The sequence below is a fragment of the Balearica regulorum genome, chromosome 12 (assembly GCF_011004875.1).
Source record: "Balearica regulorum gibbericeps isolate bBalReg1 chromosome 12, bBalReg1.pri, whole genome shotgun sequence".
In the NCBI taxonomy this organism is placed as follows: domain Eukaryota; kingdom Metazoa; phylum Chordata; class Aves; order Gruiformes; family Gruidae; genus Balearica; species Balearica regulorum.
In genome coordinates, this window is record NC_046195.1 from 13448343 (window position 1) to 13555200 (window position 106858).

A 106858-nucleotide genomic window follows, 5' to 3' on the forward strand; every position below is an offset into this window, starting at 1 on the left:
TCATGCAATGCTTTTAGGCACAGCTAATATCTTCAGTTCAGCTTTGTTCCTTGCATATGATCCAGTTCTTGCTTTCAACATGTTTCCATCATTGATCTTAGTCCTTTTATTGATGATTTATGAAGTATTAGCACATAATTCTTCAGAACCCAAATGACTGCCCCATACCAATGCATACAAAATATGCCATAGTGGAAAAAATCATACTGCAGTACTGTGATAGAACATGATAATACTGTTAATCATGAAACTGTTTATTGGGACTTGTTTAAATCATGAACATAATAGGACTGAAATCAGTTCATCTAGATTTCCCAAAATCAGGTAAAGATATATAGAGGAAATAGTAAATATCTCATACAGAAGCATAATCAGTGCATGTACAATTTCTATAAAAATTTTGTTTTCTGTGTATTTGTAACAAGTAATTCTTTGAAGAGCAGACTGAAGCCAGGCTGTCTAGCGATTTCTGCATCTTGGCTGGTATTTCTTTTTTTAACTGAGTTTACACTATTTTCTGTTATCTCTACATACACCTTTTCAGCTTTCTGCCATTTTCCCCCTCAGACTACCTCTGCAGTGAACTTTGGCAGTGATAACAGACTGTTTAGCTTTAAAAATCAGATAGGATCAAAATCTGTGGTGGATGGATGTTAACTTATTGAGCCCGGTGCTCTCTGCAACCTCACCATCTACCTTAGAAACTCGAAAAACAATCATCTGTGAAATTGCTTCGTGAAATTTGATTGAACTTGCACACTGGGTTTAAAAATTATTGAGGTGGGGAGGACACACACTTAGTGTGTCAATGGGTCCAAATCTTTGCATCAGCATTGTTTCCCTTGGAAGTAAGGCTGAAAAAGCACTATCAGGAAAACTAGGAAACAGAGTCTAATGACCTGCTTTTTATGTCTGAGTGATTTGAAGTATGTGTACAGAAAAAAAGCATGGTTTCTTCTTGTTAATTGCTATCAGAAATTACAGTGTGACCTTTATACTCTCCTCAGAACTGAATGAAGGAAAAGTAATGATGACTAAAGCTAAAACAAGTTTTTTAGAAATGTCTAGATGTCATGGGATGCTATTTGGGCAGCAAAATGTAAAGAAAAAAATCTTATCAGATTACTGAAAGTACTGATGAGATGAAAAACTAGACTGATGAGCTAATTATTTAGATCACTATAACATTATTTGCTTACTATGAAAAATGTTATTATCAAAAGATACTTGCTATTTCACAAATACAATCATTTGATTTGCAGAAAATCTGAAAGAATTAAACATACAATACATATGCTTGAGATGGAGAATGCATGATAAAAAAAGAATAGATTCCATGTAAGATGCATTATTTCTACAAAAATTGGCAAATCATTATTATTAGTTTTGTAATAAACGTCTGGTTTTGCTTTGATTTTCTTCCAGCTATTAGTTTAAATGCTTTTAAAATCAGAATTTGCATTATTTAATTTGCTTTCCGTATTATTTAAAGAAAAAATGAGCAAGTAGGATTCCAATTATTTCACCAGGATGCTTGAAATACTGCATTTAAGTATTATGACACAACAGCCACTTCCTTTGGAATAGCATTACTATTTGACTCAGAAAATTCTGGAGTAAACTGACGGAAGAATTTGTGACCATGAGAATCTGTGTTTACATAGACATAACCTGGAGGAGATGGATAATTTGCTGGGCAAATCTCTTGTTTCTTTGGAGTATATTCTGTGCGATACATAGTTTCATCTTGAAAAGGAGCTGAATTAGGAACTACAGCATGTACAGGTTTGAAACTTTGAGCTGGAATGATCTGATGTGGTATGTAATGAGATTTGAAAGTAGTTAAATCATAAAATTTTCCTGTAGGTTTTGGAATTTCCTGTTGTTTCTTAGTAATCTCTTGCCGACAGCTGCCCCAAGCTTTAAAGTCTTCCTTTGTAGTAGTATTCCCTTGAAAAGGGGCATTGGTTCTTCTTCCATTAGAAACCGGTCTTATGGGGACAGCAGGAGAAATCTCATGCTTAACATAATCAAGGTGGCTTATGGAGTTAAAATCCATGTTGCCTGTGCGTGGAATGTACTCTCTTGTTCTGCGGACCTCAGGCAAGGAGACCAACCATGGCTGAAAACGATCCTGGAATTCAGTGACTCCATTAAAATGAGCATTGGATCCAACTTTTGCATTTTCAGGCTTGCAGCTTTTTGCAAGTTGTCCAGGTAGCCCTTTAAAATCACTCCGGTGGGTTGTGAGATCTTCAAAGGGTTGGTTGCTTGGCTTGTACTCTTCTGTTGATCTTATGAATTTTGGTTCCAGTTGATGAGCAACATAAGAAGTGCGATGGCTAGTAGTACTATCGAAAGGCACGTCTGAAAACTTGGCTACACAAGGAGGTTTAAAACTTTGTCTGGGATTCAGTTCCCTAGGAACAAAGTCATCTTGAAACGTAGTAGAATTTCCAAACTTCACTGTAAGTGGATGGTATATATGCTCCACCTTACTAGTTTCCCTTCTTTGAACTTCCCATGACCTATAGTCATCTTTAAGGCAAAAACAAAACTTCACCATACAAGTGTTATTACTTAAGACCATTCCTTTAAAATTAAACCAAATTCTCCTGGTATTAAATCTTGCAAAACAAAGAAAATGGAAGCAAGGAAGAATGATAATGTTATCTGCGTGTTTGTGTACATATTCAGTGTGCATTCTATACAGAAAATAGCCATATACAGGTTTTATATACAATATCTTTATGCAAATATACAAGACAAAGGAAATGTATAGGTCAATGGGTCATGTTCACTACTGTTGGGAGAATTCTCTCTCTCAATTTCCATATCAACATTAGATCATCTTAAAGCTTGTTGGGATTTTTTTTCTTTGCTTCTGGGATTTTTTTACTAACAGACTGCTCTGTTATAGTTACAAAACTTACTGTCTGGTCTAAACTTCTTCACGGGAGTTGAAATCAATTTGTTGTCTTGCAATCACAGTACTTCAGCTTCAGTGTTTTTTCACTCTTTGAACCTTACTCCCTGTTGAACTGCTAGCATACATTTTAAATGAAGCAGTTGCATGCTTAGTTGTATGCTGAGACTAGGCTAAATTATTCATTATTTGCCAGCTTACGACTTACATGTAGGCTAAATAGAAATATTTAAATTTCCTTATAAATTATTTACAATTAATAAATATAAAGTATTTATATAAATGTATTTCTATCTAACATAGGCCTAAGCTTAAAGAAGCTAGTGAAATAACTGGATTTTTAAGAGCCTTTTTTCCCAAAATTTTATCCTTCCAACTCCTGCTGTCACTGCACACTCTCCTCTGCTCATTTTGCACCAAGCATTCTAACTTCCTGTTTTAGTAGCCATATCTGATTCTCGTTATTTCAACTCTCTTTTGGATACCATTGGCCTTCATAATCAGAAACATCTTGATTTTCATCACTCTAGTAGATCATATAATTTATTTCTATTTACTTTTAACTGGGGCTACAACGCAATACATGTAATAAATTCAGTAACACATTTTATGTATACAAATTTCTATTTGTATAAAGTATACCAAGGTCGCTTGCCAAAATGAATTAAAAGGGGATTTAATGCCTTTGTGCTGAACCATTGTAATAGAATAATTTGTGTCAAAACAGATCATTACTAGGTTGATATGCAAGTTATACAGTATACAAGAAAGAAATCTAAAATCAACTTTTGACCTACTCTGTGGAAAAACATGTGTTACATGAGCTAAAACTATCTGAAAGATATATTGGCACTTCAATTACAACCAACTTTTGCCTGAGATAGCCTAACCAAGTGTATGTTAGAATTTCTCTCCTTCTAGCCAAGAAAACCTTAGAGAAGGCTTTTTGTTTAGAACCAATAAATGTTACCTCTAAACAACCAGAGTGCTGAACATCTTAAGGGATTATCACCTGCTTTCTATTATGTCTTACTCTCTGGTCCAAACTAAGAAATCCAGTTTCTAATATAGATAATTCAGAATACTACCTTCATCTTGGTTATTTCTCTTTCTAAAGGCGGCATATATTATTACCTTGATAGGTTGGTATGGTATCCAATTTTCCTCCTGTAGTGTGTTTTCTCTCTAGAGGTCTTACTAATGTCACTGGTTGTACTTTATGAGCATTATAATCTTTCTGGTATGTGGTTCCCAGTTCTATCTTTCCCATCTTTGGTTTATATTCTTCTTGTACCTGAAAAGGTCGCTTCACAATATCATACGGTAAATAATCAGATCTGAATTGGAGAAAAAGGAAACAGTTGTTAAAAAACTTTTTTTTTTTCTGATGGATTCACTTTTGTCATCTTTCCATTATATGGAAAAGCAATGACTTATAATATTTACTCTGAAAAATCAATCTGATGCTGTATGTTAGAAGGATAGCAAGGAGGAAAGAAAATCATAGTACATAAATCTAGGGTCTCTGATGCATGACACAGCCTTTATTCAAAGGTAGGTGGTGAAGCAAATTTTTCAACGCTCCGAGTCTCATTGCCAGTTTAAAAATATTCTTTAAAATGTCTGAGAGTAGAAAAAGTTGATGTAATTTTACAAAGAAATGATCCAGAAAGCAACAGCAGAGATTGAACTACTACAAGTGGAAGCATTTACTAATTGCATGAGGAGAATGGAATATAACCAGAAACAGCATTTCACCTTTTTTATATGGGCACATTATATTAAAAGGGTGTATATTACATATGTAGGTGTTTAAACAGTATATGCAGTACACAATCTATCTCGCAGAAGAGCATTTGGCCTTTCTATGTATGTCCCTTCTGTTTTTTCATAAAAAAATAAAGAAATCTCACCTGTTGCCCCTATAGCTTCAAAGAAAAACAATAATGGAAAAAGTAAATGTTTATGCTCCAGTCGCATTATTAATGAGTGATGTCTTTTTCTAACTCTTTGAAAGATGCTCTTTAATTTTGTAAGCTTAGTGTCAGAGTCTTTGCAGTGACAGGACAAACCTACTGAACCCTTTTACAGTTGGTTTGCTTCAAACTCCTAAGAATTTAGAACTGTCTAAATAAAAAAAAATTCCTTTTTCTTTTTCTTAAGGTTTCATTTCCCCACTATCTTAGATTCCACACATGTACTACAGAAAGTTCCCCAGCTTGCCAGTTTTTTCAGGCTTGATAAGACCTAGATTTCCAAAACAGGCTGAAAACAGGACAAAAATTTAGATTATTTTGACAGGTTAAAGGATGTTGTAAAGAATGCAAATTTTTTTGTATGCATGCTTCACTACTTTTTATGACCTTTTTGTGGTAACTGTATTTCTACATTCAAAGTTTATACTTTTAAATATACTAAAAGTGTAAAGGATACAATGATTGCATTTTGAAAATGATTGCAATACAATGTTCAGTCCCCCCTTAAATGAGAAAGCATGAGAAACTTTATAGAGTAATTGTAAAACACATTGCTTCAAAATGTTTACTTAAATGTTGTAATTCCTTCCATTTTCCCACGATGCACTTGGTACTCTTGTTTCGGCTTAAGGCTCCGGGGAGGAGAGATGTTGCTATACTTGGGATATTTTTCCACATACTCTGTTGTGAGGCACGGCTGTTGTCCATTATCATAAATCCTTGTGGGTTTATGAGGGCAGCGATGGCGCCTGGGTGAAACACATCAGATGAGATCATTTTGAATAGTTTCATTTAAGGGGAAAACCCATACCCTATCTACTGGGAGTGAATAACAAATGGGGAAGATGGAACAATGTCAGGAGCTTTTGCTTAAAACCTTTTCTGAGTGATAAAACCACAAAATATTGTGCTGATGGCACAGATCCCAGAGCACAGTATACCAATACAGTAATAAACAGTATCAGTATGCAAGTTAGTCCTCAGTACAGAATACAAAGGATGGATAGAGTTGATCTCAATCCTCTAAATGATGCTACTGCCAAGACGCACTTTCCTCTCTTTTTTTAATTTTTAAAGATATTACTAGTCGTCTTTGTAAAAATAACTAACTATGCTTCATTTCTCCTCTCATGTTGTCTCTTTTTCACTGTTTTCCCTCATTGCTTGTCTTTTTATTTCTGTGCATCTGCTCACCTATTTTCACCACAACTCTTGGTTAACCCTTTTTGATTAAAATTTTAGTAGTGTGAAATCTCATCTTCACTTCTAATGCTCTGCAGGCCATTTCTGACTTTTCAATTCTTTTTTTCCCAAGGACTGACGAAATCCTCTATCAAAACCCTATGTTTGTTTAGAAGTAATGACATCTGTTTTTCTTAATAGGTTTTATTTCAACTACACCTGCTTGTCATTGATGCCTATTTTAATGACACCATTGTGTTAAAAGGTGTAAAGACAAACATCATGACTTAATTTATTATTTATACCTTGTTGTTTTGTGTAAATTATGCATGAAATAAAAATGTACGCATTTTCTATATTGCTTTGAAAATCTTTTCACAATCATTCTAATTTACATAACGCACTTACATCTCTCCAGTAGCTTGTTTCAAGCACAGTTTCAAAATATTATACTGACTGACTCATGGTTATTATTTAATCTCTCCTTTAAGGAGATATATAATGAAATATGTTTCGCCTACTTGTGGCTGGCAACTTGCAATACTGGTTCAGATATAAGCAAAGGGAAATAACAAGAAATAGTTTTTTAAATAAATGAGTCTTGTAAAATTCTGTACATGAAAAGCAAAAATAACAAAAGAACAAGAAGGGTAGAATTGTACAGGTCTTACTGGGTACAAATAAATTCAAGTTTCAGGAAACTAGATACCCAAGCAATAGTTCAAAGGTCTGTAGAGAAATTTAGCTAGCACTGAATACCAAAAAGGAAAAAAAAATAAGTTAAAGCAAGGTAAAATAGAATACAGGAACAGACACAAAGGACTCCTGCTGGGAAAAGTAAAGTGAAAAAAACACTAAAAGAAGCTATCTGGAACTGGAGATCCCTGAAGCTGGTATTAGTTTGAGCTGCCAGACTTTGCCAGCTCAGTAGCTCAATAAATGAGAAATGAAGTAGCCCTGTCTAAGACGACAGATCCTTTCAAAGCCTCAGGTGCTTTCTCCTTTTCAATCAAGTCAACCGATAGTCAAGTAACAATTGAAAGACCTATCCAGAACAGAGCAGGGAAAGGAAAAAGGAAGAAGAGGGAAAGAACAGGAAAGGTAGGAAAACAAGGAGGTGAGTGTATGCTATTTCTCAGCACGGTGTTTGCCTGCCACTACATTTTTCATGAAATTCAGTTACCACCTTCGTAATATTTTTGTCAGTTAACATAAACAGCATATGCTGTCTCATGTAGCATCTCAAAGTAACAGCTATGCAGAAACTAAAACCATTGAATGTATGTTTTGAAAACTAGTTGAAATATAGGGTATCAAATTATAATGTTCTTCAGATATTTTAGGCATAAAATTCAAAGGAGTTTGAAACAAACAATATTCATCTACAAAAACTTCATTTTGACAATCTTCAGTTTGCAATAAGCTGGTCCAAAAGACCAATCACCAAAAAACCCACCTTCTTTCTTTTGGTATCAGCAGTCTTTAAAGACTTAACTGTCACTAGTTTCTAGGCAATATTGTCAGTATATCCCCCGTGTTGCTGAATGGTCATGCTACAAACAGAACTAGATACTAGAAAAATAATCACTTGCGAAGTAGGCCTGTAGCTCTTGGCAGATTCAACACAAAGGTGAAAGTAATCTAATATATCTCTCCAAGGAAACACATTGTTTTAATGGCATTAGAATTCATTGCTGAATCAAAAATGTCCTTGATCCCAGTCATTTCTAGCATGGGAAATAATTCTGAACAGCCACTAACTATGCATAAAATTACTTGGATTCAGATGAGACTGTTCAGGAAGATCCTACATTCTACTCTGTGCTGTGGAAGAAGTTTCAGTGGGCCTAAAATTAAATGTAAAATTACCTTAATATCAATGTGAATTTGACTTGGAGAAGAGATTAGCAGTTTTTCAGTTAACCGATAAATCTACTTTTGTTTGTTGTCCAACTGCTAAACCAAAAGTTTTCATTTAGATAATAATTTTATAAAACTGATTACATAGGGCATCACAGCTCTTTAGAGAGACGCTGCTAAGAACCATCAGAGAAGACAGATTACAGCTCTGATAAGTGAAATATATTGCTTACGATTTGGCCAAAACTCCTTGAGTCACTGATTATTTTAAACTTGTAGCTATCTTAAGTTCAACCCCAGAGATACTGATGACTCAAATGAATTTGGTGAGAATATGCCTTCCTCCATGACTGACTGATGCCTACTTTGATGGATTATTATTCTTCCCCTTCTTTGAGGGACACTAGCTATCTTGTGGCTTGCATAAGGTCTGAACAGAATCTCAGCTAAATAAAACTGACAGTATATGGGCTCTCTAGTGCCAAATGCTGTTGCTCTGATTATTTTAACAGAATGATGTTAAATTTCACTTATTTAGGATCTGGCATACTTACAGTTGTTTTTTTATACAATGCTAGCAAGACTCTTGAAATTTTCCCACAAAGGATTTTTCTCCCAGACAACTAGACTAATAATGAGAAAAGTTTAATGTTTATCATCATAAAAAACCCTATTTAAAAACAAACAAACAAACAAAACCCATAACTCAAAAGTTTTTATTTTTTAACTGCCAGTGCACATGCTATGGTCTGAAAGACAGAAATTATGTACAGATGCTACTTTCCTAGTGTTGACAGGAGACCTGGTAGTTTTAATTGGGTTTAGCATGTATTTACATGTGGTTGGTATGAAGGCTTAAATATCCCACATGTTACAGAAATCTCCCTCTTTCCTTTTAACTTACATTTATTCAGGAATCTAGATTTTTTTATGATAATGATAACAAAATTGCAATAAATGGGGAAAGGCTGACAGGTTGAGAAGAAGATAAAGCAGTAATTTATTTTTATCTCTCAAAACTAAACTTCTATGTTTTTCTATGGTGTGATTATCTTTTATAGTAGACAAATACTATTCTTGAGTGCAGAGAGTTCATCTAACTCAGAGGCTTCATTCTTCCTTTGGAAGCCAGATCTAACATCCTGTATTTACCGCTAGACATTTCTATTGAGCCGGTGATCTGAAGCCTGACTGTACTTGCTAGGCAAGGGGTAGCTTTCTCTTGTATTAAGTTTACACATTTGGAACCTGTGGGAAATAAGAAAATAAAAATATTTCCTTCTCTTTATGGCTAAATCCTAAGTAAGACTATCTTATACGTTCTCCACATTAAAAACATACCATTTCTAAAATAAGAAATGGATCTGGAGTATCTTAGGAAACAATACAGGATCCAGCCATTACTCCAGACAGCGCAGCTTGGAGAACATTTTTGTGGCTTCTTAAAAAAACACTCCAACCAACCTTACATCTCTACCACAGGAGCTTGAAAATGATCACCATACTGCCTTGGCAGCATCTTATGTTACTGCAAAAGTCTTAAAGTCGTAAGCTCAAGAGACTAGAAATTATGTCAGTTAAAAATGGAAAAGTCCCCAGCATTGGACCTATTTTGCAAATTGATCTTTGAGCACACCGCACTGGGTATGCTTCCAGTGGTTTTTGGCATTACAATTATTTGTTGATTTTGACAAAGAACACCTAATAGGCACAAAAAGTGATTCGGTCTAATAAGACGGGATCTATTAAAAATATTCTTTAAAATCTTGTAACAATTATTTGATTAAGAGTGCAAGGTTGCAACCCCTAAGTACGAACACTAGCACTCAGATATGAGCCTTTAATGAGTGGATTGTGTACGTCACAATGCAAAAAAAAGTAATTCAGGAATTTTGGAGGCTCTTCTCACTTTTCTGTAGCAAGAATAAAGTTCTGTCTTACTGAATTTCCTCCCCTGTATTTGTAATATTTTTCCAAGTGTTTTTTTCTTCTGTGAACAGTTAAGAAAGATTGTTTCCTTCTATTTTATTATTTAAAAGTAAACTGTAACTATATCTCCACAAAATTTTCTGCAAATAGCTAAATGATAACGTCTACAAAATATTAGATTTTTTTTTTTTTGCTTTGAAATCTCTATTTTGAAATGTGTATGCATTGCAATATCCAGGTTACACTGCCAAGCAACCAGTCTTCCCCTAAAAACAGAAACTACAGCTACACTGAAGCAAACACAATGTGCTGCCTAAACCAATAATGGCTTAAGATTTTACTGACTGTAAAAACTTCAGTGCTGTTTATTTTAAACCATGAGTTTTGTGCATGCTTTATTCAGTTATTCATATTATTAAACTGGGTTTTTGAATTGAGATAATTTTCAGTTGAGTTGGACCTCATTTTGTGCTGTCAGATTGTTTTTTCTCATTATCTTTATACTTGAGCCTGAGCCAGATTTGTTATATCATCATGAAAACAATGTGTTCCAACTCTTCGTTAATCTAGGACTTTTGAAACAAATTTATGGGGTAAACTACACCCAGTCTTAGCCAAAGAATATAAGAAGCTTTACACACTGCCTGTCCCTCATCTCCATCTACAGATGAAAACCAAAAAAAAGTGGCTGATGAACAGACAGATCCCATACAGATACACATAAGCTATACATACCTTGAAATGAAACCTGTAGATCATGGTGCACTTTGCAGCCGTAGGGGTGGCCCTGTACTTACAATAGGTAACGATCACACTCTTGTAATCTTATGATGACTCTCCTGGTATGTAGTTGTTAATTTATTTATTTTTTTTATATTAAAGACATAATCTTTGAATCCTAGGATGAAAATCCTGGGATGATTATTTTTCTTTGGGTTTTTTTTGGGGGGGGGTTGGTTTGATTTTTTTTGTTTAAGTAAACAGAGAAGAAATTAAAAATGTTAACAACACTGACTCCTATAAACATATATCTGAATTTTGCAAAGTTTAAATCCCTTATGATGTTGGGAAACCTGGGTTGTGTATGTTTTTACCTATGGCATTGATAATATTGCTTATAGACCTGTAATAGTAATTCTAAACAAAAGCGTTGCCTGCTGTACCCTTTTATGCCAGCCACCCTGGGCCAAAGAGGCTATAGTACAATGATGAACTGTATGTCTCCATATGGGATCACTGAATGTAAAGAAATAGTCAGGCTTCCCTTCGCAGTGCAGAGTATTACTGGAAGTGATGTTAGAAAGGCAGATATGTTAAATCTGTTTTAAAGGCTGTAGTGCTTACACAGGTTTCTGTCACAGCTGATTTAGCCGGAACTCTTCTGAGGGTTCCTGGGGGCGGTCCTTCAGTGAGAGTTGGCTTTGCTTTATGGAAAAGCCTGATACTGAGGTTTTGTCTAGCTGGCTTTGAAAGACTCCCCTTTCTTTTCTGTTTTAATGCATTTAAGATCTGCCTTTCCCCCCACCTGATGTAAACATGAACATATTCGTATTTACTGAGAAGATCCCTTTTAGAAAAAAGGGAATCCAGAAACTGTTGAAAGGAGAACGTCGAAAGGCAGTTGCTGCCTTCCCACTGCTAAAAATACCAGCCGCGACAGGCGCGGGGGTCCCCGCGCAGCCCGGGGTGGCTGAGGAGGGGGCACACGACGAGGGGTGTTTCTGTGGGGTGGCGCCGGGAGGGCGCGAAGCGCTGAGGGGGAGCGCCCGCTATCCCCCTGCAGGGACACCCTCCCAGGGACCCGAAGCCTCCCCCCGCTCCCCGAAGACGGCGGCGACCGGCGGGGCTGCTTACCCGCAGGTACAAATCTCACACAGACACCGAGGCGGCTTCATGCTCCCTGCGGCCGCCTCCGCCTCTCCGCCGGGGGTAACTAAGGAAGCGCTCCGTCGCGTGGCAACGGCGGCGTTCTCGCGGTGAAGGGCCTCCGCCGGCTTCCGTCCGGCGTCACGCACCGGGGGAGGAACGGGCGCGAGCTTCCGGGTACGGGCGGCGCGACGCCGGGAGTGAGCGAAGGTGGGGTGTTCCCCTCCCCCATCTCGTGAGGGGCCGTTTGGCGGCGGGGGGGGGGGGGTCGGGACGCGCGGGACCGGCCTCGCGCGCGCACAGGGCCGGGCGGCGTACCCCCTCCTTTCCCGCCTCATCCCCTCAGCCCCGGCCCTGAGGGCACCCCTCACCCCTCGCCGCGGTCCCCTTCCGGGGCACCGGTCCCTGGGGCGGCTGTGCGCAACGGAAGCGTCGGAGGGCCGGGAGCAGCCTCGGGGGAGCGCTGGGACGGACGGGACGGGAAGGCGGGACGGGGAGGGCAGGGCAGCCTCCGCGTTGGCGCGGCCTGAGCATAAAGCGTGCGGTTGTGCCTCTCCGGGGCGCCTTCGGGTGTGTGCTTAACGAAAAACTGACTAAACCCCCCAAATTCCTGATTCTTGTTAAACAGAGAAACGTGCCCCGTGATTTGTAAGTTTCTGGGCTCCGAGGTGTAGTAGTACAGATGGTGGCTGTGGAACGTGACGCACTCCATGTGTCAGACGAGGTTTCCCTGATGAGTAACTCGTCACAACTTACATAACTAAAAAAGAAAATAAATTAAAAAAGCTGTTTCTTAAGTTGCCTCTTAAAATGCTTTCCTCCGTTCCCAGACTTAGTGAACCATGGTCCTCACAAGTGTGGAAAAGATGGTTGGCCTCCAGAAGAAGACTTCTGGAATCAGGAACATCTGTATATTAGCCCATGTGGATCATGGTAAGGCAGGTGGTTGTCACTGGCAAACACCCTGTGAGGAAAACTTGTGTGTGTGTTAGTTTGAATGATGGTGAGATATTTTGGTTGCTGTTTTAAAGCAGTAGGTTTGCACGGATTTAGGTTTAAGCTGTCTTAATTCTGATTCTGAGAAGTAATTTTGCTTTATGTGCATTTCTTTTGCCTGATGCAGCTTATCTTTTAGAACTTAAGAGAGCATTACACTAGAATAATCTGGAATACTTGGAACCGAATGTTTTCTACTTTTGTGATGCTGAATGTTAGCATGAATTAAATATATGCATGTGTGAGGTAGGCTGTTATATTTCTATGTTTACTTAATAGAAGAGGTTTGTTATATAGGTGGAAATAATAAATACTCGTGTTAGGATACAAATCTTTTGCCTAGTTGTGTGATATATTGAGGTTCTGATGTATGGTTTGTTATTTCAGCTGCTTTTCTGGTCGTGACAGGTAAGGTTGCATCTGCTCTTCAAGAATAAATTAGTTTGTACCTAACAGGTGAAGCTATCTGATCTATTTTTTTTAAAGTTAGCTTGTACTTTTATGGCATTTTAAAGACTTTCTTAATGTTGGTATCTCAGAACACTGTTGTCAGCATTCATAATATTGTCGCATCTTTTTCTATTGTCTGTATGAATTTAAACTAAGTAATTTATTTTTCTTTTCAGGCAAAACTACTCTAGCTGATTGTCTAATATCTAGCAATGGAATAATCTCAAGCCGCTTGGCAGGAAAGGTAGAGTTATACTGTCATTTTTAACAGAATTCTGGTCGGTATGTGCTGGGATTATAAATCAGTGATGATTAAGGAAATTCCACTCCCAGTCTTGCTAAACCTCATTTTCTCGCAGTCATAGTCTTTGGCAGTTGATAAGTAACTTGTGAAGATAATTCAACAGATTTATCACCTCCTTTTTTGTTTTTGTACTCAGCTGAGATATCTAGACAGTAGAGAAGATGAACAGGTCCGAGGAATAACAATGAAATCTAGTGCAATTTCATTGCACTTTGTGAAAGGTAAGCCATTGATGCTGGCAAGTATAAACTTTAATATATTCTTTGTTAATTTTCCCTGTCTCTTCATTGTTGCTGTTGAGATTTTTTGTGTTTCTCAGTGTTAGGTCATGTTTCTGCGAAGACTTCAATGTGTATTCAACTGTTAACCAAAATAATCAAGTTCTACCTCGGGGTTAGGAAAACCAACTTCAATTGTATCTGTGACTGGGGGCAATTGTAGTTGCTTTTATCTTTTTATTTTACATCTCAATCTTTATATTTTGATCTTAAGTCTTGAAATAACGTCACTGAAAGGCAAGATCTTTCAAAAAAGAACGAATTTTTGAATTATTTTATAGAATTTTATCTTTACAAGACTTCTGTGTCAAGGTGCCTGTTACACTCTGCTATGAATTGTTCAGAGGGTTTTTTATAGTGTAGTTACAGTCTCATCTTTGTTGATACTTGATGTTCCTCACCAGTCTTATCCGCAGCTAGGTGAATGAAAAACATGAAATACATTACTAACAGTCTTGTGCAGAAAAAAGAGTAACAGAAAGATTGCATCAACAGAAAAGCCACCATTAGTTTTTTCTTTTTGGTTACAACCGATTATAAAAAAGAGTTGAAATCAACGAGCTTCTAGCTAAGTATTGTAAACTGTGGCTGGTTTATTTGGACTCTGAAATGACCTTGCTTTTAATGGTTAGAACCTTTTATGTCTGTTGTTTTTCTGTTGTATTGAAATTTAGACTCCAGTACAGCTTCTTAAACAGGAAAGTTGTTTGATCTTATTTTGATTATGGCTGATGATAAATGCAGTGAGTTCATCAAAAGTTGACTAGAGTCTCTGCTAAGCAGAATTTGTTTGGGGAGTAGTGTAGAAAATATTGAAAACTTCTCCTGTATTGATATATTGAAGATATTTTAGTAATATGGAGTTAAAAGTGTGTTCTAAAAAAATCACAATGTTGAAATGAGACATTTTATCAATAATGTAGGGTTTATTTTTATGATAGTCTATCATGATTCATCTTTAAAATGCACACTGTAATGCAGTTGATTTGTGGTTTAACTAATGATCTATTTCTAATGTTACTACAAGCTTTTTCAGGGTTAGAGTTTTTCTTTTTGTGTGGTTGGCTGATGTGTTTTTGTTTTTAGTTTTCCAAAGGTAGTTGGGCGTTGAAAGATGAAGATTGGCATTAAGAGTGAAATTAAAACCAATTAGGTACAAGCCACTAGATGTTATGCGGCTGGCACTCTTCCTGTCCTCTTGGAGTTTTTCTTAAGTGTAATGGTTACTGCAGATTTGATACTTAGAAATTAATAGTAGCTTAAGCAGTATAACCAGGTGTCTGAAAGAAATATTTTTGGAAGCTGTTCTGAAATACTGGTTTATTGTTTGATCCTAGGTGATCAGGAGTATCTGATTAATTTAATAGACTCCCCAGGGCACGTGGATTTTTCTTCAGAAGTATCTACTGCTGTTCGACTCTGTGATGGTTGCATCATAGTGGTGGATGCTGTTGAAGGAGTCTGTCCACAGGTGAAATAAAGTATATTAGAGAAGACAGAGAAAGCAAAGTCTTAACTGTATTCTGTAGAAATAAAAGATCAACTGGTTTAAGAAGTTTTGCAAACCTTCTAATAAATTACAATGTACTTGTGGTGTGAAAGAGGGTACTTGGTTTCATAGCTGTGCTCTAAGAACTGAGCAATGCTGAGGAGTGGGTGTAGTGATATAGGATTGAAACATTGAGTATCCAATTTTTCAGGTAATCAAATATTTGCATAGAAAAGAAATAAGTGTCTTAAGGGAGATAATTTAACATCTTTATATGTGTTTTTTTGGTATTGAAAGTGAAAAAATACACAAAATAACATTGAGATTGCTTTTTTTTGTGGCTTGCTTTTATAAAGAGGGGTTATTTTGTGTGGGCATTTTTGCTATGAAATTCTGCTATCGTGCAGAATTCTGTAGTAACTAACACTGTACTCTGGGAGTCAAATTTCTGGTTTGAACGTCAGCCTGTCCTTTGTTATAGGTTTAATTAAATTTTAGAATTATATTGTCATTTTCTTTATCATTCCACCTCTTTTGTGATATCAAGCTTTCTGTAATGGATTTTTTAAAAACTATTTCCTTCTTAATAGACTCAAGCAGTTCTACGGCAAGCATGGCTAGAAAATATACGTCCAGTATTGGTGATTAATAAAATCGATCGCTTGATTGTGGAACTCAAGCTCACCCCTCAGGAAGCATACTTGCACCTTAAGAATATCTTAGAACAGGTATTCATGTTATAGTGTCATGTTCACACAGTAGACTTTGAGGTTCTTTTTCTTCCCCCTTTTCTCCATTTTTTTAATTGAGAGAGACTGTAATTTTCACTGCCTTATAGATGGAATAAGTTTAGTACAGCAGAACTGCAGGTTTTTTTACTTTGTGGGATCAAGCACTATTTTTAACATTGGGATACATTTTATTTCTAGTTGGTTTTGAGGTTCATTCAGAATGCCTGTGATAGAGAAAAGAGTATTAAATGTCTCTTGACAGGTCATCAGGAAGAGTCTTCATTTTTAGAAGTAATATGCTGAATGTTTTGTACTTCCTGTTAAATTGCTTAAACTTCTTTGAGGGTAGACAAATAATGCTTCTGATATGGGTGAATTTATGCAGGGATAAAGTTAATTCATCTTTTAAGTTGTAAGTTAAGCTACCTTCAAACTTTTTTTTTTTCCGCTCAGAGCTCACTTTCAAACACTTATCTACCTGGTTTCCCTTTGCCCTCCTCTGTTGTTTGTTGGCAGTAACAAGTTCATATTTCACCATTTCTCGTTCTGAGAAACAAAATGTATTACACATGGTATTCTATATCTGATTCAATTCTGATGTCGCTGACTTTGACTTGGAAAGTACAAGGTGTTTAAGTCAAAATGTTAGTTTCATCAAACTCCTGCTGTCTTCAAATGGGCAGGATTAGATACACAAGGTCTGTGGTTTAAATTGCAAAATGAATCACAGGCATGCTATCTTGTTAAAAAAAAAAATAAATCTTTTGTATTTTGGAGGGTGGAAGGAATTGCATTTTAATTGCAAGGGTTGTGAAAGAGTGAACAAATCTTAGGGTGTTTTTACATATCCTTCTGTAGATCAATGCTGTCACTGGAGTACTCTTTACCTCTAAAGTCTTAGAAGAAAGAGCTGAGAAAGAAACAGAAAATGAAAGTATTTCAGACGCTGCACCAGGAGATCAAATTTATGACTGGAGTGCTGGATTGGAAGATACTGATGATTCACATCTTTATTTTTCACCAGACCATGGAAATGTGGTGTTTGCCAGTGCAATTGATGGCTGGGGTTTTGGGTAAGTCTGGGATTTAGTTACTGACTTTTTTTAATTGATTACTGCAGTTAATTTTAAAGTATTTTCATTTGTTTCCTATTTCTAAAGATAGTTTTTATATTTTTCTGTGATATGCAACTGTATATAGTCAGTTCTAACATATTATTTACACTGGACAGCTGAAAATACTACCAGCTTTGTCATCGATGTGACAGGGACCCCTGTTTTACTTATACAGCAGCTGCTGAGCTCACTGTGTGTCCAGCCTCGCCTGGTAAACTTAGTATTTTATTAATTGCTGACATTTGATAGGCTGTAATAGACTAGGCCAAAAACTGTGGCAGTACAGTTACCTAATATCTTTATATTTCTGTTTCAGCAGTTGCTAAAAAGCATTGCAGAGATGTTCAAGTAAACGTCAGAATTTCGGGAGAGAACAAATTTAGGAAATACTCTGGGTTACTGTATTTGAGTTTGTGATCAGTTCTGCTTTTCAACCCTGTTCCTGGTAGTTAGTTTCAAAGAGCAGCAGGCTATTGTAAAGTTTACAGGTGTTCTGATTGCTTACCACAAGGTGGAGTTGTTGTCTTCATCATGAAAATATAATTAAAAAGATGCACTCAGTAATACGGTGCATGTCTTTAATATGGCAAAACCTTTAAAAAAACCTCAGCTCCAGGATTTTTAAGTCAAAGTCAAGCTCTTAAATAAGGTTCCTTTCATAGGTTGTAGTCTAACACAAACATTTCTTAACACAGCAGAGGAAAGGGAAAATAAAATGGATTATTTCAGCTTAATTATCTGCCATGAATAATAATAGTTTCTGAAAAATCAAAGTGTAAGTGGTAATTGAAAAAAAATCTTTGAATTCTGACATGTTGGAATATTCTTTAGTCTGAAAGAGATATTTTTACAGAGGATGTGTGTGAGGGGAAACCTTTTCATTTCTGAAGGCTAGCGAGGGTTATCTGATACCTTTGGTGATCCACACGTTAACATGCATCTTATCTGAAGTCCTCCATTCCCATATGGTGCCCACAGTCACTCTTCTGTTTTATGGTATGCAGGGAAACAGTATTTTGATTTCTGTAGGCTTTAGCTTTCCTGACTTGTAACTTTTCATTGAAATTCCATGGAAAAAAATGGGTTGTGGTAGTACACCGTTGTTATACAGAGTATTTGGGATGCAAGTGTTCCAAACTTGTTCAAATTTGGAGTCACAATATGAATGCTTGCTTCAGCAAATGTTGAAATTATTTAGAGCTATCTGCTATTTTTGTCCTGTATGGAAAAAGATTGGGCAATTTGCAGCTTACATTTGTTTTGGATACTGACAAAGCCTGTGGAAAGGAATAAATGAAAACAAAAAGCTAAGTTTTTGGTTTGGTAAGTTCAGAGGTGGCCTGGGTTTAGTATTAGTATTCTAAGTATGCTGTCAGGGAATGTTAAGCATTAAGAAAAATGTTTCTTAAAGAAAATGATACAGTGGAGTACTTTTTTATGATAAGTAGAACTATAAGCTCAAAAGCAATTTAGAAGCTGTTTCTTTAGCTCAAGCTACTTGATAGCTCAAGCTACTAGTAAATCATCAGCTATTAAGATTTTATGGGTTACAGAACTACATTGTGATATAAGCCTGTGGTCATAAACACCCTATGATCACCTTTGTAAATGAGAAGCCAGCATGTTGTTCTTAAATGGTAGGTGAACAGAACAGTTATTTTTGTAAAAGTGACCTCTTTAGGTCATAACCAGCCTGCTTTTATTAACTCATGGGGACCACTGGACAACACAGTTGGCTTTATAACACAATTTTGGCATTACAGTTTTGATACTATTTTTTGGGGTTTCTTCATTATTAAAGCAGTGATTCAAAAATTAAGAAATGCCCTAAGTGGTTTATTTAAAAAATAATTACCACCACATGCTGGCTCAAGTGTGGCTCAAAAGAATACTTGATTTTTAACTTGTACCATTCTGGTCACAGACCATGATTAACTGTGTTGTGGGATGTCTTTCATAGTTTAAGAGTCATCACATAAATATTTAGAACTCTTGTATTATGCATTTTAGTTTTTCCTGGAGGTTAGTATGCAAATATTTGTTTCAAATAAACAAATTCAACCCTGAAACTGACTTGAAACAAAACAAAAACATACAAATAGTAACATTTTTGAGCTGTTATGACTAAATATTTTTGTAGGTGTGAGTGTTAAACAATGTGAGCTAAAGTGAAGGCAATTGGAAAAATGAGAGTAAAACAAGGATTTGAGATTTGTGTGTGATTTTCATGTAAGCTGTCTGTTGCTGATAAGCACATGGAAACGGCATTACACATTTATCAAGATGCACTTTGTTTCTTTTCAGTATTGAGCATTTTGCCAAACTGTACAGCCAAAAGATTGGAATCAAGCCTGCAGTACTTCTGAAGACTTTATGGGGAGATTATTATCTAAATACAAAAGCAAAGAAGATAATGAAAGGTGATCAGGTAGGGAGATTGTCAGAAATATGACCTGGTTTTTATTTTGTTTGAGGTTTTTTTATTCTGTTCCTCATAGTGTATTCTGAAAATTGACCTCAGTACATTTTTACTCAACATCAGTGGAAGTATAAAGTCACTTGGATACCCTTGCATCAGTCCTTGGAGAAGATAACATTCCAAAATTGACCATTCAGAAGCTTTATGGAGGAGATCTCATCTAACAGTGCTCACAGTTGCTGTTAAATGTCTCTTTTCACAAAATAAGGGACATTGCAGCTTCAAGGATTCAGCATAGAGTGAAACACACAAGATGAATGGAAGGCTAATGGTGTAGAAACCAGAGCAGCAAGTGGGTCTCTGTCTTATTTGAAGAGTCCCTCAACAGCTAAGGGTTTAGGATATTCATGTTTAGCTTGGAATTTAGAAAATCTTTTATGCCTTAGTGAGATCCCATTTAATGCTATACCAAACCCTGGCCTAAAAACTACACTTCTGTTGCATTAAGCGTTTCCACCACTAAGAGTTAAGAGGGGAGAAGGGCTTTTCCCTATTTTCATTTAATGATGATTTTTTTGTGTTTTCATAGGTGAGGATTAATAGTTATAAAAAGGGTGATAACCAGGCTCAAGGTAGACACATTCCGTATTTATCAGGCTCTTTTTCTGAAATCGAAACCCCTATCCTTCAGCTTTAAAGTTCATGTTTATTTTGTGCCTTGTACCATTCTTATAAGACAGACTGTTGAAGTAGTGATCTTGTGTAGAAATAGGTAACTGTCTTGATTTTGAATATAGGTTTTACATGCTCTTTATGAAAATGGTCACTTAAAAGTACAGTCTTAACCCTATTGTAAAAGTGAGGAATTGCTGGTAATTAGCTGTATGTTTATGTTTTACCAGTCAAAAGGAAAGAAACCTTTGTTTGTGCAGTTGGTGCTGGACAACATTTGGAGTCTGTATGAAGCTGTTATGAAAAGGTGAGAAGATCTATGACGTTTTCCTGGAATCTCTTTCCATGTGCTATGGTGATTTTTGAAATACTCAAACAAGGAATATTGTAGATGCTTGTTATATATTGCTGCTGTGGTTTTTTATCTGTTTATTATTTTCCTTACAGAGACAAAGAAAAAATTGAAAAGATAGTCACCTCTTTGGGATTGAAAATTGGTGCACGGGAGTCACGGCATGCAGACCCTAAAGTTCATCTTAATGCCATTTGTAGCCAGTGGCTTCCAATATCTGATGCAGTCCTCTGTATCCTTAAGGGAGATACTTCTTTGTGTTCTATTGGCAGTTCTCAGACTTCAAAGAGTGCTCATATATTTCAGTGTGTGATTTGGTATGATTTGTTCTTTTTTTGTTGTTTTTTTTTCACATGTGCCTATGCTAGCTGGACCTATTGTCTCACTGGTAATATTAATTTCCATATCTACAAGTAGCCTTACATTTCTATGAATGTCGTGCTTTTGCTCACACCCTTTTTTATGAAAATAAGTTATGAAACTTTAGGAATTTTAACAATACACTTTCATTATGTAGTTTTATATACAATTGTTTGTGTTTTTCCTGAAGGATTAGCCAATCTCCTTTTTATAGTGTATCTTAGCTCTTGTGTCCATGAGCTTCTGTAAGTATGTGGAGTTACGTTTTAGGCATATGCATTCTTAATCCAAGATCAGCCTTTGCTGTTTGTCTGCTGTATAGACCATCTTCTCATCATTTGTAATGTAATACACATTATATTATAGTAGGTATGCACAAATTATTGATGTATAAATATTAATTCTAAATTCTTGCCCCGTTGTGCTATTCTTAGTTTCCCAGTTGCACATAGGGTGAGTCACCCCTACTTAACTATCCATTCTGCCTTTGGATAAATGCCAGAAATAGTTGCTGACTTGAGAGGGAGCTGTATGCACTGGAACAAACAGAGCTGGATTTTAGCTATCTGTTGTGGCTGGCGGTTAGTGCATGAGGTTGATTTAAAGAAACAAATGTTGAAGCATTTGTCTTCCTTTTTATTTGCATTCAGTAAGGAAATATAAATATGTAAATACCTATCCTTAGCAATGTGTTTTAGCCATGGTATGTAATAAACTTCCCAGTCCTCTTGACATCACTGCGGAGAGAGTGGAAAAGCTGATGTGTGTTGGAGCTAGAACATTTGATTCTTTGCCACCTGAAACTCAGGAACTCAAAAGTGGTGAGTAGGTGTTCTCCCATTAACACGAAGATTGTTTCTATCTTGGTGGTTTTGTTTGTCTTTGGATCATACAATGGGTAGTAATCTCTACTTAGATTTATAATTATATTTTACTTGTAGTAGTTTTGATGATGTTTGTCAGTGACATGTCATAGTATTATGTCTTATTTCTATGGTCATACATTTTTCTTCAGTCTCGTATATTCATGGGTTTTAGGCAATTCAAGCTGCAGGTGTTGCAAAGTCTAAGACACGAAACTGGGCATTTGGAAGGATATGAGGTTAATATTTGGTTGCGGTTTTAAACAGGAGAATTGAGAATTGAATATTTTACCAACTTCTATATTAAACCCATGAATTTTTAGCCAGTAGGGTTTGAATTTGGATTTCATTTTTACAAGTATGTTGATTAACTGGGCCCAGTTTTTGGTAATTTAAACAAACAAACAGAAAAATTCTGCTGAATTTCTTGCTAAGTAGTTTGCTTACTGATAAGTTAGTAAGATGTAGCTCAGCTGTTAATACAAACATTAAGTATTTCTTCGACATTTCCATAGCTCAAGGTGTAACTTGATTTCTTCATTATTTCATAATATTCCAGAATGATAAAAGGCTAGCAAATAAGACCAAGAGCCAAAAGGCTTCCAAGGCAACAAATGTTTTTTTCTTACCCAGAGTGTTAAATGAAGATATGAAATCCTGATATTTTGAAGTTAAAGTTTTCCCATTGACTTCATTGAGATCATGATTTCATGACCAGTTCTGACAGAGTTTCCAGCTTTAACTAAGAGTTCCTCCTCAAAATGGGTTTAGAAGTATATTCAGTATATTGTGTTGAACATTGGGATATCTATGTGCAAAAGTAAGCAAGAGAAGTTTGATAATCACCAAGTCCTGTGCTCTAAAATTGTGATAGGGACTGGAAGGACTACGTTCAATGGTTTAACGTTCCCGTAGGCAGTAAAAGAGCTATGTATAGGCAAGTAATGAGGTATACAGGGTGTGGGAGGGCTCGTAAGATGCTCGTATTCCTTCACGATCTTTGACTTACATGAACACAGCTTATGTTTACAAATACGTTCTTCATAAAAATTTTGGTGCCTTGGAAAGGAGAACTTCTGCTGAGGTTTTTTTCCTGAAAGACAGATGAAAACTGCTGAACTAAGTATTTAGCAGAATGGAAAATCAAAGTTGAAATTGATAATATGGATGTAATGCTCAGTTGTGAGCAAAGCTCGTTATTTCTCCACGTATATGTGGTGATCTCCTCTAAGGGGTAGGAAGCTCTGTATAAATCAAGTGATGTTTTTCCTCCACATTTGGTAGTCTGAAAAAGAATGTTCCCAAATGATCTTTTCAGATAGGTTTGTAGGGGATAAATAGGCCTTATACATATGATTTTGTTGTTCTGCCAACATTCTTTCTAACTGAACAGAATATAACAGAATACCATTTTGTCGTAAGGTAGTAAATGTTCTCTGATATTTCAAGAGGTAGTTTAGTAAAAATTACAAGAAAATACTATGCTTAAGCTTGTAACAGTTAAAAACATTTCTTAAGTTTGTATGTGTAGTGAAAGGTGTTTATAGAACAATGTTTTGAAGAGAGCTTCAAGAAATCTAAAGGGATGAGATCTCAAATGTCAGTTTGAGATGTGAATGTCAAATTGACAGGCTCTTATGAATTGTTTCCTGGGGGTGAGGCAACTGGTATTTTCATCCTTTTACTGAACATTTACAAACATTGTATTCTCCAAACAGTATTCAATACTGTATCAGTATAAGTTAATTAGAAGAAATTTGCCCCTGTAAACTTGGATCTTACTGTTCCTGGTTATGAAAAAAATAGTGTACTTCACATTTAGTGAATATCTTGCTCATTTTCAGTAGTAGTCTTGCACTTTGTTTGCCTCAGCACTTTACAATATAGTCTTTTCATACATCAGATAAAAAGGAGGAGTGTAGGAGATGATGATTTATTTTCTATGTTGTTGTTAGAAGTTTTGAATGATATTGTGTCGGTTTTGGATTTGATAATGTGTTCCAAGTAGAATGAAAAAAAATAGTTTATGGGAATTTCGTAAGTATTGAGTAAGTTTTGTGCAGATCTTTCATCCTTTGAGGAATATCCATTCTTGCAGTTAAGTTGTTATGATTTCTTGAAGACATGAGCATCTGGACATTTGCAGGACTTCCTCCTTTAGTTTGAAAGGAAGGAGAATACTTTGAGAAACTGAATAAATAGTGCTGTCTTAATGCTAAGCTGCTTTCTCTTTTTTATTCTAATCTAAACCAGCCTATGAACTCAGCTTCAAATATCAAACCAATATATTTAGTTGGAGTATATGTAGTTTCTTATGAAGGCTTCTATTTTTACAATTTTGCTCATTTTATTTTATTGTGAAACAGACTTGAAGATATAGGCAGTGTTATCAAATAATTAGGCTAGAGTAATTTTCTGCTTTTCTTGTTAATTTGTCTTTAGCATATTATCCATTGAAATAGGAAATAAACAGTAATTCCTATAAAATTCATGGAAAGCCATAGTTTTATCCATACTGTTGGGAAAAAATTGTACAAATAACTTCCTTTTATGTTTGTTCAGCTTTTATGAAATGCAGTAGTGAAGGAACAGCCCCAGTTATTGTCTTTGTTTCCAAAATGTTTGCTGTTGATGCAAAGGCATTACCACAAAATAAGCCAAGGTAAGAAAATGTAACGTTTAACTTTTGATTAAATACTTTCAGGAAAAAAAAGTTATGTTGCAAGTGTGAGTGAATTGTTTTGACCCTGAGAACATAATTCACTAATTTTTGAAATGCAATAAAATCTTTTCAGCAAGTAGAGATTTTCTGAATGAGTTCAAGAGATGATTTCTTTAACCATATTAATTCTAGAAGATTTAGCAAATTTGTTAAGGATTAAAAAACACATTTGTTGGAGAATAGTACTTTGATCCAAATATATCATCCTAATGCATACGTTATATGCTGTTTCAGGATGTTTGGTTGAAAATATGATTGAGTTGTAATGCTTTCTTTGATTTTCAGTAAGGTTGTCTTGGCGTGATCATAACAGCTTGCGTTTGTAATGAGACACACTAGATAGTAATATAGAAATATTAATATAGAAAATAGTAATCCTTCTACTAGATTAGACTGATTGTGACTGTTAAATTTTTGTGCAAAAAATGGTACTATTGCTGTAGTAATATTTGAAAGCTATACTACTATCACACACTTCCTAGATTTACTTCAGTTCTTTCTTACCACGCTTATCTAGGTATCTACCATCAAAAATCTTTCTTACAATAACTTTGAATTCAGGGAAAAGATGCATTGCACTTGTGGATAGACCAGACACTAGATGGTGCAGTTTTACTTCGACTTCTGTCCTTAAATGTATCTGGAACAAGAGTTCTTGCTCAGGTACTGGTGTAGCACAGCAGTGCCATTCCTGCTTTGTCTGCTTTCTTGGATATATACTCTCGTTGTCAGAGAAGGCTATGCTGAGGCCATCACATTCTGGCTGTTCTATCACTGATAATGATCTGTTCTTTTGTTTGTTGGGAGGATCGAAATTTTTTGACGTGATGAGGATGTAACATAGAGGCAAAGGTGGCTTTTACATACATCAGACACAGAAAGTCTCAGAAATATTTTCAAGATTTTAGTCAAAATTTGAAAAAAAAAGGAAAAGCTAGATACTGCAAGTCCTGTTTTGTGACTACAACTTCACATTTCAAGCGAAAGACTGTTTATGAGAGATTCTGACTTTTCCAAGAGTAGTGGATAACTCTTACCTATTTTCATTCTGTGTCATATACTTATGAGCACTCTGCCTCACAGATAAACTCTCCTTCCCTGTCTCCTGGTTTTCATCTTACATTTTTCTTGGTGTGGTTTTTTTTTTGGTGGTGGTTTGGTTTTTGGTTTGTTTTTTTTTTTAATTCTCCTTAGTCATCCCCCTTCAGGAAGGGAGCTAGTTTATGTGTGTTTATATGCTGTGCTGGTTTTGGCTGGGATAGAGTTAATTTTCTTCATAGTAGCTAGTATGAGGCTATGTTTTGGATTTGTACTGGAAGCAGTGTTGATAATATAGAGATGTTTTCATTATTACTGAGCAGTGCTTACACAGAGCCAAGGCCTTTTCTGCTTCTCACCCCACCCCACCGGTGAGGAGGCTGGAGGTGCACAAGGAGTTGGGAGGGGACACAGCCGGGACAGCTGACCCCAGCTGACCAAAGGAATATTCCATACAATATGACATCATGCTCAGCATATAAAACTGGGGGAAGAGGAAGAAAAGGAGGGATGTTGGGAATAATGACGTTTGTCTTGCCAAGTTACCATTACACGTGATGGAGCCCTGCTTTCCTGGGGATGGCTGAACACCTACCTGCCGATGGGAAGTGGGGAATGAATTCCTTGGTTTGCTTTGCTTGGGTGTGCGGCCTTTGCTTTACCTATTAAACTGTCTTTATCTCAACCCACGAGTTTTCTCACTTTTACTCTTCCAATTCTCTTCCCCCATCCCACCGTGGCGAAGTAAGTGAGAAGCTGTGTGGTGCTTAGTTGCCGGCTGGGGTTAAACCACGACATATGTCATGTGTTATACTTTTAAAAGAGAGACAAAGTTCCCCAAATGGACAAAATAATATTTTTTAAGAAATTTGCCATGTATTGTAGTTCATAATATGTGTATGACCATGCATACATGTATAGAAGCTTATCCATTATGACTTGTTGGTTGTATTTTCTCCTTAGATAAAAAAATGTGCTGCTCTCAATTTTACTGGTTTTCAGAACGCAAATACAATTACGTTTTTGCACTCTGACACATACTGTGCAACGAATTCGTAATTCTGATCATCAAGCTGGTTTGAAAAATCTCAAAATGTTTACTGAGTGGAGGATTGCAGTTGACTGATAGTTCAAGTAATGCAGAGCTGGTCCAAAAATCCTAACAGAATTTAGATAAATTAGGCTTTCTGAAATAATGTTGCAGGAGAGTGAGGACAGCACTGGAATTCATTCTGGGAGACTTGAGGCCTGTTAGTGGTGACCGTAGGCAATATGTCCTTTATCCCCATTTATTCAGTAAATTGAAAATTGTACTGTCTTGCTCCATAGTTTGTGTGAAAAGTATTTCTTGCTGGCCATAGTCTTAAATTTTTCAATTAGTTACTAACTGGCTAGTATTAAAATTAAATCACATGACTTTTTCTGTGAGATAACCAGTCATTATCAGCACCATGTAATTTTGCTGATTAGGTAGTATTAACAATATGGCAAGGGAGGGAGTATTTTTAAGCATGTTAAAGCATGTAAAAAATTGAGATTTTTTTTTTTTCTGGTTTGGTTTTTGTTTGGGTTTTTTTTGTTTATTTGGTTTGGTGGGTTTTTTTACAAGACTTACACTCTTCTATTTCCAGAGGTGAAAAAAGTAGATCCATGCTGCTACTACCTTTTTCTTTCCGTTTGTAAGGTAGTATTGGGTAATGTTACCTTTTTGTAAGTTTCTTAGAAACAGCAAATTGACTGTGCAGTTTTTCTAGTTTGCCTCATTTCTGCCGTATGCTTATAATACTTTTTAAGCATAGGTTGGGAAAAGCAAAAAGCCTTCTAAGTCCAGAGTGTGCGGTAAATGATAACGAAGGTTGGATTTTTAATTAAAACAACCTCCTTTGAGACTGTTGTTGGCAACTAATATCTCCTAGAAGGTGACTTTAAAAATGAGTAGATTCTATACTAAAACTGCTATGCTTTTGCTTTTACTGTTTAAATAACAAAGTTTATCAGCTGCTACGACACTAGATGGAATAGATGGGAAAATAGTTTGTGGTCAGGTTACAACAGGTTGGCAGCTTATATTTATCTTTCTTTGGAAAGATTTGAAACTTGGCTTTTATATGGTACCAGTATGTCCCTCAGTTTTTATCAGGTTTTTCTAAAGAAACGGGAATTGTGCAAATATGTTTTGCCCTCCAGTTTCTTCTAGCCGAACTTCTGAAATTATTTGCTAATTCCAAATCAGACAAAGGTGTAAATTCTCTGAAAATTGCTGGTTGAGCAGAGTAGCCAAACAAATTACAACCCGTGATAAGACAGTGTAGTATCCTCTCCTTCACTTTAGATATTAAAATATCTAAAATCAAAATCAGCAGGAAATGGGGTCATAATGGCTTCTTCTGGAGCTACTTCCTTTTTATAATGAGGCCATAATTATTTGATTATGCCTGTGGTTTATTCTTAGGTGTTCATTCAGCACATGCCATTTCTTTATCTCCTTTCTACTAGTGTTTTGCTTTGAACTGCAGTCAAAAACAGAATGGTTTTGAGTGCGGGTGTATGAATAAAAGCAGAGCTTGGCATTTAGATACAGAGCATAAATATTCCAGTTTGCACTTCCTGAGGTTCAGAATTCTGTTTTTATCTAACCCAGTGTAAAAGAGAAATATTTAGTAATTAGTTATGATCGCTCTCAAGTAGTTTTAGCTGTTGCTGTGTGTGTTTACCTAAAATACTGAGAAAATGTAAATTGGATATCAGATGTTTGTTATGATGAAATCCTCTACTAACTTTGTAAAGCTTTATGTATAAATTTCACAGTGATGTGATGCAATGTCAGAAATAGGAGGCAAACTGTTTATGTTATTTCAAGTCCATCATTCTTACAGTCCTGCTGAATTATATACGTAGAGTACACTACAGAAATTCCATTTCTGTTTTTCAGTAGTAATAAAGAAAAGTCTGTTGACCAAATAACCTGATGGACTAAAATGATATTTCATGACTGCAGTGGGGGATATAAAATCTTTAATACCCTTACTATTTTCCTCCAGATAATATGAAAGGTACTTCTTTCTCCTCAGTCAGCTTGAAATAAGGATTTTTTTTTTTTTCTTATGTGTCACTATGAAATAGGCACTTTCCCATACAATTCTTCATGAAATTAGGATTATAATTCTTTCTTTGTTTTGTGGTACAGCTTGTTTGCATGTCTTTAAACCAACAGATTGTAGTGTACTTCCTCTATTTCCTTTTTAATGTTTCCTGAAAACTGTATTGTAAAAAATATAAATCCAGTGATTTTTGCCCAACCTTCAGCTAAAAAGACATGACATTATCTTGATCAAAAGAAGAGAACATTTTCAAAGTTCCAAGCTCTGTAAAAATTATTTACTTGCAAGAAAGTAATAATTTCTTATGTTTATAGGCAATAGGACTTTTAATGACTCCAACGTGATCTGAACCCATTATATTCGATTTGCATTTAAGGTTCTAAATTGTAGTTAGTGCATTAGAAATGAATATGGCATGAGTCATCTGAACAGCCTGTCAGATTTACAGGTTAGCATCTCAAGATGCCACCCGGTTATATAATTGAGTAATATATGCTTTTCAAAAAATTAAAAACCTTACTTATGGTTATTATGAAAGAAATTTCATTGTAACAATATATCTTTGAATCCAGCTAAGACCTTTGGAACTGAGCTAAGAGAGGAGTATGTAGTAATGGATGAAATTTGAATTTAGTTTGTGTAATTGTAAGGTTGAGAGAAAAGCATGCAACGTTCTGGAAGAGTTTGACTTCAAATTTCTTCTTTATTGCACATTTAGTATGTGAGATAAATCAAAGGTCATTATATCAGTCAAGTGTTTTTCAAGGCAGTGTATGACAACTTGGTATCTTAGTTTCATTCCATATCTCAGGATGAGTGATAAATGCTATATAATATAATATAATGTGAAAAAGTTACTGAGTATTCCCCTTTGTGGTAGCCCTGTAAGATTGTTGTATGAAATTTTATGTAAATTCTGATTTGGATAATTTTCAGTTGCTCATTTTGTGTATACACATTTATTTCTACTGTGAATTGCTTTCATTTCATTCAATTGCTCATGCTTTCAGTTGCAATAGAAAATAGAAGAAATAATCTTAGTAGGTGTATATTAGTTTGTGAATGGAAATAGTTCCACAGACATTAAGAAGTTTAATCCAGAAATTGATGAACTTCAGAAGGATTAGGAAGACCACTGGACATACTCTGTGCTGAATTGTACCAAGCAAGCTACGCTTCAGAGAGCTGTCGTTAGGGATGCTGTTGTCACAAATCTTTGAATGCCAGACAGTAAGCAGAACAGCAGCCAATAGTTTAACTAGAACTTTATTCTGAAGAGCAGTGTCACGAAGATTAATCCGTAAGATTTTCTATAAATTACTTGGATTTAAAGATGTTAACAGAGATTACCCCCTTAGTTTCATGAAGTCAAGCATGTGTCCATGAGCTCATGGAATTTAAACTGGTAAAAACTGTATGGAGAGAAAGCATTCTCAGCCACTTCAAAAACATTGTTCATGGCATGGGAGATGCATCACAGACAGTTGTTGATCACAGCATCAATCTTTTGGAAATTGGTTGATGTTCTGACTGTGATGTTTCCTTTTTAAAATGGTCTGAAGATTAAAAGGTTAAAAAAATAAACATAACACTTTAATCAGAGGCTAATTTATGTTTAAGTTTTTTTTTGTTTTGATTATTCACTATGAATTTTTGAAATGTTTTGGAATGAAATCTCTCTTTGATAACATGGAAGGGTAGAAAAGCTGTCATAATCAGAGGTTTGATTGCATGAAGAAGTTTAGTTGTCGTTCAGTTTGAACTAAATGAGTTATCCTGGGGCAATGTGGGAATAAAGAAGTCAGCAGCAGCTTGTTTATGTTACTTGAAATCTGATGCATTTAATCAACATTACTCAATGGTAATAGTATGTATATTATACTCTTTTCCACGTTATTATTTCCATAGCATTTGTTTACCACGTGGTTGAGGTTAAAATGAGGTAGCAATAACGTGGGTACCCATTATGTCAGCTGTATTACTCATGCCTAGTTCACATCTATGCTGTCTGGATGCTGTAGCATCTCTCTGGAGGTAGGGAATATCCCTTTTTCCTTCTGATTCAGAATTTTCATTTACTGTTTTTTGTGTGACTGCATGGTACCATTTTTTTCCTTCCAGTATTATGAGGCTGTAGATCCTTTCTTGTGGAGTGAAAAAAGGGGAGGGACAAAATAAGGTAGGGAAGAAGAGGAGAGAATTATTTCTTCTGGCTTGGGCAGCATTTGTTCACAATTGATTTCCCTTCTGATTGGTTTTGCCAACTGGAGAAATTGAATAAATCAGGGTATAATTTAAAACTGATTTTGTTGCAGATCCAGTGCCCTGTGTGCATTAATCTTGTTCTGTGTTCTGCTTGAGTATGTTACAATTCTATATAAGGATTTATTTGACAACATTATCTTTCTGTGGTTTCTAATGATACTACTGGGAGTGACTAATTTTATAGAATTTGATGTTGACAGAAACGAGGATAGAAGTCTAGGTTGTACCTACTAGCTAAAGTCCCACCCACACTCAATCTGGTTCTGATTGAATTGAGAATATAATTAACTGTGCTTATATGTATTACAACTTACATCACTGCATTCAGAACTTTAAGGTACATTTAACAGTTGTGATTAAGGGCTGCCTGACACCTAAATACACTGATTCTTTTAAAAATACCATGTAAAGGGGAAAAAGGCAAACAAACTTTTTTCTTTTACTCTCAGGATTGTTTACATAATTGAAAAGTATTTTTGGACAATAAAATGTGTTGGAATGTATACATATGTCCTCATGTGTGTACTGTGCCATCATATATAGACTGCATTTATGACACCCTTGGCTGTCTCATCTATACTTTCCCTATCAATCTCCTCTGGGAATTTTTCAGATGTTCCTAACCCTTAAATAGCTTTGAACAGCTGCCTTCTGGGGGTGGGGGGAAAATCATCATAAAAAAGTTTTCTTCTGCACCACCTGCTTTGCATTTTGTATTGTTAAGCCTCACTCTCTTTTGCAATAAAATAAACAAACCAAACAGAAATACCACACTATCTCAAATTTCAGAGATACATATTCTTAATTCTGTCACAAGGATTGTTTAAGAGGTGATTTTTAAACAGAAAAAAAGAAAAGTTGCAAAGTTTGTAGTGGCAGTTTTGTCTTACTTTTGCCTTTTCTATGACATGTAATGTGTCTGTCCCAGGTTCTGAGTTCTGAAAGTCTGTGATTCAAATTCTGACATTTTATCCTAGAGCCCTCTCTTAAGTAATTGTTAGATTTTTAATTTATGTGTAGTTTTCTTACTCTTTTGAGTTGAAAGTTTGGATTCAAGGAAAGCATGATAACTGTTCAAAGTGATTTCCTCAAGTTCTAACAAGAATTTTGATAAAATAAAGGGTGTCATTAGGCATTTTTTTAATTGTGTCTTGCAGAATGTCTTTTATGCAGAAAAGCATCTATGTTATGATATAAAACAATCTTGCTGGCAGTGAGTTGGTCTCAGCCACATAATCAGTTCAGGGTTTTCTGCCCCTAATTAATCCTGTTAAGGGCAGATTAAGTGTCCAGTAAGTGTTTCTACTGGATACGGATAAAAACTTTAACCCTTAAGTAATGGGTTCCGATTTGGGAGTGTGGAATAGTTTATATGGGGATGTGATTCAATTTATTTTTCTTTATTTTTTTTAAGTAGAGATCATATTTATATGCCTGTTCTGTAAAGAAAAATTACAGATTTTTATTTAGGGCCAGATTTAATAATCAAGTGGAAAATTTCAGGCAGTACTGTTAGTTTTCATATATGTGTAACTCAGTTTGCTGTTTAAAATACTTGAAAAGAGTTAAATTTAAAACCAAGTCTGTTTATATTGCCTTGTGTAAGAATGATAACATCATTCTTTAATTTTCATTTTTTATTACTTTAAATCTTATATTAAAGCACTTTTTTAAGGCAGGGTTTACCAGTGAGTAGACAGAAATTGCATCAGAATGTTAAAATTATTTTGTTGTTGTTGTAAGTCTTTTTTTTTGTCCTCTATGAAGTTACTCACTTGTTATGGAAAGGTAGGTATAGCAAGCAAAGACTTTTCCCTGCATTTGAACACTTGCGGTAAAGACTACCTTAAATTAATAAAAATACTACAAGTAATTTAAAATGACAGTATTTGATCCCTATATATTTGGAAGAAAAGTCTGGTAGCTTTTTCTAATTATCTTGGTATCGATAAGCTAGATCAGTACACTGTATGCTTAGTCTTAGATGTCATTCTTGCTCAGTATAACATAGTGGACGCAGTGTAAAAAGCAATTTTGAAAATTGACTTGGATCTTTTCTGAAAAAGTGAGAATTCACATGTCAGTGGGAGAAACTTGCCTTATTTTAACAAAATAAACAGAAGTTTGACATGGTGACCTCTTTCTAAACATGGTAGAGGAAGAGCTTGTTAATTTTAGCTGACTTAAAATATATAATATCATGGGGACAAAAGGCATTCTGCGTAAGTTTTTACTTATGCCAAATACAGTATTCTAATTATTGTGATTTAATTTATTTTAAAATAAATTACACTTCCAAATACTAATGTTTTACAATACAATTTAGACCTTTAACTCAAGAAGAAATAGCTCATCGGCGTGAACTTGCGAAACAAAGGCATGCAGAAAAATTAGCAGCAAGTCAAGGAAAGGAGCTGTCAGAAAAGCCCCCAAGTGAAAATTCATCTGAAGTAACTACGAACACTGGTGATACAAAAGGTATCTAATGCTTTGCTACCTATTTTTCTTACAGGACATTTAATAGTACTGTCTAGGTGTTGTCAGGGGGCTGTGAACCTTACAAAGACTCATCCATATGCCAGTTCAAGCAGCTCAATAGATGGAATTGAATGAAGAGTGACGAGGGATTTGTAAGAAAGCTGATAGTTCATAAATGCTGTAATAGTGCCATGGATACCTCTTCCTGGAGCCTGCGACTGTGCTTGGTCTCAGTACTTTGATTCGGTGAAGATAGGTGATGCTTGAAGGAGATGCTCTGCTGAAAAATTTAATTTTCACTCTAAGTAGAAAGGTGCAGTGATTGACTTTTGCCCTTGTGTATGGATTAGAAATGTTCAGTTTAACGTACTGCTAGAACCTTCTTATGGACTTGTTACTAGCATACTTTATGCCAATATAACTTTTGATTCCTTTAAACTTTTAGGAGAATAACTGTTTCATTAAAAAAGCCCAACCAAACAGCCTAATAATAAATTGGTACAAAAGCATTGTATGAGGGACAGGACTGGATTATGAGTTACAACAGGGCATTCTTGCTGTCTTTTAATGTGTCACCAGATGTGGTAGGATAATATGTAATTGATTTTTTTTTTCTTCAGATGATGAGGCAGAAACTGCTTTTATACTTCATGTGTTTTTCATGTGTTTTTCTAACTTTGATTAGATGAAGAGCAACATCTCACTGGTCAAGTAGAGACCTCGAAGGCAATGAAACAGGAAGCAGACAACAAGGAGTCTTTCATTGCATTTGCTAGAGTCTTCAGTGGTGTGGTGCAAAGAGGGCAAAAGATCTTTGTTTTAGGACCAAAATATGATCCTGCTGAGTCTTTGCATAAGGTAAGATGTTACAGTGAAATGTTATCATAACTTGGCATTCTTTTGAAACACTGATGACTTAACTTTTTAGATGTTGCTCTCTCAAAAAAATGAAATAAAAAAAGTTAAAAGTAAAAAATTCTGAAAAGTATCAAAGTAATTTATGTAATTGTGGTAATAGCTGATCGTGTCTGTAAATTCCTTTTAAACCTTAACATTTCCAAAATAGTTTAAGTACAGCATTGCATTCGCTAACAATAAACAAATTGAAGTATGTGCATACTTCAATTAAAAAGAAACTTGCGAAGGAAAAAACAATACTTTTGGGGAACAGGAAGGTGCATAATAGTATTGAGAAAAAAATGGTATTAAATGTTTTGAGATTGTGATCATCGAAGTTCATTACTTATGAATTTACTTGAAAACATTTGTTCTGTCCGTGACAATGAAAAGTGAGCTAGGAGTAGTACGCATTTAAAAATGACCAAAGAAAGCATTATTTTTGAATTTTCTTGGCAACATTTGACTTGTTTTCCACAAGACTGGGTTTTTTGGAAGGGAAAAAAATATTTTCAAATTTATGTTGTTTTTCAATATCTAACTTTTGAAATGAAAATGCTTTAGAAGGTATTTCTTAGCTTTGGAATGCAAGGAGGTTTTGAGGAAGAAGTACTAAGTACTATCAGTACTAAGTGATAAATATCTAATACTGGTTGTTTTACTCTGTGTAGCTGTCATCCCAGTGTTCTGCTACAGATGATCTGCCATTAGTACCTCATATGACTTGCTGCACGTTGGAGAATCTCTACTTGCTTATGGGAAGAGAACTTGAAGATCTCGAAGAAGTACCTGCAGGAAATGTTCTGGGTAAGATGTAACTAGTATTTAATTTTCTGGAGCTTGAATCCTTTTGTCATCCAAAATACACTGAAATTGTTTTGATGTGATTAATAATAAGAAAACTTAAATAAATCTATGAATACTTTTAGATATGTTGTGTGTGCAAAAAATGAAGGTGCTGTAATTAAACTGTGATTTCTGTAAACTTTGAATTGTGAGGAGGGAAAAGATGCAGGAACAGGAGAAAACTAGGGATTACACTAGTTACTAGTTACTAGATTTACTGTTATCCTCATGTTAGAGTGTTGTCAGGTAAGCATCGCTGCCAGGAGTTGCCAAAGGCAGCAGTAAGGTCTCATATTTTATAAATTGCAAATATTGTCTATAATATTTTCCCAACAGTAGAAAGTCTGTAATGTGACTTCTCTAGTGATGCAGATAATTGTAGTTTTATTTATGGGTCTGCTTGAACTATAATGCTAAAAATGTATTGCTTCTATGGCTGTGGCAAATTTGGAACTTTCTCTATGGACAAGGTTCTAGGTGATGTCATCCTGATCATTGAGGTATGCTCTTTTGTGCCACATTCTGAGTTGCTTTGCTGTAGAGTATGAGTAACACTCTTGATTCTGTCCTTCATTTGTCTTTTTTTAATATCAAAACTGCTGTTTAGAATTTAGAAAGTGTAAACTTTAAAAGTTACTTGGTTCTTAATTTTTTTCACTTTGTGAATGAAAATGTATGAACCACAGCAAAATACAAGATGATTTTTTTCATGTCTATCATCTGATTTTTAGAAATGTAAAGTAAATATATAGTAAATTAACAAAATCCAACCCTGATAGAGTATACCTGTTGTTAATGTAGGCAGCTAATCGTGCTGGTCACTTTTAACATGGGCCTGATATTCAGAACATAAGCAGCTGATGCGTTAGTTTTATTTGAAAGCTTAATATTTTAAAATTCTGAATTATACCTTAGTCTAGTCTGATGCCCAAGTTGACAGTTTTCAGTATTAAAACGTATTAAGTATGCTGTCTGTTTGCTTCAAAAAAATGATTAGGAGTTTGGAAAAAACCCCAAAACACTCTGCAGTTAAAAGTGAAAGGATATTACCTTTGTATTTGCCAGATAATAAATACTCCCGGAGCTGTCTCCTGCAGGGAAAAATATACTGGGAGAATTATATTATGTCTTTAACGTTGAAAGTCAGACCAAATTTCAAGAAATGTTCTTGTAACCAATTACTTCTACCAAAAAGTTGTGAGTAGTCTGTACTGATGAAGGCTACTCTTCAGTGAGGTCTAGATTTTCCGTAAAGAAAAGCATATTAGTTGAGTAATATGGAGGTTCTAAATGGTGACACAAGATTTGTCATATTTAGAAGAATTCATTAGAATTTTAAGATCAGAATTACCAGTAAGAGCAAACTATGTTTGGTATTTCATTTCTTTTTACCAGATCACTGTCTAGTCCCTTTACATATTGATGAAACAGGTTTTCATTTTTACCTAGAACATACAAGCTCAAGTGTGTGTGTATATATATTTTTGTTTTTTTAAAATCTGATGTAATTTAAAAGAATTTTTTAAACTAAAATCCCCAAATTCCTTCTTGTTCATTTGTTTGTCCTATTTCACTGTAAAGCTGCGTTGTTAATTTACATAAATTCAATAAACACCTTTACTGATTTGATGATGATTTACCACACTCAGGAGAAAATGCAGTACATTTTATATGAAAGGAATCTGTAACAATGGCGATGCAAGGCTTTTATTATTCCAGTTAGAAACAGTGATTTCTGTTTCAAAGGCCATCTTCTAGCTTTAAAGCATACTGCAGTGATTTCTCTCCAGCCGTATAAGGAAATTGCTTGTAGATTATCTGGTAAATTAAGGAAGTTTTTCTGAAAGCTCTGTATAATTAAACTATTGCAACACAGTTATTCATGACTGCCTATTTCCACTTTAAAATTTGTGGTATAGGTTTTTTTCAGATTTTTTTTTTTTTTTTTCTTCAGGGTTTGGGGTTTTTCTGCTAGTATTTATAGGTTGTTTCTTACAAGGAAGAATCTGCTTGGTCCTAGTGAGCAGTCTTTTCTTTATACTGGCTTATGCAAAGGTTTAATGATCAAAGACATGGCTTGATACATAGATTGCTTTACTGAAGATGAACAGATTTCATCACTTCATCCTTGTTCCTTAAAACATTTCATCCCTTTTCTTAACATTCTAATCTCCTTGTAATTGCTAAAAATCTGAGAAACTTGTAGCAAAATATTCTCAGAGGAAAAGGTAATGAAGCATGTTGTATTTGAACTACAGTGCTGTCACACAAACAGAACTCAAGAACATCCAGCTGAAAAGCAATACTATGTCCCTGTCTAATATGGATAGCCATTCTGGCAAGCTTTGGAAAGATATTTTGTGGTATTATTCTGAGTTCCTGGAAGTTAGGAGAGACAGGCTGCTTTGCATTAGTTAATTTGTATTGCACATTTGCAGCTCAAATGTTTTGTCAAAAGTACTTGTCAAAGAGCTTCAAGCAGTATGTCATTTTTAAGTAGTGGCAAACACAAAATACTGCCTGCTTTAACATGGCTGTTTATAATTCACAATTTTCTTCTTTATAATCTCTGTGACTACTATACATTTTTGTAGTGTTTGAGTAGGAGGTGAAATACAATTTTAAACAAATGAAAAAGTTCTTGGGGACCAAGGATAATAAAGCCTTTGTAATAAATCTTCTTTTAAAAATTGTCAGAATATTCTATGAAAATAGTAAAATCCTTGTCTCTGACAAAAACACTTGGTTTGTAGAATTTGTAATTTAGAAGCATCATTCGCCTCTCCACTCTGAGAACCACAAGGGAGTATGTGAACAAAATGCCTTCTGAGGAGAGAGTACTGCCTTATTTTTCATTTTTTTCCCCCCTGCACTTCTGTTAGAGGTCCTGCGCCAGCAGAAGGAAATTGTACTTGGTAACTGGTACTACTAGGTTCTACTCTGTACTACTTTGAACAGAGACCTTGCAGGAGAGTATAGTTAGTGGAGCAGCAGATAAAGTGATACTAGATTTGATATGTGGCCTTAGGTTCCAAATGGCACTTGTATTTAATTGAAGCTGCTGAGTGAAAAACATGATAGTCGTTGGAATAGGCCATGAGAACTGTCTTGAGGTTTAATTTGGAAAAAAGTTGAAGTACTGATCCAAAAATAAATCATGTGTCTTGATGCACTGTTTCAGGAATGGCTTATTTTTCTGTATCAGGTCACAAGGCTTTTGGGTGGTACGCAGCTGCTGAATTTGAACCTTCCTGTCATCATAGGGTCTGAAAGCCCTGAGAGTGAGAGCTTTGTCTTGCAAATGGTCCACAACTTGTTCTTACTGCAGTGCTAGCCTTCTCTGTATCACTCTGTCCTGTCTTAAGGACCGTATGAACTTCTCTACCGGCTTCGCTTGTCTTGCAGTTGGGCTGATGCCTTACTATCTTCACAGAAACAGTGTTACCTGTTTTTGTAAATTCTAACTAGATATATTAAAATCATGCTTAAATTCCAAATATAGAAGTACTCTGTGCTTGCAAACATAAAATGTGACAATTATGTATGTCGCTTAAATCTGAATCTCAAAATCAGTTCAGATCTTTGGATTCCAAGACATCTCTGGCACATTTTGTGCTCCCCTTTTGAAAACTGCCTGAATATCCATTGGAAGGAAAATGTTGTATCATAGACCTTGCTGTTCTGAAAATAGTGTTCTTCTGAGTCTTTAAGGAGAGAAACAGAACTTGAATATTAAATTCCGAAGACTGTTTGACTGATGTATCATTGCATATTCTTGGGGACACCATAATTAATGCTGACCTGTGTTCACATAATATAGTGCTGTGCAAATAGCAAGCTACTGTTAATTGCTCCACGCTCAAGGTTTGTCCTTCTTTGTTGTGCCAAAATATATCGGAGAAAGAAGTTGATATAGACAATCATCTGGCTATCTGAATGTGTTTAGCTTCTTTGGTTTATTGAATGTTATAGAAGCTTAGGTTCTTCCTGAGACACTCCCCCTTGTTGTTCAGGGAATCTGTGGTACTGGAGGTTCCTGCTACCATGCAAGCATCTTCTCCAGATGTGTTGTATTTGACAGGAAGTCAGCCTCTGGTCATAGCATGAAATCCATTGATCTCTAGTTTAGTTATCATAACTCTGCTTACTAATGCTTAGTTTCTCTTATAAAAGGGAAAACTATCAATTGTCCAGTCATGAAATGTAAATTGATTTAATTTGGGTGTTGTATGTAAGTTCTGTTTGTCAAGTAGTGTTAGGTATTGTATAACAAACTGTAGAGACTGATAATGCAGGTACACCAGTAGAAAAATTAACACTAACATAAAGAATTTTTCTTTTCAAATTATTTTTGTTAATAAAAGGTGTGGGGAAGCAGTATTTATTATGTCATTTCATGAATGAAAAAATGTTGATACTTTACCGGAAGGGAAACAAATAAATTGAAACAGTGTTAAAAGCTCCACAAAGGAGATTATTACAGGCAAGTTTTAAATTATTTCAGTTATGGTTTTATGTTAAGAATATTTCATCTAAATCAAGACTACCTCTATCACACCAGTAGGTGTTCTGAAGCCATTAGTAAGTGTATTCTGGGGAAAGCAAGAGGAAGTAGGGATGGTTGATTTGCTTATTCCCATTCAAGAATCTCTCTATACATATATTTTTTGTAGATAGGTAGTTAAACCAGGCAAAGGAAAAGTACAAATACAGGAAGACTGTCATTTTGTAACACTTATTCTGATATTTTTGTGGTTGAAGATGATAAAAAGAACTTAATGGGTGATGCCCAATGTGACAAGGGAAAAATTAGAAGGCAATACATAAGGGAAAAGTAATTTGGGCTCATAAGTAAAAATTGAGCAAGTACATGCTCTCCAGATGCGCATAATAGCTTCCTTTTCCCCTCTTTTTGTTATTTTTCTTGTTGCTGTCCTGTAATTGAAGGCAAAATGCCTTTTTTGTTCTCTGCAAAAAAAAAAAAGGAGAGGTTTGGTAACAAAAACAGTTGTTGGAGTTAGTATAAACATGTATTTTAAATGGGCAAAGAGAAGTGGTGTGTTTTTGTGATACCATGCACAGAAGAAAGGCCTAGGATTCCTGTGCTGGGTATTGATTCTTATTTGTAAGTAGCATAAACAAACATTGATGTAAAAATCAAGGAACGTGTTTCTGAAAACACTGGTTTAGGTACTTATACAAGTACCTAAACATGCTGATATAAATGAATAGTGTTGTGGTTGTTGGTTTTTTTTTAAACTTAGCTCAGTGTGATACGTTTTTGTTAATTGGAATAAATTTAATCTCAAGGCATGTTGCGCATGCATGCTCATGCACGTGCAAACACATCAGTTCAGAATAACATGCATCTTAAAATGGACATGCATACGTTTTATCCACAAGTTCTACAGGAATAGTCTTGTGTTTGCTAGTGTACAAAAACCAGATTTTTCTCAGAGTTGCCTATATGACTATTTATGTGCTTTTTGTGTTTTGTTGAATATTGTTCAAAGCAAAGCTTTTCCCTTACCACTAGATTTGTAGTGCCTTAGTGTAATGCTCATAGGAGGCCAGATGATTTCCTGAATATTTTCAAATGCAGTTAGCTATGTGAATATCAAGTGTTCTACCAAATTAAGAGCGTTTGTTTCTTGAACTTACCAAATGACGTTGTTGAAAGCAGGAATCGAGAAGTCTCTCCTGTTGCCAGCTCGCTATGAACTCACTTCCTACATGACAGACTGCTGTGTACCTTGGTTTCTCTGTTTCTCAAATGCTTATTTTGCCATATAATGTTCTTTCATGTTTTAATTATTTGTAAAGCACTTATAGGATTCTCGACATGTAAAATTTCCCATGGTATGGGAAATGTAGGTGATTATGGATTCATACTTCTGGAATTTTTTTGGTACTTTTCTGAAGATAGGTGCCATACAGCTGCAGTTAGCCTGAAGAGCCGGTATGAAGTAGTATAGCTAACCTCATTAAAAGGCATCTAACAAGCATTTTATTCCTTTAGGACTTCATCGAACAATTTAGGAGCTTTTAATAAGCAGCCTCTGTTAAGAGCAAAGAGCAGCTGCAAGCAGCAATGCCGTTTTAAAGGCCCAGAATGGCTTTCTAGGACTGATGCCAACTAGCAAGCATTACCACCTTCTGTGAAAGCCCTAGGAACAGTCCTGCTGTTGCACCAGCCTTTTATTTCTGTGCAAACATTTGGTGGGCTAATTTCACTCTCTGAATCAGTAATGTGATTATTTAAAAAAAAATAAAAAAATAAAATAGCCAGCTTGAAGTGATTCCAGCTGCATGGGCCGTCTCATCTCAGCATACTATGATCAGTTGAACACTGGAGGGCAGCCTTTCTCAAGAATGTTACTGAAATTAGCCAAAAATAGTGAATGAAACAAAGAAAACTCAAACCTTTGTCTTCAGTTTTGGAATAATTACAATTTTTATCGCTAACTGCAATCTTGCAACCCCGATAAAATAACCTTGCATTTTTAAGTAGTTTATAGTAATCCAGCACTGTTCAGGAAACGGTATATAATTGAATGGATTTTGTTATTGAATGACATTTTATCTCTGTGAACTGTTGAGTTCACGTGACATCATTGTATCTACATTAATTTCCTACCCAATCAATGTTTTTATTGTTGAAAAAAATAAATATGTTCAAGTTTTTTCTTTGAGCTAAGGACATGATAGTTAATGTGCTGTTTGGCCTCTTTCAGTGCTGGAAACTGAAACCATTTTCTTAACTCTGTTTTTGCTGTAGTGGACTTGATCCCTTTGCGATTACTGCTCTTTGCTGTGTGTGGTTTCAACAAGCAGGCTGAGTAATTTCTGTTGCTTATTGGGCAATGTAACATAACATGTTGTACAGCTAATGAACTGGTATCAAATGAAATTAGAAGCATATTTTGCTGGTCATCTGATAAGTTTCCTTTACCCTGTTTGCCTTACTACTTCTGCTGGGGTTTTTTTGTGATTCTGTTTCAGGGGATTTGACTTGACAAAGCTTATTGCAAAAGATGTGATTCATACCTTGTTTTCAAATCTATATCAACATATCACTGGAGAGGAAAAAATATGACACATCTTAGGTCAGAGGTATAGCACTGACGTGTCTTTATTGACCCAGCTAAGGGTTTGGGGGGAAGAATACTTTGAATGGTTAATAGTTTCCTTATAAAACCTTTTTAGGTTGGGTGGTTTTTTTTAAATTTATATTGAAGATTTTAAATTGCTTTTTTGAGTAGTTACATTTTTCTATTTTTCTAACTGTAGCTTCTTAGGACTATAAAAGGAAATCGTAAGTGTAGTAATTCTTTCTGAAGAAAACCACTTTTAAATTCTCTAGTGCTTCTGGAATGTTCTCTGCTCTAATTTTCAGGGGTTTATTATGAGATCTTAAAAATATGTTTAGTCTTGCACTGGAATACAAGGAGGTTTTTTTGTCATATTTAAAAATTGAGCTATATAAGATTATTTAAGCTAAAGTCATAATACATTCTTCTAGCCAAAAATGCCTTTAAGTTTGCTCTTGACCACTGTTGGATTATAATGTCAAAAAATTCAAATAATTAAATTTTTGAGGAAAGGAGAGAATGCAGTGAAACATTCTGTATCAATTTTAAAGTAACTTTCAATTATAATCTGTAAAATCTGAGCTTTCATGTAAATGAAAATTAGATTTCTAAATAATCTTCTAAATGTGAGGCAACTGCTTCTCTGATTCTTTGGACTTTGTATGCAGACAGATACTGCTGATGCTTGAGGTTTCCCATATTGTACCAGAAAGAAAACTGCCCAGACTTGTCAGTGTTCGTTGTTGCTACTTACATGCCCATGGGCAGCAGTGGGACTAACAAGAATCAAGACAATTTCATACCATTGCTGCTTGAAGAAACTCACAGCAGAACAGCAGGCACATGCTCTACAACTACTTAATTGAAAAGATCTAGAAATAGACTGGAAAGCGGAGTTGAGGTTCAGGTACTCATCTCTGTTTATCACCCCTGTGTTTGCTTCAGAAAGAAGTGATTTTTGGCCTTGCGACTTCAAATTTATTAGATGCTTATTTTTATACTAACATACATTGATCACAATTCAGGGCTGGTGTTGAAGGAGACTGTCTCCTTTTCCTGGTGTGAGGGTGGAGAATTGACTTATGTAGTCATTGCCTCTGGGCAGATGTTCCTCAGCCTTTCAAAAGCTAACTGTTTGTGGGTTTAGGTCTCAGATACTAGCTGGCTTATCTCCAAAATTTCCAAATCTTCTGTGTGAGTACTCACTTGGGTGTGATTTTTCAAGTCTCTTCAAAATGAGAGGATAGGGATTTTCCCCAGTATTTCACAGCTACTTTTTTTAGTCAACATCAATCTATTATTTTTAGTCTCTCCCTCTATGAAACTGAATATGTCCATGTATAAATAAAGGGAGAACAGTTATCTACAGAAATAGCCGTATTTATTACTCGGCTAATGAACCTCTTGTTCTCAGCATTGGAACAAATAAGAGTGTTAAAGTAGTTAGTATCACTGATGTAAAATAGTAATAAGAAGGCTTAAAGTGAAGTTTCAGATGATTGGCTGAGCTCACATCCGTATGTTGCGTGTGGGAGTTTTTCCAGCATACTGAAATAAATCACTGATGATTTTGGGAAATTACTTCACATTTTTATATCAAGAGCCTGAAAACTATACCTTCCCTCAATCTGCTTATAAGAATTACTTGGAGCATGCTTTTGTACTTGGTGTTTTGTTTTGTTTGTTTCTTGTTTGTTTTTTTTAAACCAGTATCATCTTTAAAACTAGAATGTCAATATTGTTTAATAGGTGGTAGCTTATAGTATAGCTGTGTGCTCTATCCTTTCTTACAATGTGATTCTAATGCGAACCATCTAACTTGCCTTAATTGGTTGAAAATCTCTGAAGAGACTTTAGTATCCATTACTAAATGAGGTTCTATGAGAGATGAACCAAAGTGACTTCAGTTTTGTACTCAAACTTGTCAGAATTTTATTTCTAAGAATATCCTGCCTGTTAGTGTCACTGTGAAATATTGGATGAAGTAGTGGGAAACATCAGTTCAGGGATGAACTTGGACACTAGGGCACTAGAGTAAATGACTGAGAGATTCAGCAAGCATACCTAATTTGAGGAATTGGTGTTTGAGTTTAGTTTTCACCAGAGGTGTAGATTACCTGATTTACCAAGAATCTGTATTTAGACTATAGTATTGAACCTTTTATCCCTCTGTACAAAGTGGTATTAGGCTTGTTTTCCTACTTCTGAATTAAACACACTGGATAATTCCCTCTGCAGAAGTAGTTTGCTGTAAAACTCAGACTTTCAGAAAGCTATTTTAAAGGGGCATTTCCTTTGTTTAGTGTGGCTGTGGGTTTTCTAAAATTCAAACTGAGAACATGCAGTGTCATTTCAGGAATAGGTACAAAATAATCACTTTAACTGCAAATAAGTTTGAAAATATATACCTTATTACATGTAAATTCATGTATAGCAATTCAGACATAGTAAAGGCATCATAAATCAAATCTGTGTACAATTACCATTGCAGGAAAGAAGTTTTATTCCTAAAGGATTTTAAATTTTGCAATGTTATTTATGGAAAATACACCTCTCATGTTACTGTGATGGTGTACTTGAATCAGATAGTGGCGTGTTTGAAAAGAAGTGTGTACTCTTCATCAGCTGTCTATTCCTTTAGCTGTTCTGGTCAGGTAAAGTTCAATTTCTGTCAGATGAATGAAGCTTTTCAGCTTCACAGCAAAGGTAGTCAATTCGTGTACTAAAAGGTAGTTGTAAAATGTAGATGTTTGTCATAGCATCAAGTCATTGTATACTTCGGGGCAGATAACAATGAAAATGTCGCTGGAATACTGTCTCATAGGTATTGTTTAGGCTAGACTTTTACTTAAATGTGGAATTGTACAGACATTGAAGGATGTAAACCTTAGATTAAATAGTGAAATTATCAGTTTAGATAATCTTTGTTTTCTGTATCTTGGAGATATGTTTTAGATGTATGTGCATCTCTGTTCCTAACATAGCTTCTCTTTTGCTGGGCCTCATATACAGTGCTGCTGCTTTATCCTTTTGCAGTGTCAGTAAGGACAATGTGCTTTTCCCAACATGTCCTTAAGTAACACAAACTACCCATTTAGATAAGCGTATTAGTGGTACAAAATATTTTCGCTTCTGATGTTATCAGTGTGATATATACTGTGTGTAACTTGGAGGGGGAGTGGAGAAGAAACTTGGATCTAGAAATTATTGTCTCAAAATGTTATCCTCTCTGTGCCCTGTAGGAGGCAGTGAATGAGTGGTGGATAAAAGTTTTTCTAGGCAGGGTAGGTTTTGTAGGTTAAATCTAGTTTGTCACTATTTTTGCATAGTTCTCGACTTCGGAGTAATTTCTCTTAAATCTTACCTTTTTCAGCTTTAGTACATCAGGAAGTTGTTCTCTGTATATGTGGTTTTTAGCAATAGAAAATTTATAATTCTCTTGAATTTGTAATGTTCTCTATTTCCGTAGAATGTCTTTTCCAAGGTTACACAAAACTGAAACTCCTTTACATGGCTTTGATTGAATAAGGCTTTTTTCCATCTTTATCTTTTAAACAAGTATCATATGAACAAAACAGTTCTGAAGAAAAAAAATCATGGTTTTCTTTGTTTTTCACTGAGTTTGTTTCTCATGACATATGCACAGCTATCTGATAAGGATTATATTTTAAATTGAATATCAAATGATCTCAGTCTTCAGAGCATCTGAATTATGATGATGATTCCTTGACAAATTAGGGGAGTTAGAGTTGTCATGTAATTTTCCGTATGTTTCTTTACTAGAAGTGTAAATAGGAACCATGTAACTTGTTTTAGCCTTTAAACTGTTTTCTTATTCACATTTACTGTGAAGCCAGAGGGCACTGTTTTTCATACAGTTCAAAAGTGTGTAGTTATTTCAGTTTTGGGTAAAGGTCTCACATGGATCCACTGTACTGTCAGTGTAGTAAAAACTTTGGATTATGGTTTTTAATGTGCATTTCTTCATGCAGAAAATCTACAAATGTTTTGCCTTGAAATGAAATTAACCTCACAGAGTATTCTGAAAGCCAAAAATCTGCAATCAGTGTGGTGCCTACTTACTAGCTCCACTCAGAAATAATGTACTAGTTTCAGAGTCAGTGTAGTGTTAAGTCAAGTCACTGTCATGAAAACATCTTGTTTAGCTTCCTTTTTTCTTTGATACTTCCTCTGTCCTGAGAAGAGCTACTGTAGTTTTATGTGAAAAAGAGATGGGAAAACTCCTCTCTGAATGTTTCTTTAATTTTCATGGCGACACTAATTGCCTTCTGCACAGAGTAATAGCCAGGCAGTAGAAATTAGGCTGGACCTCCCTCAGCTCTTGGAGTGTTTACATGGCTCTGAAATCTACCCTTTTTTCCCCTAAGCTCCCCACCCCAAATCTTAGTGTTAACCTCATGTTTTCTCTTTGGATTCCACTTTTCTCTCTGCCTTTCCATCTGTTAGTCTTTCTACCTCAGCTTTTGTTTTGATTACCTTAGCTATCCCATGTCAATAAAGAAAGACTACATGAGAATATTTTAGTTAACCACAACTTAAGAAAATGGAAAAGCTCTTCTCCTAAGTGGCATTGTTTATGCAATATAAACCTCTAATCCATGAGGGCAATTTATTTGAATGTGTTTTAAATTCCTGCTAGAGCGCTTCCTAATCTTAGCCAGGCCTCCTGTGTAAAGGAGAGAGGAGCAGGATACACACTTTTCTACCCGCACGTGAAGAAGTGTTTGTGTTGTTGTGTAATAGACATAGTGCCTGTAATATACAGCAGTCTGTAGTTACCATCTGTAGTTGTGAAATGCCTCCACTTCTACATTTGAACTAGCTACAAAAGCCTTTTATTACTTTGTATATTTCTCTTTTGCTTCCATTGCCTGTTTTTACCAACATTTCTTCAAGGAGTTCAGAAAAAGCAGGGAGGGGGTTGCAGTGAGGGCATGGGAGTCCGAGTGAGAAAGACCAGTTTGGAATGAATTCTGCGCAGAACCCCACCGATCATGAGCACAGTTGCAGAGAATCGAAATCCTGTGTAACAAATGGGAAGGTTATGAAGTCAAGATTGTTAATAAAGGCTGTGTTTTAGTGAGTTATTTTCTAAATATTTTCCCAAGATTTTGACGTTGTTTTGTGCTTCACATTAAATTGCAAAAGTGTTGTGAGGGTTGTTTGGCCTGTATCAGGGTGTGAGTCATGGAGTTGGCTTTGTCTGGCTGGTGAACTGTGGGGGGGGGTTAAGGCAGAGCTATATTTAGGAGTATCAACTGATGTCAAACTGTGGAGCACTGCTAAACAACAGTGTTAAAGGGGCAGCACTGGATAGTTTAGGCTCAAGGTTTAGGTTGTTTGTAGTGGTTTATCATTTAGTAAATAATTGGAAAAGCTGATATTTACTAGAAATATTTTTCTGCAGAGGTTGCAAGCCAAGCAGTGTGAATTTCAACTCCATTTGTACTTAACTAGTCATAGCTAGTTTCTAGTTTCATTGTCAAAACTGTATGAATTGAAAATAGCAAGCATAGATAAAACTTACAGTTTCACCTCATAGGTTTCAGAATCTGAATTTGTAAGAATTTGTTATTTATAAAGAGTTGTGTAATTTCAGTTATAGTTAGATAGGGGTAATGTTTTAGGGACTGTTACTGTTGAGTTTTTGTCTTAAGATGCAGCACAGCTGCTGACTTTCATTGATTGTATTTTGGAATTTTGACATGGATACCTGGAACCAAATTTAGGTATCTTTGTGCGTCTAACTAAGACTAAAAGAAATACGGTTCTTTTCTAAGGTTTCTTGTTCCCTGCTATCTAATTCTCTCTAGTGAGGTCTGTTATTTGTCTAGGCAAAATTCAAGCTAGTGATTTTAAAAGATTTCCATTTTCCAAGGCTGCTCTTCTGTCACAACTGTCACGGACTCTAGCTAGTGGTTTTAGTGGGGTTTTGCATTTGATAGCTTTGATTTGTGCAGGCATGTTTTGGTAGATAATTCACCTAATTTGGTAATGAGCACTTTATATTGCTGTCTTTGTTTCTGGGCCAGTCTGTGTGAAGACAGTGAGATCGCAATAGGAAAATTGCAATGAATTTAAGGACTCCAGCTGAGACATGAGTGAAAGTTGTGGGTTGTTGTTGTTTTTTTCTTACAGAATGGAGAGATTTCTGTCATCCTAATGAATTTGAAGAGGGCAGATTTTTCAAAGGCATTTAATGTTGGTTTAAGCACGCTATTACTGACTTGATTGTAGGCAGACCTGAGCCAAGGCCATGTACTGGTGGGGAAATATAAAAACCACACTTGGAATGTATAAATTACACAGTTGTTTAAGTTAATGTACAGGGAATAAGTCAGATTATCTGTTACTGTCATTTTAGGCTTCATTGGCTAAAGTATTGTCATTGCCAGCTCCGACAGAAGTCTGTTTCGGTGACTAATTGGATTTCTGAAACATAGTATTGAGCAACAAATGTTCATTTAAATACTTCATGTTTTCCAAGCGTCATATGGTAAGGTTTGTACAAATCACGGTTTGTGCAATATTGAAGTATCGGGTCAACCATTGTGAGTTGCATGACTGTGAACTCGTTAATCTAAATGAAAATGCAAACTTGCTAGTTCTTGTTACATCAGTTATTGCACTTACACATCAGCAGAGACATTCAAACTGATTCCCCCCTCTTTAGTCTGCTGTAACTGTTGAGGGACAAGGAAGTTGAAAGCACACGTGATGAATTCTAAAGATAGCCTACATGGTTCATTGATGCGAAGAGCTGTGTATTGAGAAGCTTTCAAAATGGGCCCTAAAATGTATCGAATGCTGATGGCTACATTTTTCAGAGCTTTTACACAAAACACTAATTGTTTTGTGACGTGCTCAAAAAACAAGTTCTCTGAGCAGTGATACTAACAAAGTCTGGATTCCTGTGGACTGGTGTCCTTAAAATCCTCGGCTTCCCTCTAAGCTACGCCTATCCCACAGTTGTGTGTGTCCCAGTTGGCCAGCCAGGATGCGTGTGCTGGTCACCAGGCAGCTGCTTCCAAGCGGGATATGTAATGATTGTGTTTCGCCTGCCCTTTTTTCAGTGAGCTCACCAATTTTGGTCTCCCTTCGGTACTTAGCCATTGATTTTACATAAGTTGTGGAAACTTAATTATATCTGAACCCTTACCTCCCTCTCACTGGTAAACTTAGTGGAAATTGACAACATATTTAAAAGTTGTTGAGGGGAGACTGTGTGATTAGAGGAGTTGTGTTTACTTTGGAAATGAGACTAAAAACACACTCCATTTTTAAGAGGATCTTTTGTGTACATAATCCCATCAGGAAGTATGACATGTCTTGGAAGCGTTGCTTCTTAACCAAAAAAAAGTCATTTAAGTAATCAGCCATTTTTAGCAGAAATGCTTTTTGTTTTTAGTAGAAGGTTCATCTACCCAGAACTCTTCCAAAGCATTTAAAGCTGTTATCTAGCAGTGGCAAATGGCCGTGTTTCTTTTGTTTGGAAAGGCAGCTGACATTCTATGTTGTAAGGTTTTGCTTTGTCTTGAAGCAGCAGGCGAGTCACTGCTGTTGCTTCTGGGTGATACATGATACCACATATGTGGACTCTTCTGCTTACTCAGCAAAATGTTTGCCAGACTGGTCTAGTTTCTGAGGGGGTAGTGGTGGGGCATGGAGACAAATTAACTTGTTTCAGGACCATGAGATGCTAGCTCCACTTTCTGTATGGATGAGAGGGGGAAAAAAGGTCTCTTAACTAGTTTTATTATATGCTGATTGTTAAACCTGTATTTCTGGTTGGCTTCATCGTGCCATAGGAGTTTCACTGTGATTAATATGTTGATTAGCTTTTTCTTGGACAGCATGTCAGAAGCAGTGTCTCTTAGAAATGTATTAATGCTTCCTTAGTTGAGGGACTAAAAATTGGGTGAGAAGGGAAATTGCCTTTTTATTAGGTTGATTTTACTCTGTTTATTTAGTATTCTGAATTGGCTCACCCAGAGTCTGACAAATGCTAGTGCTGCTGCTGGGCAGCATGAACTGGGGGCAGGATTCCTTTTCGATAGCAGCTGGCTGTTAGGTCATCCTAGCTGCGTTTGAGATGGTGTTCTTAGACTACCTTTTGGAATGGGTTCTCTTTTCCTTTCATCCTCTAATGCAAATGAAGCACTTGGTGACTGGTGTTATTACTGCTGAAAAGGAAATTAAATACTAAGAGTTTTACAGAACTGGAGATACTAAAGCTCCAAGCTCCCTTCCTGGTATCTTTTTCAGTATAAGACTTATGCCTGTTTTTAACAGATGAAGAGAGCAATGTTGGGGATGTTATCATTGCATGTAGACTGATGGGATGTAAATAAAATTAAATCGTATTAGTTACTTTTTTGCAAGGGGGCATTAAAAATCAAGATTAGTTCCATTTAATTATTTTGCTCCGTTTTGAAATAGAGCAATGTTTTAATGACCAATTAAATTATGTGTCTTCTGTAGTAGTCTTAAGAATTCTCGTATTTTAGGAATGATCTGTATATTTTTTCCCATTTTCTTTTTGACCTAGAGCTAATAAAAGTTAATATTTTGCAGTATTTTAGCAAGTCAAAGTTATATGGACTATGAATTTCAGTACTAACTCTTAATGATACATTAACTGAAGTAATTGGAAATTAGAGGGGATATGTCAGTCTTTTTTCCTTTGGGGAAAAAAGTTTGGGGAGATAAGGAGTAGTAGTCTTAATGTTTTAGGGGGGTTTTTGTAGTGTTTTAAATAGACATGATTTTGGTATGCTTAGTTTACACAGATACAGACTGCCAGAAATACTTAATGTGAAGCTGACTTGTAAAATTCATGATTTAAGTATAGCTTTATTTTGTGGAAAAATAAGAATTTTTTTTATTGCTGTGACAAAGCTCTGTGTTAACCAGAATAATGATGGGCTAGCAGAACATTTTCTCCAGAATTTTATTATTTTGGATTTCTTAGGTACTTTTGTTGATGATTAATGTGTGTGGTTTGAAATAACTTTCTGGAATTCTTTATCTATTTTTCACTCAAAGTTTGTCAGTATTCTAGCTCAATTTTATTTGATGTGTTTTGAGCGTATCTCTGCCTTTCACTCTGAGATCAGTATTAATGGCCCAGTTGTAGGTTTTCATGTGGCAGTAATTTTATTTTTTTTTTATTTGAATGCATTTTCTGTTTATTTTAGAATTTATTTTACTATTAAATTGGAGCTGCTGATATAAGAAGTGTATTTAAGGCATTCCCTGTTCCCCCTCATGCCATCTGTTTGTACACCCATTATGTCAAATAGTCCCAATTTGAGGCATTGGAAAGGTTCATTCTTTTGTTAAAATCTTTCTTCTAATTAATTATTCCCCTAAATATTATTGCTTGTAATGGCAAATGAGCTATTTGAAAGTTTCTTTCAGCTTTTTATCTTTCTTGAAAATTATTGTATTCAAAATAAACATCAACTTCTGCATACTGTAGACTGAAATGATCCATTATTCATTGTAGTTTGGAACAGTTCAAGCCATATTTCCCAAGGCAACAAAATAAGCAAGCAGAAATCACTTATAGGGAGATGTAAGGGGGACAGCGGGGTTGCCTTTAAAGGAGAGTATTAGATATTGGGTCAGGTCTTGGAAAATTGAATTTTAATTAGTTACTCGCATGTCTTACAAGTTAACAGGATAAATGGTCAATGACTCAGTAGGGCATTTCCCACAGGATATTGTACACATTTGGTAATTAGTATGCTGCTTCTGCTTGTGATGTCTGAAATATCCTAGGAACTGATTAGTCTGTCTTTGCATTTACCTGATGTATTGAATGATAAAGGCCTCATATTCTTTTTTTTAACTGATGAAATGTAAATCAAGTATATTGGGATTCTACAGTTAAACAAATTCTAAAATCAACACAAGGGTGGACAAAATTTAATGAGCTTTTAGACTAACTACCATTGTCTTTTGTAATTGGTACTTCTAGTAGTAGATTCTAAATTCCCCATATACCTAGGATATGTAATGCAGAACTTGTAGCAATATGTTCGTGTAGCTTTTTCTAGGCAAACATGACAAAACCTCCAAGACTTTTACAGATTAAAATGAATTCCTTGCCAGATCAGTGCCTGAAGGCCTCATTAATTTTAACACTGCTTATAATTGATTCTGGGAAGTAACAGATGTTACTTATATATTATAAACTTCAATTTATGAAACCAGTATATACATGAAGTCTGCCCATTTTCAGGACACATTACTTAAACTGAATAAAGCCTACAATGGCATTTTCTCTTAATGGTCGGTTGGTTTTTAGACTATGCTCTAACTAGTCTGATTTATGAAGAAATCATTTGATGTAATTGATCAATTATCTGAGATTAGTTATTGTGCTCTTTTGTGGGAAGCATTTGGACAAGAAATTAGAAGAATTCAGTTTGCTATTGTGCTCAAAACCCTAATGAACTTTAGATCTTCACTCACGTGCATCTTGCCTCAAGTACTCTCATAAAAATGTTAAAATATTGTGTGGGGTTCTTCATGGATAAGATTTATTATCAATTTATGACTTTGTACAAAACAGCTTTATGAAGATTCACTAGCCCCATCTTTTTCTGTCTTCTACAAGGCAGACGTCAACATTATAGCTGAAGTCTTGGAGAGTTTCAATACAGGAATTACAAATGAAAGAACTTTTTTGTGAAATGCTTTTCTCATTGAACCAGTAGAAATCATAAGTAGATGACTAGTATGTGTCTATCTGTGGGACAAAGTAGAAGGGCTTCCTAGCAATATCGAGACCTACACCTGTGAGACATTTCTCATTTCCAAAAAATACATATTCTCTTTAGAGAGCGTAGTTAATGCTGTGTTATCTAGAAGGCTTTCTTTTTCCTTTAAGAGGATTGCTGGGCAAATTTTTTTCTCTTGCATGGGATGTTCCATTTGAATTCAGCTGATCTGTTTTCCAGTACAATATACAATTTCACGAATTTATTTACAAAAGCATATTGACTACTACTAATAAAAACCCCAACAAATCAGCATTTCAGAAAACTTTTAGTTTATCAAAGTAAATATGTTGAAACAACCATTTCTAAATTTGATTTTTTTCAGGGACAAAACCCATGTTGAACTGCCTCTGAAGTTCTGGTAGTCATTTAAAAAAAATTAAGTAAATTCAGCTGCGTTGCTGTCAGGTCAAATTAAAATCATTTATTCAAAGTAATTATAAGTCTAAAAGTTGGTTGGTGTTTCAGAAACCCTTGAATAGTTTTGTATGGTGCTAAATGCTTTCCACATGCTATAATGGAAGTATTAATTTGATGTACAGGCTAACTGAAGTGACTTTCAGTGCCTATGTGGTCACATTGTACAAAGATCTGTCCACATATTTACTGTTGTTAGGTATTGCTGCTTAGAAGTGGTGTCAAGTTGAGCTGGTGTGTGGAAAGGAATTAGAATGTGTGGGCTCAGGCAAAATTTATCACATGTATACTGCTGAGTAGAACTACTAACATTTTTATAGAACCACAAAAGGTACCGTTTAGTGCCTTTATCAAGAATACTTTACAGTTAAAAGGTTAAAGTAACTTAAATTGGAGTAAAGATATTTTTTCTACTTTTTTTTTGTGAAGCTATGAGTGAATTGATTTCATAATAAGTAAAGAGGAGTGGGGGTGGGTTACAGATCTAAGCAGGAACTTTCTTTCTAAGTTTCTGTGATATAATTAAGTTTAACCATAAATATATAAAAATCAGGATCATTTACTTTAGTTTTGAGCTCCAAAACTTAGTATGGCATGACAAATGAAATAATTCTGTAGCATAAGAAAAACATCATTATTAGAAATACTTTCATCTTCTATATTTATTTGCCTCATTAAGCAACTTAAAGAAATCAATATTTCATTTTGACTACACCTATTTATAAACCAAGAAGTCAGATTTGGAATGTTCTGATTTTGGTTTAATTCTGTTTACTTTAAGGTAAATTTGTATTTTAGCAAGCAAATTCCTGACTCAGCTTTGGTGTCTGCTTTTTTCACAAAGACTGGGTGCAGGTAGATCCTTATCGATTCGCTTGATCATTTTAAAGATGTTACCATTTAATGAAAAGGTTTTTTTTAATAGTTTGCTTGAACTTGTTTTTAGTCTGGTCTGAGAAAAGTATAGGAGATCATAATTACAATTTCAACTCAATGAACAAGTTAGGAGACGTATGTTATCATGCAGTCTAAAGACTTAATGAAATATATTGGGTTTTTTTCCCGAAGAATCTCAGCAGGTGATAAATGATGCTTGTTTACTCATTATATATGTTTGCAATCCTCTTCAAAACTATAACCTTGCGATAGGAGATTTTAGTGGAACATGCTATTAGATCATATTATTGCTTTCCTTGCAGTTCTTCTAAAAGCAGACAACTAAGTTCTTTGAACTGCTAGTCTTTTTCCTAAAAGAACTCAATGCACTTTTTCCTCTTTTACTACTCGATGATTCAGTAGTAAAGTATTGAGATGTTTCTTCGCGGACTTGTGGAAGGCATTTGACACTGTCCCGCATTACATCCTTGTCTCTAAATTGGAGAGACATGGATGGACCACTCAGTGGATAAGGAATTGGATGGATGGATGGTCGCACTCAAAAGGGTTGTGGTCAACGGCTCAATGTCCAAGTGGAGACCAGTTACGAGTGGCGTTCCTCAGGGATCGGTGCTGGGACTGGCACTGTTTAACATATTTGTTAGCAACATGGGCAGTGGGATCGAGTGCATCCACAGCAAGTTTGCCAATGACACCAAGCAGTGTGGTGTGGTTGACATGCTGGAGGGAAGGGATGCCATCCAGAGGGAACTTGACAGATGGGAGAGGTGGGCCCATGCGAACTGCATGGAGTTCAACAAGGCCAAGTGCAAGGTCCTGCACGTGGGTCGGCACAATCCCAAGCACGACTATAGGCTGGGCAAGGAATGGATTGAAAGCAGCCTTGAGGAGAAGGACTTGAGGGTATTGATTGATGAGAAGCTCAACACGAGCCGACAGTGTGCGCTTGCAGCCCAGAAAGCCAGCTGTGTCCTGGGCTGCATCAAAAAAGGCGTGACCAGCAGGTCAAGGGAGGTGATCCTGCCCCTCTGCTCTCTTAAGATCCCACCAGGAGTACTGCACCCAGGTCTGGGGTACAAGAAAGACATGGAGCTGTTGGAGCAAGTCCAGAGGAGGCCAGGAAGATGATCAGAGGGCTGGAGCATCTCTCCTATGAGGACAGGCTGAGAGAGTTGGGGTTGTTCAGCCTGGAGAAGAGAAGGCTCTTGGGAGACTTTATAGCACCCTTCCAGTACCTGAAGGGGCCCACAAGAATGCTGGAGAAGGACTGTTTACAAGGGCATGGAGTGATAGGACAAGGGGTAATGGCTTTAAACTAAATGAGGGTAGATTTAGATTAGATATTAGGAAGAAATTCTTCTCTGTGAGGGTGGTGAGGCACTGGACCGGGTTGCCCAGAGAGGTTGTGGAGGCCCCATCCCTGGAAGTATTTAAGACCAGGTTGGATGGGGCTTTGGGCAATGTGGTCTCGTGGAGGGTGTCCCTGCCTGCAGGAGGGGGGTTGGAACTAGATGATCTTTAAGGTCCCTTCCAACCCAAACCATTCTATGATTCTTGTGTCACAAGTCGCTTATTGCATTTAATGTCTTATTGCATGATTGTGTCCCTTGGAGAGAGGGAATTTTGTTATACCATTATCAATAATACGGCTGAGTTTATTCTCATCTGATCAGAAAGTTATGCTCAATTTGTCCTCAGACTGCTGTGGACCTAGAAGTAAGATTCTACAGTACAACTTAACACCTTTGTACTGAGGAACTGAATTCATGTTTCTGCTTGTTAATCTCCAGCACATATTTAGGTAGAACTTGTTTCTTTGAAACTCATGAAGAAACTGAGACAGAGGCTTCTACAGTCTATTGGACACTGGTGATTTTTAGAGATTCAGTTCAAAAAAACCCCATGTTGGGAAGGAGGAAATGAAATACAAAAGAAAGTGTTGAATTAATTTTTTTCTGCAAAATGATTGGAAAGTACTGAGAACAGCTGAAATCATGCACATACTTAACAATATTATGTTTTCCATACAAGCAATATCACTTGCCTTAGAAGCAAGTAAGAACAACTATGGGGAAGTGCACAATTACAGATGAGAAGAGGAGGCTCACCGGCAATCTGTGCTAACATGTGGTCTGTATTATGGAAAAAAGTTGATGAAATCTCAACTAGAATGTGGTCTCTGTCTTGATTTACATTCCCTTCCTTTCCAGAAACAGTTTCTAATATAGAAAGGTCAAGTTCTGCCCTCAGATATCTCTCTGCAGTGCCCATGAGACTCAAGAGAAACATGCTTAAAATCTGAGGCGATAAATGTATAATACAAGGTATTCTTAAGCCATAGGAGCTGCTTGTCCAAAGTCCCTACAGTTACCATCATTTAATCCCAGTAATTTGTAAAATGTTCTAACATTCCTCAAATATAAAAGGTGTACTATTGTAACCAAGTTTAATCCTACCAAAAGCCAGTTTGCCATTGCAAAATCCCTTCACTTTTTTTTAATTCTTTTTTTATTTTTAGGGATAGTAATGGAAGGATGAAGGCTGACACTTAAAGTGTACATGGAAACAGTGAACCAATATTAGTCACCCTAGTAGGCAACAGTGTGCCAATGGTATAATCTTTTCTAGGCTTATGCTAGGTATTGGGAAAAGGAGAATTCTGTGGATAGATTTGAGGGAGAATGATGATTGATATGGAGTTATTTTCATTATTTTTTTTTTATTGTTTTAATATCATTTGGCAAATACATTTTGCCTGTTTTAGTTGGCTTTTAGCCTATTTAAGGAGAAACTGGAAACATCTAAAGCCAATCATATTTTTAAGGTGGATTTCTGAATTTATTTTTTAATACTTGTTTTTTAAAACACCTTTTAAAAATACTTCTTTTCAAATGTCTCTCATTAGGGAGGAAAAAAAAGTATTCGTATTACTGCCCAAAGAAAATTATAGAGGTCTTAGTCTGTTTGTACACTCCCTTTGAAGCAAAAAGCACATGCTCGTTTTAAGATTTCAGATTGCGTAGATTTACAAAAGTTTGCATCACACCTCCTTTTACATGAAAGAGCTTGCATGATCTTTCTTCACTGATACATAGCGCAGTGCATGGAGCATTTAAACCAGGAGGCTTTGCGTATTGTAAAGTCTTAATCTTTCTAAACAAACAACATCGATAAGAAATGATACATTTCAGTGGAGGCAGACCCTCACTGGGAAGATTAATGTTAGCTTTTTGCTTTAGTTCCTTACGAAAGCAGCCGAGGATTCTTAAGTGCTGATATCATCAGTGAAAGAAGATGAAGATCCACTGAACTCATGTGCTGAGGCTTGTAACAATGTGGCAGAAGTAAAATTTAAACAGCTTTCTTTTTTTGATTTTCACACTGCAAACTAGATTATTTCCTTATCTGATGGAAAAAGTTATGCGTGGTGGTTGTGTGCTTCATTTTTTGCATCTTGAAAGAATATTAAATGCTAAATCTTTCTACATCAAGGAAAACTAATTGCATATATCTTCAAATTGATCTATTATGTGTTCAGATCTTTATAGCTGAATTGAGCTGGAAAAGTGTACTTTATCTTTAAAGGCTGCAAAATTAGTGTCTAAGGTATAGTGGTTACCAGCAAGATACAGAACTGAAGAGTAAATGGAGACATGTCTTAAATCTCTTACCCATTTTGAAAATTTCAGTCGTGATGTTCTTACCGATTTTTACCATTTCTATCTTACTGATTTTTACCATTTCTAGCATGTGGTAAAAACACTGGTGATACAAGTAGGTATATACTTGATTTAGTATTCTTATTTTCTAGGGCAAGTAATAGAACTCAACAAAAGAAGGACCTTTGTAAATCTCACGTGCCTCCATCTGTGTAATAATTCTCCCTGATATACACCATAATTTGGTCTCATTTTAAATGACAACCAAACTTGGAAAGTCTTTCTTAACATTATCTCAAAGGCTTTTAATGAGTTCCTTGTCTGTTAAGAGGAAGTCTTATTTTCAACCTACAGATTGACAATTACTATTGAAATAATAACTTTAATATTTAGAAATATATTTATTGTTGGTCACTGTGAATGATTTGTCAGAGTAATCTGGATATAATCTATGTAAAAAGTAAGTGGTTACATTTCTATAAATATGGACAATACTCTTAATATATGCTGGCAACAAGCAGTTTGATAAACAATCGTGTAGGATTGGCTTCTTTAGAACGAGAGAGGTGAGATGATAATTTGTAATCTTTTAAAAATTATATGAAGCATAGAATACTAGGCTGGAAAGGACCTCAAGGATCATCTGGGCCAACCTTTCTTGGCAAAAGCTCAGTCTAGACAAGATGGCCCAGCACCCTGTCCAGCCAAATCTTAAGTGTCCAATGTTGAGGAATCCACCACTTCCCCGGGGAGATTATTCCAATTGTTCTCATTGTGAAAAATTTTCCTCATGTGTCCAATTGCAGTCTCCCCAGGAGTAACTTCTACATCATATTTGAAGTCTTGCCTGTTTCTTTTAAAGATGGTATCAAGTTCGTAGAGCTAATGCTGCTCTGTCTGGGTGTTTCTATCTGAATGTTAAGCTTTGCAAAATTACCTTTCTTTCAGTGAAGTTGTTGGCACATAGTCAGAGCCCTGGCGAGTGGTATTTTTCAGTGCCTGTTATTGTTCAAGACCAGTTGAGTTCAAGTACTGTGTTTCTTTATTGACCAGTAGTATGCGGGAATGCTTTTTCAAAACAGAAATATTATTTTGCAGTAGGAGCAAAGCATTTAGATGACAAATTTCAGAAAAAATAATCTTGTCTCATGCTTAGTGTCACATATCATGTGGTATCCCTTGGTAGGCTTGACTTTTCAGCATGGGTAGCTTGCTTTGCAGTTCTCTACACTGTAATTCCCTTAATCTCAGCAGGACTATGCATGAGAAAAACAGATACTTATAGTAGTAACTGTTTAGTACATATGGCTCTTTGCCTTACATTATAAAATCTGTAACGGTGATTTGGCTCCTGACTGGGAAGAAAAGTCTTTGCTACCAAGTATATTGTTAGAATTAGTGTTACACAGTACATAGCAAAGTATGTGATATTTCTAATAGGGAGTTTTTAATAAATTCTTGTGTCTGAAGTTTACACACTCCCCTGAATAGTCAGAATTCAGCATTTTCTTTTGTATAGAAATTACGTGACACACCGCAGGCTAAAAAGAAGCCATTTCATTATCAAGTTAATACTAATGTTTAAAAATTCCTATAGACATTTCTAACTCCAGCTTCTCTTAAAAATCAATCCATAAATAAAAGCAATGTACAACAAACTGCTTACTGGAGCACATGTCTGTGTGTGACAGACTGCATGCTTTGTAGTCTAGGTTGTTCTTTGAGAGGTGACTATTCAAAAATACTTGCAATGCTTTTTAGCGTTTAATTTTTCAAGCTAACGTAAAATAAAAGAGCAGTAGTTTGTCTCACCTTCCTTGCCTAAGCAGTATTTTTCTTACTTTTGGTTACTTTCTTTTTGAAAATTACGGTACCACAAAAGGAAATGTGAAGTAAAATGTGTGTGTTATAATGGTGTCTTTCTTCAAGGGCTGAACAGGACAAAACCAATCTTAGAATGGAAGGCATACAGGACAAAACCAATCTTAGAATGGAAGGCATATTTATAAGCTTAATTTTGGTGTGGCTTTTCTAACTCCAAGTAATTAACATATTAATATCTTAAGTAGTATGTGTACATTTTGGTGGGATGAACAATAAGTAAGTTTAGGATTGCTGTATCAGCATAATTAGTAGAATTCTTCCATTCCATGTCATGTGGTACTTTGGAATTAGTTGTGTTATGTCTTCGTCTACTATTATTCAGAAAATACATTAGCAGTTACTTACTCATAGTCATATTATGCCAAAAAGTGTCCAAGAACCTTTAATCTATGAATTTTTTTTTGCCAACATTCATTACTAAGAATTTGTAAATTAAATAGATTCATCAGGGCTGGACACTGCTCTATGCTAGCTCACACAGTTAAGCAATTAAAACGCTCAGGTTGTAAGCTTAACAGATTTTCATGAAAACTGACAGTTTTTGATTTTTAGTATATTGTTGTTGCCAGACACTAGTATAATTTGTGTACTTTTACCTTCAAACGCAAAAGAGCAGAGAGCTTTAAGTTTTCGTTATGGTCGTTAAGAGTACTGTAATGTGTGGCAAGAAAAGAGTGAGTTTATCTGAAGTAAGATTGGTAATTTGATTTCTCTGGTTCATGTTACACTGTGAAAAGAAGCTGTTCACCTCCCACTCTAAATAATTTTCTTTTTACCAGCTGGAGAAGATCAGAATAAAATGGACCCATCCCTTTTCTCAGTCCCTGGTGGTAATGATGATCCAGCATTTGTTTTTCATTCAAACCACATGTTGAATAAGTGAAAAAGAGGAAAAACATGCTGGTCATAGGTCAGGTGCAATGCAGAGTTTATACACATTTATTTTCTTTGTAGCATCTGCTATCTTGCATTTAAAGCTGTTGAATGTTGTTCTGCCTCCAGTTATTTTAAGGCAGGTTTTGTTAAAGAGTGACATTTTGGGTTTTGGCATATCCTACTGGCCAGACATTCAGCCTACAGAGCTGTAGAAACAGCCTGATTGTGCAGATGATAACTCTGCACCAGACTGGCTCTTCACAGTTTAAACTCCCTCATGATCTCATAGGGTGGAAGCTTACCCTCTTTGTTTCTGGCTTCAAATAAAGAAGACTAAGCCAAAAAATGAACCTGGAAAAGTTTTAGGGTGATAATGGGGAGCTGGGTTTGAGAACTTCTCTGCTTATCACTACTTGGACATGAAGGGGAGAATGAGGAGGAAGGAGCACAAATACACTGCAATCTACAAATGCAAATTTAATTTTTAAGCAGTATAGATTATGAGCAAAGGTTTCAGTTTTCTTACAATAAGTTACGCGTGCGTTTAGTTTGTACTGTATTAGAAGTACTGCAATGCTCACTGCTTACGATTGAAGGAGAATCGGGAAAAGTGACTATGTATCAATATCAGATTTATTTGTTGTCTTTATTACTCAAACACTTCTGGTAGTGTTTTTATAGCTCTGACTAAATTATGAATGATGTCCTGTTGGTTAGGAATTTGAAGGCAATAATTTCAAATTGTCTTAAATGTGCCAGCCAGCCAGCCAAGACTACATATGCATTTACAGCAGCTATTTTGCAGATTTATAGCTAATATTTTTTCTATATTTTTTCTTATCACTACAATTCACGTTCTGTTTTCTCCAACTTGCCAGCATTATAAAATATATTAGGATTAGAATTAATAGCTTACTATGTGGTAAATTAAATTTTACAAGATTCAAGTTGCAGAAAAGGAGAATCCCAAATGGGCATAAAAGGGGAGTGGGAAGGGGTAGGAAGGAGGGGAAAAAAAAAGCATTCTTCACAATAAGAGTTATTTAGCACTGGATGAGCTTGCCAATAGAGGCTGTACAGTCTTCATCATTAAAGGTTTTAAACTTGACTGGACAAGGCCCTGAGCAACTTGATCTGACTGAAGTTAGCCCTGCTTTGGGCTGGAGGTTGGACTAGATGACCTTTGGAGGGCTCTGGCAATCTAAATTTTTCTAAATTTAAACCACCAAAAATGTCTGAGCTGTACAAAGGATTGGACGTATTAGAAGGGAAATAAGTCCTAATGTCCTTTCTGTTCTTCAGCGTTATAAACATGCCTTTTTAAAATACAGAGCGAATGCAATGGAACTGTGAGACTGCATATCAAATGTCACACCAGAGACTTGAGTACCCAGGTTGTGTACAAATATTTTTAACAGATACTTTAAATGAACAGTGAGTGATTTTTTTAACCTGATTTTTGTAATTAGAATAATTTTGGCTTTTTTTAAACTTGATGTTCACATCTTTAGTCTCATTTAATATGGCAGTGGGTGATTTTTTGTTGTTTTGCTTTACTTTTTCCAATTTCTATTAGGAATAGGAGGCCTGCAGGATTTTGTGCTGAAGTCTGCAACATTGTCAACGTCGCCAGCTTGTCCACCATTTACACCTCTCAACTTTGAAGCTACACCGATTGTACGGGTAGCTGTTGAACCGAAACATCCAAGTAAGTTTAAAGGAGAATGGGGATAGTAACGCAAATTCAGTGTGGTAGCAATGCAGCACCCTTAGTGATTTGGCTAGTTTATTATGTATCCACTGAACCAGAGCCTGACCCAGCATAAAACAAACATGTATGTTGCCTAGAGGCCATACTTTGTTGTCCTTGTGAACTCTTCTAGCTGGCTAGCTCATGTCTCGGTAGGTGAGGATTTACAGAAGACCTTGTTGTGCCCTTTGTGGTCAGACTTAGCTGTTCCACAAGTAAGACAGTACATGATGCTAAAGGTTCACTATTCCTTTACTGTGAAGGTAAGTATATCTTCGGGTTTTTCACTTCTGCTGGCATTCTTTTAAGCTGCATCATTAAGCTCGTGGTACAGATTTGCAGTACTGCTTCTAGTTGATTCTCCCCCAATCAGAGAGTAGTATATCTGGCTATATTTGAATTTTAGCCCTATTTCCATTTGTTGTTGTAGTGTTGTTAGAACCAAGATATCCAGCTTTCTTTTCACTTACAAAATATTCTTAACACTAAGATTCCGTGATTTTTTAGAAAGTGATTGGACAGCAGCTATTTGTCCTGTCCGTTTGAATAACGAATAGTCATATATTGTCCATCCTGCATTTGTTAAATCAGTTTTGAAGGTATTGGAAATTACTGGTTCTACTGAGTGTAGTATTAAGTTAAAAATGTTAAAGGAATGTAATTCTAGAACTACAATTTTTTGAGTAATTTTTTTTTTCCTTAAGAAAATGAAGTTGTATCATTCTTACACTATTGCTTAATTTTTTCTCCCTCTGAATCTATGGTTTGAACTGAATTTGTTAGTGACAGATAGCTACACGTAGAAAAGTTTCCTGAAAATCAGCTGCTGCTTGTAATAACAGGAAGACAAGCAAAATTTGGCCATTGCAGGCTCAGCTTGAAAGCAGTCAATTGTCCAGTGAGTTGCGTATAGTCTTGTGGTGGCCTAGGACATTGTCACATACGGGTGCCTTGGATTTCCACAGTGAACCTACTTCAAAACTGCATCTGCTTATTTGGAAAAATTACTCAAGTAAATACAAATTATTTCCCTGTATTTTACCAAATTACCGCATGTCTTCACATTCATGCCAAAATCTTCCTGTATGGTTACTGTAAGCTTTAAAAGAAAAAAGAATAAATATCTACTCGTCCCTCTCAGTGGGCTTAAATGCAGGAGACAAGGTTGAAAGTCTGTGTTCAACTGTGTTGGCCATGTGAATTAACACTGTGTTTTTTCCACTTTTTGTTTATTTTCATGTCTAGTTTTCAAGGGTACTTTTCTATTATACCCTTACAAGCTTAGCATTAAATATACAATATTGTATTTCTTTTACTAGTCTCCAAGAGAATGACAAGTTGAATGTCACTCTTCCTTCTGATTATGAATATGCATTCCTGGAAAGCCTGTGGGTATACTTTATATAACATAAGAAAAAGGAATCATAATTAATTTTTTAATTGTATTAATTATGAAAGGCTGCTGATGTGAGGTGTTTATGCATAGCTTTGATGTAATCTAGCCAAATTTGACTCCGCTGTGGTTGTTCATTTTCCATTGACTTTAAGGCAACTCTTTTTAAACACCTTCATTTTAGGGACAGCTGTGTTATGTTTCACTGAGAAGCTCTCACATTCCTCATTTTTCCTCTTTTCAGGTTGTAATAGCCTTAAAGCTTTTCAGTGGCTTCCAGCTAGTTTAAATCCTTCCTGTGCTTCATTCACTCTTATGCCTTCTAATTAATCCATATGGAATTGTTTTTGCTTTTATTTTAGTAAAGTTAATATGTTATTATTTATGTCTTTGGAGCATTTTAAGCATTAGCAATTACAGGTTGCTACACTTAGCCATGAAAGATTGCAAAGAAATACAATTACTTACTGAAAGATGACTTTATGCAGTTGTAATAAATAAGAAAGGTTACATCTCTTGATAATTTGTGAAAATGAGGAGTGAAATACTGAAATTTTTAATCACTTCATATTGATAACATTGAAGTTTTTTATTGGTTGTGAGCTGTATCTGTAGTTAATTGTCTATAGGAAGCAATATAACATAATCATAGTCAATAGCTAGCTTGGTATACTAAACCTGTTGTAAAACTATGTAAAACAAAAATGTGCAATCCATTCAAATGTGTACCATGGTTATGATTGTATAATGTGAATTTTATCATCAGTACATAAATCTTTGGTGACAAATTATGAGTAGAGTTTACGTCTTCAGTTGCTGCTCTTAAACCATACCACTCTTTATGACTCATAAGCTGAAATTTGCCCACAGAAAGACCTCAGAACTTAGCTGAAAGTTTTTGAGTATTCCTAAAAAAATGTATTTGTGTTTAGACTTCCATAAAAATGAGTGTTACTCTTTCTCTTTTTAAGTATATACTACTTCATATATTCCTTCTTCAGTATTTCTTTGTTAATAATACCATATTTTGCCAGGTGATATGCCTCAGCTGGTCAGAGGAATGAAGCTTTTAAACCAAGCTGATCCGTGTGTCCAAGTTTTAATCCAGGAGACAGGAGAGCATGTGCTAGTGACAGCAGGAGAAGTTCATCTTCAGCGTTGCTTGGATGACCTGAAAGAAAGGTTAGAGGGGCAAGGAGGAAGAAATATTTTTGGTTCAATAGATGTCTGTTGTTTTTCTTTGTCAGATGCATATCTTTGACTTATATTTTGGTAAAATAGAAGCTTCGTCCACCAACAGATTTTACCATTGGATCATAAATATACCTTTCTGTAGCTATAAAATTACCTGCAGTTGGTCAGAAGCCACTAGCTCATTACTTTCATACAATTTGTATACCTTTTGGGCATTTTCTAGAAATGATAAATTGCAATAGGTTCAAGAGTCCAATTAAGAATGTAACGTACCATTTGTACAAAATAAAAACTGTGAGGGGAATCATGTCTGATAAATGAACTCTCAAAAATTAGAAAGCAACAAGACCATAATTGTATGTGCACACTCTATCCTGTTCTTTGCTCTTCGCATTGCTTTTTTTTTTTAAGTGTTAATCTCTTCTCTTACTCATGAGCAGTATTTTCTGCAAGTATGAATGCATGCATTTAGTATCTTCTAATGTTTCTTCAAATGGTAGAAGAATAGTTGTCTGACCCAGTCGTTTCCTATAACTTAATTTACTAAAAAAATTCTGATACTTCTGTCCTCATGCATTTACTGTCATTTTCTAAATCAAAAAGCAAACCTGATGATGGATTGTCAAATGTCTGTCTTACTGTGCTCATATTCATTCCAGTTAATATTAGACAGCAATCACTTATGGAAGTTAGACTGGATCACTTGTAAAATTGGATGTATGTTTTAATGGTTATCCTCATTGCAGCTTAGTGCAACACATATTTACTGCTTTTAAAAACAGTATTATTTATTGATACGCATCACTTGAATGTAATGTGTTAAATAGAGCAAAACTGGTTGTACCAGCTGCAGTTTGCATAGCAAGATGCATAAACACCTTTATTATTGGCATTGGTCAAAATTTGAAAAAAAAAAAAAAGCTATGTGATGGGGAAATAGGGTTATAGTGAGCAGCTAGTAGCAGTCTTTATATTTAGATTCCTGACCTTTGCTTTTGTAAACATAATTTTGGCTTTTTTCGGAGTAGTCCTATAATTTGGCTTTAACTGTAAACTGTCAGGAGGGACTATGTTGCGTCCCTTACTTGTATCCCTCAAGAAGACATTGTCAGTGTGTCAAACTACCAAAGCACATCAACGCTTTGTGCTTGTAGCATCGTGAGCAGAAACAACAAACACCGGGAGGCAGAGACTTGCAGGGCTCCTGCCATTGACCCACTTGGACTTGACACATGGTTCGTGATGCCTTTTTTCTCACTTGTGTACCAGCTCCCAAAAGGAGTTGGGAACAAGTGTGTTTACTAGCTCATGCTCCTTCCAGCCATCTCTGAGAACTTAGTGTATCTTAGCTGCCATCCCTTACATACTAGATCATGGGATAAGAACTGTCCCTTACTTCTGTCCCCATTTTGTGGAAGGAAAAGTGAAGATCCCTGTCTTGCACCATTCCTCTTGGATTCCACGTGAGCTCTGACAGTGGTAAACTTGCTTCAGTTAATGATTAAAATGTGGAGAGGTAAAGCTGTGGGCTGAAATGTTAGTTATATTAGCTCTCTGTGTGTTTCTATACAAATGTTTAACTTTTATGCACACATAGTTTGGAATAGCAAATTGTGAACTAGGGATTGAGACAGCATGTAATACTCTTAAAGTGTGACCCACAAGGTTTTCCCCAAAAATATTGGGAAAGGTTATTCTAAGTGCTTAAGTCACACTTAAAGTAGTGGGGCAGGATTCTGATCTGGTCATCATCATCATTGTATCAACTGGGTTTTGAAGAGTTGCCATTTTTTGAATAATTACAGAAATAATTACAGGAGGTTCTGCTGAGTTGAAACTACACTGAATTGTCTTTCTCAAGATTTTAATCGAACTTTTTCAAAGGCACGTATTTAATTTTAGCTTCCCCAGTGTGTATTTAGAAAATTATGTTCAAGTGATACTTATTGTCAAGATCTGAAGAGATATGGAAACAAATAAAAGATCAGTCATCCGTGTTTATCTAAATGATTAACTGAGGATGTTCTGCTTAATTTCCCTAAATTTATTTTTATTTTTTCTTCCCAATTAGCTCTTTTCGAATAGAGTACTAAATTGGACCTTTTTATTTTAAACATTTTCTGCATTTTACAATAGAATTTTTTAGAACTTTCTGTCCAAAGACTATTGCAAATACTAAGCATAAGGGGATTTGTTTCAGAATGAGAAACAAAGATGAGAAAGAAGATGGTGGGGGTAGTGTGTGTGGGTTTTGTTTGTTTATTTAGTATAATATACAAGTGCATGAAAAACTGCAAAAAAGATAGATCTCCTGGTTTGGAGTCCCATGGAAATAAAACTTAAAATTACTTTTGCTTTTCCTCTGCAACTTTTTTCTCACTGCCAAAATTTACCAGAACTTAGAAAATTTTGTTTACTCCTTTTGTTGTCATTTAATGAACTTACTTAGACCTCATGAGTGGTTAAGAATGATACACAACTCTGAACTTTGAGTCTGTCAGATAAATAAAATAAATCATTCTTCCTTTTTCCTTGTCATCACTCACAACATTTGATATGCCAAAAATGCTCCAGCTGACTTTAAAGCATCACTTTATATCATGAAACTGTTATAATAATGGTTATCAGTCCAAAGGACAAAATTATTTCTGTGAACTTAATAATGCTGGTTGCCTGAGTAAAGGAGGGCTTCACTTCCATTTCCTGCGTAATAACCCTGGCAGTTTTTATTTAATGCTTAGTTGCAAGAAAAATCCAGACACAATCCTAGCTTGAGATTTTTTTTCTTCAAGCTGCACTTTTCTTGGAGTTTAGACTAATAGCTTCTAAAATAATCTGGTTTAGAGCAATTTTTGATGCAATGAATTGTAGCTCATATGAAGGTTTAGTACAAAGTTTAATATAAGTTTAATAACGTTGCTTTAGAACTCCTAGGTCCGTGTAGTCCACAGCACAAAAGACATAGCCTTTGGTTGTTTCTCACTGCTCAAATTATATAGATTAAAACTGATGAGTTCCTTTGTGCTGTGTTTACTTGGATATCAGTACCTATGATTTCAGGTGGCGGTAGTTGTGGTGGTTTTATTGTAGGCAGCTGTTCAGCTACTAGCTTTTAGCTGTAGGTACTACTAATTAGAACTGAGGCTTATGGCAGAGTGGTGGCTATTCTAAAACTGATTACAAGCAAAATATTTCAGCTTTAGAATGAGATAGAGCTTTAGTATGAGTGCTCCTGAATGTCATTGTATTTGCCTCACAGATGTCCATGCAATCATGTAATTCATACTTTAAGTCATGCATACTGCAGTATGATTTTCATTAATTTTATTTTTGAATGTAAACTATAGCAGCATGAAAATAAATGTAACTGCTCCTGATTTACAGGGATCGGTGACTTATCCTTATCCAAACCCTAACTTTCTATTTGTGTAAAATAGTTCTATATAAACATTCATTAGCAGGAATGTAGTATAAATAAAGGTAGATAACATCTGGGCTTAAGTATTTTTATTTCCAACACAGGTTTTCTTCACTGTGTAGGGTATTTCCCAACTTAGCTTAAAATAAAAAAGAAACTTTTTAGGTTGTATCTTTCAACTCTTAACCCAAAATAATTCCTTTAAAAATTGCTAGTATGCTTGCAAAGCAGACTATAGATTAGTTATAGTTAAACAGACTGAACTACATTGGTAAGATTTTTTCCTTTCTTTTAGTGTGGAAAAAGACCAAAATCTTCACCTACTGTGTCATACCCCATTTTACTTTGTGCTTTCTGTGGTCCTTTAAAGGTGAAGATTGAATTTAACTTTTCTTAATTAGTCCAAAAATAAGATGAATCCACAGCATTAAAAATGTGTTTGTTTTCTTCTTTTAAGAAGTTTTATTATCTTTGAGAATCTTCCAATATAAACTCTTCTAACAAACTGAAAAGTGGTTAATGATCTGAAATAATAGGGTTTTCTGGTATAGAATTGATGGTTTAATTTTTGTCTGTAGTTAATGGTCAATTTATTTTAATTATCTCCCATAGTTTGTGTATGTTTTAATTTTGTATTAAGCTGTACTCATGTAAATAACTTTATTTAAAAAAAAAATCACTTAATTTTCTTTGAAGTGACTACAATATAAAGCTACGTGGGATGTATGAGGGAGAGGGCTTGTGTTTTGCTTTATAGCAGAGAAAAGGCTGCTACTACTGACAGATCTATACATGAAATAATTATCTGGCATAATTCTATAATGAATGTGTCCATATGGTGATAGTCAGGAGTAGCTATTTCACTTGAAATTTGTTCCCTTCCTCAAGCCAATTTAAAGGCATTCCAATGTAGGCAGTCATTGATTTCTACCTTCAGAACAGTGCTTTGTATATTTACATTTGTTACAAGATCAGAGTTCAGGATGATCCTTCAGGTTTGTAAGGAGAACAGTGGTTAAGGCTTCCACTAGCTAATCACAATAGAAGTCATTAGGGGCTTTTTTTATCCCTACATTAGTCCTCCTTCTGCTTCTGTGTTGCAAGTACTAGTTCCATGCGCAGATTTGAGTCTGCTGAAACACAAGTATGAAGAAAATGGGAGTATCGGCTCTCCAAGTGCTCCTAGCTGCAGAGAGAGTATTTGATCTGAACCCACAAAATTTTAGAATCTTGTGGCTCCACACTCCTTTACAGGAGCCTGTTCAGCTTACCCAGTGCTTAATCTTTTCAGAACATCTCACTGTAGAACAGCTGTGTACTGGTTCAAAAAGGGTGCCCATCTTGCTCAGTATCATGTCTCCAGCAGTGTGGCCTAGAGCAAATGTCTGGGGAACAGTAAAACCAAAGTAACCATAATGCTTTCCTGGGCCTTAATCATTTTCAGTTCAGGGCCTGTTGTGATTTGGTTATGAGTTAATCCTGATCAGTCTTCCCCATGTCCCTCACAATTTTGTAGACCTCTGTTGTATCCTAGAAACATATGAAAGCTACTTGTCCTTTCATACCTTTGATCATCCTTATTCTCATTTTCTTCTAGTTCTATGGTATCTTATTTGAGGAGAGAGAACAACAGCACATAGTTGCCAAGATCTGGGTGAACCAGAGATTTACATGGAGGCACAGCAATGTTTTTATTTTTTTCAGTTCCTTTCCAAATCTTTCTGAAGATATAAGAGGCAATGTTTCTTTTTTGTAGTATATAACGCTTTTAAGAGTTTGAGTTTCAAGTGCATTATCTAGGAATCTGTGTTGCAATCAGATTGATTCATGAACATATATGTTCCATGTTAAGGCCATTGCCCTACCTCCTTCCCCCACCCCAAGTTTAAAAGTATTTTTTTAAATTTTAAACTAATTTTTAAACCTTATTTTACAGGTTTGCAAAGGTACAGATTAGTGTATCAGCACCTATTATACCATTCCGAGAGACAATAACAAGACCTCCAAAAGTTGATATGGTGAATGAAGAAATAGGAAAACAGCAGAAAGTTGCTGTCATACACCAAATGAAAGAGGACCAAAATAAAATTCCTGAAGGAATTCAGGTTAATTCAGATGGGCTTGTTACAATATCTACTCCAAATAAGCAAGCTACTCTCAGCGTAAGAGCAACACCACTTCCTGAGGAGGTAACTCGACTTCTTGAAGAAAACAGTGACTTAATTCGAACGATGGAGCAACTCAACACATCTCTGAATGAAGATAAAAAAACCCATGAGATAAATCAGAAGACTCTTGATAGGATCAAGGAATTCAAACAAAAGTTGGAGCAAAATCTGCAGGGAAGAAAGTGGAGAAATGCTGTTGATCAAATCTGGTCGTTTGGACCACGGAAGTGTGGGCCTAATATTTTGTTATATAATTTTGAGGGCTATAGAAGGTCTGTGTGGCAGTGCCTTGGGAATGCTATGAAAGAAGTAAGTAAATACAGAGACTTTGACAACAGCATAGTAAGTGGATTTCAGCTGGCTACACTTTCAGGTCCCATGTGTGAAGAACCCCTAATGGGTGTTTGTTTTACAGTAGAAAGATGGGAAATGAATAAATTTGGAGAGACGCTGTCAACTAGTAATCAGGATTCAGGGGAATGTGATGCCATAGAAGTTAAACAAGATACTACTCTAACAAGCAGTTGCACTGATGAAGTTAGCAGTGTGAATGAACACCAGGACAGCAGTCAAAGCATTCCAAAATCACCTGAGAAAAACTGTAAACACAAAGGAGAAGTTTTACTTGCAGATTGTTATGGTCCCTTCTCTGGACAACTGATTGCCACCATGAAGGAAGCTTGTCGTTACGCTTTGCAAGCAAAACCACAGAGGCTTATGGCAGCAATGTACACATGTGAAATTATGGCTACTGCAGAAGTTTTAGGTAAGGCAGACACAATAAACCTTTGTCAAGAATTTTCTTTCTGAGTTCCAAGGTGAGATTTTATAAATTAGACTGAATCAGAAAGTATAACTTGATTAAAAGTTCTTTCAGAAGTTTTTTATAGTTCTCCAGTAGATTTGTAGAATGACTCTCTGCCTGTAGTATTTAGACTGTTGTGAATGAAAATTGAAAATTCTTCTTGCTTATCTGAAACATGCACAAATAACAATGCTACACTTTTTTGGAAGTACAAGATACGAAATGTCAATATTGTGCCTCATAATTAAGCATTAGTTCCACGAAGAGATGAGGAAACCTATGCTGTTTGTAAAATCAGTGCAGAATCTGTTAATGCCATTTCAACATGCTTTAGGTTAATGTAATAATCAATATGGAAGCAAAATCTGGAAAAAGAGAGAATCTTGAATTATTGTTACAGTCCAGTTGGTAGGGTGTTTTTTTTTAGCAGCATCTGCATACTTCTGGTATGCAAGTTGCTCGCTTTGCAATCCCAGTGCACACCAAATTTGTCACTTATATTACGTTTCCACTTAACACTTACTTAAACTTGTTTCTATGACCTACTTATAACACCTCTTAACTTACCCTAATATTTGTTTTCCATAGGAGTTGCTTGCATGCTGAATCTGATCCAATGCACCAAGATTTTCTTTAAAACTCATTTCCATTGCATTTAAGCTATCAGCAAATTTACTTTGACTGTACTACTCATGACAGAAATTATAGTATAATCCCACATAGAGTAATTAAAGATTTGGTTATTTGTTGTAAAAATCTCAGCTGTTATGCACACAAGCGTAATGATAGCAGCAATACAAAACAAATTGGTCTGAAGAGCAAAACTTACAATTGTATGTAGTGAAAAGAAATGCCTTTGAAAGAGTAATTGTTTTGTACAGATGCATGATCCTGTTCTTTTCTGGAGGTACTCTTTAGTAGGCCTGACAGGGTGTCCTGTGTTAAGCTTATTAGCACGTTACCTTAAGCTACCATTTACTATGACATAGAACTTTTGCATTTTTGAACAATCTTTAACTATTTTTTAACGTGTAAGAAAGCCTATCAAAATTAGACTTTGTAGTCTTACACATTACTGCTCCAGGAGCACATTAGCACAGTGCTTCTGAATCTCTACATCAAACTATAAGCAAGATACTAATTTTCAAGCAACAAAACCACTGTATAAATTTGCTGTTTCTGAAAATGCCCACTACCAAAAAAGCACAGTTCATTGCATCATTAAGTGGTTTGGGTTAGAAGGGACCTTAAAGATCATCTAGTTCCACCTCCCACCCCCCACCATGGGAAGGACACCCTCCACTAGACCACATTGCCCAAAGCCCCATCCAACCTGGTCTTAAATACTTCCAGGGATGGGGCCTCCACAACCTCTCTGGGCAACCCGGTCCAGTGCCTCACCACCCTCACAGAGAAGAATTTCTTCCTAATATCTAATCTAAATCTACCCTCATTTAGTTTAAAGCCATTACCCCTTGTCCTATCACTCCATGCCCTTGTAAACAGTCCTTCTCCAGCATTCTTGTGGGCCCCTTCAGGTACTGGAAGGGTGCTATAAAGTCTCCCAAGAGCCTTCTCTTCTCCAGGCTGAACAACCCCAACTCTCTCAGCCTGTCCTCATAGGAGAGATGCTCCAGCCCTCTGATCATCTTCCTGGCCTCCTCTGGACTTGCTCCAACAGCTCCATGTCTTTCTTGTACCCCAGAGCTGGGTGCAGTACTCCTGGTGGGATCTTATGAGAGCAGAGTAGAGGGCAAGAAGGAAGAATCCCCTCCCTCAACCTGCTCGCCACGCTGCTTTTGATGCAGCCCAGGACATAGTTGACACTCTGGGCTGTGAGTGTGCGTTGCCAGCTCATGTTGAACCTATTGTCCACCAACAGCCCCAGTCTTTCACATCAGAACTGCTCTCAATCCATTCTCCGCCCAGCCTGTAGTTGTGCTTGGGATGGCCCCAACCTATATGCAGGACCTTGCACTTGGCCTTGTTGAACTTCATGCGGTTTGCACAGGCCCATCTTTCAAGCCTGTCAAGGTCCCTCTGGATGGCATCCCTTCCCTCCAGCATGTCAACCACACCACACAGCTTGGTGTCATTGGCAAACTTGCTGAGGATGCACTCAATCCCACTGCCCATGTTGCCAACAAAGTTGTTAAACAGCGCTGATCCCAATACCGACCCCTGAGGAACACCACTTGTCACCGGCCTCACTTGGACATCAAGCTGTTGACTGCAACTCTGAGTGCAACCATCCAACCAACTCCTTATCCATGATTGTTTATAGTGATGTAATTAATGTGCATTGGCTCATCAGTTGTACCATAAAACCAAATGGAAACATGGTTTTCTAATGCCTTTTTTTTTTTAATGAGTGTAATTTAGGACTTGGAGATGTAAGCAAATTAGTCCAGTCTAATGAATGTGAGTTGGGTGGTAATAACCTTGGACATGCACTTACTTCATTACAAATTAATGGATTTAATTTTTATTTTGGAAGTTTAAGCTAATAAATTGCATCCTTATTAGGGGAAGTGAAGAACATGTATGCTGTCCTTAAGACTTGGCAGTTAACGTGATAAACAACTGGCTTCGGTAACTTTAATTCTTTCCGTTGGTTTTCCATATATTGATACCCAATTGAGTTTAATATATCTTCATATTATTTGCTTCTTTCTAAGATGTTAGCTTCTGAGGAAGCTGGTTCTTTTATGTTCGTTGTCTCAGTATATAAAGCTTTTTCCATCAGACTCTTCTGACAGTGAAAATAAACTGAATAGAAGCTGAGGAGAGGAGTAGGGTGAGGAACACGGAAATGTGTTGCAAGCTTGTACATGTCCAGCGTCTTGGGTTTAGACTTGGATCCTGCATACACCATGATTCCCAGTAGGTTGTACTTTGAGCATTTCATTTCTACACTTGATTTGCTGCAACAATCCATTTTTACACGTTCTTGCTTTATGGAAGTTCTGTGTAAACTTCCAAAAGCTGAAGAATGTTCTGAACTAGTATCGCATGTTTAATTATTATTAGGATTTGCCTGTTGATGCCTTTTGAGCTCTTCTTGCCTTCTCTCTTTTGTATTCTGGAGGCTGAAAGCTAGACTGTCTTTTCGTTGTGCTGATGTCAGCGAAACTTAGTTGGGAAGGGACTTTACCAGACCTTCTTGTAGCTTTTGGTTTTGATTTTTGATTTTTTTTTTTTAAATAAAGTTATCAAAATTTTAAATCACAGCATTTTAGGGGCAATTCATATCAGTTCATAGTATTATCTCTGGCTCAGTTGTGTAAGTGAAAACATGCAGAATCCAAAACAGAAGAGCAGCTCCTCCTTCCCTGTTTGCTAAGTTCATAGTGACATCTAGGCTCTTGTCAGTGGTGATCCTGTTGTCCTTCCACAGTATTTCCTTCCAGTATGAAGCTTATTTTTTTTTTAATGTTCAGCATTTTCACTTGACGTACTGAGTATCGTGAACAGGACTTGAATATTTTAAGGAGTCTGTTATGCACAGACTTGCTCTGTACGTTGGTATCATGTTTTCAGAATAACTGTTTTTACTATTTTGAATAGGAAGATCTTACAGTATTTCTCAGTGATTGATGCTGCTAAATCCATTCAACTAATTATTGTATAGAGGTAGAACCAGTATTTCTTCAGTATACTGCAGATGGCCATAGTGGTAAAACTGAAGACCTTATGTAGCTTCTTTGTGATAACATTAACTGAGATAATACTCCAGAATGCTTGGTTGAAATACATGTAGCTAGAAACCATTTAGTAAGCTATAAATTGTCTTCTGGCTTTTATGTTTTCAGAGAATAATCTCCAGTGAACTATGGCCATAAAATACATGCATCTAAAGTGCTTTGTGATAAATGTTACCTTACTTATCTCATTAATATGCATGCAGTTTTCTAAGTCCTACTTAAAACAATTAGTAAAATAAATATTTTTAATTCTAACATTAATAACCCATAAAGTGGTTTTGAACTTACTTGTTTTAACAAATGGTTTTAATATATACTATGTGGTACGTATGCAGTATATGTACAGCGACCATGATGTGATGCTCTTTTGCAATGTGTATGTTTAAGCCTGCATTTTAAAGCAGTTACTGAATTGTGAGCTGTGCTGTGATATGACCCTTTCATATCTGAGAATTTTCTGGACTCACTGAAATTTCCATAGACCTGAAATTGCTTAGTTATGTTAATGAAGGCATGGCAAACTCAGTGACTTATCTTCAGAATAAGTTTTAAATATAGACTCTTAAGTATTTCCTCAATTTCTTCATGAGCAATAAGAAGATTATTGTGCATAGTAAAGGTGAAGCTCAGTCAGAGGAAGAGAGAGGAGGTCCTGGTAAGGGCACAAGCAGATAAAATTATCAGTGATGGTAGAAAGAACCCACATTTTATTGGAGAACTATAAACTCTGAAATGACTGGTGCTGGACTGATGCTTCATTACCTGCATCGGACAGGAAGATTTAACTGTACTAGCTGTGTGCTTGTGCTGAATTTCCTGAACAAGAACCAGATTCTGTATTTAAAAAACAAAGGCAAATAAACCCACTCCAACATTTCCTCTGGTATCCCACAAAAGATTTACAGTATATACACAGGTCAATGTATGTGGCTATAGTATTTAATGATATTGTTCTGTCAAGTCAGAAGAGGTGGCCTGTATTATGAAGTAATGTATATTTCTAATTATTTCCAGCAAGAGTCATTTTTGCCCAGCTGTTTAAAAGGTAGCAATAGGCATTCATGTTTTTCAGTGCAATGTAATATAAAATCTTTGAACCTTTTAGAAATTGATATAAACTTGTTCTTCTCTACAAGGTACTTTTAAAGTTAATTTCTACATCTAATACTAACTATTCACATTTGTAAACAAAGGCATTCCTAAAACATTTTTTTTAGTGCATAGGTTTTCTTGTGGTTTTATTATCTTGATCAACACAAATGTATTTGCTAGTTTTTGTCTGTAGAATACTTAGCCCATAAGTTTACAAAAACATTTTAAAAAATTAACCTAGTGCCTACGGTAAAGTCGAACATGGGCGTTTTCACAGCTACTTTCATGATATATGCACTGTATTTCAATGGATTGAATATTAATTTGGGAAAGAAAAATAAAAATTATCCATGACTAACTTAAGGCTGAATTAATTTAAAAACTAATTGAACACATTAAACATAATAAATATGTATTATTTCAGATAAACAAGTTTTCTGTGATTAGAATAGCACTTGCAGTATCTGGGACAAGTACCATATAGGGATATGGTGATCCAAACTAACTTGTAGCTAAGATATGATTCCTGATACACAGTAATATTTCTTAGTGATGTTTCTCAAATATTTGGTTGTAAGAAGTAAAGCAAGTTAGGCACATAATCTGGCAAACTGTCTTTTAAAAAATAGCCATATGATTGTATAAAATGTACCTAGTGCAAGCATTATTTAGATCCGTACAGTAGTAATAATTTATTAAATATTACTCATATGGTTCTGCACATTGTACTGGCAGAATATGTTGTTTGTTTGAATTTAATTGGGTTCCCTTAATTGAGCCACTTACAGGGAAGAATTTTAGCCAAAGAAATTATGTATTTTACTTAATGCTGAAGTTTCCAAAATAAATATTTATGTTTTTCTCTTCATGACGTAGAATATAAATTTATTGGTAAGCTCATCAAAATTATGTCGTTGCAGGTCGTGTGTATGCTGTCTTGTCCAAAAGAGAAGGCAGAGTGTTACAAGAGGAGATGAAAGAGGGAACGGATGTGTTTATTATTAAGGCAGTCCTGCCAGTAGCAGAAAGCTTTGGTTTTGCTGATGAAATCAGGAAGAGAACTAGTGGCCTGGCCAGTCCGCAGCTGGTGTTCAGCCACTGGGAGGTAAAAATATCTATTCACTCCATCTGTTTTGGTGATCTATTTCCTGTAGATGTGGCAGACTGGGATAATAAGCGGAAAAGGTTAAGTTTTGGTCAAGACATTTGATTAATTTCTTTTTGAAATGAAGAGGGGGGAAATGTAGCTTTATATTAGTCTTATTTGCTTTTATAGATGGGCTGTTCAAAAATGTGTTTATATTTTGTTGGATGGGATGCTTTTTTATTTCAATAGAAAGTAAGTCCTTCACAAATGAAACTGATTCTTCATAAATGTGTTTTCCTGAATTTTATGTGCCTTTTTTTAATGAGTTCTCTGGTAAACCTGTTTGGGAAGTGGGGGGAAAAAAATCCATAAAATCCCCCAATAAATAGAAAATGTATCAACAAATTTAATGCATATGAAAGTTAACCTTTTAGGGGTTAGCAGACACATAGTTATTTTTGTCCTTATATATTCCAAGTCAACATACATTTTCATCCTTGAAGGCAAAGGGAATGGATTTCATTCTTTTAAAATTAACTCTGGTGACAGTAAGTGGAGGTGTCCTCAAAATCATTCCATTTGGTCATCTTTGTCACTTAAATGAAGAGGTGAAAGTGAAGGTGTAAAGGAAATATGCAAGTGGGAAAGCCGGTAAGGAGTGTCATCAGCTGAGAGTGCACTTTATTTTGTTCCTGTGATGTGGATAGTAGATATTCAAGGAGAAATATAAAAAGCTGTAAATCAGAGTTCCTTGTTCAAGACAAACAAACCTGCATCATAAGGCTTCTTGGAGCACTCCACTGAAGGAGCTGCAAATTGTTTCAAGGGCAAGAGTCAGTGGGTATAAGCTTTTCATAGTAAAATAACTAAAGTCTGGAGTTTTCTGTTTAGGTTTGTTTGTTTTTTTGTTTTTTAGTCAGGTATTCCTTTATTTGTTGTTAGGACCATAGAAACTTTTGTAAATGGATTAGAAAGTCTTTTTTGTTTGTTTTTGTTCCATCTTCTGATTTATTTTGTGACCTCCAGTGCCAGGTCTCTAAGTACAAACAACTACAGATTTTTGAGGTCAGTAATACTGTAATACTCCGTGCAGTTGCCAGCTATGATCCGTTTACCACTGTTTATCTCCAGAGTATGCTGATTTTTCACATGGTGTGGCTTCTTCTTCATTTCCTGTAGCTAAATTGTCCTAATAGGTAGTATCTATTAAATACTTCACTAGCAGTATTTATTAGTGATTTTATAACTGCCTCAGGAATTTTATGTGGATGCTAATGGAAAAGGAGGATCTCTGCAAACCAGCCAAATCATGTGCTATCAAAAGAGTTGGGAATCCTTGAAACAGTACACTTGGAAAAGTACTGCCACCTGGCAAATCTGTTGGTGGGGAGGGATAGGGATGGGGGTTTTTTTGTCACATTGAAAGTCATGCTCACATATTTTTGTGACAAAATAAGCCTTTTACTAAGCTATTAGCAATGTTGGCTCTGCAGTGATGGCAGAGGGAGTGCGTGCTACTCTCACATCATCAACAGAATTGCTAAATAAATACAATTTTCAGAATCCCTAGTGGTGATATGACAGAGAAGCCAGAAAAAATGGTTTTGTGTCTCAGATCACATGACTAATTTGTAGAGCTTTTCTCTGTTTGTTTTTTTTCCTGTGTTCTGCTAAAAACAAAACAAAACCCCCAAATAAATAAAAAATCCTATCAGGTTGCATCAGGTATTAGGCAAGACTTTGACATTGCTACATTACTGATGAATTATGATAGTATAGGTGTATACATGATAAACAACAACATTTTATTTGAATCCCAATTATTTAATGTATCATTGTGTAAGATAATATGATGTGAACTCTGTCATCTTATACTATTTTTTCCTTAGTGCTAAGAACGGAAAGGGAGCATGCTAGCTACTTGGTTTTATTTTGCATTTCCTATGTTACCAAGTGTATGGTTGCTTCTTTAATTGCATACTATCCAAACCCTTCCATGGTATTCTGAATTCATTCTGTATTACTGGTGTTTCTTCAGTGTCCTTCTAATTCTAATCTAATTAGAATTAATTTTATTAATTAATTCTAATTAGAAGGAATTCTTCTAATTCCTTCTAACGTGTTGTTGTCCCCATTTTACAGATAGTGAAATAGATGCTTTTTGGTATTTTTAAACTTTTAAACACTTAATCTTATGGAAATCACATGCATAAAGTATGTTTTAAAGAAATGTGGTTTGAATTCATTTTTTATTATTCTTAATATTTCATGGATATGACTTGTAGAATATAAACACAGGAAGGTCAATGATAGAGCCTACATTTAAATTAAGCCATTTGGTCTCTATGGAAATGAAATTACCATTTTTTTTTTTCTTCAGTTAATGAATGTATTTTGTGTAGTTCAGCCCCTGGGGCTGGAGCAATACACATATCGAGATCTGTCTTATCAAATACTCCTTTTTTTATTCATTTCTTATGTCATGCTTATACAATTTATTCCTGCCTGTAGAGGATGGCACCAAATAACCATTAATGGGAGCTTTCAGTTTGATCCTAGTTTAAACAATTTAATTTTAAATGTTTGTCAGGTATTTTCCCGTTTGATATCCCTAGATGAATGTTAAGTGTGTTGGGTTTACTTGGGCATGTTTTCTTAGATTTCAGTATAAACTTTCTTCTGAATTCTTAGTTTAAAATATTTAACTTTGGGACAATTATAATTTTTAAAAAAAAAAAAAAAATCCTTGAATTAATAATATACCTGTAATAAGTGTATGTTTTCGCCTGAGCCTGTTTCCTTTGTTCTGTCTTGATTCTTTGCAGCTGTATCTTTCACTCAGTCACGTCATTTTATCTTAATCATAAGGTTCTTTGAACAAGAAGATATTTGTGATTGCACAATGCTTAGAATAATGGAGCTCTAATCCCATTTGGGAAATCTGTGTTACAGTACAAAAATAATGCCTGTGGCTCTATTCAGATGCTGATTGAATTCTCAGCAAGTGCAGAAATTGTCCAAGACATCTACTAGTTGTAAAGTTGTGAAATGTATAGTATTCCTGTTGACTTGCATATTGTGTAATGATTGGCTATTAGACACTTTTATTCTTGGGGGGCATGGCTGAACTGTAAACACATGTTTAATTCACGTTCTTTTTCAGTATCCCTTCTAAGTAGAATAGTGTCTAGAATGTGCTTGAGGGTTCTGGAGAAAGGCAAGAGAAGGACTCCATGTAATAAGTGGTAAGAATATGAGGCATCCAGAATCTGGAAGTTTCACATTCTGAATTTTAATTCATTCCTTTCGAATTGTAAGTCATTTTACAACTCGGAATATGAGGGCTTAATATAGAAGCTGCTGGATGAGCTTGTTAGGCCTGCATTAAACACGAAGCAGACTAAGGTAATGAGAGAGACTCTAAATCTGTGAATCTATACTAGGTTTGAATTGTAACTTTACATACATCATTGTGCCAGTCACAGTTTAGGCATATAAATGAATTCTAGGAGTAACCTGGAACCTTTCAAATATGAAAAGTCCATTGTATTGGCCAGGACATCTGAAGCTAATTAAAATAGTAAATAAAAGTGATAGTGGTGTGGCTTTTATTTTCCCTCTCAATACATGTTTCTTAAGTAATAGAAACGCAACAGTAGAGCCACACATCTCCTTTTTTCTTTCCAATTCCTGAATTCTTGTTTGTAGCTACTGTCTGAAGTCAAAGCTAAAGCTCAGCTGTCACTGATTGAGACACAAACAAGGACAATGCTCTTGAGCCAAAATAAACTTTGTATTAATATATTTTTATAACCAAATATGTAAATGTACATTATTACAGTATTTATTGGAAGACGAGTTCTCATATCTGACTTCTGGTGTTTTAAGGCCTTGGCTGTCCCCTTTATATATTGTGAATGGGATCTCTGAATTATGAAATACTTTTGGATGCTTGTTTTACTTTTAGGGAATCTACACTCCTAATACATCTCTCTAGGTTAAACCTCTAATGTTTGACTGCAAGTTATTCCATATCCCTTTAAACCTCCTGTCTCTGAGAGAAAACTAAAAGTTATGAGTCTGATACTTTGTTTGATTTTTGAAGCTTTTGCAAGATGGCTATGGGTATGAAATAAATTAACTTTTCTGTTGGACTTATAACTTCCATCTCTCTCCCTTTCTCTTGTTTTTTGGGGGGTTTTTTGTGGGTTTTTTCCGCCCCAGTTGTATTTTTGCTAAACCTTGTAATTTACAATCAAGAGCTGTTGAGAGAAAATACTTCTAAGGAATGCAGAGAGAAATAAAATCAGGAGGTTTTTTTTTTTTTCAAGTTAACTATGAAGAGAGCAATCTGTTTTCATGCTTTCTTTTAAATGCCTGTATAAAACCAGATATAATAATCTTGAGAAGAAGATATATTGTGTTTATTTGTCTGATGCATAAGTTGATCTGTAGTGATGCAAAATAGCAGCCTTCTATGAAGCCAATTGTTTTTACCAAACAATTGGTAAAAAGGGAGGCTGAAAATTAGTTGTTGTTGTTTTTTTTTTTTCTTTCAAGATGTGGTATAGAGATTGGCTATTTATAGAATAGGCGAGCTGGTACACAAAGTATTTGGTACAATGTGAAAGTTTGTGTTTTAACAAAATAACTGTGACTTATTGAGAACATTTATGTGTAGGTGCTTCTGTAAACTTCTTAGCATATTGTAGATATTTCTCCTCCCACCCTCTGCTGCTTAATCTTCATCCCCAGCATGATGTTTTGTGGAAGTGTCTCAGGTGCTCAGCACTTCCCACAGTCACTCAGTACTCCTGAGCAGGACAGGAGGTGATACCTGCTTTCCCCTGTGATGGAATGGGTGCAGCAAAACGGAGAAGCTGAATCTGCAGAGAGAATGTTCTCTTCCTTTCTGAACAGGAAGCATTTGGGGCCTGTAAAGACAGGGGAATAAGATACCTGTTATGAAAGGGTTTTTCACTGAATAAAACCAGTAAAACCCAATAGTTGGTTGAACAACAGCCAAGAAAAGACACAAACTTGTAGAATCTTTCCTTGGGATTTTAAGTTTTTCCTTTCAAGGACAGGCTGAGATCCTGGCTGCTTTGAAAGGAGAATGGCAAAATTAGTAATAAGTTTTTACCTATTCTTCAGGTGTATATTGTTGAGTGAAAGTATTTTGACACTGTAGCACAGAGATCACTTATAGGTTATGGCAGCTCGCAGTCATATGCTAGCATCACGCCATTTTACCTGGGGTTAATGGAAAGCAACTGTGGATGTGGAGATTGCTTTTGAAATAGCCAAATGTCATCTTGCAACACCACTCTAGAATCTGTAATTTCTTTCACATGGAAGTAAGGAATGACTTGGAAAACTACCTGTCCGTAGCATGGTGTGTGTTAGGCAGTAGCACGCTGCCACACTGCACGTACTGCTTTCCTGGCTCTGTAGCTGCTTGGGTCAAATACAGGAATTAGCCAGTCACTTGGGTACCCCTGCATTACACTGCGTGTGATACTCAAGGAAGGGCTAGCTTACTGAGATAACGGGTCTTTCTGGATCGGAGGTCACAGGAGGAGTGTAGTCAGGAAATTAGCCTCTATCCACTTTTGAGATTGTCATCTCCTTCCTGTCCCTGTTCCACATCCCAGAAGTGTACAACACACTTTTTAGAGCCCACCCCAGTCCACCTGACCTCATTCTTACTGGTGTTCTCTGTTCTGGAAGCACACGGCCAGTATCCAAAGGAGTCTTGCCACCATTTAGTTATGCTCAACGCAGAAGCACTTTTACAGCATTACCCAGAATATTACAGAAAACCCAGCAGATAACAGTTTTTCAAGGTCACATTTCACATAAACCTCTACGAAGTTCTGTCATTTTTCCTGAAAAGTAGAGGTAATTTCCATTTGACAGGGTGGCTTTGGACATCTAAGACATGCATATCAGCTGTACCCTTTTACTTGCATAGTCTATGTCATTACTAAGTGATGGACACCATTTGAACTGTGAATGTTCTTCAGGTATCTTTCTAGCATCAGTTTTTCTAAGGCAGAAAGGATTCTAATACACTGAAGCCTGTATCATCTTTGAAATTGTGCATAATAGTTCTTTTGAATTTTTTGTTTTTTAAAAACAACTTCTGGCATAATGTTTTTCCTGGCATGCTAAGGGCTGCTTGTGGTAGTGCCCAATCACACTGAATTTAGCGGTTCGTGGGTTTTCTTATTAAGCAATTCACAAAGGCCATAATGTTGCTTGCTGGTCTTAAAATCTTCATCAGACAGTGTAAGACTGCTCTTTCTATTCATGGTCCAACTAAAGCATTTTCCACACTGATGATATTTGGCTGAAAAGAAATTTTCTGTCCTGGCAGTAAGGACCAGTAGGGGAAATGCTACTAGGAACATGGCTGTGTTCCCGGATCTGCCTGACCTTTTGGATGAACTAGGCAGATCCCTTCTGTTTGCTTTTGATGCTTCTCTCAACCTTGTTTTGCATAATTAGGCTGCCTTAGGCAGAGACTGTTTCATACCATCATTTTGTGAAATACACTAGACAATGGGACCCAGATCACTGTTGGAGCCATCTGGGTGCCACTGAGATGCAAATAATAAATCATCGTCAAATTAAGGCTTAAAATTCCAAGTCTGTTTGAATTGGAAGTGATCTGTTCTTACTCAAATATTATTGAAAAGTTTGATTAGCTTACATAATCATTTGCAGAATTTAGTGTACACTGTATTGTCTTTCAGTATTAACTCTTGTACTCTTGTAGTATTTGTATTTTTATGGATTAATTATTACAGGTGTTCAGATTATGTCTCTGATAAAGATACAGGCATTTATTGTTTGAATAATTAATGTGTAGGTTGTTAGGCTAAAAGAAAATGACAGCTGTTTTGCCTATGCTACTCTGCATGCTGTTACTAAACAAGTCATATGAGACTTCGTTGTTTGGGTGTGTTGGTTTGAATAGTTGTGATATTTAATGAAACATCTTGCTTTAGAATGATTTCTTTTTCTCAAGATTGCCCTTGCACTCACAGTATTTGAAGTAATCTATTCACTTCTTTTGAAATACCTAATCCCAGCTGACTTCATTATGAACAGTGTTTTATTTATACCTAGAGTGGGCTCCTAGTTCTGCAGTGAGCTGTGGACCTCACTCTTCAGTGTGTATTTGACTGGGTTTTTTCTTTGCTTTTAAGTATAATGGAATTCTAGTGATTTGCTTATAGTCATACTTTAAGCAAATTATATCACCCAGGACTTTCATAAAGTAGATCAATGAAGATATTGTTAAGCAATACTATTAAGGAACATTTTCATCGCTAAGAATTGCATTTGCAAGAACAGATTCAAGAATTGTATCAGCTGCTGTGCGCTAATTCGTTTTACTCTATTGTATTTTATATGGCTGCATTTAGACAAAATACTTGTTCTGCAATAGAGTAAATGCTAGTCCACAAGCCACTACACAACCTTGATTCACTTTTAAAAAGAAATGGTTTTCAGCAGAGCCTTGCAGATGTAGTGTAGAAATAATTGGTTTTGTTAACTAGGAAGCAGTAGCTGTCTTGCTGCTTTGTTGTGCACACTTTGGAGGAGTAATCATGTGTGTGTTCTCGGCTGTTTGCAGTTAAGGCTGCTGTTGTCCCCATCAGATTATTCTGGTGTTGAATAATAAATAAGCATAGTACAGTGGCTAGTTTATGCTGTTATGAAGAAAAATTTCCAAGTCCTAGCAAAAGTTCCTGAAGAAAAGATATGTTGAATTTTCTAGTTAACAAATTACACACAGTATGGTGATATTTTAAAAGAGACTTTACCCTAATGCTAACAATACCATCACGTCATTCATTTTACAGTGTCTTTCTCCTAATACTGGTTCCTCTTGATATCTTTTGTCTGTTATACTTGGGGTATAAACAATTTGGCTGTGATAATTTTCTTGTCACCCCTGCTCCGTGTTTCCCAGACACACATGGCACACAGGCAGAATGAGAGAAAGGCAGACTAAAGACCTTTGATAGGTTAACTGAATTTGTTGAGTCGCTTGAAGGTTTTTCAGCTGTGAAAGGCATATTATTTTGAATTTCCAGTTCTGTTTTAATTGAGTTTTTTGTTTACAAGTGTAACTTTTTGAAAAAGTGCAGTTAAGATGCTGTCACGTTTCTCTTTTTAAAATGAATCTTAGGCTGTATGTTTTAGTTTTGTACTGAAAAATTAGTATGTGAAACATTGAAATAATTTTAAATGAAAAGTGACATGCAACACAGAATAAATAACATTTGTGGGTATCTTTTTTGCTTTGATTCTGTGGATCTTCCAGGATCCACAGTAAACGCCCTCTGTTAAATGGCTACATCATCTTTGAGAAGGATTGGTCCACTTAAAATCTAATTAATCATTTAGGACTTTATCCAGACAAAAACTCAATTTCTGTCACAGATTCCAGAGTCATCCCTATGCAGTTCCCATGAATACAAACAATAGCTCAGGGGCTAAAAAGCTTCTCAGCTCTGATTCCAGGAAACCCAGACTCACCATTCTGACAGCTACTATTGTAAGCAAATTGATGACAATGCTTTTGGAGCATTATACGTAAACGTTTTTTTCCTTTTGCTTGCTTGCACTGTATTAACAGAGTGTGGGGAATGATGAATGCCACCTGCTCTGTGCATTTGCTTTGATTCTTTAATATGGTGTGAATAGAAGATACAGTCTAGTCTATGCCCTCATCTTTACTTACAGAACTTTTTTAAAAGAAAACTTCCTACTCTTTTTGTGTCGCTGTGTCAGTGACACCTCTATGTAGTTATGTTACGGTAACGTTAACATGGCTATTTGCTGACTTCTTAAAGGGCGATGCACAGCGGATGCCCCAGGTCCCAGCTGACTCCGTAGATCTGGCTCTTTCTCATTACTTACTGTGGTGTGGTAATACAAATAGCATGTTCTAATTAATCTAATCTTTTACAATGTGTCTGCACTGCTAGGCATGATCCTGTAACAGAAATTTTCAGATGCCACCATAACTCGCTCTCGAAGCAATATGTAGTGCCCGAATTGTTTGAGGTTGAGAAGCAAAGCTAGCTCCTGAGGTGACTTTTGAAACCTAGTTTATGTCTCTTTGCAGTTTCGCTCTGCATCATGTAGCAGTACAAGGTTCGCTCAGGATTCTGTAGCCCCGTGCTGCAATAAGTTTGCAAGTTTACTCTTGCTGCCTACTAAATGCTACATAGTACATACTACATACATTTGAGCCTTCTGTTATGTCAACTTCCCTGAGAACTAGAGATATCTCTTGAAGGCATAAAGAATTATCAGTGTAAGAGGTATCCAGTGCAAAACTTTAGTTGATATTAGTAGAAGTCGTCTTTCATATATTATTGAAAGAGCCAGTCAGTCAAACCTGCGAATTTTCTTAAGCATCCATCACTCTGTATCCAAATATTTACAGGTAGATTAAATCTGTAAGTTCAATTTTGTATACTTTTGGACTCCTCTGTATTCATTCCACTGCTTCACTGTCGCTCTCTGAGGATGACCTCTGGGTGTTAGATTTCTTGCTAATGTAAAAAAACCTTCATCAAAGGAGATAGTAACAGCCTTTTAAGTTACCATAGTTTGTAGCTGTATAACCTTCCTCAGCAGTGCAGTCTGGAGCAAATCCATTGAGCATGAATCACCTTTTCTTATTTATGTGTTCTGAGACTTTTTGTTCAGCTCTTTAGACAGAGCATGAATGGGGAAGTCCCTGGTGTTTTTCCATCATTAGCATGTTCAGTATGAACATCACTACAGCTTCATCACGTCAACTTGCACTTTTTGCCCAAAAGTTGGAAAAACCCCAGTAGTCTTCACTGCCCCTTTTCTTTATTTCTAATGCATAAAATAATGATAAAACTTTCAAGTGGGCACCATTCATTTTTTTAATTGACGTAAGCTGTCAAGGAATCCCCTTTAAATTTTTAGGCACTGGTTGTAAGGCCCTGTACAAGACATCAGAATGGGTATGACTTGGGCAGATTCTTCTGTGGTTAGACAGTCCTTACTTTTTTGTTAATAATAAATGTAGAAACATTTGGAAAGCTAAGTTTCATACTGTTTATTTCTGAGCTCTGCTTGCTTTTGGTTTTCAGCCAGCCAACCCTATGCATAGTCGTTTCCCACCTAAATCATTGAGATTTGATGTTACTTTCAGCAGGAGTAATATTCCATTAATTTACCAGGACTATGTATATACTTAACTGTAACAAAGTAGAACTATTTTTGTTGGTTTAGGGGCTTAACATACTGTTTTGCAGGTTTTAACCTACAGTGTTGCCTAATACAAAATAACTCTGCCGTAGTTATTTTCCTAACTCCCCATAAAGTGTAATTTGTGTGACTGTTAGGTGTTATTTAAGATGAGGTATTAAATTAGGATTAAATATGTAACTGAAGCTTTGAGAAATTTTGCTTAGTTTGAAATATCATATGGCAATTAAAAGTATCTGTCAGAAGAAAAAGTTTATAACACTAGAAAAGATAACTACATCTTTGGCATACTGTCTATGGTAGTCTGAGAAGTGTGGGATATATAGGATGAACTGGGGATAAAGACACATCCAGTTATTCTCTGATCACGTTAGATCTGAAATCTCTTCTAGAGGAGGCCCCCTGAGATATTAAGCTTCAAGAACAGCTCAACTAAATATGTTAGCACCAGAAACAATGGTTTTTAAGCCATCTGTCCAACTCAGAGGGATTGAAGAACATAGGGGACAGAAATGAGCAGAAACCTTCAGTTCTTCTAAATTCTGATAAAATCATAGTGAGATAATGTTCTAAATAAGGAATTCCTTCTTGAAAACTGACAATTTTCTGGATGTTATTTGGCATTGTTTGCTGACTGGCAATTAAATTTGCTTTAAAAAAAAAATTTGTATGCAGATAAATGCAACTGAATTTGAAAAGCTGTTGTGGGCTTCTTATGGCAAATGCTACATAGTGTATCTTAGCTCTTGTTTTCTGCTTAAATAACTAATTGCACACTTCCCAGAAAATTCTATCTGCTCTACTTTCATACTGCTGTACTTCAGAGATTGATTATCTGAAATGTACTAATCAACCTTTGTACTACTTTTTTGTTTTTCTTTTTATAGATCATTTCAAGTGACCCATTCTGGGTGCCAACCACTGAGGAAGAATATTTGCACTTTGGGGAAAAGGCAGACTCAGAGAACCAGGCCCGCAAGTACATGAATGCAGTAAGAAAGCGAAAGGGACTTTATGTAGAAGAAAAAATTGTGGAGCATGCTGAAAAGCAAAGAACTCTCAGTAGAAATAAGTAGCTGTGTCTGCTTCCTTTCTCTCCTGACTCAGCTAAGTGCAGGTGGATTATTTTCTATGCAGCAGATTCAAAATTTCATCTGGACTTTGTTCTTTGACACCACTTTTCTTACATGCCATAATGTCTGTGGCTTATGTTTTAATAAACTTAAGCCTTTCCAACTTTTATATAGAGAAAATAGTTTATTTAAATAAAATATAGGCATATTCATTGCAATTGGTCTCAATTTTTAAAAGTTATTGCCCTATTGAACTTTCTGTCACAGGATTAGGGACTCCTAATTTAATTTGTTTCTTTCTGATTTATCAGATGTAATTACAGTTAGAGCTGGTTAGCTAGTTTGTTGCAAATAAACTATGCACTGAATTTAGTTCCTTAATGTTTTTGACTCTGTTTTTTAAATTTATTTTAATTTGTGTAATGTATTTGTTACTCACCAGTACTTTCCATAGTTACCTATATGCATATAAGCCTGTTAGGAGTTTTTAAACTATTTGTTTTACTCTGTTCCTCATGTAAGCCATCATCTAATGTATCTTCTTTAAATCAGAGGGCAAAAATAGCACGTGTGGAAGACTGAGCACTGCAAACCAAGCAAGATTTGTCTTTTGCCCTCCTTGGAACACATCTTACTAAAAAGTTCATATCATTATCCTAAGGTGGGAGCTGTCATCTCTGAACTAGGCACACAGCTACTTCTGCCAGTCCTGTGTGGGTGTTCACAGTCTCTTGCAGAAATTTCTACCTATTCAGCCCATTGTCTTGAATTCAGTGAAGGGAGACACTTGCAAAAATATATAAAATGTCCTGCTGTTTGCAGGTGTCTGGGATACAGAAGGCTCCAAAATGATTCAGACGAAGACTAACGGGAAAAAAGTCCTTAGAGGGCATGAGTTTTAGTTAAGAGAAATGGAAACCTTGGATAGAAGAGGAGATGCATGATGCAGGAATTATCTTCTCATTTGACTGCTTAGGTTTGTAAAAGGACAAGAATTCTAGAAGGTTAAGACTGAATAAATAGGTGTCCTTGAAGAATTTCTGATGTTTAGTTAAATGAATGGGAAATAAGTCCTTAAATCTTGTGCCAACTGACGTTTTGCTACCTCATGTCTTTGCTAATTGCAAAGAGTTCTAAGTAACCGTGCAAACAGGTTGTCTTTTTCTGTCCTGAATATAACCATTTCTTTAATTTGTGATTGCCTTGTACTCCCTTAGCAGCTACTTGGTCTTTCTGAATAAATGTTCTCTGTGTGTCAATTATTGCAGCAGCAGAAGTTACTCCTATCAGTTTTGCTGCTTACGGGAAAGAAAACTGTTACTTGTTTCACAAGTAGAATGATTTTGAATGCTTAACTTTTATTTTAAGTAGCAACCTTTTCTTTTCCAGCTTGTTTGCTTTCATTATGGAAATGTTTCCTTTTAAGATTGTATTTATCAATTATTTAAGCAAATGAAATATTTGTCTTGCTTAGAAGGTTGTTCCATAAATTGCTGTTGTTTTGCAAGGAGTGTCTGCACAGCAGCCCTATTAGAGCTTGTACAAACATACTTAGGTAGCTTAGACACTGCCAGCTGATATAGCCATGGAAGGCATGATAGCTTACTGCAGCATCTCAAGCGGCATAAAGATGATAATTCAGGAGGTTGCAACACTATTATTTGTAAAGAGCAAAACCACTAACTAGCAGAAGAAAATGAAACCAAGAAGTGCTAGCAGCAATATTTGAAATCTGTTTTCTTTAGTAACAGCTACTAGTGGGAAGAGAGTCTGATTGCTTATGTGCCATAAATCTCCAAGCATTTTTCTCTGGATTATTCAAAAAGTAACTTGATGTAGCTGTTTTTCCCCAGCTTTGTTACGCATACATAACAATATGACATAATTTTGGAACATCTCTGCAGAGCGGGATAAATAAATTGCTGATGTAGCAAGCCATGGAAAGATTTGAGAGCTAGCCATTATATAATTTCATTTTCCATTACCAGCTTTATTGCTAAATATAATGCGTATTTAAAATAAGCATACACAGCTTTTAAAATATTTTATATGTGTAAATGTTCAGTACACTTTTAACTTTCTAAAAACTACGCACTCAGTTGATGTGATTTGGCTCTACTGGCTTTAGTAGAATCAAGGCTCCTTACAACTGATAATGTATAAAAACAACAGACAGCTTCTGTGTGGCAATATTTCTTAGAGAATGATAACTATTTACTGGGAAAACCACATGATAATCCAAATGATTCTACTTTGTAGAAAGAAAAAAAAAAAACCCAAAAATATGGATGAGATTTCCCCAGAGAAGAATAAAGACCAAGCGAGCCCTTTTCTCTTGTCACACTTCTTTTATCTTCTTGCTTTAAACATCTTTCATTTTGTCAAGCACTAGTAATCTTAGGTGATTCAACTTCACCCCTCCCCCCCCTTTTTTTCTTTCTTTCAACAAACTTCACTTAAATTTTAAAGCAGGAGTCCAAAAGAGAATGCAATCTGTGGGGTGTTTCTTTCCTGCCCCTCTTTACATGTTAGTTTAAGACTTCAGCTGCAGCCTCAATGTTACAATTGATGAGGAGAGAGGCACCAGAGAAGCACAATATTTCTGTACCAAAAACATGTAGTTCCCCTACTAACCTTAGGAACTAACTCTTCTTGTTTGAGACACTAATATCTGGAAGTTTGTTCTGCAGGAAATAGAGCGTGTCACTCCTTCATAAAGTCAGCTGCTGTGCTAACAAGAGGAGAGAAACATGCAACCTGTGAACTGTGCACTGCACTGCTGATGAAAGATTATTTAGAACATGGTAGAGTAGATTTGGCTGTAAGTGATTTTGGAATGTTTTATTAGATTGAATACCTACTTTTACAGCAGAGCAGTCCTGGCAAAATTCTTGGGCTCCAAATGGCCGTGCACGGTAGAACCCTCTGCTTTTCTGTGCATGGTATTGGGTCATGTATATATGGAGAAAGCCGTAAAAAGTTTATAGGAGGGTTGTGAGCAGCACAGTTCAAGTACCTTGCAATCTTCTTGAGTAGTCCTTCCAATAGTGTAAGAGGGGAGAGGTAGGTTAAGTCAAGCTATACAATAGATGACAAATAAACAACAAGATTCCTCTCATGAAAAGCTGTGGGCAGGAAGATTCTCTAATGCTACTTGAGGAATCTTTAGTTAGGTTAAAAGGAAACCTTAACCTAATGAGTTTGGTACAGGTAGGCCTGGCATATTGCCATGCCTGAGAAAATTACGGTTTTGTGCGTGCAAGGAGCCACTTGTTTGTGCAACCACCTGAGATCTACGAGGACAAAGAAAACCTCAGCTTTTGCTAAGTGCTTGCTTATTCTTTGTTTCCACAGACTGGGTGAGAGGAATAAGTGTCTCCGGTATAAACGAGAAACTGGACATCAGTTTCTTTCTCGTACTTTACACAGGAGGTAAATACACTGTACTTGGCAGTTCTGGCAGTGAAACAGCACTCTTGATTAGAGAGGTGTTCCTCAAATATATCCATCTGAAACTTTTTTCATTTATAAACCTAGTGCTGGATAAGTACGACTTACAGATGAGAGAACCTGAAGAATAGAAGCTTGCAGGTCTGCCTAAAACCTTCCACAGTGTGACTTGGCAGCAGAACTTGAACTGGCAATTCAGGTGACTTTTCTCCTGGCCCTGGTCATGTCAGCCTAAATTCTTTGGGCAAGGCATCTAAAGGTTTTGCTGCTTCTATTAGGGTTTCTCCTTTCTAACTTTAGTTTGGTTCAAAATGCTGTGTAGACTTTTCTGTGCTTCTGCGTAGTTTCCTTTGGAAGCAGAAATAGAAGAGCATGTGGAGGAGAGGATGTGAATGAGCTGGATTATTTTGTCAGCAACGTTTTTTTCAATGCTTGCTTTGAATTCTCACATAGTTTCTGATTCATTTTCATTCTTGTTCCTACCAGACTGCCTGTGAAGACTCAACAGTTGAAACTAGGCAAGAAAGTGTAGTTTTCTTTGTTCCATCATGTATAGGGTAAGGACAGTCAAGAAAATAGTGGTAAGGTCTTTTTAGTACCTGTTGTAATGTTGACACATAGTCCTTTGGTATTCATAAATGTTTTTAAATCCTTCCTTGGAGGGTGTTAAATGCTAATAATGTTTTTTTTTTTACTACATACTACTAGATCACCACTTACAGGATGCTTATAAGAAATTTCCGTCAACTGACATTACTTCTGGTGTTTAAAATCCATGGAAGTGAAACCAATTCTGAAACATGATTTTTAAAGATCAAATATTACATAAAATTTCCAAGTAGTAAATGTTCTCTTAACATTGTAATTTGAGGTGTTTTGCATTGTTATTATTTTGACTATAGCTAAGCTTTTCTAAAAGCCTTTTCATTAAATTGGTGTATAGTACAGGTTATCATTGACAGGAAAAGTGACCTGAAACAAATGTTTTAAGCTAAGATGTGTTTTAAAAGGCATGAATGTACCAAAGCTTTCAATTTCAGAATATTTTCTTCCTGTATCCCCCCCCAACAGATACAAATCTTATTAGAATATGCAGAAGGCCAAGTAAATGCACATTCTTGTCTGAAACAGCTTTTTTTATTTTTAATTGTTATTTTTTGAACATCAAGCTTACAGTTGAACTCTTTAGATTCACTTATGACATCTCAGCTGTGACTGAGGGGTATAAGACACAAACATCCACGTTGGTAGTGTTGCCAGACACAAGGTGTTTTTAAGAAAAGCTGATGCCATTTCCACAGCCACAACTCAGGCTTCTGGGAATTTTCTGCAGAGTGGGATCCAATGAAGTTGAGGAAAGGTTGGGAGAATGTGGAGTAGAATCTCTTATTTTAAAACATGCATAGATATATCTGTAAAATGATAAAAAGAGTGTATGATTCTTATTGTGCTATTCTTCACCTGTTTGCAGTTTTACTCCTCAAATTTGCGGTATCTGCGATTTGCTTCAGTAAAGCCCTGAGACGGAAAATACTTAAGAGTGTTAGCGTGAGATGTCTGTGTAGGCCTCACTGATTTTACTGGTGCTTAGACAGATAATTTACATCCAAGATAAAATATTTACATGTAAATACCATTTTGATTTAGCAGTATTTCTGAATTTTGGTCTCCTATCTAATTGAGGTGGCTCAGTCATATCCTCTATTGTGAGTTTGTGCTTTTTAACTTGTTTTGTGCTAGTTTGGATCTACCAGAAAGTAGATAAGATTAAAAAAATTAAATAATAAAAATTAATAATGATTTTTATAGTTTCTGTTAATAAACTGAGCTGAAAAATTTAGGGGGCATTCGTCTTTTACAGCTGTTTCATTCTGTGATTATAAAACTCCTGCAAACCATGACTAACAATAGGAAAAAATAGATACCATGAAGTAGTGTGGTTTGGGCTGTTTGGCAGAGACTTTTCTGTTTCAACAGATGCTGTTTTCCTGCTGGAGCTTTATTTATTTATTTACTGTTAATTTATCCTTCCTCTCCCTCTACTCATTCCTCCTTCATTTCCTGTTTTACCAAGGATTCAACTCCATAACCCCTCCACTGATTTTTTAGAGGAATATTTTTATTATCAACTTATTTACTTCTTTTTACTGAAACTGCTTATCTTTGTAAAGACTTGCTGATTCTGGAATTTGAACAAAAAAAAAAAAAAGGGAGCAAAATTCAGTAGTGTTTTCCTGTTAGCATTTTTGATGGCCGTATAAAAGGCTTGTCCTTCACCCATACAAAAGTGGCATGTCTCACTGTTCTCCAGTGAGATAGCTAGATGCATTTTTTTCCCCAAGAAAAGCTACTGGTGTAAAAGGTTAACAATACATAATAATCTGCACAGGCAGGAAAAATAAAACTTTTGTGGAAAGAATCTGTAGCCTTTTTAAACCCTGCATTTCCTACATGCTCACAGGCACATTTGCTATCCCCTGAGAGGGAGGGGAATTCAGTAATGTTATGCTACTTTTTTGTGAAGTGGCCACAAAGCACAGCTAAAATATGCATCTTCTCAAGTGGAATTACAAATGGGAGGCAGATTGATCATCATCACCAATTCAGTGCTGGCTTTTTCCCATCTGTGGAGAGCTCTTTCCAGAATTTTTCATATGGTTCTTTTACACTGTAATAAATTAAGTCAGGTAATGAATAAATCACTCTTGTTTCATTGCTTTCTGAATTATTTATGCCAGTGTAAACGGCTACCCTGGAATATTCTGTCATTTGTTTTGCTGTAGCAAAGGCCTCAGACTTAGAGACAGGTCTTAGGAAACTTTAGTGATGGTTTTATGACAATTATGTGTATCATCGTCCCCTCCGCCATATTCTCCTGAAAACAGTAATTCTGGATTATAACTTGGTTAAAAAAGAAGGAAAAGCCCACAATCTTAATGTAAAAAGGCGGCTGTGGAGTAAGCACCAAACCTTTTAGAAGGAGTTAGTACAAAATGATCTCTGGCCTTTTAACTTGAGGTGCCCTATGAAAGCATTTTGTAGTGATGATTTCATAGCATGTGAACAAGGGAACATTTGGCTGTCTTGTAGGATTCAAGAAAATGGTTTGGAGTAGCCCCCATGCAATGCAAGCCTAAATGCTGTCTGTAGTGGAGCTGTAAGAAGGTTGATCGTGATGAAGAGGCAGATTAAATCATGTTTTAAGAGGACTTAACAAAGTCCATGGCAGCTTCAGGCGTTGCACTCCTCTGCCACATCTGGAGGCAGTATAACTTTTTGGCTAGACTTACTGCCTGCGTACTCTGAGATTTTACTCCTACTTTGTTCAAAGGGGAGGATGCAAAGTCAAGGTCAGTGATGTAGGCGTAGGGACTGAGATGACCAAAAAACCCTCAAAAATTTTCACAGCAGGAGTGATACAACCATTAAGCTGTGGTTTCTGGTTGCCTCTAATAGATGTATTTCACCATAAGTCAGTTTGTTTGTTTTTCTATTGCTCCTTTAAATGATGATTTTATAACAATCAGCCTAACTCCAAAGGCTGATTTATTTGCTCAGTGATACAGACATATCCAGAGCTAACTGGTGCTGAAATACAGTAGCAGGCATGCAATGGAGCATACCTGCAGCTAATTGTTTTCTGTCTTTCATCTCTTGTCACAATAGCATTTACCTTTAGGAGGTCAAGAGAATGGCTCTTTAGAAGGAAAAAGCTGGCATTGCTCCGTGGAGTGACTGACAGAAGGAGCTGTGTAAGTGGCAGCTGAAGCTGCACTTCCCCTGGAGACTAAGCACAGTATGTTCATGACAAGTGCTGCTATCACTGGTGTGGGGATTGAAAGCTGATCTTATTTATGAATCCATGTCTTCTCCTTGTAATGTTGCTGTCATGCAGTATGAACAGCTTAGGAAGGTTATTTTAAATTAACCTTCCTGTGTTAAAACAATGTCTAGTCTGTTCCTATCACATCCAACATTGTAAGCATCAAGGCCAGTGAGTAATTTGACTGCAGCTGGTGTGAAAGAGAAAGGCTGGAGAAGAAATGTAAAAATGCTGTGGAAAAAAGTAACATCACACTTGTATGGATGCCTTTATAGTAACTGTTTTAATTGCATGATGAGATTGCTTTGTTGCTCTGGAAGTGTTCAATAATAGATAGTGTGCAAGCATGCCGTATGAAAGATATGCTGCCTTGACAGGCAGAATACAGTTACTAGTCAGAGCATGCCTTCTGTATAGCCTTGACTCTGGGAAGGAAAGCATGACGAAACAAGCCTCTGTAGCTTGTTTGTCTCTCCCTCGCTGTCCTGTAGGTTTCATAGAAACCCCTTGGCTGTGGCAGGCTCATCATTTCAGGGAGCGTGGTGGATGGGAGCTGTACATTCCCAGCAACAGCAGTTCCCTGGGTACCAGTTTACTGACTGTATAGAAAGCAGCTCTAAATAACCTTTGTAATCCCTTTCCTCCAGGGTCCAGCAGTGAATCACGGCTTCTGTTGACTCTTGCTCCTGGAACAGGTGGAGCCTGAAGAACAGTGCAGTAACTGTCCTGCTTTCTGATACCTATCACTTGTGTTTGGGCTTATCAACATGATTCTTCCAAGCCAAAGAGAAGATGCTAAAACTGTGATTGACAAAGGAAAATGCCTAACTGTGTAGACAAGAGTTGGTGGCTGACAAGCTGGGCTCTGGTTTTGCTCTAGAATTTGCAGGTAACATGCTTCTCTGGCCAAAAAGAATGGAACTATGTATTTTGTCACACTGACTAAAAAAAAAAAGGCAAATGGCCGCATCTTCTTAACATGTCCGTAAGGTGAAGTAACTTTAAGGTTCCCTTGATTTTGTTGTATAAACAGTTTTAGTATTTATATTAGCAGTTTGGAGTTGAGGAATGTCATTGTCATATGATGGATGATTCACTCTTAGACAATCAAAAGAGACAAGTTCCCCAGTCCATACTATTGGCTGTGTTAACCTGGAGAGTGTATGTCCTGTGAGCAGGCAGCCGAAGGAAAACAGAGGCCAAAAGAGTTGAAATTGGAGATTAGCTTTAACCTCAGTTGGAAGGAACAAAGGAGCTGTTCAGTGAAGAAAGTCAGTGAGCAGTATGAAAATCGTACCTACTTCACCAGACAGTTCAGTGCGGCCGTGTGACTGGCGTGACATTGCATTGGTGTGGCAAATCGAGTCCCTTGTGGTGCCTCCTTGGAGGATATGCACTTCTTTTGCACCTTATTACATGGAAGTGTGGTATGTACTGCAGCCTAGCCTTCAGTTTTTAGTACATATAGATGGAGAGTTAGGACCAGAATCTCATTTTGGGTAATTCATTGTGGTTTATGGGACTTCGGGTGAGTCCTGTTTGATTTCTCCCAGATGAGGATCTGGTTTTTGTGCCACTTTCATTTTGTTCTTGACTTACGAAGTGCCAGATATCTTGTGATAAAGCTAGCTGAGCCTTTTTTCTTCATAGGTTTATTACTGGAGAGCAGAAATATGTCTGCAGACTTGTGAGCACTCCTATAAATAGCAAGCTACTGTGCATAAGGAGACTGTTACTGTTGCCAACTCCATGTTTTTGTGACAAATCTTGTGATACTTTGTTTTTCCTAAAAACCTCAGGTCTTGTATTTCATCAGAATCTCTGTTTTCATTAAAAAAAAAAAAAGTTTCCAGCTTGATGTTGGCATCAAATTAGAGAAAAACATGAAAATGTTTGCAGCTTCACCATGATGGCAGAAAAACCAAATGCATATGAGAACCCCCAAATATAGTATTTTACTTTAAAAGCAACAAACAAAAAATCCCAAACCGCCGAGTAAATGAAAGACCTGTGGTTTTGAAGGACAGACTCTTAATGTCTGTGTTGTGGTCTTTTACAGTAACTGAAAAAGTGACTTTTGTAATACTTTATATAAAGTAGTGGGTTTTTTTAATTGCAGATAAGCTTCTTGCAAAATCCTTATTTAAAAAGAAAAGATGTTGAATCCTTTGGAAACATTGGTCACTTTATAAAACAAAGAGCTGCTAATAGTCCCTGAACAGATGCCTTTTTCTCTAGATTTAATTCCTGATCTGAGTCTGCATGATCCAAAGCAGAAGGGCTGGAGGCTGACAGTAAATCTGCTAAAATATCAAGCTGTTTTGGGGGAAAATGCTAGTCTTGAATCTTCCCTCCTTGCTGGATGTATGCTGAGTTACCCCTACTTTTTATCAGGGTAAATGTTTAAAGAATAGCTAGTTCTATTTTAATTTTACACCCTGGGTTTCATTTTATGAAGATTTTCTCAAAATACAATCCACCTTTAGCCCCTGGCTTGGCTTGGAGCAAACAAGTATGTGTGTACTGTGCATTTACTAGAGAAGGCTCGAGTCATCACTTCTGTGAATTGAAGCGCTTCGGCTAAATCTTTAGGGGACTGGGCAAGTGATACCAAATAAGATTACAAACTGAACGCGAGCTTTCCTTCTCTCGCCCATTCTTATGAATTAGCCTTTCTTCTTTGCTCAGAGAGAGAAAGACTTAGTGTTTAAGTCTGGCACACGGTTATACAGCACTTCAACAAAAGGGTGAGAAAAGACAAGTTGTTGTGTTTGATATTTCAGATGTAAAAATCAATTTGAAATTATTTCAAATCGGCTTTAATCATCCTTAATAAGTAACGAAAGGACAAAAAGTCTCAGTGTAAGCTTTTCACTCTGTTTTTGTTGACAGTGAATGCTGTTGTAGATGAAGCAGTAATCAGGGCCAGAAGAGATAAAGATGATTATTGGATAAATGGGCAAACTTCACTTTTGAAAGTTGTGCAACCAGAGGTACCATTACAGAAGAGAAAATAAGAATTTGGTAGGTTCAAAGGCCTTTTTGCTACAACAAATATTATTTAGGAAAGGTTGATGGACTTGTTACAGAGAAGGTTTGCAGAAATAATGATTTCCTGATACTTACAGATTGAAATTCTGCAACTCCTGTTAATTTCCAAAGCAAAAGACATCTTCCATGACTTTCATCTACACTGGGTTTATGTTGTTATCCTCTAAAAAGCTTTTTTAGAATTATAGCAAAGTAAGGGGAGTTTGTTTATTTTGCATCCCTTTTCCTCTGTGAATTTAAACAAATCTTTTGAATCACAGGTGTATTTTCAGCGTTTCAAGGCAAAGACAGGGACTTCCCCTATTATGCCATATTTCCTTTTCTGATGCTGCTATATCAAACCTCTTGGTGATGATTTTAATCACTGACTTATAATGACACTCCCAAGGAGCATGCTGCTTTTCTTTTGAGATATAAAATAGGGGAGAACATCCCAGGAACTCATCAATTTATCAAAAAATGTGTTTTTTCTTTTCCTTCAGCCCTGGCGAATGTCTTTTTGAAGACTACTTAATTTGCTGTACAATGTTTTTTAAAAAGCTAAAAGCGTACTTGTGGGAAGTGGAATGATTTGTGGATTGTGTAGCAGAGGAGGAACTGTTGGCAAAATCTGGGGTGTTTTTTTTTTCTATGCTGATTGCTCAGGGATGTATTATAATAACTAATCAGAAGTCATTACCGGTTTATGCAGCATTAATTCATACAGCCTTCCATACATACACCCTGTTGGGTCCCTCAGGGCAGGATGGTTCTTTAATGGACCACATTCCTGAGATCAGCTGATAGGGCTGCATCATTCACCTTCACCCACACAGATGATCTACAAAGTGAGCAAACATTTAACTACCTCATGAAACAAGTCCAAAATGGAGTACCTGCTGAAGAAACAGCCTTGGGGTTGGTTTGCTGCTTGGGTTTTTTTGTTCGTTTGGGTTTTTTTGTGTGTGGGTTTGTTTGTTGTTTTTTTTTAATTATCCTAGCTTTCTAGAAGGAATACCCAGAGGCAACATATTTCGTAGAGGGATCTCTTTCCTCGTGATGGTCTGTCTTCCAGCATGCCAATATTAATCTGTAATGGAAAGACCTGATTTTAGAAACTCTGTAGGCTGTGCTGGGATATGGTGATAGCAACAGGTGGGAATAGTTGTGAAGCGTGTCTACCACCTGGAGGAGCATTCCCTGTAAACTCAGAATGTTTGTCAGGCAAAGGTATTTGAGTTCTGGTACAGGGCAAATGGAAGGAGGATGAGTGTTGCTGCTAAGAGAATATGGGGGTTCAGAGCAGGGTCTAATTTCATTGAGATATATATATAAAGAGACAGTAATAAGTTAATAATTCCTTTTCTTAAGAAGTATGTTTTGAATACTGAGAAAATCCTTCTCCACAGCTGTAAGATGCATTTAAATCACCCAGCGGAAGCAATGATCTATATTCATGTAAATGTATTTTGATGTCCTCTTAGAAGTTTAAATGAAACACCCACACCCAGGAAGCTAGTTAGCTCATGCAGGAGCACAATTGCAATTCTTCATTAAACAGACTGTGTAGGACTTCTTTTTCACTTCAGACGCCTTGAACTTTGGCAATTTATTTGAGATGAAAGAGGCAAGCTAACAATTCAATGCTTATCATTTCTAAGTAAGAGGAGACCTTCTGTTACAAATTAATTCATTATTTAAAAAAACTGTCTTAATTTTTGAATGTGTTGATGAACTGCTCATTCCTGTTGCAGATGATTAGCATCACTCCCTGATCTGTAGAGACAGCTTTGCTTTTTACCACAACACATCAACCACCTCCCCCATACCCATAGGAAAATGTTGCAGGAGGTAATGGAGATACAACTAGTAAGATCCTGTAGAAATTACTCAAGCAGTAACAAAAATGTGGATCTTTCCTCAGGTATTGTAAACGTGTGATTCTGTTGTTTTGGTAGCTAACATAAGTGAGCTAGTGTGGTGGCTCCTTTAAAGCAAAGAAATTAAACTGATTTATTCTGGTTGACAACCTATGAAAATCAATAGGGGATCTTATTCTTTATGCAGATTTGGATCTTAATCAGCCCGTAGAATCTAAGTGCAGGGAAAAGCTGTATATTAAACCTTACATGAAGGTTCGAAGGCAAACTCTCCTTTTTTAATGAGCCCCGTTATTTTGTTCCATGTAGGTACCAGTGCTTCTGTTTGAAATGGAACCAGATCTTCTATCAAGCTTACATATGCTTATAACATTTTCTTTGTAATGTTTTAGCAAAAATGAATGGGATTGGGACCCTTGCAGAGTAAGCTTTTTCATGAGTGAAGCTCAGAGCGAAATGTACAGCATTCTACTGTATTATGTTGGAATAAGTGCTGCCTCTGTGGCTTTTATCTAACGCTCAGGCATAGGCTTTACGTGTAGGTCTGTTTGATTATTGCCCCTTGGAGCAGACAAGTATAGGGAATGATCTCACACTATTGTTAAGATAAGTTGCCTTTGGGGATTCTGACCTTCTTCACATTTCAATGACATCATCCTTTTTACAGACTGTAAATCACTAATGTTGACTCCTGGCCTTGCTAATAAAACCTGCAGAAATATGGTATGGAATTAATATTGTTAGACGTGCAACTGACTTTTAGCTGCTTAAAACAATATTTTAAAGGTAGGAAATTGGGATATACATAGCTTCATGTAATGTTCCTGACATGTCCAGTATATGCCAATCCATATAGTATGCACATCTAGCTGAGCTGTAACTTAAGTGTTTTCTTTTAATTCTGTGATCTAAATAGTTTTATTAATTAGCCTGAAACACAACAGCAAAGAGAAACTTCTCCACGATGATCAACTTTTAAATTTCCAAAACATTGCAAAAAATCAAAATGTATCATTTTATCTACAGCAAACAGCCTCCATTTATAGAAAAGGCCAATTTTATGTGAACCAACAAAGACAATCTTCTCATTTAACACAACATGTTTTCAGTGGAGCTTCTTGCAAATGGTTCTTTTAAAATACCTGTGAATGGTGCCTATCAGTTTCTCTAGTAAACACCTTCATGTTGTCATGCAGGGTATTGCAAGGGGTGAAGAGCTGTGATTTTTTTTTTTGAGTCTGAAGACTCAGAAAGTGTTCTGCCTTTTGGGCAATATGAGTCTTCTGTGTTACTGGTATTAATTTCTAATGCCTAATTCATGCCTCTCATAATAGCATTAACATCAGCCGAATCAAGCGAGTGTTTTCAGATCACTTTCGCTCTTTTCTCCAGCATACTCGGACAATTTTCTGTTATGTTTGTATGGCTTTTTGTATGCAAGAGCAAACGGTTCCTAAGAAGATATGATTGCAAGGTACACACACTGGACAGTTCAGGAAGTAGTTGGAAAACTATAGAAATAATTTTTGACCATTTTTGATTGATTTCATTTCAGGCTGACACATGTCCTTTGTGGCTTATTAATTGTGATCTGTGTCCTATCCTAAAGTAAAGGAAAAATGGACAAAAGCTGCATGGCAGTAGCTGCCGATGTGTACGGTGATGTGCAAATACAATTTCTGTGAAGCTCCTACCTTTGGGATTCCTTTGCACAGGAAAAGCATAATTTCACAAGCTCTGCACTCTAAAATTGTGATTAGCTTTGGACAATAACTACAGCTCCACTTTGAGTCGTGTATCGGTTCTGGGTCCCCAGTGATAACATAAATGTTTTAAAAAAACTTGGCTGGACAGTGGTGAAATCCAAGTGTGAAAAAGATCAGCCCTTCCTTCCTTCCTTGGGAAGCTCCATATGTAGAATATAAGTCAAAAGACCAGCAAGATTGCCTGTTCTTCGCAAGCAGCCAGTGCACACTGTATTGATCATTTGTTTATTTTGCAGGACTCCCACCAAGTTAAAACTAATCTGGAATCATTATTTTACCCTTTTAATGTCATTCTTTCAGTTTCTTGTTCAAAATACTCTTTTCTCTGTAAGAGTCCATGGGAAGTATTTGCCATTTTAAACTTTTTAAAATGTTTTTAAGGACATGTTGATAACAGCCTATCTTTTCCTAAAAAGACCGAAAAGGAAAAACAGTGATTTTTTTCCTCATAAGCCCAGACATTTCCATTCAGAATTACATTTCACCTCATAGATGTATTTAAAATGATCTGTGCAGTTTGTGTTTGTTTTCTTTGTGTACAGAATGACGTGCTGTAGACAGTGACTTCTGGGCCTTTTAGAGCTGCCGATCAGAAGGCAAATGGGAGAGAAATACTGTGAAAAAAGAAGCAGACTGTAGTCTGTGTTGTGCTCTTTATGTATTTTCCAGCTGGTTTTGCCTCCAACATTCAGCATTCCTCATGGGACAGTGATGCAAATTTGCATTCACTTTTTTTTCCCCGCTTTGTATATAACACACAAGACCTAAAGTAAAGCAGTAATTTGCAATATTAGGAAATAGCCTCGGCGTCCCTGTCCCCAGTGTGAACATGCACATTTAAATATGAATGAAAGTGGGCCAGAACCCCCTTGAAGCTTGGAGTTGATGCACAGACTGCCTGTTCTTTCCGGTTTAAGTACTGTACTCTATTTTTTTTTTTTTTTCCCTTTGCCGAACAACAGCTACCATATGGGCTGAGCTTCAGCCAGTCAACTACTAAATTACAAACACTCTTTTGACTGTAAATTGAATGGAAAAGGATGTCAGTTATCGCTTTCCTCCTGTGGCCACACCACAAGAGCACCTGCAGTAAAAAACTGGCATTCATGCTCTGAAAGGCACCACATGCTTCTATTGTTAGCCAAGCAGTATCTAACCCTGGCTTTGCTTACCCCACTCCTATCGCAGTCACAAGATTGCACAGATAACAGCCTCACTTTTGAATGCGAGCTGTCTTAGAGACACATCTCAGCACTTATCCACGGTATTTTGTTTCCACTAAAGGAAGTAAAAATCTGTTTAGGAAGATGGCTATCTGTGATGTCCTTCAAAGAGGAGTCTTTGACTTAGGCACGTTTACCATAACTCCATAACAAACTTCAAAATAAATATAACTAGTTTCTCTGAAAGCTTCACACTGTGACTGGTTCAGTTCACTTATAGGATTTTCTGGTTTCCAGCCTGAATGCCAGAACAAACTGATTCTGTTTCTCGCCTGTGTGAAGGTAGTCCGGAATTTGACCATTCTCTATCCCCAGGGCAGGTTTGAACTAGAAGCTGCACAAAAGTGTGCAAAGAGGATTTGAGCAGGGAGAAATTGATGATGTCTGGATGGAGCGAGCTGGGCAATCCATTAAGGGAGACAGCTGTTAGGCCAAGAGAGGTTCCTTGTATCCCGGTACGTAATATGACAGCTGAGCTAGGGAGCAGGCTGGAAGTGAGCCTGCAGCTGCTGCTGTGGAGGGCCTACCAGCCGTTGTGTGCTAGGAAGGCTGGTGAAACTCTCCATCATCTGCTATGCCCATTAACTCTTCCTTTCCTAGACTTATATATATATATGTCATTATTGAACGAGTGTCCTGGTTCTGGCTAAACCACGTCAACTAGCTAAAATGTTTATTCAGTCTGTGATTTAAAATTATTGGGAAGAATGGACAGTTTAATAATTAGGGTATTTTCTTTTATCTTCTGAAGCATAAAGCTACATGACTGGCTAAAGTATTAATGTTTTTGTTGAGCTCCCCAGTGGATTGTTAGACGCATTACGTATCTGCCTTATAGCTTTTGTTCAAAGACTCCTTAAAGTTCAATGCCTACAAACATAAACTCCACTTTTGGATCACTAGAGAGTACTCGTTATTGGGTCAAGGCTCAGTGCACTGAAAAAGTATTACAGTGCTAAGGAATTTATGGGGTGACCAAGTAACGTTCAGAATGTAAATTTACAATTACTGCTTATGACTTAAAATTGGACCGGCTGGAGGCCTTGAGCATTTCTGCCAATGTTAAAACCCACAATACTTAAATGCAACCAAATAATTCTACCATTAAGCCAGCTGTGCAATTCTGGCAATTATCTGGCAGCATATAACATCAAAGAGGTCGTGTATTTTTATATATCACACTGTGTAGTTGCCCTTCTCCCCAGAAGTGAGTGGAAGCTACTGCTGTTTGAATAATCTCAAAGCAAGATGCTGATGTTCAAAAGTTGTTTTTAGAAAATGCTCTATATCCTTAGAGGGTTTTAAAATCCTTTTTTTCTCAGATGATAGATGATAACCTTATACAATGAACACCGTCATCCTTGGTTCCTCTCCCAGCCCTGGGCCTTCTTTTAGCATTCATGCGTATTACGACTGCCTTAACTAACATGCCTGGAAAGTATTTCCACATGTTTATTAAGCTCAGAGTCAGAAAATTAAATGTGTTTTATGGTGGTTTTTTGGATATCCATTTGTGCCTTTGTTTCCTTCCATCTGTGCAGCGCTGAAAATTAATAGTCCAGGTTTTCATTACCTGTACCATTTATGAATGTTTAGCCTTCACTCTTCCTTTGCTTCTGATTCTAAACATTTTGTAGATAAAGCAGGCATATGTACAATATTTATTACTTTTTAATAAAACCCATAGGGTATTTTATTATTTGTGCCATTTAAAACAGGTTTAGAGAGATGCTGTGGCATAGCTGGCAACTGGAAATCTTGTAGCCGCTTCACAGTTAAGGTTGCACCTTGTCTCTTATGGTGAGCTTGTTCTTCACATCTTTCCTAGATTCGTAAAAAACAACTTAAATATGGTACATCATCTAGGGAGGCAAGTCCAAGTTTGGGATAGAGATATGTACATGAAAAATTTTTGGTGTGGATAAAACGTATGTCTGTCTCTCTGCTTCTCTCCATCACCCACTGCCCTGGGCTTGTACCCAGAGAATCACAGCATGGTTGAGATTGGAAGGGGGTCAGATGACTCTGAGGTCATCTTGTCCAATGACCCTGCTCAAGTAGGGTCACCTAGAGCAGGTGGCCCAGGACCATGGCCAGCCAGGTTTTGAATACCTTCAAGGATATCTTCCAGCTCTTTGCATTTGCACACATGCCCTTGCTAGACATGCCGAAATCATTCAGAAGAGAGATTTCTCCAGAGAGGCTTTCTAAGACCTGCTGGACCACAGAAGGTCTTATGTGCCAATCTCACCTAGACCTTAAAGATTTCATGGGGAGAGGAGGGGGGCAGAATTCCTAAATAAACAGAAAAAAACATGGCGGTAGGGAGGAAAGCATGTATAAATCTGAACATCTGTTAGGCCTGATCACACCTACAAAGAAGTTTCTCCTGTTATAAGAAATCTCAAACCTTAGAAAGTCTCTGAACTTTGCAGAGGAATGCAGGTGGAATCAGAAATTTGTATTTCTGCTGTAACTGGAGGTTGGAAGCGTGATATTTGTTTGTTAAACACACTTTATATATGGTATTAGGAGAGACAAATCCTATTGCTATCCAGTGGCTTTTGATAAGCTCTGTGTGAGTTTGCATTAAGATATGCTCATTCTGAATTTATTTTTGTTCAGAAGTGCTTTGGAGTTAGTAACATTTTTTAATGTGTCATATGTTGCCATCACTTACCTTAAGTCAAGCAGCTGCTTTTATATCCTGTTTTTCTGTCTCTTGCTAGCTCTGTGCCTGGTATGGGACTTCTTGCTGCAGCCATCCAGCTTTGGACATGTCAGTTATGTAAACAGAGAGCGAGGATAGGTGTTGCTTCCTTTGGCCTGTGTGAAAGTGGTGCTGGCAGCATAGAGAGAGTTGGGCTGAAGTAACTTTCTGCCATTAGAAGAATAAAAATCTGAAAATAATAAAGGTCTGAATTGCATCCAGAGGTAAGGTGACGTTTTCTTTCAAAATCTAAAATATGGACCCTTGCTTATTCCC

The 106858-nt window shown here is 36.3% G+C and overlaps 2 protein-coding genes across 2 annotated transcripts; one reads left to right on the plus strand and one right to left on the minus strand.

Annotated features, from left to right (window-relative positions):
• Nucleotides 1–220: 220 nt before the first annotated feature.
• Nucleotides 221–11924, minus strand: SAXO2 (stabilizer of axonemal microtubules 2). Its single transcript, XM_075764072.1, has 4 exons — nucleotides 11728–11924; nucleotides 5472–5651; nucleotides 4061–4263; nucleotides 221–2538 (listed from the first exon to the last, which is right to left on the minus strand). Exons 1-4 carry the CDS (start codon nucleotides 11766–11768, stop codon nucleotides 1556–1558), a joined length of 1407 nt encoding a protein of 468 aa, XP_075620187.1. The 5' UTR covers nucleotides 11769–11924; the 3' UTR covers nucleotides 221–1555.
• On the plus strand, nucleotides 11873–89072 carry EFL1 (elongation factor like GTPase 1). Its single transcript, XM_075764068.1, has 20 exons — nucleotides 11873–11949; nucleotides 12570–12672; nucleotides 13362–13429; nucleotides 13626–13710; nucleotides 15105–15238; nucleotides 15847–15984; nucleotides 16846–17060; nucleotides 19407–19530; nucleotides 20424–20500; nucleotides 20641–20777; nucleotides 21604–21726; nucleotides 24331–24430; nucleotides 33221–33372; nucleotides 34058–34230; nucleotides 34941–35076; nucleotides 62324–62455; nucleotides 64925–65072; nucleotides 70439–71436; nucleotides 77192–77376; nucleotides 88515–89072. Exons 2-20 carry the CDS (start codon nucleotides 12582–12584, stop codon nucleotides 88701–88703), a joined length of 3405 nt encoding a protein of 1134 aa, XP_075620183.1. The 5' UTR covers nucleotides 11873–11949; nucleotides 12570–12581; the 3' UTR covers nucleotides 88704–89072.
• The last annotated feature ends 17786 nt before the right edge of the window (nucleotides 89073–106858 follow it).

Excerpts from the sequence above, each read along its gene's own strand:
- SAXO2 (XM_075764072.1), bottom strand. The coding sequence starts at position 11,768 with ATGAAGCCGCCTCGGTGTCTGTGTGAGATTTGTACCTGCGG. Across the intron at positions 5,652-11,727 it reads TGTGAGATTTGTACCTGCGG|GCGCCATCGCTGCCCTCATA; the intron begins GTAAGCAGCCCC and ends TGTTTCACCCAG. Across the intron at positions 2,539-4,060 it reads TACCATACCAACCTATCAAG|ATGACTATAGGTCATGGGAA; the intron begins GTAATAATATAT and ends TTTGCCTTAAAG.
- EFL1 (XM_075764068.1), top strand. The coding sequence starts at position 12,582 with ATGGTCCTCACAAGTGTGGAAAAGATGGTTGGCCTCCAGAAGAAGACT. Across the intron at positions 15,239-15,846 it reads TTGAAGGAGTCTGTCCACAG|ACTCAAGCAGTTCTACGGCA; the intron begins GTGAAATAAAGT and ends CCTTCTTAATAG. Across the intron at positions 65,073-70,438 it reads TTGGATGACCTGAAAGAAAG|GTTTGCAAAGGTACAGATTA; the intron begins GTTAGAGGGGCA and ends CTTATTTTACAG.